At 43.1% G+C, this 143,125-nt stretch overlaps 4 protein-coding genes, 1 long non-coding RNA gene and 1 pseudogene across 12 annotated transcripts; 2 read left to right on the top strand and 4 right to left on the bottom strand.

Annotated features, from left to right (window-relative positions):
• Positions 1-14,436: 14,436 nt before the first annotated feature.
• Positions 14,437-22,916, bottom strand: LOC137224277 (mitochondrial assembly of ribosomal large subunit protein 1 pseudogene; annotated as a pseudogene).
• Positions 22,917-36,565: 13,649 nt separating this feature from the next.
• Positions 36,566-57,939, bottom strand: CRYGS (crystallin gamma S). 2 transcript variants are annotated; one of them, XM_067738356.1, is made up of 5 exons: positions 47,212-47,286; positions 44,545-44,604; positions 42,342-42,408; positions 37,485-37,727; positions 36,566-37,088 (listed from the first exon to the last, which is right to left on the bottom strand). In XM_067738356.1, the coding sequence occupies exons 2-5, from the start codon at positions 44,580-44,582 to the stop codon at positions 36,816-36,818; spliced, it is 621 nt and encodes a 206-aa protein (XP_067594457.1). In that variant the 5' UTR covers positions 44,583-44,604; positions 47,212-47,286; the 3' UTR covers positions 36,566-36,815. The 2 variants fall into 2 exon arrangements, with proteins under 2 accessions (XP_067594457.1, XP_067594458.1); XM_067738357.1 differs by lacking the exons at positions 44,545-44,604; positions 47,212-47,286 and adding an exon at positions 57,806-57,939.
• Positions 41,526-65,137, bottom strand: TBCCD1 (TBCC domain containing 1). 5 transcript variants are annotated; one of them, XR_010943636.1, is made up of 9 exons: positions 65,046-65,122; positions 62,161-62,539; positions 57,806-57,961; positions 54,483-54,849; positions 52,501-52,687; positions 51,869-52,366; positions 47,212-47,362; positions 44,545-44,604; positions 41,526-42,408 (listed from the first exon to the last, which is right to left on the bottom strand). XR_010943636.1 is itself a non-coding variant. In XM_067738353.1 (8 exons), the coding sequence occupies exons 1-7, from the start codon at positions 65,072-65,074 to the stop codon at positions 47,233-47,235; spliced, it is 1,461 nt and encodes a 486-aa protein (XP_067594454.1). In that variant the 5' UTR covers positions 65,075-65,137; the 3' UTR covers positions 43,752-44,604; positions 47,212-47,232. The 5 variants fall into 5 exon arrangements, 4 of the variants coding, with proteins under 4 accessions (XP_067594454.1, XP_067594450.1, XP_067594452.1 ...); XM_067738353.1 differs by lacking the exon at positions 41,526-42,408 and having other exon boundaries at positions 43,752-44,604; positions 62,161-62,254; positions 65,046-65,137; XM_067738349.1 differs by lacking the exon at positions 41,526-42,408 and having other exon boundaries at positions 43,752-44,604.
• Positions 65,138-65,208: 71 nt separating this feature from the next.
• DNAJB11 (DnaJ heat shock protein family (Hsp40) member B11) lies at positions 65,209-85,001 on the top strand. Of its 2 annotated transcripts, none has more exons than XM_067738355.1 (11): positions 65,209-65,356; positions 69,623-70,086; positions 72,726-72,882; positions 76,630-76,727; positions 78,499-78,631; positions 80,452-80,594; positions 81,419-81,501; positions 82,180-82,237; positions 83,372-83,483; positions 83,934-84,093; positions 84,552-85,001. In XM_067738355.1, the coding sequence occupies exons 2-11, from the start codon at positions 70,019-70,021 to the stop codon at positions 84,614-84,616; spliced, it is 1,077 nt and encodes a 358-aa protein (XP_067594456.1). In that variant the 5' UTR covers positions 65,209-65,356; positions 69,623-70,018; the 3' UTR covers positions 84,617-85,001. The 2 variants fall into 2 exon arrangements, with proteins under 2 accessions (XP_067594456.1, XP_067594455.1); XM_067738354.1 differs by having other exon boundaries at positions 65,212-65,361.
• Positions 85,002-111,023: 26,022 nt separating this feature from the next.
• LOC137224462 (uncharacterized) lies at positions 111,024-137,225 on the bottom strand. Of its 2 annotated transcripts, none has more exons than XR_010943346.1 (3): positions 137,146-137,225; positions 111,835-112,062; positions 111,024-111,356 (listed from the first exon to the last, which is right to left on the bottom strand). It is a non-coding gene; the product is annotated as an uncharacterized lncRNA (long non-coding RNA). The 2 variants fall into 2 exon arrangements; XR_010943347.1 differs by having other exon boundaries at positions 111,721-112,062.
• Positions 111,688-124,983, top strand: AHSG (alpha 2-HS glycoprotein). The gene is made up of 8 exons (XM_067737245.1): positions 111,688-112,081; positions 117,918-118,254; positions 120,365-120,475; positions 120,743-120,827; positions 121,200-121,363; positions 122,546-122,647; positions 123,548-123,634; positions 124,288-124,983. Exons 2-8 carry the CDS (start codon positions 118,042-118,044, stop codon positions 124,627-124,629), a joined length of 1,104 nt encoding a protein of 367 aa, XP_067593346.1. The 5' UTR covers positions 111,688-112,081; positions 117,918-118,041; the 3' UTR covers positions 124,630-124,983.
• Positions 137,226-143,125: the final 5,900 nt, after the last annotated feature.

Consider the following 143,125-nt stretch of genomic DNA (forward strand, 5'->3'; position numbering starts at 1 on the left):
AAGCCTGTCACGACTCTGGGCTCAGGGGGACCGGCTCCTGACTGGTAGGCGTAGGACAAACAGTGGGAGCAGAGGCTGACAGCACTGCCTTTTCTGCATCTGGACCAGGCCCTGAGGCGCAGCTGCCGGCGTATGGAAGGACCGAGAACAAGGGCAGCAGGTCCCAATCCTGGAAGGCAGGCATGGCTTTGCCACCTGAGCTCAGCCTGGCGGGGTTGCAGGGCTTAGAGGGCTGGCTCTGGGCAGCAGGCACCTCAAGGGCAGGGCTGGTTGAACCACGGCCCTGACGAGCTTGGGACAACTGGAGAGGACACCAAACCCCCAGCTCACTAAGACTGAAGGAGGAGACCCTCAACCACCAAATGCTTCCAGGCAGAGAGGCAGGAGTAACACCACCCCAAAGGCTGCCTTTGCTGGCACAGTGAGAGTTAAGTAAGGCCTCCGGGGCCCAGGCCTGAAAACGTGGCCTGGATCTACTCGGGGATCTGGAAAACTGGCCAATGAGAGATTTAGGGAGCTGAGGATGCTTGGCAGGGAGAAAAGAAGCCTGGGGCACATGGGCTTACATTAGTGGGGGTCCACCTGTGGAAGAGGAATTTGCCATAATTAGGGACACCTCAGGGCAGCACAAAAAGGTAGGAGGGGCAGAGAGAACCGTTAACGATGAGCCGTTAACGATGGAGCACTGAGGCCTTTAGAGGCCTGGTCTGTTTTGAAGTTCGAAGAGAGATGCCCCAAGTGAGAGATGTTGATGGGCATTATACCAGTTATGAAACCAACAATAGGCCCAGAGAGAGCCCTCTGTGATACTTTGAGCAGGCTCGCGGTGCACAAGCATGGCTGAACACGTGCGTGTGATCTTCCCGGTCAGAATATACAAACGAGCATCTCTGGGAGTACAGTCCAGACCCCTCCCCTTGAACATTACCAACTCCGGACTGTCAGAGCTGCTCCTGAATGGGTCCAGCTCTCAGCTCGAAGGTGTCTGTCTGCAGCCAATGCCTGGTAATCTGATGCTCTGCTCTGCCTGGGCCTTCCCCGAGCCTGGGGAACAAGCTACTGGATCACAGGAGTGCGACCACGTTCCCGCCGATGGGGGCGCAGGCAGACTCTGCCACGAGGTAGGGATGGTGTGTCATCCGCCATGGCAAACTTTCCTGATGGGGCCTTCTCTTTGCATCAGGCCCCAGTCCAGTGGGTCCAGCTGCTCATCCAACCCCACCCCCAGCCTGTCTGAATACCTGCTGTTTATAGTGCCCCAGCTAGGAGGCCTAATCAGCTATAAACAGAGGGAATCCCACAAAGGGACGGTCCAAATGGCTACTCCTGTCCATTCCCTGCGTATCATTGCTTTTCCTTGTCTCTTGGCTGGAGACAGCTCTTTCTATAATCCCAAACAAGGATGTCTCGTATCATGATGTTTCAGACCAGACATAGGGAGAAAAGCAGTTTCTACCTTAGAAACACAACTACTAGGGAGAACCAGACATTAATTGCATTCAGAGCTGTGCATTATCTAATTTACCTCTCACAAGAATGCCTTCAGATGGGATACATTCCATGGGCCTTTGGATCAAGTAACTGTAGCGGAGAATGGTTCTCCAATTTGTTTTGATAAGGCAGCTCAATTTGTTTGGACTTCTTTGCTGCATCGGGAAGTTATCATCTAGATTTCCCCAGGATGGGATGCAACATCTTCCAACCCCCGCAGGGAGGGGAGACAAGATGGCTGTGTTCTCTATGCCAACCCTCTGTGCCTTCAAAGAAGGGGGATCCTCGTCTTTCCTTCTTTTATTTTGAATTACTAATGATTTGAGTTTTGGTTTTACGGATGGGGTAGACATTTGTGGGTTTTTTGTATGTTCACTTTGGCTATCCAGTATTCTTTTCTTGAAAACGCCCTGGTTTCCTTTTGGGGAGTCACCTCTTCCCCATCGTGGGCAGATTGGTGTGTGGTGTATTGGTGTGTTTTGCCTCCAAATACAGAAGCCAAGGAGTTCCAGGAGATTCCCTTCATCAGATTCCTCTTCTGTCGCCTCAGTACAGCCAAGGAGGTGGGTCTGTGATCTAAGACCAACCAATCAGACTCTCTCCAGGGGCTTTGGCTATTGAGCAGAGTAACGCAAAGACGAGACACCGCAACCGTCAAGTACATCCTGTCCTGGCTCCTATCCTGCTTCCAGGCTGCCTTCAGAATTCCCATCACTTCCACGAGCTCCCTGACAACTTCCCAATACATTTTCTTTTTGGCTTGGATCATGCTTTAGGACTTGGCCAAAACCAAGGATGACTCCCCTCCCTGGAATTATTTTGTTTCTTTATAGTAAGCAATAGGATGGAAGAATCACGTCATCAAGAGATTAAAAAGTCAAGGTACTTTCTGCTGTCCTCTTCCCTCACCCTCTGAGATGTTGCTTAGTGAACGGGCTGAGAGAAGAACGGCTTCGATGGACACAGTCAAGTAAGTGCTGAGGAGCTAGATCAACAGCTTGCCATCCAGCCTCACCCTTCCGATAAGTGGCACCGTCACGTCTCCTGCAAGAGGCCCAAGGTGGTCTCTGTGCAGCCTTGTGGTAGGGGGAGCTCCCCTTTTGGTGCTGCCCAGCTACCACCTTAGGGTGGCACCTGGTGCCTGCTGTGGACCACTGTTCTGCCCTCATTTGGCCTCATTTATAAGGATGCCCTGTAATGGAAGCTTCCAGTTGGGAAGCCCCAACTGGAAGCTCAAAAAAGGGCAAGGACTCCAAGGGTGTTCTAGAAGTTCTTGCACGCAGGCTCAGGAGCTGAACTGAGCCCTCTGGAGAAGCAGTTGCTGGGCCAGTGGGATGCGGAGCTCCAGACTCATAGCTGAATGCATAAGCACAGGGTGGGGACCACGTGACTCACCGTGTTTAACAGAAAATCACCTTTAAGTGACTCAAGGGGCAACAGAGCCATGGGACCCCAATGAGCTCATCCAATCTGGAGATTCATTCAATGATGCCTGGGATGTTGGGGGCAGCTCCGTGCCCTCCACTGAGGCACATCAACATCAGAAGATGGAAGGAAGTAAGAACCAGAGCAACAGAAGGTGGATGGGAGAGTGACGTGGGTGGCTAGCTAAGCACTGTCATTTTAAGAAGAGCTGGAGTTTTTCTAAACTAAAACCAGTGGGTCAAAGTTCCGGGGCAGCAGACTCGGATCAGAATAAGGAAAATCTTTTAAGCAGAGCAGCACAGCAGCGAAGAGGGCTGCCTGAGGGAGGCTCTCAGGAAAGTTACAAGAGTGCGGGGAGGCGGCCACCTGGTCAGGTCCCAGCTCTATCACAGAACGGTTGTGTGACCATGGCAAATTCTCTAACCTCTCTGTTCTGTAAAGTGAAGGAAATAATGGTAACTACCTCCTGGGGCTATCATGAAGGTTAGGAGGCAAAGTTTGTAATAGACGTTGAACAGTGTCTGACACATAACATGCTAGAAATTCACTAGGAGTATTATTGCGAGGCTGTGAGACCTCACTGCTGGAAGCAGTGGAACCTGGGCTGGAAGATGAGTGTCAGGGATGCTGGACGCCATCCCTGCCCTGGGTGGGAGACTGGACTAGACCACGGTACTGAGAGTAGAGCGTGGGCTTTGGTGACAGATGGCATGCAGTGAATGCTGTGACTTCGGACAAACCACAAAACCTCCAAGTCTCAGTTTTCATGTCTGTCAATGAGACGATCTCTCACTCCACAGTATGGTCACAAAGATTAAATAGTCACATGTATAGATTCTGTCTTATCATGTGTACATTTTGTGTGTCTTTAAAATTAGTGATAATGAAAGGTATTTAGAGAATGATCATCTATAGATGGCCCCTGACAAACAATGGGGGCAGAGTTAGTATGATTATGACTCCCTTCCCTCCCCCACAAATGCCCGGCGGCTCCCGACACCAGAGCTGGTCTTCAGCCACCTTCTGGCTGGTCTTCTTGTCCTTTTACGAAGGGTATTCTCTCCTCTCAGGCTGCTTTGTGTGACTCACTCTTCTTTGCAGTGAATGTTCTGCTGGAGGCTTCCATTACGAAAGATGAGAAGAAAATGACCGCGTTGGTCTAAATAGGGTTTGATGGGCAGGATTGTTTCACATTGAGGTTTATTGCTAAAGAGACAGGAGATGGGCCCCTGGGCATGCTATGGCTGGCCTGCCTCTCTCCCCCTGCCCAGCTTTGTCCCCTGACCTGTGTCCACAGTATATTCAGTCCCAAGGACCAGGCCTACTCACTCATGCATGCTCACCTGCACCTGACTAGCTGGCTGGAGAGAAATGCTATTTCTTCTCTTGGAGTTTGTCTTCCACTTAATGTGGGATGTTTTAATTGAACACCTACTCTGTGCAGGCACATGTTGGAGATCCAACATGGATTTGAAGCAGTCCTCACTCCCTAGAAACTTAGAATTCATCAGGAGACGAAGGCAGATCCATGCACAGCTCTGAGCCTCTATGACGGCACAGAGCAACTGCTGTGAAGTATAGAGAAGAAAGAGACTTTCCAACCAGAGGGGCCCTAGAAAGGTTTACTACAGTTGCCATTTGTTGAGCATCTACTATGTGCGGGTACTTCCTTTATCTCATTTAACCTACACAATCGGTGAGGCATGAGATTATTACCACCCCCATTTTACGGATGAAGAAACTGAGGTTCTAAAAGGTGAGATAATATGCCCCAAATTACGTAGCCAGTAAAAGGTAGAACCAGGACAAGATTCCTAGTCTAAAACATGTGTTCTTCCAGAAGGCCAGGCTGCCTACCTCCTAGAGAAGGCTGAATTTGACCTGGGCCTGAAAGCAGGCTGACATTTTAGGCAGCTCTGGAGGTAGGGGGTAGGACATTCCTTCCGCTCCCCTGCTTCTAGATGGGTACAAACTTCCTGCTCTGAGACACAGCTAATGTTCTCCCTTCTTCTTCTCACAAGGGGCTGATGAACTTCATGGCAGGCTTGGGGAAAGGCTCTCCTCCAGCCTCCACCTGTGACTCAACCCTAAATAAATAACCACACTGCCGATCCAAATAGTACTGCCCGCCCGCTGGAACAAACAACAACCCAGATTGATATAGCACCTGCTGGGAGCTATTACTCAGTTATGCACCATTAATAAGCCATTCAACTCTAACTAGCTGAGCGCAAGCACATCCTTTACGCTATCTCAAGGCAAGTTTGTCCTTGCCTCAGTCATGGAATCGTACACTATCAGAGCTGCAAGATAATGACTGAGTTCAAGTGCCTCTTCTTACAGATCCCATACTGAGGTTCAGAGAGGGGAAGTGTCTGGCCCAAGGGCTCCAAGAAAGGACCGCAGAAGAGACGCTGTTTCTCCACATTCTATACCCATCGAGGGGCAGAACGAAGATGTAAAGATGTACTGAGCACATCTTCTGTAGACATTTGTCCTGGGCGTGTCGCATTTCATCCTCACCACATCCCTGATTAGAGAGCCTGCACCCGATTTTCAGATGAGAAATCTGATAAGCTGAGGAGCCATGGGACGTGCCCAAGGTCATATGAGAAGGAGCACAGCCAAGGTAGGGACATTGGCTGTACAACATCCCACCACAGAGTGGGAGGAGCCAGGTGTTTTTTCCCCACCCCTTTTGGGCTTGCAAAGCAGGCTGAGGTTTGGCAGGGATCCAGGAGGTCTAAGCTTCAGTTTCTCCAGCACTGGACCTTCCTACAAATGGACATCCTCAGATCTGCCTGAAGTAATGACCAGCCCTGGGCAGGCACGAAATGACACACCGAGGGCTGTGCGAAGTGCATTTACATCTCTCGCTTTGTTCCTGGATGACTCATGCAGTGGCCCACACGACAAAATTAATGTCTCCTCCAGCTCTGGCAAACTGCTTCGTTTTCTTTAAACAACTCACGATCAGCTTGTAAATGGCCCTGGCTTATTCTGGGGACATGGAGCCATCCTGTGGTCACTTCCCTGGACAGGCTGGAAGCTGTGGTCAGGACCCCAGGAATGGGAGGCCTCCCTGAGGCCGTCCCCGAGTCCAGCCCTCTGTTTCTGGCCAGACCTTCTGCTCCTGCCAGTAACATTTTGTCACAGCCCTGTCTCCTCCGAACTCTTGTTCTACATACGAGCAAGTGCTCTGGAAGTCCCGTGACCGCTGCCGTCACACGGCCCCTCTCCCCTGGGTGGCCAGGTTACTCACCTCTAACGTTTCACCTCCAGGCCCCGCTCTGCAAGCCCTCTCTGCCCCCGCCCACCCCCAACTCCATGTACACATCTCATAATAATAATAACCAGACACTACTTACAGAGTATTTTTGATGCACCAGACACAGTTCTAGGAAAAATATATATATACACACACATTTTATATGTGTGTGTGTGTGTGTGTGTGTGTGCCTATACAAACACATACACACACATAGGCACATTCATTTAATCGCCACAATCCTATACGATAAGCATTATTATTATCTCCATCATACAGATAGGGAAACCAAGGCATAGTGATTGCGTGCGATCGCTGTGCTAGTTAGTGGCAGAGCCAGAACCTGAGTCTCTTCCGTCAGGCTCGAAACCCCTCATCCTAACCACTGCACCTATGGCCTTCAGCACAAGTCACCCCTTGTTGTACTTGCTGATTTCTCTGGGCGCATGTATTCTGTGGGCTACTTGAGGTGAGGGCTTCTTCTTCCTCTTCCTCTGGGTGTCTCTGTGTTCCGCTCAGTGCCTAGACCACAGCAGGGCTCCACGCGTGCTCGCTGAAGGGGTGCATCGAGTTGACGTTCCTGGGGCAATAGCCACTTCACGTGGCTGCCACTCAGCTTCACGCCTCTTGTTTTTCCAGTTCATCCACGACGTGCCCCTGGCCCTGTTCTCTGTGCTGAGGATGGTCGGTGCTGCTTCTAGCCCTGGCCTTGCCTCTCTGTTTGGGACTGAGGGCTTCATTCCGTGGGGGCCTAGGCGTGCAGGGGACACAGACGAGCATGCACTCCATTCCTAGTTCAATGTTTCTTTGCCTTACCAAGGCACTAGGTGTATACACACACATCCAACGGATACATTTTGGACATCTACCTTAAATCAGGGGCAGTACTAGGTGTGGGAACATAGCGGTGAACAAGAACCCATCCCTACACCCATGGCAATAATGTTCCTAGCAGGGGAAACAGTAAACAAATAGCAACTGAGCCTGTAAATCGGTGCCAAGTGATAGTAAGTCTGTGAGGAGGAAGGAAGCAGCAGAGGGTGGAGAGCCGGGATGGTGAGGCAGGCTTCCCTCAGAATACGTCGGAGCAGGGACCTGATGGACAGAGTGAGGGAGACAGGCTGAGATCTGCGGGAAGAAGGCTCCAGGCAGAGGGAAGAGCGAGTGCCAAGCTCTGCGGTGGGCTCGTGCGTGGAGGGATGGAGACACAGCCGAGCGCCACTGCTGCTGGAGCAGAGCCAGTGAGGCGGGAGCGGCGGCATGTCCTACAGATTCCCGCGGACCTGTGCTGAGGACTGAGGCTTTGTCTCAGTCGATTAGGGCTGCTGTAACAAAACACCACAGACTGCGGGGCTTATGAACAACAAAAATCTATTGCATACAGTTCCGGAGGCTGGAAGTCCGGATCAGGGTGCCAGCGTGGTCGGGTGAGAGCCCTCTCCTGGGTCACAGACTCCTCATTGTCTCCTCACGTGGTGGAAGGGGCCAGGGAGCTCTGTGGGGTCTCTTTTATAAGAAGCGTAATCCCACCATGAGGCCTCCACCTAAGCACCTCTCAAAGGCCCCGCCTCCTAATCCCTCCCATTGGGCGTTCGGATTTCAACCTACGCATTCTGGGGCGGGGACACAAACACTCAGACCATTTCCAAGCGCTTTGGAAAGTTCTGCAGTGGCTGGCACAATCCGACCCATGTTTTACAATGTGGGAGCCTGGGTTTCTGTGTGTGATGTCCCCTCAGTTACCAAGATCAGTAATGACGTTTGGGTGTTTACACGTAGTCCTTTCTGTTACCACCGCCTTCTCTCCACAGCTTCCTCCCTACACAGCCCCCGTGTGTCTCCACGGGCCACAGCCAGAATATACAGTCTATCGAGGGCCACAACTAAACAAACGATGGCAGTGCTGCTGATAGGGGCTGTGGTCGGGGTCTCTGGGGGCCCAGAAAAGGGTCAACTCAGTCAGACCCGGCTTTCTCAGCTGGAAGGTCACATGGCTTCTGCAGGGGGCGGCGTATACGTGAGGCCCGAGGGATGAGCAGGAGGTGGCCAGGAAATGAGGGGTGCAGGCAGGGGAACCACACATATGAGCAGAGAGGCTCCTGTAGTGATGGGCTTGCCTGCACCCCGATTCCCTCACCTGCCCTCACCTCCTTTAGTTCCTACCCTGCCCGCCCAATACCAGACCCGGCCAGACCGGGTCAGGGCTCGTCTGCTGCTGAATGTTGCTGGAGAAATTCTCCAGCATCGGTTCCAACACAAATTCACACTCTAATCCCAGCTGGACCCTCGGCCTCTCAGCACTTCTTTCCTCGATAATTAACTGCTGCCACACTCCCAACTGCACAGACGCCAGACATTCTTTTTCTGCTTCCCTCACTTGCTGAGGCTGATCTGACCTCAGGTTATAATGTGAACTCCCCTTCCTCTCTTCTGATCTTCACCTCCTAGAATGTTTGCATTTTCAACCCTCATCTCCCTCAAGTGGTCTCAGAAAAAGATGTGCTGATTTTTCCTGGTTAAGATGAACCACTTATCTTGCCTTGCCTGGGTGGACTGTATTTCAGGGTTAACCAAATAGTCCAGGTGAATAAGAGAAAGCTCTTTTTTTTTGTTTGTTTTGTTTTTGTGTGGCCTCTCCTGTTGCGGAGCACAGGCTCCGGACGCGCAGGCTCAGAGGCCATGGCTCACGGGCCCAACCGCGCCGTGGCATGTGGGATCCTCCCAGACCGGGGCATGAACCCGTGTCCCCTGCATCGGCAGGCGGACTCTCAACCACTGCACCACCAGGGAAGCCCGAGAAAGTTCTTTTTTATAGAAGAATTCGCACTTGAAAATGTGACCAGAATGCAGAATTAGAAAAAGCATCTTTTCATCAGTGGATGAACCAATCAGATTGGTATGTCAACAGGAACTGCCCCGGAGCAGTATGGATATCACCACCTGAGCCCACTGTTTGGTCTTAGTGAGACCACTAAGGATGGGAAAACCAACAAATGGGCCTCCTGATGAGATGAAACAGTAGCAGATGGCACACACTGGAATCACCTGGGGAGCTTTAACAAGTACTGATGCCCGAGGTCCAGCCCCACCACTCATGATTTAAAAGGTCTGGGGTGCAGCCTAGGAGGAGAGCTTTTTATATAAGTGCTGCAACACATTGTAATGAGTAGCCAAGATTAAGACCCATTAGAATCACTTGGGGAAATTTTTAAAAACAATAATGCCTAGACCCTGTGCCCAGAGATTCTGATTTCGTTGTCCTGGGATGGAATCCAGGCAGAAGTACTTTTTTCGTACAAACGATCTTTTTGTAAAATATGATCTGTCCTGATAGAACAGAAGGGATACCAGACAGACATGAAGTTGTTATCGAGAAGTCATAACTAAATTCGGACCAATCAAGTTTCATGGGTTCAACTCTGTCGTTGAACATTAATTTACTGTTCAACTATGGGGTATTTTTTGGGGTGACAATTCTGAAGACTGTAGCATGAGAAAATATTATGCTATTGAATGAGAAGATGGAATTTTCTCTCCTCTATGATTGCAATTGCATAAAAATATGTTTTAAAGGCCTGAAAATGAATGCACAAAATGATCATAATTAGGGTATTGGATGAGTTTTTTTCTTTCAAAACTTCTTTTGCATTGATCATCACACTTTTAAAATTTAAAAAAAGAAGCAAAATAAAGTCTAAATACTTGGATTTATTTATGAAGAGACTGCCTTTTGCCAACGACCAGGGTGAAGACAGGTTACTGTGCATGCAAGTCAGACAAGTCTCCCCCACCTCGTTCTCTCATCTGCAAATTGCACCAGGAGAGCTGCAAGGCCTCTTGCAGCACCACACTCTGATTCCAGGCTCCCACAATGCTGTTTCTATGAGACCAGTTAAGCAAATGTTAACCAATATGCTTCTCGTGGTGAGGAGTCCGGGCCAAGCGGGCTCTGAGCCGAGCTGTTTCACCTCCTCACCTTCTGAGCACGCACGCCCACAGTTCTGCCCTTGCCTCCGCCTACACGGTGCCTTGCGCTTGCCAGCTTCCCTCTGTGGTCCCCTTCGCCCACTCACAACTGCAGACCTCCTTCCGGGCCGCCTCTACACGATGAGCAGTTTGCCAGTTAATATACATCAAGCTGCCACCTTCAAACAGCTCGGAGAGCCCCATCTGTTCTCAGGAGCATTCTAGCTAGAGAGACCACCCACCACCCACTGCCAGCAACTCACAGGCCAGCCCAAGAGGGTCCTCTTGAGTGCTGGGAAGGGGTTCCCCTCTGAGCCCAGTGGGGCTTGGCTGGGAAGAGCCAGAGGCAGGCGCATCCTGTCACCTGGCTGAACGAGGGGCTTTATGCTGTACCCAATGAGGACCTCCTTCTCACTGTCGGAGGCTTTGTGAGTCAAGGTCCATCCCGAGCCACCCTCCCCTGGAGAGATCTGAGGGCTGAGGACAACACAGCCCTGGATGCCAGCACAGGGTTCAAGGAAACTATCCAGTGTGGCTCTGGGAGGCTTGTCCCTTACAAATCATCACATAATGACTGCTGCCACTCGTTGGTCCCTGTGTGCTGGCTGCTCTAAACTCTTCATCCCACGGAATGTTCTCAATAACACTGAATGTAGGTACTGTTATTATAGTTTTAGGTAAGGAAATTGAAGCTTAGTCAAGTTATTTTCCCCAAACACACAGCTAAGTGGTAAGACCATGTGAAGTATTGGTTCTGAATTCAAACCGCTTGGATTTGAATTCTGGCTTTGTCACTTACAAAGTGTGTGACTTTGGGTGAATTGTAAATTGCTCTGAACATCAGCTTGTTCTTCTATTACATGGGGTAATAACCCCCATTTATCAGGTTCAATGTGCAAAGATTAGGTGACATGATCAATGAAAAGTGCTTAGCTCATAGTCTGGGCTCAGGAAATACAAACTATCATTTTTAGCTGGATCTGAACCCAGATCCCTCTTCCACGTGCTCAGAAATGACCTCCCGTAAGTGTTGAGTTTGTCTGATTTGTCGGATTTGCCCCTGCCCACAGAGTCTGGAGAGCTGGACTCCAGGTGTCAGCGTTGCCCTTCAAAGCCCAGCCTTGAAGAAAGGAATAACTGAACATGTGTACTGAACGTATCTTATTTTAAAGGCCCCCAGTCCCACAGCCTTCTATTTCTAGTTGCACCATCTTTCTTATGTTATCAGAAACTTGGTTGCCCTGGGCCAAAGTGTTGAGGTAGGATGGGGGGAAGTGAGTGGAACATTTAGAAGAAATAAAATAAGACCACCCATCCGGAGACACACCACAAGGGAGAGTGGGATAGTTTCAGAGCCTGTTGAAATGGGCGGTCTTACATCCCACCCCCTTTGCCCCATGCTACCCAATCCATGCTCCAGTCAAATAGAGATGGGAGGAACACTTGCAAAGCAAAAACAAAACCACTTAATATATAAATAAAATATAGTATGAACACCCAGTTGACCTTTAAGGTTGGAATAATCTGGAGGGTGGAGAAGCATTTTTCCTGCCCCAACATTTAAGTAGGAATGGATAGCAGCAGTGGCTGCTGGGAGTATTCTGGACTTCGTGAACCTGTGGGTTTGCTCTGCCCATACAGAAAATCATCTAGTAAGGGCTGAAGTGTGTGTGTGATGTTAGTGATTTCAGAGTCCAGGCCACAAGTAAACAAATTGAGGGATTGGTGACATCCCTGTGGAAGGAGCCTCAGAGGTGTACCCTCCCATCATGTCCTTCTGCAGGCCACTGGCTTATTGCATCCAGAGAAGAGGCAAGTTTCTTTCTTTGTCACTAACCATTGCTGTGCACACGGTTTGCAGCCACCTGGGAGCTGGGACTGTGATGATGGTGAGCTCACTCCCACATGGCAGCACTGAGGGACCACTGAAGAAACTCTTCCCGTTAACCTTTGGCTCCAGTGCCCACGGGACCTGGGGCTTCTGCGAGAGCAAGACTGTGTGGGTGTAAAACTCACATTGAAAGGACTTTCTTCTTTTTTTCTGTTGCACTTCATTCTGGGCAAGACTCACTGGCTTGTGACTAGTACATGCTCTGGAGACGGATGCAGGCCTTCTGCTCTTTTTTATCCTTCTGGTGTAAGGTCGTCCTCCTCCCTTAGCTCTCTGGGACATTTCTTCTGCCAGGTGGCCCCTCTGGCAGGAATCATCCCTCTTGGAAGTCAGGCATTTTCCCTTCTTGCTCCTTTGGGATAACTGGCCCTCCCTTTGCCATGGCTGACCTCCCTCTGCTTCCTGGGAAGGCTCACGTGCCTGGCCTCCATGAGGTTCCGGTCCCGACGTGGAACTCTAGGCTTTTCCATTAGCCTTCATCTACCTCCCCATTCTATTCTCCCACTCAGACAGCCTTCACCCTTTCCCTCCACCTGCCACGCTCCCACATGTGGACTAAGGGGAGGGAAAGCGGGCCTGTGGGGAGGGGTGGTTGGGAGACAGACAGACAAACAGACAGACAAATAAAGACAGAGAGAAGTAAAGACAAGAGATGCAGAGAGAGAACTGCTGCCTGGGTTGCCTTTGGTTCTCCAGGTCTTGATTCCGGGACTTCCAGAATACCGCTATAATCATATGATGCTTTTTTTTTTTTAAACTGGAGTTGAGTTAGCTAAATTTGCTTTCTATTTATTGTCTCCCAAAGTGTCCTAATAAATATCTTAAGTCACCCCCTCACCCTGCAAAGGCTCTGCTTGTGTGCGCCCCTCTTCTCTGAAGTCTCCCCGCGGGTAGAGTAAGCTGCGTCCCCCTTCCCGCAGCATCTGTACACAGCCTGCTGTACACAGCCTGTGTCGGGCAACCGTCTCAGAAGCCCTTTGCCCACTTCCTTTCCTCACGCGTTCAGGGCAGGGACTGAGTCTTTTTCCAGACCAGGGACCAGGTATCTTTCACGCGTCAAGGTATCTTCAGAAGCCCAGAACAGCACCTGGTATATGGTTAAGTGCTTATTAATGTTTGATGAATGAATGAATCAGTAAAAGAATGATTTGTCAGTGCAGCAAAACAAAAGTTGTATAAAGCCCTCTAAAATAGCTCTGGAAATTTCCATTCTAACTTAAGTTTTAGGCATGCCATTTGGCCCAAGAAACATTAGACTGGCAAGGATGCTGCCAGGAAGGGTGACTGCAAAAGCCCATCAAACAGGGCTTAGGAACTGTTGCTATCTGTTTTGAGAATGTTCCCATGCCCCTTCTCCTGGTAACATACACCATCCCCCCAGACAAAAAGGTAAGCATGTGACCCTGTCCTGGCCAATGGGTGTCCTTGCCTGACCTGTAGCACTTTTGTTCCCCCCCCAAGATGCAAAGTGGCTGCTTCCTGAGGACAGATGGAGACCAAAATGAGCATTGAACCAGACAGGCAGCAAAGGGGGACAGATGGAAAGTTGGACATAACCTTGGACTCTTGAGCTGGTTCTTTTGTCCTCTTCCTTCTCTGGGAGCTGCCCCTGAGGCCTTACCACCTTTGAGAGCCAATAGGTCCCCTTTTTTGTTTAAGCCAGTTTGAGTTGGATTTTTGACACTGAGAACATAAAAAGCCCTGATTAATCCAACATTAACTCTCCTGTGGGAATCTGGACATGGTTACCAAGGCTGTCCTCCAGAAGACTGCAATGCCAGCCCTTCCTTCCTACCTGTCTGGCCAGGAATCATTTGCGGGCTTTACCTTTCTTCTGGCCAAGGCTGATCCAAACAAAAAGGCCTCTGGGCTAGATTTAAACGTGGCCTTTATCATTAACCTCCTAGAAGCAGAATTAAGTGAAAAAAGCAAGGTACAGAAAAGTGTGTAAAACAGACAATGATTGATGTACTGAAGCAGGGGTGGACATGGTATAAAAGCATAGAGTCGGGGCTTCCCTGGTGGCGCAGTGGTTGAGAGTCCGCCTGCCGATGCAGGGGACGCGGGTTCGTGCCCCGGTCCGGGAAGATCCCACATGCCGTGGAGCGGCCGGGCCCGTGAGCCATGGCCACTGAGCCTGCGCGTCCGGAGCCTGTGCTCTGCAACGGGAGAAGCCACAACAGTGAGAGGCCCGCGTACCGCATTAAAAAAAAAAAAAAAAGCAGAGAGTGCACGTACAAAGGTAAATGGAAGTACCATCTGAACGTAAGCTCTTTAAGGACAGAATTTTCGACTTCTTTTTTAGTCACTGCTCTATCCGCAATACCTAGAACAGGCACTCAATGAGGATTTCTTTTCTTTTTTTTTTTTTTTGACCAGAGCAGTTCATGTCATTTTATTCCCATTTAAACTCCACAGGAGCCAGAGGTGAAGTGTCATCTTCTATTCCAAGGATGAAGTCTTCAGGTAAGGTCTCAGGTGCTATCTGAGCTAACTGGTCATCATAAGAATGTAGGGTCCATAATTTCTCTAATTCATAGGTTTCTCTGGTTTCCGGAAGCATCGAATGAATCACCATGCTGCCAAAGTCCACACAGAGCCGGCCAGCAGCGTCCTTCCCTTCGGTGTTAACATGAGGCTCACTGTTACATTTCAGGTGTTTGTACATTTTCACAATGTAGTAGGCCATGGCATGTATGTGTCCAGTGGAAGTTCCACTACCAATTACAAAGTTATCTGTATATTTCATTTCTGGAGGCACCTCAAGGACACAAATGTCTCTTGCCTCAGAAGTGAAACCAGCATATTGATGTCAAACTTGGGACCAGTACGATCTCCGGTGCCTGACTCGGGCGCCCCTCGCCGGCGGTCCCCTCCGCCCGCCCCTCCGGGCCGCAGGCCGCGCGCTCGGTCGGGGGCCAGGCAGACCCTGCGGAGCGCTGGTCCCACCGGAAGCCGCCCAGCCGAAGGTGGCGCCCCGCGGCCGCCGTGGGCCACGCTCCCGGGGAAAAGGCCTCAATGGGTATTTCTTAATTGAATAAATAGAACAGAATGAAAAGCATATCCCTGAAGAGAGAGATGAGAATACGGCATTGGTGGCTGCCCGCTGGTGGGGAGGGTGGGGTGTCAGGGTAGAGGAGGGCTGAGAGGAGACGGAACCCCATTCTGTACTGTGTGCAGCTTTTGTACACGTGCACCACCTTAAAAAGGTAAAAAAAAAGGGGGGGGGGTAAGAACAGGAAAGCAGGACACCGAGGGCCTAAAAACAAGTTGGAAAAATGTGAAATCTGGTCGAGCATCTCTTACTGATACCATCCTCCATTATAGCAGAGGAGAAAAGCTAACTAGAGAGTTAGCAGTCCCTTCCCCTTCACAGGGCAGCCCTGAGGGGCTAATCTGCTCTGGCTGTAAATATGGCAGCCTTGAGGGTTTCCTTACATAAGCAAATCAGGCTCCCGTAAATAGCACAGCCTAGTCCTTTGAACACTGAAGCAACAGGCCTTCGTTCTGACAGCCAGCCCTTGACATCTTGTCAACCTCATGAGAAGTCATTTCTGCCTGTTCTCCACTAAGCTGGTTTCACTGACACCTTGGAAATGGTAGGCACTCTTGGGTAAGGAAAGTCTCTATGTGTTTAATTTGGGCCAATTCCTGTTAAAACCAACATTCTTCTATTTCTAGCAATATTCCCAAATGCCTGATTTCAGTGCTCCCTTCAAAAGGTGGGCAGCACATGAAACACAGAGAATTAATATTCTTTATCTTTGACAGAGAATTTACTAGTTAATATTTTGACAGAGAAGTATAAATTTACATGAAATATCTCATTTAAATCTCATAACAGCTTTATGCAGGAGATGGGATCATCCTATTTTATAGGAACTGGGGCTTAAAGAAGCAGGTGGGAAGCAAGGATTCCAACCAGGCTGGTCTCTAAAACGCATGCTTTTCCTCTCCACTGCCTCCCAGCATTTGTGTGTTACCTGCAATTTACAAAGCAACTCACATACACTATCCCATTTAATCCTCACAACCCTGAAATCTAAGAATTATTTTAAATTTCCATTTGCTATGGACTGAACATTTGTGTGCCCCCTGCAAATTCGTATATTGATGCTTAATCCCCAGTGTGGTGGCATTCGGAGGTGGGGCCTTTAGGACATAATTAGGTTATGAAGATTCAATATCAAAAAAACAAACAACCCAATCAAAAAATGGGCAGAAGACCTACGTAGACATTTCTCCAAAGAAGGCATACAGATGGCCAACATGAAAGGATACTCAACATCACTAATTATTAGAGAAATGCAAATCAAAATGACAATGAGGTATCACCTCACACCGGTCAGAATGGCCGTCATCAAAAAACCTACAAATAACAGATGCTAGAGAGGGTGAGGCCGTCATCAAAAAACCTACAAATAACAGATGCTAGAGAGGGTGAGGTATCACCTCACACCGGTCAGAATGGCCGTCATCAAAAAACCTACAAATAACAGATGCTAGAGAGGGTGAGGAGAAAAGGGAACCCTCTTACACTGTTGGTGGGAATGTAAACTGGTGCAGCCACTATGGAAAATAATATGGAGGTTCCTTAAAAAACTAAAAATAGAACTACCATATGATCCAGCAATCCCACTCTTGGGTTTATATCTGGAAAAGACAGAAACTCTAATTTGAAAAGATACATGCACCCCAATGTTCATAGTAGCACTATTTACAATAGCCAAGACACGGAAGCAACTTAGATGTCCATCAACAGAATGGATAAAGAAGATGTGGTACATATATACAATCGAATATTACTCTGGCATAAAAAGGAATGAAATATTGCCATTTGCAGCAACATGGATGAACCTAGAGAATACTATACTTAGTGAAGTAAGTTGATATATTATATGATATCACTTATATGTGGAGTCTAAAAAGTAATACAAATGAATCTATACACAAAACAGGAACAGACTGACAGACATAGAAAACAAACTTATGGTTACCAAAGGGAAAAGAAAGCGGGGAGAGATAAATTAGGAGTATGGGATTAACAGATACAAACTACTATCCATAATGTAGAGAAGCAATAAGGATTTACTGTATAGCACAGGGAACTATATTCAATATCTTGTAATAACCTATAATGGAAAATAAACTGAAAATATATATATAACTGAAAAAAAGAAAAAGTTTCACATCAGTGTGTCTCCAAAGACACCACGCTCTTTTTCCAAGAGTTATACAAAGTCTTGTTAAAACCTAGAAACGTTTAATTACCTATGGCATATACAAATTACTCAGATTTCAATTGGGTCAAGGCTTAAGATATTAATAAAATTATCTGTCAGGGGACTTCCCTAGTGGTCCAGTGGGTAAGACTCTGTGCTCCCAATGCAGAGGGCCCAGGTTCAATCCCTGGTCAGGGAACTAGATCCCGCACGCCGCAACTAAGAGTTTACATGCGGCAGCTAAGAAGCCCGCATGCCGCAATGAAGATCCCGTGTGCCGCAACTAAGACCCAGTGCAGCCAAAATAAATATAAATAAATACATAGATAAATAAATAAATATAAAATAAAATTATCTGTCAGGATAAACTATAAAACAGAAAATTAGGTTGTGAGGGCAGAGCCCTCAGGAACAGGAACAGAGACTTCCTTTCTGCTCTCTGCCTGTGAGGACACAAAAAGATGGCCGTCTGCATCCCAGGAAGCAGGCTCTCACCAGAAACCAAATCTGCCCATGCCTTGACCTTGGACTTCCCAGCCTCCAGAACTGTAAGAAATAAATATTTGCTGTTTAGGCTACCCAGTCTAAGGTAATTTGTTACAGCAGCCCAAACTGACTAAGGCATCATTTTACAGAGGGGAAAACTGCAGCTCAGAGAGGGGCACATAGGGGCAGCATGGTATAAGACAGAGAGTGCTGGTCTGGGGAGAAAGACCTGGATCCTACTCCTGGCTGTGCCCCTGATGAACTTGGTGACCTTGGGCAAGGCATGCCTGCTCTCTGGACCACAGTTTCCTCTTCTGCAAGGCAGTGTAATGGACTAGATGCTCTAGCATCCCCAGCAGCTCAGATAGTCTTTGATCTTAGGAAACCTCTTGGTGCTCCTTGCAATGAGGTTAGAACTTTAGTTGTGAAGGGGGAGCCAATGAAACTGACATACACAACTGGCCCTGGTGGGATATTGGCATTTATTCCTATGCTGCAGTTCACACTTCTAAGTTTCTACAGTTGCAATGTCTTAATCATAATGACACTGTTTCTAGAATGCCATTAATATTCCCATCAGAAATGGAAATGTCAAATTGCTAATCACACCCCGGGGGCTTTTCTTCTCATACTATCATCGCTTTATATGATATTTAAAATCATATTTAAGTTTATTAAAATATCAACCATTTTTCGTTTAGAAACAGGAAAGTCTACGCCAGTGTTTATACAACGGCAGGAAAAAAAAAACTCTGTCCACCAGAAAAAGCCAGCCCACAACTCCACAGAGCTGATGAAAACATTTGAAGAACCCAGCTCTGCCTGACTGGGGCTTCCCTTTGCGAGAGGGCATTGCCAGCAGCAGTGACAGGTTAGTGCTGAGTTAAAGTAGCAGCTGGCATCAGCACAGGTGGAGGTTCATGACCCCTGTCTGTGGCTCAAAACTGGAAGTTATGGTATCTTGCCTGGTAAGAAAGTGGGTGGAGCAGAAAGAGAGTGGGCAGCCCGGGTTTGAATCTGCGCTCTGTCGCTCGTGTCTCTGTGATACTGGGCCAGTTACTTCATCCCTCTGAGCTTTAGCTTCCTGACCTATAACTTCTCATTTAGCATTTCTGGCTCAGGAGTGCTGCAGTGATGGAACAGGCTTAGTAGGTGCACAATAAACGTCCATGTAACCACAAACATCTGCGCTGGACAAGACACAGCCTTTGACCTCAAGGAGTTCACGGTCTAAAGAGCAAGAGAAACGTGGAGAGGCAATGACGACTGAGGATACTGAGGACTGGGGTAGTGGCAAGGATGGAGAGTTGCGGGAGCTCGGAAGAGAGTGTCTAGCCTTATGGGAAGAGGCGATGTGGTCAGAGGAGACCCTCTCCTCCCCCCAACTTCCCCCCAGGGGACATCTGAGCTGATAGCAAAGATGAGGAGGAGACTCACAGGGGGGAAGAAGGTAGGAGGATTACTCCTGGCAGGAAACAGCCTGCTGCCTTTGAAGAATTATCAGCGATTTGCAGGGGATTAGAGTTGAGGGTGAGGGAGTTGGGGAAGCAGAAGGAGCTGAGGCCTGTGAGCCCCTCTGTGAGCCTGGGGCCTCCCCATGCCCCCTTCTCTACCTGCGTGTGGGCACCCCCCTTGGCTGCATGGCTCCATGCACACGCTGCACAACTGCACCCCGAGGCCCGAGGCACAGCGCGCTGCCTCAGCAGGGACGTGTGTCATGGTCTGGGAAATCTGGATTTTGTTCAGAACACTCCGAACCTGAGAAATGAACTAGAAGGGTTTAAATCAAGGAAGTGACACAATCACAGCTGTGGTTTAGAAGGAACACTCTGAACACAGGAAGGCTTCTGGATTGCTGAGGAGAGAGAGAAGGCTGGAGGCCTGGGGGAGGATACCCTGAGGACACAAGCAGAGGCATGGGGGGCGGGGGGTGCTGGCAGAAAGGGAGGCTTCAAGGAATCCACAGAAGGTAAACTGGACAGGATTTTGTGACCGCGTGGAGATGGGAGGAGGTGAGGACACGACGGTGGCTGGGGCCTGTGGATCTGCAGACGTAGATGTGGGAGTCATTTATGTGGAGAGAGAGGGGAAGGTGAATCCGTCGGAGAGTCAAGAGGGAAGAGGATCCAGAACAAAATGTCAGGGGCCCCTGAGGGAGAGACAGGAAGAAACGTGCAGGGAGCGGGGAGGAGGCCGAGCAAACCTGGCCCTGTGGTGTTTCTTTTCCCCACTGAGTAGGAGGTGGAGGTATCTGCAGAGGCTGGGGCGTGTGGTAGGGCTCAGGATGGCAAGGAGGAAACAGCTACTGTGAGGGGGTTGGAGAGGCAGCGGATGGGGGACGCCGGGGAGGACTGCCAAGCACGGGTTGTTTTCTCCTGGCCCGACAGCTGCCGTCAGTCAGGGGACCAGATGGAACAATGAGGTAAGATCCTCCCAGCACACAAGCTACACTCTGGGGGCAGAGCAGGTGCTTTTAGACACAGAATTTACTCGTCTGAACCGCTAGAGGGCCACCGGTGCCATTTGCTTGCGGGAGTGTGGGAAGAGGCTCCCAGCCGGCCTCCCCAGCTACCAGCAGGAGCAGGCCTGGAGCGAGAGTGCAAACGGAGGCCCATATACCCCCTACACCAGCTGGCTAAGCATGTAGAAACTCAGCGAAGCTGTCCCCCCCAACGGGCCTGCTTTCCTAGCTGGGCCTCGCAGCCTATTCCCAAGCACTACCCTTGCATCCCAGAGGCTAAAGGAGGTGAGCTCTTCCCTGGGTCAGCCCGGCCACCTGTGAGCCTGTGAGCCAGGATGGGGTAGAAGCTGGACCTGGGCCCAGGACTCCCAACTGGTGACTAGACCCTCGGGACTGAAACGGATGGACACAATCAAGGTCTCCCAGGAAGCTGAGGCAAGCAGATTCCCCTCCCTGCGTGTCATTTTGCCGACTCAGGATTTCCAGGCAATTCTAAGCACCTCCCCAAACTACATCACCCGTGTAGAGAGAAGGGAAAGCGCATAGTTATCTTGTGGAAACGACTCTGGCTATGTACCTACTCTGGGTGATTTGAAGTGACTGTCAACAAAGCAGGGCTTCTGGAAGCACCCCAATTTCCTTCAACTGGTAAACGGTAAAACAAAATGTGGTACATCCATACAACAGAGCACCACTCAGTAATTAAAAGAAGAAAACTACTATAAGCAACAACTTAGATGTATCTCAAAAGCATTTTATGTTAAGTAGAATAAGCCAGGCACAGAAGGGTGCATACTGCACGGTTCCACCTTTATGACATTCTAGAAAAGAGGAGCTATGGGGAGAGAAGACAGATCAGGGGTTGCCAGAGCAGGGAGGGCAGAGGGGATTAGCTGCAGTGGGACCTAAGGGGATTTGACTGGGTGATGAAAGTATTCTACCTCTTGATTGTGTTGGTGGTTTCACAGCTGCATACATCTGTCAAAACTCATCAAACCAAATACTTTTAAAAAGGGTGAATTTAATGAAGCTAACCCCCAAATAAGTAAATTAATCCGACCCGCTTTCTCTGGTTTCCCAGGACAGAGGCTGTGGTTTTCTCCCTCTTCCTTGGTCTAGGGGGTACATTTCAGCCCAAGTGACCCTCTCCTGTAATTCCTCTTCATTCAATTGGTTATCAAACCAGAGGAAGACAGATGGACAGAGACAGAGACAGCGGGAGACAGATTTAGACAGAAAGACAGAAAACATTCTATATTTTGGAGTTTGTGATATGTAGAGTCCTCCTAAGCACGGGCCCCGAGGCAGGGAAAGGGTCCTCTTTCCAGGGTGTAAGAATAGCACGAGACTGTCATGGCTGAGAGCATCTCCTTTGATAAGTTTGGGTACCTCAACTTCTACCACCCAATAGATTCTCACTTTCACAAATTCTTTGATAGTAAGCGTTCTGTGAGCATTGAATTTTTGCTGAAATTTTAAATGTGAATTTTTTAAAGACTCCCATAGGTAGTCACTTTAAAGTTGATATTCTTCCTGATTTATTTGTTTTGCACATTTGAAACTTTTCGTGAATTGGATTTGCTTAAAAGGGAGTATACCTGAAGGAGAAGCCATCACACCTCCGTTTTGCTCGACAGACCTGCCAGATGTGTCGTTCTTTTGTGGCAGGGCCCAGCTAGAAACCAGAAAGATGGAGGGCAGAAAGGAAGAAGATAACACGAAACAATGGATAAACAGAAAGCGCTTCTATTTGTCTTTCTGATGCACACTCACAGACACTCGCACATTCCCCCCCAGCCCAGCACTCCCATGCTCACTTGGATTTCACTAACATTCCATGAAATCACAGGAGCCACCTACTCTGAAAGTATGCGTTCTACGTGTGATAAAAATGAGAGAAAGGACTTTTTCAAAATTGTCATATCATGGGAGAGGCTTTTGGCATGAACCTGTCATACCAAAGGGCTGCTGTTGACTATGGGAGCCCAAGAAGTCTGTAAATGACCCCCACAGTCCTTCAGGGACTCAGTTTATTCACATGTAAAATGGGAATAACAATAACTGTCTTCTTTTTCTCACATAACCCGTGGTTAGGGGCACGTGTGGAATTGCACGTGAAACAGCCCTGTAAACTCTGGACTAGCACCTGCCTACACAGCGCCTATAGCAGCTGCTGCTGAACCGCTGTGTGACACAGCCAGCGTGGTGTGAAAAGCGACTCCCTCCTCACTGCAAGGACCCCTGGCCTTTAGAGGAGGCCCCCGGAGCTTGTTAGTGGTCGAGATACTTTCGTTTCTAGTTTATAACCGACCTGCGGGAAGCCCCCTTCGCCTCCCCCGCTCACCGGAACACAATCTAAAGATTTCTCTCGCTGTCCTGAGCGCTGGATCCTGCAGGACCCGCCAAGCCAGGGTCATCGGCTTCCCGTGAGCTCGGCATAGCGTGCGGGTGTGCTGAGAAGCGCCGAGGTCAGCACCCCAGCCGGGACCCCCTTGTCCGGCCCCAGTCAGCTAATGCGGCCTATTCTGGAAGGCGGGGCGGGAACAATGGGAACAAATCTGTGCCCACAGCGCTCCCAGGGGACAAAGTGCTGGCAGCCTTTCCCTCGGAGCTCATCAATTCCGGAACCACTCAACCAGGGTGCTGAGCCCCGGCGGCTGCTGACTCACAAAGGGCCACGTGGGCGCCGGGGAAACAGGAACCCATTCCGCGCAAGTGAAAGGAAATGCGATCCTTTAGCGGAGATAAGAGAAGACCGAGGGGGCAGCACAAGGCCTGGCAGAAATGATGGGAGAGAGATCACGTTCCCCTTTCTGTGCAAGTAGCTGCTCCTCTCCCCCTCCGAGGCACGGAGCTCTCTGCTCTCCTGCGGCCCCGTCCCCACCTCGCTCCACCGCGCCCTCCTCCCCTCCACCTGCTCCCCAGACACCATCTCATAGCCACTCACAGACTCGTAAGTCACTGGTCATGAAAGTGGGGAGGGGCTGAAGAGACCACCAGCCCACTGTTCCCAACCTTTTCAGCATCAGTGGCTCCTCTTAAGCCTCCTCCTGCAGGGATTCCATATTTGGAGAGATTTTAGAATAGCTGCCTTTATTGAGTACCTGCTCCTTTGGGTCGTTCCCTGGACAAAGAATTTCCCCCTTACTATCTCATCTAGTGCCAGCAAAACTACTGGGAAGTGGGTGTAATTATCTCTATCTTACATATGAGGAGGCTAAGACTAAGAGAGAGGTGTGTTTGCCTGAAATCCTACAGCTACAAAGTAGCAGAGTTAGAATTGAACCAAGGTCTGTGTGGCTTCAAGTCCCCACAGACTTCCAGCATTTGAGAATAGGTAGCTCATGCTCCCAGCAATTGCACTGCTAGGTATGTACTCAAGAGAAATGAAGCTATGTGTCCACATAATAACTTGCACACCAACGTTTATAGCAATACTGTTCAAATGTTCATCAACTGGTGAATGGATAAACAAAATGTGGAATATTCACACGATGGAATATTATTTGGCCATGAAAAGGAATGAAGCATGGGTACGTGCTACAACATGGCTGAATCTTGAGAACATTTGGTTAAGTGAAAGAAGCCAGTCACAAAAGACCTCATATTATATGATATCTTTTACGTAAAATGTCCAGAATAGGCAAAAACATAGATACAGAAAGTAGACTGGGGATCACTCAGGGCTGAGGGACAATAGCAGTGATCCCTAAAGGATGCAGGGTTTCCTTCTGAGGTGACAAAAATGCTCTGAAGCTGACTGTGGAGGTGGTTGCACATATCTGTGAATATACTAAAAACCATTGAGCTGTACATTTTAAACCGGTGAATTGTATGGTATGTGGATTATATCTCAATAAAGCTATTTAAAAAGAAATAGCTCATGTTATGACTGACAAGGTATCCTGGCTCTGTGTCGTGAAGGTTGAGAAGCAGAAGCTGCATGGTACAGTGGAAAGAACCAGAACTTTGGAACCAGCGACCTTGGACAAGTTGTTCAGCCTCTCTGAGCCCGAGTTCCTTGTCTGTAAACTGGGGTTAGTAAGCCCATCTCAGCCCATTGTTACAGTGTAAGGGAAGGCCCCCAGCCCCTCCAGGTATAGAGTTCCCTGATTTTGAAGTTTGAGGCTTGAGTGAAGAGGCAGAGGTGGGAGGTGCCTGCGGGCAGAGTGGTTTCCCCTGCATAGAAGGGATCCTTCTCTCCAGATGTACCAAAGGCTAATCAGGCAAAGGGCTGAAAAGAAAGCTTGGTGATTCACTGCCCTCTGTTGCCTAAGCGACTCCAAATAAGAGAGACTGAGAGGAAGTGAGAAAACAGGGTGTGTGTGTGCGTGAGGTCTCGGGGCGACCCTGCTGGCCCTGGGACTGGTGGGAGCCAGAACCAGGAGGGAGGCAGATGGGAGAACTAAGGGAAACCAGCCTCCCGTGGAAAGCGGCTCTTTTTCAAGGCAGCAGGATGGGTTGGGTGATCCTGATGTATTTCTGCCCGACTATGAAGCATCTGCCAAAAATGCCGCGATGCTTTTCTGAAAACAACTGGGGCATTAGAAAGAGGTATGAAAAAGCTAAACAAGTAAAATAACAAAAACCAGAAAACAGAGCAACTTGGTAACAGAGGTACTTAAGGTCTAGGAGGTGGTACCAGCATGTTGGCCACGGTGGGAAGTGCAGTCGATCTTCGTCATTCACAGATTCTGTATTTGTGAATTCACCCACTCACTAAAATTTATTTGTAATTCCCACATCACTGCTCATGGCGCTTTTGAGGTCATTCCTGGACATGAGCACAGCAGCAAAAAATTTGTCGCCCAGTGTGCACGTTCCCAGTTGAGTAGAATAAACGCTCTGCCTTCTTGTTTCAGCTCTCATACTGTAAACAAGTGTCCTTTTTGCAGTGTTTAGTGCTATGTTTTCTGCATTATTTTCCTTTGGTTCATGATTTCACTGTATAAAATAACCCACAAAGGCAGTGCTAAAGTGCTGTCCAGTGTTCCCAAGCACAAGAAGGCTGCGATGTGCCTTACAGAGAAAATGTGTGTTATATAGTCTTCCTTCAGGTATGAGTTAGCTATGAGTTCAAGGTTAATGAATCAACAATGTATATTAAATAAGGTGTCTCTAAACAGAAATACACGTCAACAAAATGTTATGTATTGATTAGTTGACAAGAATGTTGTGACCAGAGGCTCACAGGAACCCAGCCCTATATTTCCTTTAGGAAAAAGTACTTCAGTATTGTATCTGCTGTTCAGGGTTCCCATAGGATTCTATAGTCATAGAATATAACTACTACAAATAATATATGCTCTGTATTTTTCATATATTATCTCATTTAATGCCCACAAAGTGTTATATTTTACAAATAAGGAAATTGACATTATATATATTAGATTATGTGACTTCTCTAACATGTGAAAGTGGCAGGATTTGAACCCATTTCTAACTCTTCAGTGGGGAAAGGAACTCTCTAGCCCTTGAGCTGAAATGCCAGTTCTTAGGGAAGTGTGATCAGGCTCATATCAGGGCTGGTAGGAGGGCACAAGGAGAGCTGAGCTTGGTCAAGAACAGTATAGATCTGAGAAAGGAGGGTGAAAGCACTAACACGACCCTCCAGTTGTAGTCTGCACTGATCAGACCGTAGCCAGGACAGCGGGGAAAAGCCAATCTGCGATCAGCACAGAGGAGAGGCACCAGTGTGGTGAGGAGACTGGGAGCCAACCATGTCCAGAGAGAAACAATGGAAGGACTAGGAATTGTTCAGCCTAGAAATGAGAGCATGGAGGCAAACAGGGAGGGATCTTCAAATATCTAAAGGGTTATCTTGGGAATGGAGAACTAGATGGAAGGCAGAACTAGGATTGAGGGCTGACAGTTAGTTACAGGGAGCAGATTTTGACTGGGTGCAAGGAACATTTCCTGATATTCAGAGCTCTTCAACAAGCCAAGATTGGAAATTGGTGGTCCACACGTCAAATCAAGCTGCAGACATGTTTTGTTGCCTCACAAAAAGCACAAAAGTGTTTTTTAAAAATTGTGTGTAAATGGCCTGTGGGACATGTATCCCAGTGCCACAGCCTGCAGCACTCGCTTTTAGTCCCATGTCGCTCATGTGTAACTTGCCTTACCCGTCATGTATGGGGTTGACTGATTTAGCAAATAAAATACAGGAGGTACAGTTTAATTTGAATTTCAGACAAATACTTTCTTAGTATAAGTATGCCCTGCAATACTTAGGATATACTTATACTGTATTTGTATCCCAACACTTGAGACTTACTAATACTGTCCTGTATTTAATCTGGCAACCCTACCCTGGTAACTTAAATGGGAGTCCCTGACATTGCATTTTGAGGAAGTGGGCTCCACCGTTGGGAGATAACCAGACACTTGTCTCAGAGGAATGTTCAGGATGGAAGCAGAGCTAAAATGGTCTAAGAATGCTTTTGCCCAATTTTCTTGAAACCCTCCATTTCAGAGCGACAAAACAATAAAAGGTAGAGGAAGTTAATAATTCGAAGTAACACCCCCCGTGCTCTTCTGGGTGTGCTTCATGGGAGAACGCTGGCTTCTTGCTCTAATGGCAGAATATCGTACCAGAACTGGGACTGATTGCTGGATAAGGACATAATGTGTTCCTGACCTCTAATATCAATTGCTAGTAAAATTCCTTTTAAGTGCAAGTTGACTGATGTCTCTACAGCTGGGGAGAAAGGTTGCAATCTCTTTCTGGATCAGGGCATGAACAAAAAGACATCTAATATCTCAAAATTATAATTCAGTTTTATCTGTCAAAAGCCATCCTCTGCTTCTCTGAGGCTGTGGTTAGTCATCCTGACACTTGTTTTCCTACCCTGCTGCCAGAACTGCTTTTCTGGTTGTTTTGAACAGACGGTGGCTGACTTACCATGAATTGGAACGTGGCAGCAGTTGATACGGGAGGAGAGACTGGCCCTAACTCACTGCCTCAGTTTCCTGGGCAGAAAAGGAGGAGCAGTATCTCTGAGCCACTTCCAGAATTTGTGCCTCTAAAAATGAGTCTCAGTAGTCCTTGGTCATCAGCTAGTCCTTCAGCCTCCAGAGAATCCAAATGTTGATGTTTGACGGGATTTGAGTAAGGATTTGGTTCAACTCACTGTTTTGGAGATCAGAAAAGTTAGCTTCAGGTAGGGTGACAGGGCCCAGAGCCCTTTGAGGCTCAGCGAACGGCCTCCCATTCCTCCGCCCCGGTTCCTCGCGGGTCCTTCCCTTATTTTCACTCAGTTTTCTCAAAGCCCCTCACTCAAAACAGACAAAATGGCAAAAGGCAGGGGAAGTTAACAAAATGCATTAAAATACTTGAGGGAAAGTATCTACCACACATTAGAGTGTAGACTAGAGTACACACAGAGGCCGTGTCCCCAGCCATCCTAACTTGTCCTTGTAGGGACAGCTCCTAGGAGACGGGGCTTTGCTGTCTCTTTTAAAGACAGGTGAATTCAGCATATCCCCAAGTTCACTTGGTTGCTCACAGAATATTCCTAACAATACTGTTTCCTTCATCATTCTTCATTAAGATTCAATAGGTAAGATCCCAGGGGTCACTCAAAGTAAATAAAACTCCATGTCAACTATTGTAGAGTAGGGACAAATTGTTTAATATGTCCTTTTGTTTTAGAGGAACTGAACTTAGCTTGAGAAGTAAGAGACCTAGGAGTCTCTGGATCTTAAACAAGGGAATTCTGGTGACTTGTGGCTCTGTTATTTTCCAGTAGTAGCCCTGTTCTTACTGGCTATTCTTGATAGGTGTTCTGTCTCCTCAAGCAGAACTTCAAGGGGACTTGTCCTTCCTACCTTTTAAATTTCTCAGGGTCTTATTCTTACATTATGCACACAGATCCCCCGCCAATATGTGTTGAATGAACGAGTTGGAACTAAAAAGGACAAGGACTTTGGAAACATAAATATCCTGGACCAAATCCAGGTTTCTCCATTTACCAGCTGGTAAACTTGGGCAAATTTGAACTTCTCTAGACCTCAGTTCCCTCATCTGTAAAAAGCAGATGGACCCCCTCTCTTATAGGGCTGTTGTGAAGAGAACATGGGATAATGAAGACACACGATAAATGGCAGCTGTGATTATTGTACCTGCTGAATTAATACAGACCTTTTTTTTTTTTACATTTTAAAAATCAGTTTTATTGAGATATAACTTACATGCAATAAAATTTACTGATTTTAACTGTACAACTAGATGAGTTTTGACAAACATATACAGTTTTGTAAATACCACCACAATCACGGTATAGATTTCCATCACCACAAAGAGTTGCCTTGTGCCCCTGTGTAGTCAGTCCCCTCTCTCCATCCCTGACCCTTGGCAAACACTGATCTACTTTCTGGCACTATAGTTTTACCATTTCTAGAATTCCATATAGATGAAATCATACAGTATGTGGTCTTATGTGTCTATCTTCTTTCACTTAGCTTAATGCTTTTGAGATTCATTTATATTGCTGTGTGTTATCAGTACTTCATTTCTTTTTACTGGTGAGTAGTAGCCCATTATGCGGCTATACCACAATTTGTTGATCCATTCACCTACTGATGGATATTTGGGACTTGCAGATTTTTGGCTATCATGAATAAAGACTGAAGTACAAGTCTTTGTGTGAATATTCATTTTTATTTCTCTTGGGTAAATACCTAGGAGTGGGATTTCTGGGTCAAATGACATATTAATTTTCTACTGCTGTGTAACTACATATCACAAATGTAATGCCTTAACACAACACCCATTTATTACCTGATAATTCTCTATGTCAGAAGTCTGAGTGGGCTCGACCAGATTCTTTGCTTAGGGTTTCACAAGGCTGAAGTCAAGGTATTGGTCAGGCTGGGTGCTTATTTGGGAGAGCTGGAAAAGATCCACTTCTTCCTCCCGTTGCATGGGGGCGGGGTGGGGCTCTTTCAGATCTTTAAGGTTGCCCACATTCTTTCTCACACACCCCTTGCATCTTCAAACCAGCAATGCATGTTGAGTCCTTTTCACACTTCCAGTCTCTCTGGTTCTTCTTCTGCTACCAGCCAGAGAAAACTCTGCTTTTAAAGGACTGGTGTAATTAGATTGGACCCATCCAAACAATCTCCCTTTTGCCATGTAATGTAACCTAATCACAGGAGTAACATCTGGGAGCAAAGGTCATGGGACCATCTTAAAATTCTGCCTACTACATATGGTAAGTGTATGTTTAACTTTATAAGAAACCATCAGACTGTTTTCCAAAGTGGCTGCGCCATTTTTCCTTCCCTTCAGGAGTGCACGAGAGTTCCAGTTGCTTCACATTCTTGCCAACATTTGGTACTGTCAGTCAGGTTAAGCTGTTGGTGAGTGTGTAGTGGTATGTCAAGGTGGTTTAATTTACATTTTCCTAACCCTAAGTTCTTTGTTATGCTTATTAGAGCATAAAATTTTGTTTGATGAAAGGTTCTGCTGCTTTAAAAATAGATTTACATGCACTGGCTTAGATAAACTGTGTGGCTCTTACAGAATCTGTAATCTGTGAATCTTTTTTTTTCACATCTTTATTGGAGTATAAATGCTTTACACTGTTGTTGTTGTGTTAGTTTCTGCTGTACAACAAAGTGAATCAGCTATATGTATACATATATCCCCATATCCCCACCCTCTTAAGCCTCCCTCCCACCCTCCCTATCCCATCCCTCTAGGTCGTCACAAAGCACCAAGCTGATTTCCTGTGCTATGATGCTGCTTCCCACTAGCCATCTATTTTACATTTGGTAGTGTATATAAGTCAATGCTACTCTCTCACTTCATCCCAGCTTCCCCATCCCCCCTGTGCCCTCAAGTCCATTCTCTACGTCTGCATCTTTATTCCTGCCCAGCCACTGGGTTCATCAGTACCACTTTTTAAAATTCCATATACATGCATTAGCATATGGTATTTGTTTTTCTCTTTATGACTTACTTCACTCTGTATGACAGACTCTAGGTCCATCCACCTCACTACAAATAACTCAATTTCATTCCTTTTTATGGCTGAGTAATATTCCACTGTATATATGTGCTACATCCTCTTTATCCAATCATCTTTCGATGGACACTTAGGTTGCTTCCATGTCCTGGCTATTGTAAATAGTGCTGCAATGAACATTGTGGTACATGTATCTTTATGAATTATTGTTTTTTCAGGGTATATGCCCAGTAGTGGGATTGCTGGGCCATGTGGTAGTTCTATTTTTAGTTTTTTAAGGAATCTCCATACTGTTCTCCATAGTGGCTGTATCAATTTACATTCCCACCAACATTACAGGAGGGTCCCCTTTTCTCCACACCCTCTCCAGCATTTATTGTTTCTATATTTTTTGATGATGGCCATTCTGACCAGTGTGAGGTGATACCTCATTGTGGTTTTGATTTGCATTTCTCTAATGATTAGTGATGTTGAGCATCTTTTCATGCATTTGTTGGCCATCTGTATGTCTTCTTTGGAGAAATGTCTATTTAGGTCTTCTGTCCATTTTTTATTGGGTTGTTTGTTTTTTTATATTGAATTGCATGAGCTGCTTGTAAATTTTGGAGATTAATCCTTTGTCAGTTGCTTCGTTTGCAAATATTTTCTCCCATTCTGAGGGTTGTCTTTTGGTCTTGTTTATGGTTTCCTTTGCTGTGCAAAAGCTTTGAAGTTTCATTAGGTCCCATTTGTTTATTTTTGTTTTTATTTCCCTTACTCTAGGAGGTGGGTCAAAAAGGATATTGCTGTGATATATGTCATAGAGTGTTCTGCCTATGTTTTCCTCTAACAGTTTTATAATGTCTGGCCTTACATTTAGGTCTTTTATCAATTTTGAGTTTATTTTTGTGTGTGGTGTTAGGGAGTTTTCTAATTTCATTCTTTTACATGTAGCTTTCCAGTTTTCCCATCACCACTTATTGAAGAGGCTGTCTTTTCTCCATTGTATATTCTTGCCTCCTTTATCAAAAATAAGGTGACCATATGTGCATGGGTTTATCTCTGGGCTTTCTATCCTGTTCCATTGATCTATATTTCTGTTTTTGTGCCAGTACCATACTGTCTTGATTACTGTAGCTTTGTAGTATAGTCTGAAGTCAGGGAGCCTGATTCCTCCAGCTCCGTTTTTCTTTCTCAAGATTGCTTTGGCTATTCGGGGTCTTTTGTGTTTCCATAAAAATTGTGACTTTTTTTTTTCTAGTTCTGTGAAAAACGCCATTGGTACTTTGATAGGGATTGCATTGAATCTGTAGATTGCTTTGGGTAGTAGAGTCATTTTCACAATGCTGATTCTTCCAATCCAAGAACATAGTATATCTCTCCATCTGTTTGTATCATATTTAATTTCTTTCATCAGTGTCTTATAGTTTTCTGCATACAGGTCTTTTGTCTCCTTAGGTAGGTTTATTCCTAGGTATTTTATTCTTTTTGTTGCAGTGGTAAATGGGAGTGTTTCCTTAATTTCTCTTTCAGATTTTTCATTATCAGTGTATAGGAATGCAAGAGATTTCTGTGCATTAATTTTGTATCCTGCTACTTTACCAAATTCATTGATTAGCTCTAGTAGTTTTCAGGTAGCATCTTTAGGAGTCTCTATGTATAATATCATGTCATCTGCAAACAGTGACAGTTTTACTTCTTTTCTGATTTGGATTCCTTTTATTTCTTTTTCTTCTCTGATTGCTGTGGCTAAAACTTCCAAAACTATGTTGAATAAAAGTGGTGAGCGTGGACAACCTTGTCTTGTTCCTGATCTTAGAGGAAATGGTTTCAGTTTTTCAACATTGAGAAGAGTGTTGGCTGTGGGTTTGTCATATATGGCCTTTATTATGTTGAGGTAAGTTTCCTCTATGCCTACTTTCTGCAGGGTTTTTATCATAAATGGGTGTTGAATTTTGTCGAAAGCTTTCTCTGCATCGATTGAGATGATCATATGTTTTTTCTCCTTCCATTTGTTAATATGGTGTATCACGTTGATTGATTTGCATATATTAAAGAATCCTTGCATTCCTGGGATATACCCCACTTGATCATGGTGTATGATCCTTTTAATGTGCTGTTGGATTCTGGTTGCTAGTAGTTTGTTGGGGATTTTTGCATCTATGTTCATCAGTGATATTGGCCTGTAGTTTTCTTTCTTTGTGACATCTTTGTCCGGTTCTGGTATCAGGGTGATGGTGGTCTCATAGAATGAGTTTGGGAGTGTTCCTCCCTCTGCTATATTTTGGAAGAGTTTGAGAAGGATAGGTGTTAGCTCTTCTCTAAATGTTTGATAGAATTCACCTGTGAAGCCATCTCATCCTGGGCTTTTGTTTGTTGGAAGATTTTTAATCACAGTCTCAATTTTAGTGCTTGTGATTGGTCTGTTTATATTTTCTAATTCTTCCTGGTTCAATCTGGGAAGGTTGTACTTTTCCAAGAATTTGTCCATTTCTTCCAGGTTGTCCATTTTATTGGCATAGAATTGCTAGTAGTAGTCTCTTAGGATCTTTTGTATTTCTGTGGTGTCACTTGTAATCTCTCCTTTTTCAGTTCTAATTATATTGATTTGAGTCCTCTCCCTTTTTTTATTGATGAGTCTGGCTAAAGGTTTATCAATTTTGTTTATCTTCTCGAAGAACCAGGTTTTAGTTTTATTGATCTTTGCTATTGTTTTCTTTGTTTCTATTTCATTTGTTTCTGCTCTGATCTTTATGATTTCTTTCCTTCTACTAATTTTGGGTTTTCTTTGTTCTTCTTTTTCTAGTTCCTTTAGGTATAAGGTTAGATTGTTTACTTGAGATTTTTCTTGTTTCTTGAGATGAGCTTGAATTGCTATGAACTTCCCTCTTAGAACTGCTTTTGCTGTGTCACATAGGTTTTAGATCGCCATGTTTTTGTTGTCATTTGTTTCTAGGTATTTTTGATTTCCTCTTTGACTTCTTCAGTGACCTCTTGGTTATTTAGCAGTACACTGTTTAGCCTCTATGTATTTGTGTTTTTTACTGTTTTTCTTTCCTGTAATTGATTTCTAATCTCATAGCTTTGTGGTTGGAAAAGATGCTTGATAAGATTTCAATTTTCTTAAATTTTCCAAGGTTTGATTTGTGACCCAAGATGTGATCTATTCTGGAGAACATTCTGTATGCACTTGAGAAGAAAGTGTATTCTTCCACTTTTGGGTGGAATGTCCTAAAGATATCAATTAGGTCTATCTGGCCTATTGTGTCTTTTAAAGCTTCTGTTTCCTTATTTATTTTCTGTCTGGATGATCTGTCTATTGGTGTAAATGTCCCCCACTATTATTGTGTTACTGTCAATTTCTCCTATTATGGCTGTTAGCATTTGCCTTATGTATTGAGGTGCTCCTATGTTGGGTGCATAAATATTTATAATTGTTATGTTTTCTTCTTGGATTGATCCCTTGATCATTATGTAGTGTCCTTCCTCATCTCTTGTAACAGCCTTTATTTTAAAGTCTATTTTGTCTGATATGAGAATTGCTACTCCAGCTTTCTTTTGATTTCCATTTGCATGGAATATTTTATTCCATCCCCTCAGTTTCATTCTGTATGTGTCCTTCGGTCTGAAGTGGGTTTCTTGTAGATAGCATATATAAGGGTCTTGTTTTTGTATCCATTCAGCCAGTCTGTGTCTTTTGGTTGGAGCATTTAATCCATTTACATTCAAGATGATTATCGATATGTATGTTCCTATTACCGTTTCCTTAATTGATTTGGGTTTGTTTTTGTGGGTCTTTTTCTTCTCTTCTGTTTCCTGCTTAGAGAAGTTCCTTTAGCATTTGTTGTAAAGCTGGTTTGGTGGTGCTGAATTCTCGTAGCTTTTGCTTGTCTGTAAAACTTTTGATTTCTCCATCGAATCTCAATGAGATCCTTGCTGGGTAGAGTAATCTTGGTTGTAGGTTTTTCCCTTTCATCACTTTAAATATATCCTGCTACACCCTTCTGGCTTGCAGAGTTTCTTCTGAAAGAACAGCTGTTAATCTTATGGGGATTCCCTTGTATGTTATTTGTTGCTTTTCCCTTGCTGCTTTTAATATTTTTTCTTTGTATTTAAGTTTTGATAGTTTGATTAATATGTCTCAGCATGTTTCTCTTTGGGTTTATCCTGTATGGGACTCTCTGCGCTTCCTGAACTTGATTGACTATTTCCTTTTCCATGTTAGGGAAGTTTTCGACTATAATCTCTTCAAATATTTTCTCAAAGCCTTTCTTTTTCTCTTCTTCTTCTGGGATCCCTATAATTCGAATGTTGGTGCGTTTAATGTTGTCCCAGAGGTCTCTGAGACTGTCTTCAAGTCTTTTCATTCTTTTTTCTTTATTCTGCTCCCTGGCAGTTATTTCCACCAGTTTATCTTCCAGCTCACTTATCCGTTCTTCTGCCTCAGTTATTCTGCCACTGATTCCTTCTAGAGTATTTAATTTCGGTTACTGTGTTGTTCATCGCTGTTTGTTTGCCCTTTAGTTCTTCTAGATCCTTGTTAAATGTTTCTTGTATTTTCTCCATTCTGTTTCTGAGATTTTGGATCATCTTTACTATCATTACTCTGAATTCCTATTCAGGTAGTTTGCCTATTTCATCTTCATTTATTTGGTCTTGTAGATTTTTACCTTGCTCCTTCATCTGTAACATAATTTTTTGTCGTTTCATTTTGTGTGTGTGTGTGTGTGTGTGTGTGTGTGTGTGTGTGTGTGAGTGGGGCTGTATTCCTGTCTTACTTGTTGTTTGGCCTGAGGCGTCCAGCACTGGAGTTTGCAGGCAGTTGGATAGAGCCAGGTCTTGGTGCCGAGGCGAGGACCTCTGGGAGACCTCACTCCGATTAATATTCCCTGGAGTCTGAGGTTCTCTGTTAGTCCAGTGGTTTGGACTTGGAGCTCCCACCACAGGAGCTCAGGCCCAACCCTACAAGCTGCATGGCGTGGCAAAATAAAAAAAGAAAGAAAAAGAAAAAAAGGAGCAGTACAATAACAGAGAATAAAAAACAATATAAAATTAGAAAGATAAAAAATATATTAGGAAAAATAAAACTATAATTGAAACAAGGTAGAATAAAACCACAACAGAAAAAAGAAAAAAAAAGGAGGGGGGGGAAACAAGCCAAAAGGAGCAGAACAATAACAAAGTATAAAGAATAAAATAAAATTAGAAAAATAAAAGATTAGAAAAAATCAAAATATAAGTGAATCAACAGCAATGAGTCAACAAGGCAAAACAGAACCCCAATCTAAAAGAGGAAAAAAAGAAAAAAAAACAACCCTTGGCTATGGGGGTGGAGTTTAGACGGGGGGGGGGGGGCGGTGGTGTGGGTGGTGGTGGTGGTGGTGGAACTTAGGCAGGGGTGGGGTTTAGGGTGGGGCAGGACCTAGACAGGTGGGGCAGTGACGTTTGAGCATGGGCGGGGTCTAGGCTCAGGACCTTAGGCTCAGCTGGAAAAGGCCTTCGGGGCACAGCCAAGGTGGGGCGGGGCCTCTGCTCAGGACCTGCGCAGAAAGGGAGAGGCTGCACGTGGAAAGAAGGGCCTCTGGAATGTGGAGTTACAGAGTTTGGAGGTAGGGCGCTGAGTGAGGGTGTGTGGGTGGGGTTTAGGCCCCGTGCGTTGGAGGGGGACCGTGTAGAGGTGGGGCCCTGGGAGGGGGTGAGGCGTGGGGCTTGGGTTCTGCACAGCAGGAGGGAGGCTCTGAGGACAGAGGATTAGGCCCAGGAGCCCAACAGGCTTCCTGGTGCCTAAGTGGACAGGGAAAGCACTGGCCCTGTTCCCTTACGTTCCTCCGTGCCCCTCCCCCACCGTCTCTCCCAGGGTCTCCCCTGTCCCGCTGGCCCCCTAACCGTGGGTGGGTCCCGCTGGGTGTAGGAACTCCTCCCCTACCCCAGCCGCCCCTCAGGGGTGCTGGTCCTGGAGGTCCGGCCTTACCTTTGCTCCCCTTTCCCTCCCTCCCACTCCCTCAGGACCCGCACGGCTGGAGGGGGCCTAGGTGGGCAGAGGATCAGGCCTCGAATCTCAACAGGTTCCTGGGGGCCCAAGTGGACAGGGGAAACCTGGCCACGCTCCCTTTTGATACTCTGCCCTCCCAGTGGTCCCGCAATTTCCCCCATTGGGCGTGGGATCCTTTTCTCTCCCCCAGCTGCCCCTCAGCGGTGCCAGTCCCGTCCTGCCTCCACTACTCCTCCCCCCTCACTCTGCCCCACATCCTACCCGGTTACTGGGGGTTCCTCCCATCCCCTTCAGTGTCCGTGGCCCCCAACCGGTGCCTGATAGGTGCCCTAGTTGTGAGGAGACGCGAATTCCGCATCCTCCTAGTGCACCATTAATACAGACCTTAAGCAACAAGAACCACCACATGGCAGTACGATTTTCTAACCTTTTAATCCAGTCCCATTTCGTCTGGCACAAAGATATAACCTGAAGGATGAGTTGCTTTGTGTAACTGCCTGCTGTGGTGGGCACTACTTTACTGGTGCCTACAAGTGTTTAAGGAGAGGCATTATAGTAAACAGTGGAATGCATGCCAATTGTTTTTATTTATGATGCTTATTTGGACGACAAGGCCAGCCAGCATTTGGCCCCAGGAAGAAGCTTATGGCTGCATCCGTATCATCACTCCACAATGCGGCGGAAAGACTGGACAGCTGGGGAAGCTGCGCCCCAGTCGATGGGCTTCCGGTACTCCTTCTTGTCCAGGAGGTACTGCCTGCCACGGTAGTTGGGCAGCTCGTAGAAGATCCACGCGCCCTCCAGCACCTTACAGGAGTGGACCTCTCGCATGTGAAACTGCTCCATGATGGAAGGGCAGTCTTCAGTGGTTTCATACATCTGACCATTAAAATCCCCTTTCTCAAAGATCTGAATCTTATACTGGCCTCCACTAGACTAAAGAAACAAAGGGGGAAATGAACAGCAAACATTAGCAAAATCAACAGCAGGCCAGGAACTCAGAGAACAGTGAGGTTTGGGACCCACCATCTTGAACGTGAGATGATCTGAACGCCCATCCCCACTGTGCACTGACTGAAACAGCTGACGTTCAATAAGAAAAACAATTCCTTAAAATATACAAGAGGTAGAGAAAGTACTATGGAAATAAGTCACGTAGTCTTGTGATGAACTGACCTAAGATTTTATTGAAGCCTCAGCAGCCAACAAGAGACAACCACCCATTAAGAGGTGGGAAAGTCTTAAGAAAACTCTTTCACGTAAAAGCAAAATGGCGGGGTAGGGGGTAAGAGACAGAAAGAGAGGGAGCACGCGCATCCTCTGCAGACTCACCAGGTGGACAGCCCTGCAGGAGCTGAGACGGTCATTGAGGCCCATCCAGTGCTGGTACTCAGAGTAGTCGCCCCGGGGTAGGATGTACATGTACCCAGCAAAGTTGGGCCTTTCATACACAGCCCAGGTGCCTCCTTCCACTCTAATGGAGTTGCAGCGACTCAAGTACATGTGGAAATCTGCACAGTCGCAATCGCTGTCATAGTGGCGGCCTTGAAAGTTTTTGTCTTCAAAGAAAGTAATCTGGAGCACAGGGCAAACAAAGTGGAAAAACAGGGGTTAAGTGGCTGTGTTGATAGAAAAATGAAAATTAAGAACACTTTCCCCACTTTAGGAATTCCTTTCTCCTCCATTTTGAGGAGAAAATATCTAGTTCTACCATACCTCACAACATTTGCCTTCTGGCAGACAACTTTAGTTAACAACAGGAATGAGCACTTTCTGAGGCCTTAAAACGAAGCAAAACAAAAGAATGCTCTACTGTCAGCCAGCATTTTCAGACTCAAGCTCATGGCTTCTTTCTCACTGTACTTATGTAATAAATTTTCCACTTTTCTATCTGTCTCTCCCACCGACACCTACTAGACTTCTTCCAAGGGCAAGGACCAAGCCTTATTTCAGCTATGGACCCCTATACCCTGCACTTGACAAACCCTCAACAAATGCTAGATGAAGATGAGTGAGTTCCAAATACAGAAATCCATTCTAGGTGATATGGAAGAGATATATAGAGAAAAAGAAAACACAGACCTTAGCATTAGAGCTTATTTTAGATGGATATAGAACATACAGACATGAAAATATATCATATGTTCTGTATTACTATTTTGTTGCCAACAAAGTAGTTGCAAAGTAACAAAATGACAAGGCAAGAATGTCCTTTGCTTCAAACTCTTACCAAGTTGCATCACAATCTTTGGGGTAAACCTCTGAAGCCTGTGATGGCACTGGGAAATATGCAGCCCTGAGGAACGGGAAATACTACGCCTGGGCTCTAGAGCTGCATCTCTACAATCAGCCCTACTATTTTAGTCAAGCCACCTCTCAGGGCTCCAGCTTCCCATCTGTCAAATGAAAGGATTGGACTAGATTTGAAGCCCTGGCTATAAAATAAAACTTTTCTGTTTGAAACAGGCAACAGAGTTCCCCGGAAGTCCCAGGGATTCATGATGCAGTTTCTGAAAACCACTAGAAAACCAAATGGACCACACAGTCTGTCCCTTCTTGTTCTGTAATTCCACATCCAAGATCAATGCCAGTTTATAATTTAAACTGAAATCACAGGTGTCATTGATTTGAGCAGTTAATTCCCTGGTGTTGTGCCGCCACCTTGTGGCTAATTTGCTTTATACGTTTAGAAGGAGAAAAACCCTGTCAGCCATTTCAGATGAAAGAAGCAGACAGAGCCAGTTAGAGTCTGGAGAAGATTTTTGAGGAGAGGATCTTTGAGGCAAGGATTGAAGGATAAGTAGGGGGTTTTCCAGAGGCAGAGCAAAAAGAACAGCTTGTTTACTGGAATAAAGGAGTGGAAGGACATGGCCCACTATAGGGACAAGTAGTTCATTAAGCCTGGTGCAGACTGAGCCTGTGGTGAAGTGTTAGGAAAGAAAGCCAGAAGTGACACAAGAGCCATGCTAGAATCCCTCTGGTGATGATGTGGGAAATGTAATGTAATGGTTGGTACCTAGAAATAGCTGATTGCTATGGGCGGAGGTGAGAGATGCTGAGGACCAACCAAAGGCAATTGCAATGTGAATGACCATGAGGACAGTCACAAGAAATGAGGATTTGGTGACTAATTAGATGCAGGGAATGAAGGAAGACACTAAAAATAGTTCGCAGCTGGGCCTCATTCTTTTTTACGCAGGTGAGCCTTTCTACATAGCAACCTACTAATAGCTTTTCCTTCCACTGTAAACTTTCTCCTTCCTGCCCTTCCCATTTCTCAACTCTTCCCTTTCCTGTTCCCTAAAAGGCTCCTTACCCTTCCTGCCCCTAAATCACCTACTTCACCTCCTTTCTTCCCTTCCCACAGTCATCTCGATCTCTTCCCGCTCCCTTTCCCATTTTAGCACAGCACAGATTTAGGTACGTGGTACAGGTGAGAAAACAAAATCGCAGCGCCACTAGTTAAATCTGGGTAACACTATGCACTGTAGAGGGTTGTTCTGAGGGTCTGATGGCACAGTGCCAATAGAGCAATTTTAATAGCTGCCTCAGGATTTCCAATAAGCTTTCGCTACAACTGTTACAGATAAAGAAGTTAAATGACTTGCCTAAGGTCATTAGCTAGTTACAAGTTGATTGCAGGCAAACCAGTGGACAACAGTGCAGACTCCTGGTTAGTAATCTGTTGTTCATTTTATTTCACTTCATCTCCCTCTGTTGTCTTCCTACCTGCACAGCTAACTCTGTTCAAAATATACCATTTACTCTTAGCAATGGAACAAGACCAATCCTGAATCTCAGAGGCTTTTCCCAAAACCTGTGGCAAGATCTTCAAGAAAATCAAGGTAAACTCTCTTAAGAAGATAGATTCTAAACTTAATTAAATTTACCTTTGGTTTTTGGCCAACTATTCACCAAAGAAGAGGCTCTGCAAGGGATATGCCATGGGAAATTAATATCATCTTTCTTCCTTCATTGTTTCTCACACTTACTACCCTCTGCACACTTACCTGACTGACTTCAGTATATGAAAAGTGGAAATATATATGATTTTTTCCTTGCTGTCCGCCTTTCCAGCAGACCAGCCAACCATCCCAAGGCTGAAACAAAGCACTAGCATTGCCACAGAACCATTACTGAGCTCCAGGGCCAAGCTCTTCCTTCAGCAGCAGACCTTCCAGGTTTCAGGGCCCAGAGAATGTTGCACCTTTACTCAATTTCCATTTGTAGAAGACCATGAAATCCACTTTATGGTCAGCTGAGAGGTTGGGACTCTTGGACAAAAAGTTTTGTAGAGAAGGCTAAGAAACGTGCAGGAGATTTTCCTAGAAGTTATTACAAAATTACTCTAATTGTCAAGTTAATTTTTTGAAAAATAGCCTACTAATCCAATATAGCAGAGGGGAAAATGTCTTGACTATTCCACAGGTAACAAGAACAAACTTATTAAAATGCATTGCTTTTGCCCAGCCCATAACTCCTCTGATTAAACTGCTAGCAAGACAATGAGAAAGGGAGAAGAAATAAAAAAGTAAAAGATAAATTGCTATTACTATCTCCTTTGGCTTAGCAAGCAAAAGTTTTTACTAAGTGAACAGACCAGCTACAAGAAATAAAAGAGTACATTATCCCTACACTGGAAATCATTGAAAGTGGGGCTGTTCTGTAACAACCTTCCCTCCAGGCACGTGGATAGCCCTCTAAGGACTTCAGATGCTTTTTAGTGGGATTTTCATGGCATATTTTTCAAAAACCTCAGAGCACTAAAGACACTGTCTCATTTTTCTCCCAAAACCTTCTGGATGCAAATACGACTATTAGTTCTATTTTCCAAACGGGAAAAAAAATCAGGCGCTCACCAGTTATGCAACAAGTTAACAGGTGCCTCCTGAAAAAATGCAATGCAAAGTGCCTGACATTACCTATGTAGTTTTTGTGCCAAGGTGGTTAGTATGAATCTAAACATGAGAAAACAATTAGACAAGTCCAGATGTCAGGACTTTTTATAAGACACCTGGGTTTGGACTTTGAAAAATGTCAGTGTCTCACAACAACAAAAACTAGGGGGATTGCTCTATATTAAAGGGGCTAAAAAAAAGAGGCTAATGAAACTTGACAACCAAATGAAATTCATGACCCTTGACTGGATCCCACATCAGGGGAAAAGCCAGCCATGAAGCACATTTTTGGGAGCAACTGGAGGAAATGTGAATATAGTCTAAATATTAGGTATTATATTCTGATCAATTTGGAGGACCTGATAATGATATGATGTTTATACAGGGAATGCCCTTGATTTTACGATATACATGCCTAAAAACTTAAGGCAAAAGTATAATGAAGTCTGCTATTTATTTCCAAATGGTTTAGTAAAAAGAGAAAGAGACACAGAGAGAAGCCAGATATGGCAAAATGTAAACAATTGGAGAATATAAGTAAGGGACATACAAGTATTCATTTACCATCTCTTACTTATTCTTTTAAGATTCAATGGGCTTGAACATTTACACAGTAAAACATTAGGTGGAAAAATCAGGCACCAGAGGCTTTGCTTTAGACCTACAGTCAGTGAAGAACTAGAAAGAGAATGAAGGTATATTCCCTCATTCCCAAAGAGAATCAATTTCCAGTCCAATAATCGTGAATCACATATTTTAGAGGCAATTTTCCTAACGTAAGTAAACAATTTTTGGGGGAAAAGGGATAAGAGTAGCTGCTGAATGAAGGGGATATGTAGGATTTAATTCACTTGATTGGTCCATCCGTTTTGGCCATTTAGAATATTAATGGTTGATGCTAAATTTCAAAAGACAGATTTTTAATTGAACACTGAAAGTTCTCTACTCCATATAATCCTCTTATCTGCATGTCTTATTCCTGTGGAAATACAGAGATTAGTTGCTGGAAGGCAGAAATCATGACGATATTTACACATTACATACCTGTACAGTATTCAACATAGTAAGTACCACACATGAAGATAAACCCTTAATAAATTATTTGGTAATTCTGTTAGAATAGAAAATAAAATAAGCATTCCTTAATCTTTTCTTCAATCAATCCCAGCCTTCTATCCACTATCATACTCACCTCCAGGTGAAGAAGCAAAAGCTTTTCTCCATGTTTCTTTCAATGTACCATTAGGTGAAAAAGTGGGTAGGCTAGAAATCAGCATGACCATTTACTTACCTTGGTTCCAGCTTTAGACATTTTTGGTGCATAGATTGGTTTCCCCAGTGCTGAAATCCAGGAATAGCTACAGAGAGTTAGAGGCACAGAGACATTTATACTGGGTTGGTTTCAAATCAAACATTTGCTTAGTCAAGAGAATAGGATCCAAAAATTGAGTCAGTCATTTAGAGGCTATTGATGGTTTCTAGAAAAACAATCAGGATTATGAAATAAAGGAAAGCTTCAGTACCCTCTTTAATGCTTACCAAGCCTTGCTGCATTATAGACTTTGCTGACTCAAGACACCAAAACCCAGCCAAATTTTTCAAAATTGAAAACAGAAAAGTTCCTCTTACTTGGGCAATTTGGTTTTCTAGCAAGTAGCCACCTTGAAATCCCCCATGTCTTTTTTTCTTCAAAAGAACTTGCAGGAGATGAGTCAAAAAAACCACCCTCTAATTCTGAACAGAAGTGAAACATGTTCCAAAGCAATAAAACTGACATGACAACTAAAGGCAATGCATGATCTTGTGTTTGGAAAAAAAGTCAACACAAGTGATATTTGGGGGATAATTAGAAAATTTTAATACAGTCTATATATTAGGTACTACTATTGTGCCATTGTTAAACTTCCTGAATTTAATCATATGTACTATGACTATGTAAGAGAATGTCTGGTTTTAGGAAATACATGCTAATATATTTAGGAGTTAAGGTCCCAGATGTCTTCAACCTACCCTTAAATTGTTGAGCAAAAATAAAATAGTAACACTATACAGAGGGTTGGTAAAGTGAAAGTGGCAAAATGTTAACAGTTGGTGAATCTAGACAAAAGGCATGTGGGAATTTACATTCCTGCCACTGTTCTTTAAGTGTGAAATTTTTTCAAAACACACACATACACCCAAAAGATCCAGTCCACAAGAAAGGGTGCTACAATGTGTAGCCCGAGAGACAGAAAGTTACTGTGGAAATCCTGAATTTGCAAAGGTTTAGCTAAGCCCAGCTTGCCACCTGCTAGGTGGCATTGCTCTGCATGATATCATACTGGAACCTGTGTAGGGAACAGTTTTTGGTGCTTCATATACCTCTGATTTTAGGAATGAGATTACATCTTACTGAAACTCAAAGAAACAACAAATCAACTGTTCTCCATTTTAATTTTCCTGGTCAAATATATTCTTCTCAAAAGCCCAACTTCCTCATCTTTCCCCTTAACAAAGCCTCCAGCAAATATTTTTATAAATGGGATGCCCCTAAAATATATTTTGGTCAGCCAGAAAATGACAAATGTGCCTTGATGTGAAGACTGTTGAGTTACAAAGTATTAAGTTATATGCTTAGTTTTCTGAACTTTATAAACTTTAAAGAAAGTATCTAATTAATACCATTAATTTCATTAAACAATAGCGGTTTCCAAAAAGATACTTCTATTATTCCAGTGTTTCTTTATTTGGTAATGCTCTCCTTGCTTGAATTTCATCAAGCAAGTTTAAAATAAAAACTCCAATTATAATTAAAACACATTCTGAGGGTTAATTTTCATTTTAGAAATAAGAGATCAAGCGCTTTTAGATATAATTACTAATTAAATGGCCAAAAAGCATATGAAACAATGTTTATCAGCAATCAGATTCATTAAACTGGTAACTGTTTTATCTTAAAGAACATAGCTTTCCCATCAAATGTAAACTTTATTTTGATATAACATCACAGAATGACATTGGAAATCTTTTCTAAAATTAAAAGTAAAGCTTTATCTTTTTACTGAAAGGAGAAGATTACTTTTTAGAGTTTGTTTATTGAAAATTTGAAGCAGAAAGTGAAATGAAAAATAAAGATTTTATACAGTTTCATTGTTGCATACTTTAAGGACTAAAATATCTTTGTATAAAATCTTTCCTGCTATATTTATACTCCAAAAATCATACCTTCATTCCAATTCTTTTCTAAAAGGAGTAGTAATTTCCTTTTAAATAGTTACAAAGAACTATAAAACCTATTCTCAATCACTTTAATATTAACATATATACAATGCCTTCACTTTTTCATTTTAGCATCACAAAATGAGCCTTCTGATGTTCTATAAACTATATGTTTATATAATAGAAGTTTATCTAAAATTCAATGTAAACAGTAGCAAATGACATTGGAAGGAAACTTAAGGAAAGGTCTTAAATAGGAAGAAAAATCCCCAAAGTCTCTTAAGCAGCAAGAGCACCTTTCCAGTTTAGTTTCAACACGTGCACCATCTTGCATTCATCCTCCTGTTTCCAGGGCCCTGAATATGAAAAAAACAAAACAAAACAAAAAAACTAACTTTCTATCACCTTCGTGTAAAAATAGGAAAAAATCCTTTTCATAAAATCACATAAATTGGTCAGATGATGATTTAGAGTGATAAAATATGTGAAGTTAAAAGTTAATTACATTCCTTTTCTCTGAGGGTCACATTAGTTCATAATAGAAGAAAAGAAATTCATACATAGACATAAAGTAGCAGGCTGTGGGGTTAGTCTAAAGTAAGATTTTATCCTCTTATAGTTCCCATTTCCTTTGTATAATCTTCATCAAATTTCCAATTCTTAATCTCAGTATTTATTAACTAAATATTGTAAAATTATTTTTTTATAAAAAGTAATACACACTTTGAAAATGTAAACAATATATGAAAAATAAAGAATAAGTTTACGCAGCTTTGGAAAACAGTTCAGCGGTTCCTCAAAAAGTTAAACATATTATCTTGCAATTCTACTCCTCTGCATAGTATACTGAAGAGAAATAGAAACATCTCTACACAAAAATTTGTACATGAAAGTACATATAGCAGCATTATTCACAATAGCTAACAAGTGGAAGCAACTCAAATGTCCATCAACTGATGAACAAATAAAGTGCAGTATATCCGTACAATGGAATAGTATCCAACCATAAAAAGGAATGATGTACTGACACATGCTAGAACATAGATGAACCTTGAAAACATTATGCCAAGTGAAAGAAGGCAGACACAAAGGCCACATATCGTATGATTCCATTTATATGCGATGTCCAGAACTGACAACTCAAGCGACAAATAGTAGAAGTTAGAAGTTGCCAGGGACCAGGAGGCAGAGGAGATATGGGGAGTTGGAGGAATTGGGAGTGACTGTCAATGTATACGGGCTTTATTTTTAGGGTGATGAAAATGTTCTGGATTTGTTAAATAGTGATGATTGTACAAACTTGTGAATATAATCAAAGCTGCTGAATTCTTCACTTTAAAAAAGTGAAGTTTTGGGCTTCCCTGGTGGCGCAGTGGTTGAGAGTCCGCCTGCCAATGCAGGGGACACGGGTTCGTGCCCCGGTCCGGGAAGATCCCACATGCCGCGGAGCGGCTGGTTCCGTGAGCCATGGTCGCTAAGCCTGCGTGTCCGGAGCCTGTGCTCCGCAACGGGAGAGGCCACAACAGTGAGAGGCCCGCGTACCACAAAAAAAAGAAAAAAAAAAAAAAAAAAAAAGTGAAGTTTATGGTATGTGAATATCTCAATAAAAATTAAGAGTAAGTTTTCTCCTACCCTAGACACCCAGTCTTATTCCTCAAAGACAAACACTGCTAACAATTTCTTTATATCCTTTCAGAAATTTTTAAGGCATATAACTAGCATAAAAATATGTGATTATCCCTTTCCTTTTTTCAAACACACGAGGCAACATTTTATGCCCCCTGCCAGCTTTCACCATCACCCCCTAGAGGTCATCCAGGATCAGCACATGCGGGTGTGCTTCATTCCTTTCAAAGACGCATTCCGTGGCATGGATGAATCAGTTCATTAGGCACCTGCCCTCTAATGGGGAGCATTTGGCTGGTTTCCAGCCTACAGCTATTTCAAACAATGCTGCAATGAACATCTCTTGTATATGTATGTATGTATGTACTTATTTTTTATTGGAGTATAGTTGTTTTACAATGTTGTGTTAGTTTCTGAACATCTCTTTTAAACAGATCTTTACATACATGAATGTATCTGTAAGATAAATCTAAGCAGTGAAATTGCAAAGTCAAAGAATGTGTGCATTTTTAATTCTGATTTTGTCAAACTATCCTCCAAAAAGGTTGCACAAATTTACACTTTCCCCAGAGGTAACTGAAATGTCTTATCAGTGTTGTGTACTATGTTTTTGATCCTTGCCAATGTGATACATGAAAAATAGTATCTTACATTTCTTTAATTTTAAGTGAAAGTGAGCATCTTTGTGTTTGTAAGTATCTTTCTGTGAACCACCTATTTATGTCCTTTGTGTTTTTCTATTGTTAGTCTCTAAAGATACTTTAAAATAGCAAAACAAGCTAATTTCTATTAAAAAAAAAGAATACTATGTATTTGGATTAAATAACTTCCAATAAATTTGCCTGTATCCATGTTCTCTTCTACTGAATCTGTAGGTCTCCTAGAATTTAGTATTCAAATCTTCATTTGGACTAATTCTGGTAATTTATTAATGCCCATATGTACAATTAACAAAGATTAGCTAATTTATTAATTGATCTATGTGTGGGATTATGGGAAAGAGGAAAAATGTGTCAGAAAGGGTAAGACTTAAAACCATATATGGGGAAGTACAGAAGAGCTTTGGACGGTCTAACTCGTGCCAGGCAAGAGACAAAAAAGACAAATTTGGCTATTATATTTGCCCGTAACTCTATAGGCTCCACCTGAATATTTTGCTTGGCCTTCTCACTATAAAATGTAGTATATATGGGTATGTAAAAATCTGTATATGGTGGGGGGAGCGGTGGAAAAAATCAGCAATAGTTGGTGACATAATATTCTGTGTGGTATTTTGGTATGCTTGTAATATCTCCCCCAATAACTTGTTTTAAGTGCTCTCCATTATAAATGCCTACCAGTGTTTTGATGAGGAAGTCTTATCCTGCTGCTTGTTTGGAGCCTGCTGCAGGGGGCACAAGACTGTCCAGCTGCTGACGATGTCCTGTATTAATCAACCACTCATAAAATTTGTTTTCCACAAGTACCTGGAACTGCTTCCTTTGATCCCTAAAATTGCAAAAAGAATGTAGCAATACTAATTCATATTAATTTTACTCCAAGTGATTATAAAATACTTTAATGGGATAAATGTTAAATTATTTCTACTTATCCATTTGTTCTCTCCGAATAACTGCTCTGTTCAGTTCTATACACTGAATCACCACCACCACCACCACCAAAAAAAAGATTGGTCAGATACAATTCCCTCTTTGTAAAAACTTATCAGTAATTATATATTTTGTTCTACTGTGGTTATTCACTCAACAGATATTTACTGAGGACCAAGTGATGCTGGGTAGTGTTCTGACTGATGAGGATAAATGTGTAAAGAGAAGAGAAATGGTCTCTGTCCGGGCAGGTTTGCACTGCATGATTCTAGAGGGCGCCATTCACATTGTGACCTATGTAGTCTGTGCTCTGAATATTCTAGTAGGGGAGATAGATAATAAATAAAATAAATATGTATATGAACTTAAGTAGTTGTAAGTGGCTTGGAGAAAAATAGAGCAGAGTAGGGAAATCAAGAGTATTTGGAATGCTAATTTAGAAAAAGGATGGACAGAAGCCTAAGATGACGCGTAAGCAGAGATCTGAATGAAGTGATGGATTAAGCAAAATAAATATCTGGAGAACATTCCAGGCAGAGGAAACAAAAAGTGCAAAGGCTCTAAAGTGAGAGAATATTTATCATGTTCAGGATAAGCAAGAGAAGAGAAGCTCCTGACAGCCAGGAGCTAGCTTAGCACCATCAGCTAGGCCTAGGTGTAGCTGGGATCTGGACTGCTGCTCTTCTGTTGAACATAAATAATCCCATAGCACACCAACAGGGAAGGCCACTATGGGACAATGCTAGATCAAGGCAAAAAAAAAAACCTCATTCCATAATCATATCTCAGGTCCAGACAAAAAACAAAACCATTTTGTGGTCCAAACCACAAAAATGACCGAGCATCACCCTTTCCTGGCTAATGAGTGACTGCTGTTTCTTTACAATTATAGTTTTAGCCCCTCTATTCCCTCCTCTTTAATATAAAAATTATTACAATACCAAACCATAGAATTACCCTCACTTCCAGATTGCATCCAACCCACAACAAAACCTTGCTTCCTACACCCCTCCCCCAAATCACCTAACAGCCAAAATCCAATTATCAGTTCTTTTAAACACGCTTTTATAGAGATGACACTAGTTCTCTCCCTCCTTGTAATGAGTAACAAAATCCAACTTTATTCTACAGATACGTTCCTGGTGGTGTCTGGCTGGACAGCAATGACTAAGTAACACTATAGTATGGTGGGAGGGAAGTGAATGAGGAAAAGAATGACAGAAAATGAGGCAGAGAGGGCCTGGTAGGTACTGTGAAGGTTTTATATTTTATTCCAAGTATGATGGGGACCCATTAGAAGGGACAGAGCAGGGAAATGACATCATCTTATCACTTTAAAAGGATCGTGTTGGCAGTTTCTTTTCAAATTATTCAATAATTCTTCTGTCTTCCCATGTTCCCAAAGTTAAATTGCATGCTCCTGCTGGTTTCTAGTGTTATCATGGATCTCATGACTTCAACATGCTATGATTCAGAGTCAATATTTATTAAATGCTTACCACATTCCAGATTCCACACATGTGTATAAGCTTTTCATATGTGTAAGAAAATCTAGCCATCTAAATACTAGCAGCATCCAAACAACAGAATTGCTTTAAAAGAACGTTCTTCCAATGATCCATTTTTATATCACATCGGTATAATGATTATATTATATACAACAGTTCACAGAAAACAGTAAAGACACTAAGAACCCAGGTTCTGGAACCAGGCTGACTAGGTGTGAATCCTGGCTCCTGTGTGACTTTGGATAAATTACTTAAATCTCTCGGTTCCTCAGTTTCCTCATCTGTGATAGGGAACTATTAGGAAGAATAAATGAATTAATACATAGAAGGTGCTTAGAACAGTACTTGGCACATAGTAAGTGCTCAATACATATTACCTATTATTATGGTCATCAGCACTATTCTGCTAAATTGAGAATGACTGATCTGTAGTATTAGTATCCTGGTGGCTCAATCCATGAGATACAAACCAGGTGGAATGTTTGTAACAGATAACAGCAGTATTACTACAGTGGATTCCCAGGTAAAGCATGAGTTGTGACTGTTATTGATGTTTGTATTTTTGGCAGGTAGCAACTGTTTTAAAGAATCTAAATGCAACTATGTAATTATATATTATATACTTCCTTCCTTAATCCATATGCCACAAGAATGCATCCAGAAAATACCATGGCTGGATCAAGCCTTCTTCAACAATTTCTCTTAGAATGAAGCTAATTCTAACAGGGCAGGTCTCAGATATTGTGGGTAAACAATCTCACCCAGAAGATGTGTCTCACAAACTCATCACTAAGCAGGGTGCCTTACACTCACATTACTACACACAGTACAGCACACACCACTACAGTGTCTTACACACACATCGTTACTATAAGTTATCTTATTAAACTTTTATATCAATTTCATCAGGTAGAAAATATACTTTATATATGATATAGCTAAGAGCTAGACAGGTCAGATGACACATTCAATGTCACACAATAAGTGGCATGATCTGTACTAATTCCTGAGTCAGAGTACTTTCCACTACAATATAGACACAGCTATCCAAAGAACAATACTAATTTTAACATCTAATAAAACCAAGAGATCTAATTAAAATAGGCATTTTTACTTACACATCAAATCACAGTTCTGGATCATCAGAAATAGAAACATTTTTAGAATGGCTAATTTTCCAAGATAATGACAACCAGAAGAAACAACAACAAACAAAAAGACTGATACCAAGCAAATGGAATCCAGTTATTAAAGTAATAGTTTTTCTAAGTCTCAAGGACCAAGACATTATCAGAATATAGGACATTTCATGTAAACATCCCCCAAAAGAACTTGATACCCTTTTCTCAAACTGGCTCCAGCTCCCAAATGGACAATGCTGTAGAAGAAGCACCCCTCCATCTTTCAGTACTATGTTTCCTCTCCTAATATCTCTAACAAATAAAATGTAATTAAATACCAAAATACTTGTATAGACAATAATTACTTATTCTGAACATCCACTACTTTTAAGTTGTACATGCTATTCTGTCCAGAAGAAAACTGATCAAATGTTTCTAAACTGGGCTCCAATTTTTGGAGTCATCGTTAATTTTCTTCTCTTTTTAACAAAATCTTGCACCAAGTCCAGCCTCCTGTCAAAGTATTTCTGGTCTCCACCCCCTTCATCTCCACTCTAGTCCAGTTTCTTAGTCTAGAATATTGTAATATCACCCTGACTTCCCTCTTTCAGATCTAAGTAGAGGATTTCCATATGTGCCAATCACATTTTTTAATCTGCCATAGCATCTAATAAAGTGGTTTGCATATTGTAGGCATTCTATAAATGTTCCTGAATAAATGAAATGGCTTTCACTCCATTGTTCAAAACCCTTTTATGGCTCCTATTACTTAACTCCACTTAAATCTAACCTTTATTGCCTGATATTCAAGATTCTATATAATCTAGCTCAATCTACCCATCCAAGTTTAAATATCATTATCCATAATCAGAATCTTGTTTCAGCAACTGATTTCCAGGATACCTGAAGTCTGCTTCTGCTTCCACATCTGCTCCTCTAGTGCTGTTAAAAGTATGCTGCCCAACCCTCACTTCTTCTCCAAACTCTGCTCATTTTTCAAGGTCCAACACAAATTCTATTTTCTCCATGAATCTCTGACCACCCACACTGATGTTTTCTGAACCTTTATATATGGTTTATATATAGCGTGTCCCTGGCTTCTAGAGTTCAAAGATCAAAACGCTTGAAATAAAATTTTGTGGTGGACATAATAAACTATAACCATCTACTATCACAAGCATGTTATTAAAAATAAAATATTTTAGTACCCCCAAAGTAAAAAGTAATTTCAGAATAAAAGACAGTATTCTAAATTGACTAAATTTAGCATTATTTTAAAACACTGTACTTATTTTTCACATTTTACCGTGGATTAGGAAAATTCTGACAAAAACTGGCATTAGTCCATGGACCGGCATTAGGAGTCCACCCTTGCACGTCTGCCTGTGGAGTGGTGGAGCCAGGAAACCTGTATTTTCAACGAGCTCTTTGGATGATCCTGACGCACAATGCAGTTTGAGAACCACTAGTGTAGTGCAGAGAAGTACATTAAAAACTAAAACCAATCCATTTATGATTGACCTTATATATGATCTTTCATTCATTTAAGTCTTATATCTGCCAGTTAAACTTAAGCTACTTAAAAGAAAGGAATCTAATACTTGAGTATCCACTTGCTCCCATCCCCCAACCAAACTGTGCCTGGGATACTGACCTTAGTGAAAGACACACTATGTCTTTTTGATTTCTTTAGCACAATTATAAACATGTGCAGGTTCATTTGCTTTCCCATGGAGTTTCACATAAGACAAATTACTACTTTTAGAAAATACTCACTTTGTCAAACGAGCCTCCTTCACAGTTTTCTGCCAGGTCTGTATCTTTTTTTCTCTTTGGCCCAGTGCTTTCTGATATGCAGATGGAAGACCCCCAGGTATCTCTGTTGTGTCCCCTTCCATTTCAAAGGGAATAATAAACACATAGAATTCACATGGTGCTAAGAGACGGAAGACATTTGTGCTGCTGTTCTCTCTGCACACAATCATGGGATTATCCCAATAGTTAGGCACTGTAGCAAGGCCAGTCCTGGCCATGTGGTCCTCCAGCATTGGGTAATGGGTATGAAAGGGGGCAAAAGTTACTCTCTGGTTCCCAGAGAGAATAAGTGGGCGTGTAGGCGTCAGAATGTGAAAGATGCAACCTGTTGTAGAAGAGATGGACAGACGATGGCAAACAGCAATGACTTTAACATTGTCACAGCTGTGGAGATGAAGAGCAGTCTGTACAGGGCCCAGGATGAAGGTGCTATTCCTGCACTTCTCAATTGTTACAGATCTGAAAAATGAGGTAAATTTCTCTGAATAAGAATACGATGAAAAATATCTGACTACAATATTATTCTGATGGCAGATAAAAGGACAAATCCTGATCCAAAGAAAACGTCACAACATCAAAACACCCTTGCTTACCGTAAGGGAGACAGCAGATATACAAAAGTCTCGTTGCAACGATGAATCTTTACATGTGCCCCCACCAGAGTATCTGAGCTCTTGGCCAATGTCTGCTTGTAAACCTGGCTCATCACCACCAGGCGGTGCATCCTAGGGGCCACATGAGTATTACAAGCAATCTTAGCTCTTTTGGTCGTCCCTTCAACTATTTAAGAAAAATATAAATAAATGAGATTGTTTCAAAGAAAAACAATCAACCATACGAGGTTACACATGTCTACATGTCTCAAATTAGACCCGTGTGAGGTTTAAAAAAATGTTAATTTGGGTGTTGGGTATGCCATATTATTCTCTGTGCTTTTCTGTATATTTGCAATATTTCAAATTTTTTTGTTTTTTAAAAAAAGGTTAAACCTATAATTCATTCAACATGGCCTATAGATCTAAGATTTTTTCATGCCTACCCTTTAACTTAAGTAATGTGCCTAAGGCCATATGGCTAGTAAGTGGCAGAGCTGGCCCAACTCAAACAGTATCTTCTCCAACCAGCCTTAATTTATCATCCCAACTCTTAAATAATCTCTTTAAATTGCCATAATACTAATTCTGAACCCCTCCTAAGTTACTCACCACATCATTCCATGAATTGTATTTGGGTTCACGTCTTTACTCCTAGGATCATTACTAAGTGAGAGCACATCTTCCTCTCGAACGTGGTGCCTTAAACATAAACTCACCCCTCAAGAAATCTGTGCAGGCTGCCCTCCTAACACAGTCCCACCATTACATCATTGCCTTCTCAGACTGTACTTCCCAGAAAACCATCAGGATACCCTTGTAAAGAAAATTGGCCAAATGTGGAGAGGTCACATAGTATGCTGTTCTTCTTTTAAAACAATTCTTATTGTTTCCTTTTATTAGAAAAGTAATATATGGCTACTGTAGAAAAATTTTAAATACTAGTAGTAAAACAAGATAAAAATTATTTGTAATCCTACTATCTAATATGTTTTGGTGTAATCCTAAAAGGTCAGATGTCCTTTTTCCTCCAGTGCCTACCTTAACAACGTTTAAAAACTTACTTATATTCTTTTACCAACATTAAGAATTATGTAGTATCTCCTGTATATTTGTAGGAGCCTTACATATCTGAGAATCGGAGCTCACGCTAGAGCAATAGCTTGGTTGCATGTATAATACTTGGGTCACTGTAGATGTTGCTCAACCATTTTCTGGTTTTCAGAATTATAAACATTTGATATGAAACTGATTTTTTTTTTTTACATTTGCACGGAAACTATTTTTTCTTTACCTTTGAAACTCAGAGATTGTGGAAGTATATTCTAGTTTTTTCCCATTAATTTTGCTTGGCCTTAGTACAGATACCTACTTCTCTTTAAACTTCTATCTGGGCCCCTCTTCTCTTAAAACTTATATCTGGGCCTGAAGAAGTCATACAGTACCTGAACCTATCCCTCTAGCCATCCCTGGACTATCAGGAATAGATACATTTGCAACCAAAGCGTAATTCTCTCTACTATGAGTTTAAATTTCCAATTTAGAAATAGCTAGTCTGCTTGTGTCTGTGTAGCTAAAAAAGAATCTCATCTTTACACCAATTCTATGAGGTTGTAACTATGGAATGGCCAATTTCTGGTAGGGTGCCTAGAAAATAGGAAAGCTTCAAGTAAATGAGCATATGAGAGTGACAGGAGGAAAAGAGTCCGAAAAGAGAAGAGCAGAGCAAAGAAAAGGACCAACCGAAGCTGGAGTTTCTACTAACTGCAACCAAAACAACCTGGCCTAATGAATCAACTCTCTCAAACTGTTGCAGCCTTGAGAAAAAGTCATATACAAAAGAGACGTTCCCTTTTTCTGTTTTATAGTAGCAATATTTTTTAGGTCTTCCACAAAAGACATGTGATCATTAATACACCAGAAAACACTAGGTTCCTTAACCTGTCATTCAATTTAATATAGATTAAAATATTAATACATACCTTGGTGAGCCCAAGCCAATTTCTTCCCAGACTTGAGGCAAGCAGATACACCAAATGGATTCCCAGTTAAAGAGGCTCTCAACCAGGCTTCCAGCTTGTAGAAAGAAAAGGCCTTAGAGGTCTTTGAGAAGCCACTTTCTGCATGTAGTGGTTGCCACAGTGCAAGTTCATAAAGTGGATATATCTTCCTGGCTCCACTCACTGTACCTTCAATAAGAAAGCTGAGTGCTACAACAGCTTCTCGAGAGACTAGACTACTATGGGTTGAATGAAATGATGCAGTGAGTTGTTCTGGATCTACAAGCAGTTCAAGGAGATCTGACAGATGATCACAGACAAAAGCTTGGTGACTGTAATCATTCCAGTTCTAAAAAATATCAAAAGAAAGCACTTTTAACAGATCAATGAGATTGAAACTCATTGTTTCAACAGAACAGTAAGACCTGAGACTTATATTTTAATTATTTTGTATTTATACTTTGCCTCATCCTCCCAAAAGCATTTGAAGTGGCTATATAAACCTTATAAAGATTTTCTGTGCACGTAATAGGTAGAAACAGATTCTCTCTCTACCTTAGATAATTCAAAAGTAATACTAGTAGCTAACCCTCAGTGTGTGCCAAGCACTGTTACACAAACTAACATATTTATAACTAGCAACAGTGTTAGGATAGATGCTATTACCGTGCCCGTTCTACAGATGAAGAAATGGAGATACAAAAAGGTTCAGAAACTTGCCCAAGGTCACACAGCTAGTATTAACTATTCTAAAAGTTTCAGATCGAACATAAAAATAACCGCCTCAGACATTCATTTCATGAAGCACTAGTTTTTTTTTAAAATTTACCTTCTCAAATTACAGAAGGAATTTCAAAATCTAATGAAACAAGGCAACTGATCTTACAGTAACCAGATTTAAGAGAAGTTATAACCTTGGGGGCTTCCCTGGTGGCGCAGTGGTTAAGAATCCGCCTGCCAATGCAGGGGACACGGGTTCGAGCCCTGGTCCAGGAAGATCCCACATGCCGCGGAGCAACTACTGAGCCTGCACTCTAGAGCCCGTGAGCCACAATTACTGAGCCTGCATGCTGCAACTACTGAAGCCTGTGTGCCTAGAGCCTGTGCTCTGCAACAAGAGAAGCCACCACAATGAGAAGCCTGCGCACAGCAGTGAAAAGTAGCCCCGCTCGCTGCAACTAGAGAAAGCCCACGTGCAGCAACGAGACCCAACGCAGCCAAAAATAAATATAAATAAAATAAATAAATTAAAAAAAGAAAAGAGAAGTTATAACCTTGGGAATAAGCTTTGAGTTGGCAGACGTACCAATAACTTGGCTTATTCATTTGACAGATATGTGATATGAGCAGTGTTAAGTGATGAATTATGCAAACTAAATAAGACATAGTTCCTGTCCTCAAGGAATTCAGCAACTATGTAGTGAAATGACAATATAAACAAATAACTATAACACAGTGGGATGAGACCTATAGCAGAGATCTGTAAGATGTTCTATGAGCATGAGAAGAACAAAGAACTTCATTTGGGGAAAACAACTCTTAGTGGAGTGCTGTTTGAATAGATTCTTGTTTGACGCTGGTAGTTATGCAAACAGAGCAGGGAAAAAAGCATTCTAGGCCTAGGGAACAGCAACCAAAGGCCCATAGGAGTAAAATCACCTGCTGTGTTCAGAGAAACGGAAGTTCTGGGTGGGGTGTAGGGAGCATGCTGGGAAGTGGCAGGTAAAGGTAAAATGGTAGGCAGGGACCAGTCACAAAAGGCTCTGTATGAAATACTAAGATATCTGGACTTTATTTTGTGTGCCAGAGACATAAACTATTTTGTAAATAGCTATACCATTTTTCTTTTTAATAAACTCTCATTTGGACGCCAAAGAACATTTCAAAGCAGAGCTGTCCACAGCCTCACCTGCTCTTCCTCCCTCTTGCTGCATCTTCCTCCCCCACGGTAAGTAGGCCTAAGAAGGCTCCAAACAGTACAAGATGAAAACAACAATGACAATGAGAATTCACTGATGGAGTTCTGACAGGAGATGGATACAAAGGATCTGTATTTTACAAAGTCCAGTGTAGTAGGTGGGCTATAGATTGAAAGCAGGGTGACCAGGTAGGATCTAATTATAGAAATCAAAGCAAAAAAAAAAAATGACATTAGGGCCTATACAGAGGAAGAAAAAGGATAAATTTTATTTTGGCTGCACCTCGAGGCTTGCAGGATCTTAGTTCCCTGACCAGGGATCGAACCCAGGCCCCCGGCAGTGAGAGCACCGAGTTCTAACCACTGGACTGCCAGGGAATTCCCAAAAAAAGGACAAAATTTTAAAGAGTTATTTTGAATGCAGAATCAGTAAGACTTGACAACTAACTAGGTATGGGTGGTGATAGAGAAAGCAAGGGTGGCTGGTGGTAACTTTCACTGAAATGGGGAATACAAGATAATTCAAGTGAAGGGAGATTCTACTGTAGGGACATACAATCATCTCTCAAACTGAAGTACAGGGAAACCTCATCAGAACTGGAACTGGAAAGCCATCTTGAACCTGGTTCTCTCTCAGGTCTCTCTGCATGTCTGTTCCATTCTCTTCTTTATCTCAGAGTTGCTAATCCCGCATAACTCCAGGTCACTCACGGATGTGGTAGCTATTCTGGTCCCAATGCCACATGAGCTACCAGCAAATACCTATCACCAACTGGGTAATTTCTTCATTCCTGGGGTACTGATTGGGCCAGATCATCATTTCAAATCAGACCAAATTCAAATACATACCTAGGAATGGGTTATTCTAGTCAAGTGTCCATCCCTGGTCCAATCAGTTGCTGGGAGAGATCATGCTATAGCACAAACTAAAGTCACCATATACTGGTGCTTACGATGCAACAAGTCTCATGCTATGTATTCCTGAATTCTCACAGCCATTCAGAAATAGGCATTATCATCTCCATTTAGAGAAAAGAAGCCAAGCTAGAGAAGTTAACTGAGTTGCCTACAATCATGCGAAATCAAATTCATTAACATTTGCAAAAATGGGAATGCTAGTAAGAGTAGAGTGAACGATTTGCCTGAAAATTTATCTAAGTGATTTTTGTGTCGTTGCAGGAACTGAAATCACTTCTCTATCTTGATTAAGATTGCACATATTGATTTCGTTTTATAATTAGGAAAAGAAAGAAAAAACAAAACAAAACAAATCAAGCCAACAAATCTCTGGCTTATATAAGCAATTCAAAGTAATTTTTAATGAAGGCAAACTGTCTCCCTCACAAATTTTCCCTTTCAGAGAAAGAGATCATAATTTAAACAGTACCTTATTATGACAACTGGATTTTTCAGTCAGGTCAGGAGACTGAGATCTGTGTCTGGGACTAGGCCACTCTTCTCCAATCAAAGATGTCCTCAGGGAGACCTTGTTTAACTGTTGTATATATAAGAAGAGCAGAAACTGTAGGGTGTCCACTGAAAGCTGTCCAAGAAGAAAATAAATGATGAACATATGTCTTAAAACAACATCAACCACTATTAGATATAGTAACTAAGTAGATATAGTAAAAGAAATTCACAACAGTGTGCTGATCCTAAGAAGACAAATGTGGAAACATTGCTAGCGTTGGATATGTATGTCTCTGATACCCAGATATAGGAGTTTCTAAAACTAATTAAACTGGAGTCACTTACTTTCTCAGAAAGCTATGTAGCATCTATGGCCATAGTCATTCTCTCCCAAAACTGCTGAAGTGGAAAGGATGAAGTACATACTTTTTAAAAGTATATTATTTCAGAAGTTTACAATTACAATTAAAAAAAACCTTAGTAATCTGAATAAACAAATAGATGAAAGAAAGGAAGAAGGAAATTTAATCAAGACACAGATGTTAGTTTAACCTGATCACAGACTTATCAAGAAAGTTCAGGATATCAGTGCAACACCTGAAACTGTACGCAATTTTTTGGTGTATATGCATTTTGTGGGGAGTAGGCCTCAGGTTCTCATTAAATTCTTAAAAAGGGTGTTTGACTTAAAAAAAAAATACTACTGGTCTGACAGATGTTACGTCATTTCTTATTTGAAGAAGGGTGTGGTTTGAAGCTCAGGATTTGAAGCTCATGATTATCCTCATATACCCATTCCCATACACATACAAGAGAGGCAAAAAAGTGAAGTAATACATCTGGGTCTACAGCTATATTCACCTGATTCCCAACATGGCTAAAAATCAGTATGCCTAGAGAACTTAAAAATATGATTCTCAGGATCACCTAAACCTACCAATTCAATCAGCTGTCAATGTGGAACCTCATGAATCTATATATTTTTAAAAATTTTACTTGCTTAATTAAACTTTTTGAGGTAACTGCAGTTTCACATGCAGCTGCAAGAACAGAGAGATTCCATGTACTTTTTATCCAGTTTCCCATCTTGCAAAACTATCATACAACAGCACAGCCAGGGTATTGACACGGATGCAGTCAGGGTACAGAACACTTCCATCCACGCAAGGTTCCTTCATGTTGCCCTTTTATGTATAGCCTTTTATTCACGTGGCAATCCAACACAGGGCATCTGGTTGGATGAGTCTCTAGGCTGCTGTCATCTAAGCAATGACTCAGGGATCTAGGCATTTTCTGTCTTTTGAAGCCACTATTATACTAGTGGCTCCACTTCCCACCCTACCTCACCCCTTCTTTAGCCCCTAACCACTTATCTGTTCTCTATCTCCATAATTTTGTCATTTCAAGAATGTTACATAAATGGAATCATATAGTATGTCACCTCTTGGGATTGACTTTTTTCACTCAACGTAATTCCCTGATTTTATACACACTTCCATTTAACAATTATTTGTTATATTATCATTATTCCTTCATATACCTGCCTCTCCATGAGACTATAAGATCTTTCTCTTTTTCATTTTTATATTCCTAGTAACCAGCATAGAAACTAGTACATAGTAAGCACTCAAAAAAATTGGAGCTTCTTGAAGGTTTTATTCATATCTGTACCCACAGCACCCACTACTGTACCTAGCACATAGTAGGCACTCAATAAATGTTTAATTAATGAAAACTATAATGCCCTTCTCCTCCTGGTTGCTTGCAAAACTTTTTTTTCAATCTCCAAACCCTTGTTTAGATATTATACCATGTGGTAGAGACTGGCTAGATGCTAACTAAATGCCTTTCCTTCCTGATCACACAATTAGATGGCATTTCCCAGCCTCCTTTGAAGTTGCATATGGCATAACTGGGTTAGTCAATGGAATGTGGGTGGGTTTACATATACTGCTTTTAAGCCTCCCAAAAACTTTCCCAAAGAAATGGAAGTGAAGGACTCAGGCCCTAGTGGGAATGGCTGTGGCAAACTGTATTTTATTTGCAATTGTTCACTTCCTCATCCTCCAAGAGGCTTACACGGCCCTTCCCATGGCCATGGGATTTCCGTGCCTCCTGTGAGGTAGTTTACCTCCCATCTTATTAATTTTAGGCATGGACATGTGACAAAGCTTTTGGCCAATGGAACAAAAGTAGTTGTAGTTTATGTCACATCTGAGCAAAAGTTTTAAGAGGCATCAAGACTTTTCTCCTGCTCTGTTGCTCTTCCCTTCTATCCCAAGAATAGACATGACCTACATAGAAGCTGTTTCTTCAGCCTGAGTCTCCAAATGGGCAGACACATAGAGCCACAGCCTGGAAAAGAGCCATAGCTAAGGTGCAGCCTAAATGTAAAATAAGCAAGAAATAAACCTTAGTTACTGTAAGCCACTGAAATTTCATTTTTGTTTGTTTTTAACCTAGTATAATAGTGGCTCCAAAAGACAGAAGATGCCTAGATCCCTCAGTCACTGCTTAGATGACAGCAGCCTAGAGACTCATCCAACCAGATGCCCTATATTGGACTGCCACATGAATAAGAAATAAACTGTTATTGCACCAAGCCACTAAAATGCTGGGATTACCTGTTACTGTAATAGCCTACCCTGAATAATATACTTTCTCTGTGACGTCTTTCCTCATCACCAGAATTAATCATTGTCTTCTCTATTCTATTTCTGTACTTTATGCATACTTTTATTGCACATTCCATACTATTAAATAGCACTTTTTAAACTAAAGTATAGTTGATTTACAATATTGTGTTAGCTTCAGGTGTACAGCAAAGTGATTTGGTTATACATATATATATGTTATATATTTATATTCTTTTTTTGATTCTTTTCCATTATAGTGTATTACAAGATATTGAATATAGTTCCCTGTGCTATACAGCAGATCCTTGTTGCTTATCTATTTTATATATGGTAGTTTGCATCTGTTAACCCCATACTCCTAAATTATCACTCCCCCTCTTCCCCTTTGGTAACCACAAGTTTGTTTTCTATGTCTGTGAGTCTGTTTCGGTTTTGTAAATAAGTTCACTTGTACTATTTTTTAGATCCACATATAAGTGATATCATATAATATTTGTCTTTCTCTGTCTTACTTCACTTAGTATGATAACCTCTAGGTCCATCCGTGTTGCTGCAAATGGCATTACTTCATTCTTTTTTTATGGCTGAGTAATATTCCATTATACACACACACACACACACACACACACACACACACATATATATATATATATATCAAAATATATCACATCTTCTTTATCCATTCATCTATTAATGGACACTCAGGTTGCTTCCATGCCTTGGTTATTGTAAACATGCTGCTGTGAACATTGGGGTGCATGCATCTTTTCAAATTAGAATTTTCTTTGGATATATGCCCAGGAGTAGGATTGCAGGATCATATGGTAGCTTTACTTTTAGTTTTTTAAGGAACCTCCATACTTTTTTCCATAGTGGCTGCATCAATTTACATTCCCACCAGCACTGTAGGAGGGTAACCTCTTCTCTACACCCTCTCCAGCATTTATTATTTGTAGACTTTTTGATGATAGCCATTCTGAACAGTGTGAGGTAATACCTCAATGTGGGTTTCTTTTTTATTGGAGCATAGTTGATTTACACTGTTGTGTTAGTTTCTGCTGTACAACAGAGTGAATCAGTTATACATATACATATACCCACTCTTTTTTAGATTCTTTTCCCATATAGGTCATTACAGAGTACTGAGTAGAGTTCAGTGTGGTTTTGATTTGCACTTCTCTAATAATTAGTGATGTTGAGCATCTTTTCATGTGCCTGTTAGCCATCTGTATGTCTCCTTTGGAGAAATGTCTATTAAATAGCACTTTTTTACACACCAGCTTCACCTACTAGTCTATGAGCTCCATGAGGCCAGAGCTGCTGTTCTAATCATCTTTGAATCTCAGCATATAGCAGACGCTCACTTAAAAAGAGTCAGGTGCTCGGACCGTAACATGTCAGCAGTTCATAAGCACTCATGTATCTCAGTAGTTTTAATGTCAATGAAAATATTTCTCTCTTCCAATTACAGGGTTTCTATAACATTACTGCTTTAAAAATAAGTGAATAAGGATTGCTAAGTAAGGACTAACTCACTAAGTATTGTCAAACTGGAACTGCTAAAACTTAAATGGTGCTTTGGCATCACATGGTCATTAAAACCTTAAACTGCACACTGTACAGCTAGTACAAAAATTTTAAATAGTTTATTTCCCAAAGTAATTAAACACACATACATGTACACATAAATCCATACCTGATTTCTTTGCTTTTCGACTTCATCCTCAGACATGCAGTTGGACAGAATCTCAGACCATTCCAGGCGCTCCTTCGGTGTCTTCACTGCAAGACTATCAAATATTTCAAAGTAAAGCCAGGCCAGATCCTTAGCCAACTGCAGCTTTCCACATGCAATGTGCCTCCATGTAGACCAGGACAGGCGTGGGTAACCTCCCTCTGTGGCCCGGGTTCGCACATAGGTGGATATCTTCCTGAGATAGTGAAGACTGAACTTGGATGGAGGGGGGACCTGCAAGGCGCCCACTATAAAGGGTTCTGCTTTCACCCAGAGGAGAACTCCGGACTCATCCATATTATCTCTAAGGACATCTGTGTGAAAAGGCTTCTTTGCATACCTAGGAAACAAAGTTTCTTCACAAGCTAATTTGAAATAAAACGCATTTACACAGTTTCTTGTAAGGTGACCCCTCCCTTAACTGTTTTTAAATGTACTATGTCAATTTAAAAAGTGGATCTAGTTCATCAAACAAAAGCAGAATAGATTTTTGGTCAGATCTCATTATAATCTATTTGAGCAAGAAAAATATTGTAATAAAACTATCTCACTTGAGTTGTTCAAAGTGGTTGTTCAAGGAAGTGTGTAAATGCATGAGGTATGAGATAGATGCCTGCTCAGGACGAAGAAAAGAAGAAATGGGAAAGAGCCATCCTATCACCAGAAATCTTGCTCTATCCTGAGGGGAAACACTAGTCAAAATAAGGGGAATAAAATTTCAAAGTCCAATCACTTACACATAGAGGATGCCTGATTAAAGATCTGGACGTGTTAGCTGACCATATGAACTCAATATGAAGCACTAGCACAGGGTGGCAGACAAAAATGCTCAGGTAGGGCTTCCCTGGTGGCGCAGTGGTTGAGAGTCCGCCTGCCAATGCAGGGGACACGGGTCCGTGCCCCGGTCCGGGAAGATCCCACATGCCGCGGAGCGGCTGGGCCCATGAGCCATGGCCGCTGAGCCTGCGCGTCCGGAGCCTGTGCTCCGCAACGGGAGAGGCCACAACAGTGAGAGGCCCGCGTACCGCAAAAAAAAAAAGAAAAAAAAGAAAAAGAATGCTCAGGTAAACGTAGGCTGCAAAAATAGATCAAGGAAAGTCAAAGCATCTTTAGTCTCTATAACAGTGAACCTGCTCTGGCATATTCTACTGTCCTTAGTTCAGATGCAATATTTTTAGATTTTGTTTGTTCATTGTTATAACAACAATACATGATTTTTAGGAAATATTTGTTAAATATCTAAAAATAGAAGGGGAGGAAATCATCCACAGTCCCACCACCAAAGGGAAACTAGTTAATATTTTACTGTACTTCCTTGTTTTTTTTTCTACACAAGTTAGATATTAGTTTTTGAATTGTCATAGTTGTGATAATACTATATAGTCTGTATTATTTTATAATACAATTCTGTCTTATTTTAAAAGCTTAATAGCACTCTAAATAAATGTACCCCAGTTTATTCAACTGTTCTATTTTCAGACATTTCGTAGGTTTAAACTTTTTCACAAAAACAAGATAGGCAAACTATTTATCATTGTTGAAGCTAGATGATGAATACATGGGGGTTCACTTACTTATTCTACTTTTGTGTATGTTAAAATTTTCCACTAGAAAATGTTTAAATGTTTTCACTTTTATAAATAATGCTATAATTACCATCTTTCTGCATATTTTCTGCATTATGATTAATTCCCAGAGAAAATTTTCAGATGTGCATTTGTGAAATGAAGTAACTGAGATTTCTGAAGCTCCTGACATATATTACCATTGCTTTCCAAAATGATTATATCAAATTGTTCCATCAATTTGATTATATCAAAATGTTTTATTGCTATTATTATGTTTTGCATTTGACTTTAAGAAAATTGTGCTTTTGGGAATTCTCTGTTCAAAAAGTAATTGACATCAATTGAGTGCTTACTATGTGCCAGGTAGCATTCTAAGTATTTCATGTTCTTCACCTTTCATCCGCACAACCACCTGGAGATACATATGATTATCCCCATTTTCAGATGAGAAAACTGAGGCTTAGAAAAGTTAAGGGACTTACCCAAAGTTACATACTTGAGTTGGCAGAGCCCTGGATTAGAATTCAAGTCTGTCTGACTTGAGAACCGTGTTACTTACAAATGTATTTTAGGAACCCAGTTTTGGGAGACTCTGGAAAATAGGAGTGAATCCAGAAGAGAATGACCAGAATGACTGGCCTTAAATGGAAGGCCACCTAAGGACCAGGTGTAAGGTCATGGAAGCATAAACCCAAAAGAAGGGTGTGAGAGGGTAGATGGCAGCTGTCTTCCAAATTGGGAATGGCTTAACGTCCCTCTGAGTAACACCAGACGATGAAAGTTCTGTGAGGAAGATCTTAGTCCGCTCCAAAATGAAAATAGGCTGCTCTGTGAGGTACTCACCCCTGTCCCTGAAGTTAGCAATCAAAAGCCAGAACCTGGGGATGAACCCTCTATTCTAACCACGAAACTAGAGAGGGCTAGAGAGGGCTAAATTCGTAAACATAAACTGGGGCTCCTTCCCTCTTCAAGAGCTCCCCTGGGATGCGCTGGGATCCGGCTTATTCAAGCAGGGAGATCGGCGTGAGGCCCAAGGCGGTCCTACCGAGGCTTCGCCGCCACCTCGTCCGCTCTCTGGGGTAGGACGCGGTCCAGGATGCGGCTCTGAGTGGGCCGTCCGAGCGCGCCCCAATCTCACTTCAGGAACCGAGAAGCCCCAGCTGACAGGGTCCGTAAAGGACCCAAGCCCTGGCGAGCGCGAAGGCGGCCTCCCCAGCCCGAGCCCGAGGCGTGATGGGTTCCTCCCTCCTTCCCTGGCACCGGCCCGCGCGCGGTTACCTGCGAAGGTAGGGGCCAACTGGCCGCATCTCCCAGCGCGCAGCCGCGCCTCGCCCGCCAGACCGGCCAGAGCCCGCCGCCCACCCACTGCGCAAGCGCGAGGCCTCGCACCACCGAGAGCTGGACGAAAACGTTGCTAGAGCGGCCCGGTACTTCTTCCGCGATTTGGGAAACAGTTGGCTGAAGCTGAGAGTCCTTGATGCTGGAACGTGGAGCCAGATCCGGCCGCTTTGTGGTGTCGCGCCTTTCTACTCAGGGTATTAGGAAGTTTTCCATTGCTCCACAGAGCTGTGGTCAGCCACTAGCTGCTGGTAAGGTCAGCACGCTTTGATCAGTAACAATAATGATAATGACAGTTTACATTTATAGAATGCTTACTGTGGGCTGGGCACCGATTAAAGCACCTTTACGTATCTTATCTCAGTCTTCCTAAGAGCCCTCTAAGTTAAGTACGTTTGTTTTACTGATGAGGGCTTAGAGAGGTGAAAGTAACACAGAGACCGAGCTAAAACACAAACCCCAGGATGTCTGAAGCGAGAGCCACCAGGGTTAGCTCCTTAACTGTTAGCTTTTCCTACATATTACCGCCTTCAGGAAGCTTTTTTGGATTTCACCCATCATAGGAACGTAACTCCTTCCTCTAAAACTCCATATTATGATTTTTGGTCATTTCCTGCTTTTTTTAAAATTTAATTTATTTTTTTATACAGCAGGTTCTTATTAGTCATCAGTTTTATACACATCAGTGTATACATGTCAATCCCAATCTTCCAATTCATCACACCACCACCACCACCACCCCCGCGGCTTTACCCCCTTGATGTCCATACGTTTGTTCTCTACATCTGTGTCTCAATTTCTGCCCTGCAAACTGGTTCACCTGTACCATTTTTCTAGATTCTACATATATGCGTTAATATACGATATTTGTTTTTCTCTTTCTGACTTCACTCTGTATGACAGTCTCTAGATCTATCCACGTCTCAACAAATGACCCAATTTCGTTCCTTTTTATGGCTGAGTGATATTCCATTGTATATATGTATCACATCTTCTTTATCCATTTGTCTGTTGATGGGCATTTAGGTTACTTCCATGACCTGGCTATTGTAAATAGTGCTGCAATGAACATTGGGGTGCATGTGTCTTTTTGAATTATGGTTTTCTCTGGGTATATGCCCAGTAATGGGATTGCTGGATCGTATGGTAGTTCTATTTTTAGTTTTTTAAGGAACCTCCATACTGTTCTCCATAGTGGCTGTATCAATTTACATTCCCACCAACACGGCAAGAGGGTTCCCTTTTCTCCACACCCTCTCCAGCATTTGTTGTTTGTACATTTTCTGATGATGCCCATTCTAACTGGTGTGAGGTGATACCTCGTGGTAGTTTTGATTTGCATTTCTCTAATAATTAGTGATGTTGAGCAGCTTTTCATGTGCTTCTTAGCCATCTGTATGTCTTCTCTGGAGAGATGTCTATTTAGGTCTTCTGCCTATTTTTGGATTGGGTTGTTTGTTTTTTTAATATTGAGCTGCATGAGCTGTTTATATATTTTGGAGATTAATCCTTTGTCCGTTGATTCGTTGCAAATGTTTTCTCCCATTCTGAGGGTTGTCTTTTCGTCTTGTTTATGGTTTCCTTTGCTGTGCAAAAGCTTTTAAGTTTCATTAGGTTCCATTTGTTTATTTTTGTTTTTATTTCCATTACTCTAGGAGGTGGATCAAAAAAGATCTTGCTGTGATTTATGTCAAAGAGTGTTCTTCCTATGTTTTCCTCTAAGAGTTTTATAGTGTCTGGTCTTACATTTAGATCTCTAAACCATTTTGAGTTTATTTTTGTGTATGGTGTTAGGGAGTGTTCTAATTTCATTCTTTTCCATGTAGCTGTCCAGTTTTCCCAGCACCACTTATTGAAGAGACTGTCTTTTCTCCATTGTATGTCCTTGCCTCCTTTGTCATAGATTAGTTGGCCATAGGTGCGTGGGTTTATCTCTGGTCTTTCTATCTTGTTCCATTGATCTATGTTTCTGTTTTTGTGCCAATACCATATTGTCTTGATTACTTTAGCTTTGTAGTATAGTCTGAAGTCAAGGAGTCTGATTCCTCCAGCTCCGTTTTTTTCCCTCAAGACTGCTTTGGCTATTCAGGATCTTTTGTGTCTCCATACAAATTTTAAGATTTTTTGTTCTAGTTACATAAAAAATGCCATTGGTAGTTTGATAGGGATTGCATTGAATCTATAGATTGCTTTAGGTTGTATAGTCATTTTCACAATATTGATTCTTCCAATCCAAGAACATGGTATATCTCTCCATCTGTTGGTATCATCTTTAATTTCTTTCATCAGTGTCTTATAGTTTTCTGCATACAGGTCTTTTGTCTCCCTAGGTAGGTTTATTCCTAGGTATTTTATTCTTCTTGTTGCAATGGTAAATGGGAGTGTTTCCTTAATTTCTCTTTCAGATTTTTCATTATTAGTGTATAGGAATGCAAGAGATTTCTGTGCATTAATGTTGTATCCTGCAACTTTTCCAAATTCATTGATTAGCTCTAGTAGTTTTCTGGTGGCATCTTTAGGATTCTGTATGTATAGTATCATGTCATCTGCAAACAGTGACAGTTTTACTTCTTCTTTTCCAATTTGTATTCCTTTTATTTCTTTTTTTTCTCTGATTGCCGTGGCTAGGACTTCCAAAACAATGTTGAATAATAGTGGTGAGAGTGGACATCCTTGTCTTGTTCCTGATGTTAAAGGAAAGGTCATTTCCTGCTTTCTTAGTTCGTTTATGGCCTCTCTAGGTATGGGAGATACAAAGGTAAATAAGACCATAAAATGCAATTTAGTTCCTCTTTTATGTGGCCTCTCTCCCCTAGTAGGCATCTTCCTGAAAGCAGTAACCTGGTCTACCTCTTACCTCTGCACTCTGTCTGGCACAGTGCTACGCACTAGGATTACAGCAGTGAACAAAACAGATAAGGTTCTTGCTTTCTTGGAGTGTATATTTTAATAGGGAGAATAGATAATACATTAGGAAAATAAAATAGAATAATTTCAGTTGTTAGTAAGTGTTATGAAATTTGGGGAAAGGGGTGAGTGCCGAATCTGAGCTGAGGCCTGAAGAATAAGAAGCCAGCACACGAAGATCACAGTCAAAGCGACTTTGTCTCTGTCACAAGCTCTGTTCTAGGTTGCTGTTCTAGACAGCTGTGAACAAAACAGTACAGATTCATGCTTTCATGAAAGTGGCATTCCAATGTGTTTGAGTGTGGGGGGCAGGGACGGAAATAATAAAATAGCACACTGTAAGAATAGAGACTCAGTAGGGGCTAATTTAGATTGGTTGGTCAGGGAAGTCCGCTATGAGGTGGTGAATTTAAGCTGTTATCTGAGTTTAAAAAGGAGTCACCCATGTTAGGATCTGAGGAAAGAGCGTTTCAGGCAGAGAACAGCTAGAACAAATGCCCTAGGCAGGAATGAGCTTGGCGTATTCAGAAAAGAGAAAAGAAACCACTTTTGTTGGAACGTGGTAAGGAGTATACTAGGTGAGGGTACAGATCATATAAGATTTTTGTTCTTTATCCCCAGCTTTATTGAGAAATAATGTTTCTATAAGCTAGTATAAATATAAAGACTTGGGATCTTATTGCAAGTGCATTGAAAAGCCATTCGAGGCTTTTAAGCAGACAAATTATATGATCTGACATGTTTGTAAAAAATCATGGCAGGGGGAAGGGACGGGGTGAAAAAAAGATACTAAGATATTACGAGTGGAGGCAGGGAGACCAATTAGGAAGCCCTTGCCAGGTGGGAGATGTTGTGACTTAGCCCAGAGAGGTAGTGGAGATGTAGAATAGTGGACAGATTCAATATATGGTTTAAAGGTAAAGATTTGGATAGGGGATACAGGAGAGAATCAAGGAAGACACCTAAAGTTTTGTAGTGAACAACTAGGTGGTGCAATTACTGAAATGAGCAAAAATGGGGGGGGGATCCGCTCTCTTCTTAACTGTAATATTTATTGTTCTTTGCGTGCTTACTATGTGCCAGACGGTTTACAGATTTTCTCCTACTAAAAGTTCACAACACTACCAGTAAATGCTTTGCCTCAGGTTTGTAGATAAAGCAGCTTAGTGTCAGGCTGGGAGCGGGGAGGGAGCATGTTCTCACCGCTAGGAAGTGGTGGAAGCTGAATCCGAACCTAAGTCTGCTTCCAGGGCCACTCCTCATCAGCCTCTTCTTTGCGAAACCGAGACAATTTTCTCCTAGGTTTGCTAGAAGATAAAATATGATCTAAGCTGTGCATCAGCCGTACTGTTGGCGTGGAGTCATTGTCCCCGCCCATTTCGCCCGCGTCCTTCCTCTCCGGCGTACAGCGCCTAGCTCTAGGTGAATGAAATTCCGAGACTCGTAACCAAGATAAAACCGCCCTCCCGCAATTGGTCAGTGCTGGAGGAGGAGCCCCGTGATTGGTGGAGAGTCCAAGGAGGCGGGCGGAGGGAAACTGTGTACCGCGATGCCGGCTTTTGGAACCCTTCCCCACCACCAATCTTTACGTAATTTTCTGCGACTCGCAGGTGCCGGGGCTGAGCGGATTCCTGCGGCGGCACGATTCTCTGACGTTTCCCCTTCTAATTGGCCGGGAGCTGCGGCTGTAGTTCCGAAGCCTAACTGGCCGGCCTCACCGCCTCGGAGGTGAAGTGTACTGCGCTGATTGGCTGTGAGGCGCCGGCCGCGTGTGATGTCCCGAGCAGCGATTGGCTCTGGCCCGCTGGGTGCTTCTCTCGCCGGGACTCGGGACTCCCGGGAAGTGGACTGGTAGAGGAGGGGGGCAAGCTAGCTGTCGCTCCCGACTAAGTCGGAGACTCCGGCGTGAGGCGGCCTCTCAGGGCCGGGTGGGCTGGCGAGCCGACGCGGCGGCGGCGGCCGAGGCTGTGAAGAGTGCGGGGGTCAGGGGCCCGCACAGAGGGACCATGGCCCCGCAGAACCTGGGCACCTTCTGCCTGTTGCTGCTGTACCTCATCGGGGCCGTGATCGCCGGGTGAGGAACTGGCATCCGCGGGCACGGGGCCCTTAAGTCAGTCTTGGCTGGGGAGGGGGCTTGAGGGAGGAGGGGGCATTGTCAGACTTGGGGAGTGGAGAGGGGCGTTGCTATGGTGAGGCGGTGGAGCGGAGGAATGGGTAGCGTGGGCCAGGCTTGTGGGGTGGAGAGGAGAGCAGAGGGTGATATGGGTGAGAGGGGCTTAGACCCAGAAGACCTAGAGCTAGATTTGCCTAGAGAAGTGAGGGTTGGATGCAGTGCCAAAAGCAACGTGGTGTGAGGGGGCTGCTGAACTGGAGAAGAGGACGATGCAGTGTTGAGCCTGCAACAAGCCATTGGGCGGACATTAAGTGGGTGGGTTATGATGCCAGGCCAAGTGAGGAAGTGGGGAGGACAGGTTAGGGAGGCCATGCTGGGATTGAAGGAAGTTGGATTGAGGGAGCAAGGCAGACCCTTGGGAGAGCCCTTGTACTTCTCAGCTTCTTGAGATGATGAGCTTGAGTTGTCATCATGCCTCACTGTCTCTCCATGGAGCATTCTTAGGAAGCTGAATGGTATTACGAGCGGGGAAAAAACATTTCCACTACTACACCAATAGGTAGTAAACTGGGATTCTAGACCACCCCCCCACCCCCACCCCACTTACAAATTATGTGACCTTGAAGGAACATTTCAATTCTCATCTGTGACATGAGGATGATAATGTGCCACCTGTTTGAAGGAAGTAGGACCACCTGAACTCTTGAGATTCTCCGGCCTTTAATAAGATCCACTATCGTATAGGCCTGCTGACCACAGGGTATGATATGCCAGGTTCATATTTTAGAATGTGGGGAATAGTAAAGTCTTAGCTTTTGACAAATTTATAGGTTGCTCTGAATGTAGAAAGCACTACCTAGCAGAGCTTTAAACTTTAAGTACTTGTTATTCTCTTAAAAGTTTTTTCCCTGTGCATATATGCTTCAACTTTGTTGGGTTTTTTTCTTCTGAAACATATTAAATTTCTGAAAAAATTAACTTCTCCTAGGTAATGCTTTATTGGGTTTTTTAACATGTTTTTTGTTAGTACTTTTTGCACTTAAAGGAATGGGTACCTTAAGTTGTTTAAACAAGATGTCAGGATAAATACTGTTAGTACTGTAGCTATAAACTTCAGTTTTTCCTAAAGGATTCTCTTGGGAACCGTCATGTTGATGCTGAGTTATGCCAGCCATCTTTTCCCTGTATTTTTCTCAGCTGTTACTTAACCATTTTTATATTAAGTATATCCTAAGCCTCATTTTTTATATAGCTAGCTCTTTTGTCATTAACATTAGTGAAACTTTTGATTTATTTAGTTCTTGTCTCAAGAGATGTCAAGTTTTTGCAGATTTTTGGGGTGTGGCGATAAAGCACCTAAATAATCCTCATGGAACCCCTTGTCAGTGATAGTTTTTAAAATTTATACATAAAATGATTAAATGATTTTCCTGAAGTGTGACTAAGAGCTTATGAAATACATTTTTTTAAAAAGTTCTGTCATATATTACGTGGATCTTGATACCCCAATGCATTTTTCCCCACTGCATTTTAAAATTACCATCATTACTACATCATCTCCCTGTGAACAACTTTCCCATCCCTTTGGTTGAGAGAATGCATTTTCAGAGTAATTTCTGCTGACTCTGGCAAAATGAATAGACTTTTGTGAGCATGCTTATTTATTCATTTCATTCAACGAATATTTATTGGTGTCTTCTATGGGCTGGCTATGGTCCCTGCCCTAAAAGTTTGTTAGTCTTATTCTGTCTTCCCATTGGCCCTTCCTGCAAAGATTCCCTTTACAATTAATTTGGTTCCAACATAGTTCCTGGCAAGGAGGTCAGTGGATCTCCACTTCATCTCCTAGCTCATGCCATGTACATATTTGCAGCTGCTGGGACTTACAGGCACCTGCATATGGGTTCCAGCAGCTGTCTCTAATTAAGACTTGACCTAGACAAACTAGTATAACCACTAGTAATGACTGCAAAATTGAAATTTTCTCTCTCAGCAAAAAACTCCACAACTCATCCATTCAAATGGGTGTTACTCTCTCTTCAAGCTTTTTATTTGGGCTTTGACTTAACCTCTGTGTTAACCTCTGAAGTTAACTTCAGTCACTTCATCTTTAACATTCCAAGAGTGCTACTGTTAGAACATTTCTGTGACATAATCTTTTTGAACAAAGAAATTCATCCTTTGAGATTGACCTTTGGAAGCAGTCAAAAGTCATTTGAAGTCAATAATAGGGGAGAAAAAAGAGAGTCAATTTGAGTATACAGTTCTTGGTTGAAAATGATGTGTGACCATGAAATAAGAAAATGACTTTCTTGACTAAAGGTAGTTCTAAGAGAAGAATGCCAGAGATATTTTGAATAATTCTAGTATTGTTCAAAAAGTACATAGCCTCTCATTGTGATTACTTCAATATGAGACTCATTACAAATTCTGGTGTGTTCTCTTTTTAGTCATTCTTTTTCGTGTGTCACGTGGGTACCTTCATTTTCCTACCTCTTTGCTCAGACACAAACCTAAATGTAAAGGAAAAAATTTCACTTTTAAAAATGTAATGTATTAACTCTTCAATGAAATATCTTCTCCCTTTCCCCCACCCTCAGGCGAGATTTCTATAAGATCTTAGGGGTGCCTCGCAGTGCCTCTATAAAGGATATTAAAAAGGCCTACAGGAAACTAGCCCTGCAGCTTCATCCTGACCGGAATCCTGATGATCCTCGAGCGCAGGAGAAATTCCAGGATCTGGGTGCTGCTTATGAGGTGAGTCAGGAAAAGGATAAAGTGTGAATAAAACCTACAGATACAGAAAAAGCCATGTAATGCTGAGTAACACTCCCATTTTTCAAGTCACTTTTTAAAAAAAAATTGACAATAGATAAAAGTAGCAGTTGATGCTATATTGTACATTAATGTTAGTAGGTGCTACTTCCTGCCCTTTTCATTTCAGTATTTGTCTTATTAAGGAGAGTAATGTTGAAAAAGACGAATGAAAGAAAATAGGATCGGTAGGTTAATACGTAGACTGATGATCAATCAATCCGTTTGAGAGTTGGAGCCAGAAACAGAAATAAAATCTAAATGAGGATTGCAAATCCACATGTGCCCATGTGGATCAGGCAGATAACATTCAGGGCAGGTATAAGATAAAACAGGAGAGTGGATATTCTACCTCCATGTTAGGAATCAGTAGCGATTGAAGAGGACTGTGACAAACTGAAGACTTCTTGCCCCATTTCAAGGGAACAGCTGTTATTCAACACCAGCCAGTTTTTGCCATATACAGATGCAAACACTGTGTTTGCACACCGTGGCCAGATCATTTAATTTTTCAAGAGGAGTGGAAATCCTGATTTTTTGGTAAATTCTCCTGGTTGTAAAATGTTGGTAACTGATTCAATTTTAAATTCTCTTTTTCGTGCAAATCAAAGAAAACACAGCTGTAGTTTGAATTTGCAACCTGTAATCTAGAGGTCAAAATACTTTCATGTGTATCATCTCATTTAATCTTCATTAGGACACCTTGAGATATAGTAGAGCTGGGCATATTCTTATTACTATTTTAAAAAAATTTTTTAACAACACAGAGGAATATTTACTGAATGCTTAATAATCTTTTTACTATTTGAAAAACCATTATACACAGAACCTTTCAACACGGTGGTGAAAAAATTTTACAAATAAGTCACTGATAATCTTTCATATGTATTAATTTAGGAGTAGAATAGAATACTAGAAATAGAATACTATTATTCTGTGGTTATACTTTTTCTTTTCAGCTTTATTGAGATATAATTGACAAATAAAATTGTAAGATATTTAGAGTATATATTGTGATTACTTGGTACACATATACATTGTGAAAGGATTTCACCCATCTAGTTAATCCATCACCTCATATATTTATTGTTTTGGTGAGAACATTTAAGCTCTGCTTTCTTAGCAAATTTCAGTTATACAGTACAGTGTTATCAATTCTAGTCACCATTTATTCACATTTTCTAAAAGGGCACAGAAAAAAATAATTTGACTCCAAAAGTCAGAGAGCTACAACTTCTGAATTCAAATTAAATCCCTGTATAGTGAGAAGACTGAAAACAAATCTGAAAAATATTTTAGTGGAAAAAACCCAGAAGGAAGGGATCCCAAGGCCTCCTAGGTTAAAGAAGTGAATGAACCAAAACAGTGACTTATATACCCAGGTGAAACCTAGAACTAATGGGGTTTCCCTTTCTTCTCTCAACACCTGTAGGACCAAAGTTCCTAACCTCGGGCCCACAAATAAACTTGAGAGGGTTGGTGGACCCTCCTAAATTACTGTATGTAACATTTTCTTTCTCGTTGATAATATGGATTCCATATTTCACACTGTGTTTCCCATGAGTATTCCCGTTGCTTGCTAGGAACCCAATAATCAAAAATATTTTCTGGGGAAGCTGTTGCTAAGAATTTACCGTGCTCTTTAAAAACTCTACCATGTTCTTTAGCCATGACCTAGGCAAGGCTATACATAGATCATTCATGATATTGCAGTTTAACTCTTAAGGACCTTCCTGGTCACTAGTTCAAATTTTCTTTTTTCTTTGTATCATTCACTTGATTGCCTGCCTTTGGTCCTTAGATAAATTAGTGTTCACAAATCAGAATCCCAGTAAAGTTGAAGAGTCTTTTGTGAATACAAATCTGTCTTCTCTACTGAGCTGGGATTACTACTGGCATTTTAATTAGTTGAGACTCTGGTTGGTTGGCCAATCAACTAAGAAACTCCTTTTTTTCTTTTAATAATAAAAGTTTCCAAGACTATGGAATAAAGTTGCATTCCTTAGACAGAAGAAAAGTGAGGAGTAAGTGAACGGTAATAGATAACTTTAAGAGTAATTTGGGGGTAGTTATTACAGAAGCCTCCTATGTCCAAAAAGAAGCTGACTTAAAAAAATAGTCTTTGTTTTGGGGTTTTGAAATGGTGTTTCTTATGGACCCAAATGAGGGGTTCATTTCTTTGCCAAGACAGGAACAGAGAAGTAGACTTGAAAGTGAAAATATTGGAAATCCAGATCACATAATAATGAGTTTTGTTTTGTTTTGTTTGTTTTTAAAGTTAACTCTGCCCGTTTCTACTTCCCCAAAGTGGCTATTTTTTTAGGATATTTACCAAACCATTTTTTTCTCACCTGGTCTATCACAGTGGCTTTAGTTGAGTACTCTGGTCCCTTCTAGACTAACCCATTTGTCTTTGCTTTTAAGAATGCTCACTCTCTTGTACACTGAATTTCTTTTTATCCTTCTAAATGTATCTTAAATGTTAGTAGATTTTTGCTGTGGCACCTTACACATCATTCAGGCCCTGAGTCAAAAGTGTGTCCTATTTACATACGCCAGTTAGATCTTCCCTTTCTTTTGCTGAGTCAACAAGCCCCATCTACTTCCAACCTCACGTTTCCTGAGCCAACACAAGTATGGGTTTGAAATAACTTTCTCCTTCAGTCTGCTATCTAAATAGACATTTAAGAATATCAAATAACATAAAGTTATTCAATTTTCAAAGTTATATGTGTGCATATATTTCAGAATGCTCTAAGTAAATGGGAAGCTTTTTTTTTGGGAGGGCAAATTTTGAAGAACATTGAAGCTTATTTTGTTTTACATTCTTTAGTTCTATATATGGAATGGTCCCAATGAGAAAGCATATACCTGTGACTGAGTATGTAGTTTGCTAAAACCATTAAAACTTCAGAAAGTCTTTTCAAGTTGTGAAATTGAGCTTGAGCGTCCTTCATAGAGCAGTGTCCCTTTTCACTCTTTGCAGTTCAAACTCAGGAGGTTATGAGCTGTGTGTGGCAGACAGCATTCTTCCACAAATGGATTTCTACATGAATCAAAAGAATGAAAAGGGAATATGAAAATATTGCAGTGTAGAGCTTTCTGGAGACCTGTCATTGGAGTCCCTTGACTTACCAGTCTTTTAATGTGTGTGTGGTAGTGGGGTGCAGGGATTATGGTATAGATGTGTAGGGCTGAGCAAACTTGACGGCTGTCCTAGTTTACTGCTTCTGTGACTAATGACAGTCTGTCATAGTCATGTCCTAGTTTATAGTTTAGAGAGAGAATATAACATAGTGGTTAACAGCCTAAACACTGGAGTCAAACTACGGGGGAAGTAAACCTGAGGAATTCATCTCACCTCTTCCTGTTACTGCCCTCACATTCATAGCCATGTCGCTAATCTCCAGCATGATATTTATGTGGCTAGGTGAGTTTTGATAAATTTAAATTAAAAACATGAATGGAGCATTGTGGAAAGTTACAAAATGAGCACTGATCAAAGAATTTAGTCTGATAAAGAAAATAACTTTATAAACATGCCTTAATACCATACATAATGAAAACTGAATTCCACTAAAATTTTACACACAGTATCAGAGTTTAAAAAAACAAAAACATAAATGTGAATTCACCTTACCTGAATATTACCGACTCATAATCTTTTCTTCCACTGGCTTTTGCCCCCAGGTTCTGTCAGATAGTGAGAAACGGAAACAATATGATACTTATGGTGAAGAAGGATTAAAAGATGGGCATCAGAGCTCCCATGGAGACATTTTTTCACAGTAAGTAATTTATCTATCTGCAGGGTATTAGTGTCTGAGAATGGATCACTTAGTGATTATTAAAGAATTATCCTTGCTCCCTTGTTCAGAAGCTTTCGATGAAGAGTACAACTCAACTGATCCTTGACCAAGAGGTCATTCATCATCCTTTCTGTGGGAATATACTCCTCTATTTTCACAAAGCTCCAGAAAAGACAGGTGGCACTAAAAGGGATGTCCATCTAGCCAACCATATCAATTAAATCAACTCTGACTGTGTTGGGGGGGATATATGTTGGAAACCAGTTCATTGTATCTCCCTGCTGTCTTAGAATCTGCAAACCACTTAATGAGCAAAGGTGATTCTTACAAGCGGAGAGAGAAATTCCTACTCTCATACCCCAAACTGACTCTTCATCCCATCCACCAGAGAGGGATGGTTATGATAATCAGCATTGTTGGAAGGAGTTGGGTTAGAGGCTCTTCATCCCTTGCTGGGCCCAGCTTTCTGGGAGTGCTGAGAGGCTGGAATAATAAACATCTTTCCTTCTCGCTCTTTGAGCCCCTCTTTGTTGAGCATTTGAATTTTCATATGTCCTGATGATGCATAAATAGGAGATCTTGATCTGGGGTTTCAAGTCAAGTTATAAATAAAAAGATGTTTGAATATGCATTTCTATGGGGATAGGATGCATTGCTTTCTTCAGATTCTCTTCAGATTCTCAAAGAGAATTTTCTTTAGATTCTCAGATTTCTTCAGATTTGTGAACGCTTCCCCAAAAGAAGTAAGAATCACTGTTGCTACAACAGCTTCCCTCATTTAGTGTTTGGGGGTGACAGTAGATTTTCAGGACTTAGGACGATGTGTGAGTAATATTATTAGGAAATCTTTCTCTTCCCCAGGATTGATTTGGCTGCTTTGGCCTACCAGGGAAGTGTCCTGTTTGAACCCCTTAGCAGTTAGAAGTGATACCCAGGGATGCCAGAAAGAAAAAAGGCTCTGCCCTTGCTCCTTCCCCACCAAAATCCTCCCTCTCTGCTTTTATTTAAGATGCAGGGAATCCATTCACCAAGATTGGGTTTTGGTTTTGTTTTTTGGAGGGGTTGGGGTTGTTGTATATTTGTCATCACTATGCTAACATCTGAGGCTCTTAATAACCAAAACTTAACATCAAGAGTAGAACTCCTATGCAATTGAAGGTCACTGTTTATAGTAATCTCAAAGTGACGCTTCTGTTACTTAACAAATTAATTTTCGTCTTATGAGACCAGAACTTCCTTTTCTGTAAGATCCAGAGTTTTACTAAGGCTGATGCTTTTTTAGTTTAATTATGTTTCCAAGATTCTTGTACAAAGCAGTGGCTTGTTTCAGCAAAGTTAGTTTCTAAAAAAGCATGTAAAGGTGAACACTACAAATGTCCAAAATTACCATTAGGTTTGGCAATACATGAATTTATATAGACTATACCCTTTCTCTCTGTCTCCATTATATCCTGATATTTGTCAGTATTGAGAGAGATTATTTTTTCATTGATTAAGAATTCATTGGCATACTGTATACACTGTACTGTGTGTCTGGACAATATTAAAAAGTAAATTTTTTTGTAGTAGGGGCAATATAGTTGACATTATATAAATTAAAAATTGTGTATGATGTATGACTCCAATGTATTAAAATGTCTTTCAGTTTTGCTCACTGGTGGGACACAATATTTTATCAATGTGAAGAAAACTAAAATTGTAAGAGGTGAACTCTGATATCTTTTCACGATGATTTTACACTTACCAACAGCTTCTTTGGAGATTTTGGTTTCATGTTTGGAGGAACCCCTCGTCAGCAAGACAGAAATATTCCAAGAGGAAGTGATATTATTGTAGATCTAGAAGTCACTTTGGAAGAAGTATATGCAGGAAATTTTGTAGAAGTAAGTCCAAACTATACAGCTATTCATATTGACTCCCAGAATGTGTTCTTATGACTAAAAACAAGAGGTTTCTACGTACCTTCTCTGTCTTTTAGGGGGTGGGGAGGTGTATAGAATTGAATTAATCATAATTCTTGGTTCATGATATGCTGTTATTATTTCATGAACTCATCACTCAGCCCAAGAACTAAATAAAACAATACCAGGAGATATATCTACCTACATGCTACTTCCCTATTCCATTCACTTGCCTCCTTTCCCAGGTAACTGTCTAATATCCTGAGTTTTGTCTTTATTGTTCTCTTGCCACTCGTGTTTGTTTGTTTTATTACATATATAGGAATACCTGAATAATATATTGTTTACTTTCACTGTTTTTGACTTTGTAAAAATGATATCATACTATACATTATCTTCTGAGACTGGCCTTTTTTACTCACTCTTAATATTGTCAGAATTCATCCATGTTCTTGCTTATAGCTATAATTCTGCTGAAGAGAATTTCATTGTGACCACGTTTCATCAATAGGCATGTAGGTTACCTCCACGTTTTTTCAATTCCAAGCTGTGCTTTTAGGAAGTCTTGTACATATATCCAGGTAAAAATATTAATTTCCCATGTTCCCTTGCAGACCTGTTGTCTGTCATCATTGCTAATACATAATGTGCATCACTCTTTGCAGTTAGCATGCTCCTAAACAAATTCCTTTTTAATCTAATTATTGTAAAGGATGTATATGACCTTGCTATTTAAATGCCCCCATGGTAAGTTCTTTTTAAGAAAAAATTACCTTGAGAGAGCATAGTGATTAAAAGCACAGAGTTTGGAGCTAGACTGCCTGGTTTAGAATCCTGGCTCTACCATACATTGGTTATGTGACCTTGGTCGTATTACCGAGCCTTTCTGTGCTTTCATTCTTTCCTCTGTAAAATGGAGATAATAGCAGCATCTACCTCATAAAGCTGCTGTGAGGATTAAATGAGTTCATAAATATATGTGATTAGGGCCTTGCTTGGCACATACTAAGTGCTATAAAGTGTTGGCTCTAATTATTGTTATTGTTATTTATTCCGTTGACCTGGGCTTTCATATGTTCGTAGGCTTTGAGGGATTTTTCTCCAGGCATTCATGTCGTCTCACTGCATGAGCATGTGCCCTGTGATTAGTAGGTGTTTGACTAAACAGGCAAAATCAAGAGTACATTTCTTCATATATTTTAGCTTCTAGTGATTTAGAGGGATCAGAATGTTTACTTGCAGTCAGCTACAAGGAGATGATCGTTGTGTCTTTTCTTACGGGTTAGAGTATCTGAATCGAGACAGCACTGGAAAACACTGCCAGATTGAGTTGCCTGAAACAAGGAAGTGTTTTCATGAGGTTAATCATGACTAATCGTGGGGTGGGAGCCACAAACCAGCTTTTGAAGGCTGTGGTTGTTCTTCAGGGCTTACGCTTTACACAGCTCAGATTTCTCAAGAGATAGTAATTCTGTGCACTACTTTAACTCAGTAGTATTGTGTCATGGCTTAGAAAAGGTGATTCCACACATACTATCTTTCAGTTCTCTTCTTTCTTACCCTCCTCTCTCTTCTCCAACTTTAGAATTTGAGTCAGTTAAAGATCCATTTGCTCAACTCCTATGTGGGAGCTGACCTGTAACTCCTCCAAGACTTCTCTCAGCTGTGGGTCTCCCTGAGGGATGGCTTGGGAGAGAAGGGGAAGTGCCAACCCCGGCAGGTGCGCAGAGTCCCGATCTGGTGAGGAAACCAAAGGCTGTGGGACACAAGAGAGAAGCTGATCCTGTGTGTGTACTTGCTAGGTGGTTAGAAACAAACCCGTGGCAAGGCAGGCCCCTGGCAAACGGAAGTGCAACTGCAGGCAGGAGATGCGGACCACCCAGCTAGGCCCCGGCCGCTTCCAGATGACCCAGGAGGTGGTCTGCGACGAGTGCCCAAATGTCAAGTGAGTGCAAGCACCTTCTTTGCTCTGCCAAGGGACACTTTAATCATCTCATTTGTCTAATAAAATGCCAATGGTCCATACCTAGATTTTTTTTCCCTCCCTGTCCCCCATCCTTCTCTCTCTCCCTCATGTTCTGCCAGAGGATAGAGCAAAGAAATGTACAGTTTAATTTTTTCTGAAAGTACCTATTAAGAATATCTCCTTTTATGTTTATGAACTAATAAGCAGTGCCCTTTATTTCTGAATATACTTAAAAAATATTGATATTTTTCCGTTTTCCTACTTGGAATGTTTCCTTTTTCCTACTTGGAATACTTAGAGCAATCTTATGTGTACAGCTAACATTTCAGATTAGAGAAGTACTATTTGCTGATTTATGTTATAAATACAACTGTTTAATTGAACCTTCAATTGTATATATTAAAACTAGCTCAGTTATTTGTGGGATCAGTGAAAAAAATCAAATAGGATAAACTCTTCTGTTAGATTTTCTGATAAACATGATGCTGTCCTTTCAGGTGCACGTTTATGTAAGTGCGAGTAGTTTTCTCTGTTACTGATCACCCACTTCAAGACAATCAGTCTACTGCAGGCTTTTTTGGAGTCAGCAGTCGCATGGTTATGTGATATATAGTAGCTTTGCCCTGGCTTTTGGCAGGTGGAAGGTGTAAATGGATATCAGGTGGTTTTGTCATTTAGGGATACAGGATAGTCTTCCAAGAGAAAAGGTCTGATTGAGTAGATAAAACTTTATTATCTGTATCTGGGGTTTGGTTTATATTTTCTTCTTTTTTTTTTTTTCTTTTAAATGCTCTTTGTCTCAGACTAGTGAATGAAGAACGAACACTGGAGGTGGAAATTGAACCTGGGGTGAGAGATGGCATGGAGTACCCCTTTATTGGAGAAGGTGAAATATTGATATTGATGTTTTATTATTGTAACTTTATGCTCTCGCCTGCTTATGAACACCTCCCACCCCCACCTCACCCCATACCTCGTGGCCACCTAGTAAATGCATATATCATTTCCAACACACTTCAGTCAGTTTTAGGACACAGAAAGCCTTTTTATGACCATCCTTAAGCATCCTGGCTGGTCCACTTAAGCAGTAGCATTACTGTTTATCCTTTGACTATCATGGCCAAAAGTTACTGTCAAGTAGCCTAAGTTAGGTCAAAGTTTAAATGTTCAGAACTTAATGGATTAATTTTAACTGAGCAATGAAAGAAGTTATGTAACTCTAGTTGGCATTAATAAGATGCTCTCAGACCTCACTTAGGGGTTAAATTTAAATCTCTAGAAGAAAAATAGCTTTAAAACATCAGATTCAGGAGACCAGTGAATCATTCCTTGTTTAGGAAGTAGGTCAAGTTATTTATTGCTGTGTCTGAGTCCCAGGTGATCCTCACTAATAATCTGAGACTTGACATAACCAGGTAGACACAGACACGCTGCTCTCACAGATAGGCTTGACAGTCAAAGCCTAAGGTAGTGGCTTTAGAAAATTCTCTCAACTGCTAAATAGATTTGCAGCGTTCAACTTGCGTGGCTTACAGTGTGCTGTAATCTCTTCTCTTCTGACAAGGTGAGCCTCATGTGGATGGAGAGCCAGGAGACTTACGGTTCCGAATCAAAGTTGTCAAGTAAGTAATCTCAGTTTAGAGGCCTTCTCTTTAGCCCTTGCTTTTCAGAGGAGTCAGGTTAAAGAAATATGGGTAGCCACCAGGGCACTTCCAGACTTTTTCCTCTGTTTCATGCCCTTAATACCCTAAATATGTAACTCTACAGCCATACTGAAAATTTGGGGTTGGAGCCTAGGATTGAGTCCATTTATTTATTTACTCAGGACTAGCAAGTCCAAAAGATGTTGGGAGGAAAGCATCGATATTATGAGTAAGGAGCTGTGAAAGAGAGGCAGACAAGGAGACCAGAGATTTTAACTGAGGAAATACGGCCCCATACAAGAATGGGAGACTTTTCCATAGAAAGGAGCTTCTGTGACATGATCTGCAGCTGCTGGGCAGCTTCTCTGGTTGGCTTCTCTTCAACGTGCAGTTCTACTTACATAAGAATTTTACCTGGGACTCAGGCTTTCTTGTTTATCACTTGTCTCTTGTTACCACTTTGGAAACCAGTGATACCTCTGTTTCTAAGGATTCATTGAAACAAGGTTCCCACCCAAATATGGAGAAATGGGCCCCCAGTGCCAAGGACTTTTTTCCCTCATAGCACTCTTTAATCTCGGTGATCTTTCCCCAACCTTTCTCACCTACCTTGTCTTTCCCATCACTTCCCAGAGAAACTGGCACATGTACTATTCCCTGAATAAACCTGGTACCTTCTCAAGTCCTTATCTTTGCCAGAATTCCCTCTTGCCCTATCCCCACCCTCCCCTGCGCCCACCTTATTTGCAGCTTCAGAGCTGATCGGGCCTTACAAGCCCAGCTCTAGAAGCCCCCCAGGACCCGTCCCTGATGCCCTTCTCCCCCAGTCCCACAGCCAGAAGTTGTCCTTCTCTCTTTTCCATAATCTAGTTACTTGTATTTTAATTACGTGCTTTGACTTCTGCTGATTGTAAGCTCCCTAAGATTAGGGTTTAATAAATCTTAGGCTACTTTACAGTCTTGATTAATACTATACACGAAGGAGTGTCTAATAAATGCCTATTTCTTGAAAGAGTGGCATTCATCCTTTTCCATGATTTTTCTAAAAACTTTTTGAACTCTTCCCAAAGAGAGACTTTGGAAGTTAATGATCTTTACCTTGTTCTGTTCTAGGCACCCAATATTTGAAAGGCGAGGAGATGACTTGTACACAAACGTGACAGTCTCCCTCGTGGAGTCTCTGGTGGGCTTCGATATGGATATTGCTCACTTGGATGGTCACAAGGTAAGCAAACCAGTTCTCCCACTTCCTGTCCTTTTAAAGCCTTCACATGGCTGCTGTTGAGGTTACTTCAGCCACTTCAGTCATTTGGAGCCACGGGAACTAAGTGCTCAGGCTTTGTCCTGTCATCTTTCCTCACTCTGCTGCTGAACGTGTAGCAGTAACAACGCCACAGACCCCTCAGCTACTCAGGTGATTGCACAGCCTTTGGCAGTCTCGTCTTTACAGTCTCCGTTGGTAAAAGCCTTACTTTTTTACGTGTTTCGTTTTTCTTTTTCTTTTTGAAAACCTTCTCTTTCTTTGGCTCACACTGTCCTAATGATGTTTCCCCTGCCCCTTCATCCTGCTGCTCTGAGCCATGACATGGGCTCTGGGCGCCAGTACTCACTGGAAGCTGTGTGTTGTGCTTCGAGAGTACCAGTCCTGCTCCAGTCCATCCCCTTTGCTTTCCAGGTACATATTTCCCGGGATAAGATCACCAGACCAGGAGCCAAGCTATGGAAGAAAGGGGAAGGGCTCCCCAACTTTGACAACAACAACATCAAGGGCTCTTTGATAATCACTTTTGATGTGGATTTTCCAAAAGAACAGTTATCAGAGGAAGCAAGAGAAGGTGAGGGTATAATGTTTACTGTTCAAGGAAAGATGAGGTCTACATTAGAAGGATTAGAGGCTTAGGGGTGAAGTCTGCAATGACTGATTGAGAAGAGGGCCCAGTCAGTGGGTCCTAAGTAAAAAGGAAAAGGTGAGAGAGGTCAAAACTGGAAAGAGGACAAAGAAGAAGGAATGGAAGACAGCCAAAGAGCTTTCTGTCCATTTCAATTGCCTCTTATCGGACTTTGTGGGATGTATGTGTGGTATGTGTGCCTGAGACACAAAGACAGGGGCTCACCTTGGACGTGCATGTATGGGTATCCACATGCGATAAAGTTAGACATTGGTAGTTACTTGTTTAATTCAGATCCCTGGTTGTCATAAGGCCTTTTGTGAGCCTCCCCATGACACATGCTCTTCAAACTCTGGGGAAGTCACTTTTTTGTTAACGGAGTCATTTGTTTGTTCTTTCCTCAGGTATCAAACAGCTGCTGAATCAAGGGTCAGTGCAGAAGGTATACAATGGACTGCAAGGATATTAAGAGCGAATAAAATTGGACTTTGTTTTAAAATAAGTGAATCAGCGATATTTATTATCTGCAGAGTTTTTTGTTTTTGTTTTCATTTTCAATATGCAAGTTTGGTTTAATTTTTTTTTCTTCTAATGATCGTCATGAAATGAATAAGAGGGCTTAAGAATTTGTCCATTCGTGTTGAGAAAAGAATGACCAGCAAAAGGTTTAATAATACCTCTCCCTTTGGGGATTTATGTCTGGTGCTGCCGCCTGAGTTTCAAGAATTAAAGCTGCAAGAGGACTCCAGGAGCAAAAGACACAGTATAAAGGGTTGGAGTTAATTGTTAGCTATTTCATTCGAAATGCCAACTGGAGAAGTCTGTTTTTAAATACAATTTTGTTGTTAATTTTTTCTTGACTCCTGTTTCTTGTTGGTGTAGTTACCCTGTTGTCTCTTCCATCTCCATTTTGGTCATTTTTCCTTGATCAGCCTCGCTTCCCTCCTTGGGGCCTGTGAGCTAGCTGGGTTTTCCTCCCATCAAGCAAGATGAATGCACAAACCTGTGGAAGAGTGATGAAGATCCAGTCCCTGTACCCAGTTAAACACACATGGCACTTTCTAGAAAGAAGCCTGAAGAAAATTAGAGATTGGAGTAGGTGAAACAAGGTCACACAACCACCTAATTGTCCTTGAGAAAGTATATTCCCTCTCATTTAATTTGGGAATAATCAAATCTGACATGGAAACTTTACTGTTTAGAAAGCACTTTTCATGTATCCAATCTCAGTTGACCTCATGTTTGAAAAGTCTTCGGCTTGTGTTAGGAACTAGGATTATTGTCGGCCCTAGAAAATGAATTTGAAGCAGTAGAGTTGCATGTTGTATTTGCTTCTCCCAGTGGAACCTAATTCAGGTGGTATGTGACGTCAATATATTTGACTTTGTAACCTCCTTCCCTTTTCTACATTATACAGTCAAATTACATTCTTTATGTTACTTTAGCTAGTGAATGTTTCAATGTTGTTGAACAACTGCTGTTGCAGAGTGTTTGTGGAGCTGCCTTCTAGCCATCAGTTTGGTTCCAGCAACATTCCCACCTTTGGCTATACAGCAGCCAATGCTGCTATTGCCTTTTCATTTATTTTGCCCTGTTTTATAAAAATTAGGGGAAAGGCGGTGGGGAGGAAATTTCATCCATTTAGAACAGTTAAGAACAAGCACACCAGGACTTCCCTGGTGACACTGGTTAAGAATCCTCCTGCCAATGCAGGTTACGTGGGTTCGAGCCCTGGTCTGGAAGATCCCAAATGCCATGGAGCAACTAAGCCCTTGGGCCACAACTACTGAGCCTGTGCTCTAGAGCACACGAGCCACAACTGCTGAGCCCGCGTGCCACAACTACTGAAGCCCACACGCCTAGAGCCCGTGCTTTGCAGCAAGAGAAGCCACTGCAACGAGAAGCCCGCGCATCGCGACGAAGAGTAGCCCCCGCTCGCCGCAACTAGAGAAAAGCCCGTGCGCAGCAACAAAGACCCAACGCAGCCAAAAATAAATTAAAAAAAGAAAAAGCGCACCTTTTAACCTCAATCAGACACTATTTTTTAAAAATTTACCTATTTGTTTTTATTTTTGGCTGCGTTGGGTCTTCGTTGCTGTGCGCGGGCTCTTTCTCTAGTTTTGGCGAGCGGGGGCTGCTCTTTGCTGTGGTGTGCGGGCTTCTCATTGTGGTGGCTTCTCTTGTGGAGTGCGGGCTTTAGGCACGTGGGCTTCAGTAGTTGTGGTGCACAGGCTCAGTAGTTGTGGCTTGTGGGCTCTAGAGAGCAGGCTCAGTAGTTGTGGCGCATGGGCTTAGTTGCTCTGCGGCATGTGGGATCTTCCTGGACTAGGGCCTGAACCTGTGTCCCCTGCATTGGCAGGCGGATTCTTAACCACTGCACCACCAGGGAAGCTCCCAGACACTATTTGGACTTGAGTGATCCAACTGTGTGTTCACTTGTGAAGAAAAAGAACAAAATTCAGAGGCTTATTTGAAATACTGAAAATCTAGCTTAGAAATCAGATGCCCCATATGAATACATGTGTGTTTCATGAACTTTTGTACATTTAATATTCATTATGTACTGAGTTGCTGTAGTTAAAAATTTCTTAGGAGTAATTATCAACATTTCTCTTCTATATCTTAGCCCAGGAGAGCTCTTGATCATTTTTTGCACTTGCTGATTTTTTCCAAGATTTTTGCAAAGAGTCACATACCAAACTAGAGTTATTATTCTTAGCTAGAAAGACCCCAGATATAACGCTTTTCTATAAATAAGAATGTTCACGGGGCTTTGTCACTACTGTTTATCCATGGTCCAGATGGCCATGAATGAATGAGTTAAAAAAGAATATTCTTTTACCATTGACTCTTTGTGAGCTTCAGTTTACTTTAAGTGCTTTCTCTGAAGCACATTATAAAGTGGAAAGACTTGTATCAAAGTTCCATAGATTTTCTTGTAATAAAGCATAGTAACAGGGTGGTACGGTGGAGATGACAGGAAGATCGGAAAACCAGGCTTTAAAGCCCAAGCTTTTTGCACTAAGGTACAACTGCCTTCCCAGAAGTTAATGCCCCCAAATGGAGCGGTGGTCCCCGAGGCAGCAAGCTCCCTACCAGAAATGGGCTTGGGAGGTTGTAATGGTCAGTATATGTTCCCTTCAAGCTGAAGATTTCTATGTGTTACAGAGTTTTCAAGTGAAGAACTGAAAACTTGCTCTCTTACTCATTTAGTAACAAGTATTTATTGAGTCCTTACTATGTGCCAGTTTCTGTTCAAGTGCCTTATATAGATGAGGTTGTTTGTATGGAAGAGGGAGTATTATCCTCAATCTGCAGATGAGGAAATGAGTTACATCTCACAGCTTACTAGTGTGGGTCTGGCATTTGAAGCCAAGCAGTCTGCTTCAGAGAATGTGCTCTTAACTACCATGAATTCATGATTTCTACTTAGAGAAAATAAATGGTGTGGAAGAAGTATTCTAGGTAGTTATGGTGAGAGAACAAATAATAATGTCTTCACCCCTGCAAGGAAAAATGTCACTCCAATGAGATATGTAATGAAGCAGAAAGGGTGGTTGGCCTGGGATGGGATTCAATTCTGTGACACTGGGCAAGCCAGTTAACCTCCCCGAACCTCAGTTTTCTCACCTGCAAAATGGAAATAATGAAAGGTAATATATTTTAATTTGAGCTTTTGTGATTTCTAACGTATTTTAGCTACACATTTATTTATGTTTAATTCCTCGTCCTCAGCTGCATTCACTATTGTTTATGTTGCCAGATTCCTGAATCCTAGATGGGTGTTAGTGCTCAGAAATCACTGTTTTTGGAAAAGGGAACAGGATATGGAAACAAAACCACTGGAAAAGTTGCATTGGTTGTTCTTAGAAATGGAAGGAAGATTTTACTCTATTCCTTGACAAAAGATAAGCTGCAATTAGCTCCAGTAAAAACGTCTACCTTGAACAAAGATACACATCCAAGGACTCCAGGAGATAAGCAGAGAGGAAAAAATGGTTTGATGAGTATTCACTTTTTTAAAATTCTAGACTTTTAGTCACTGACATGGTACCAGTACTCATGATCAAGGGTTGACTACAGGTCACAGGCAGTGGGTACCGGTACAGCTTCCACAGTGATTTATATGTCAAAGAGCCCAGACCCTTTCTCTTTCCACTAAATGGAATCAGTACTTATGAGTGGGACAACTTTAGGTATGGTACCTCTATTGATGCAGCGAGCCTGAGAATGCCATGAGTAGAGGGCAGTGCAGTCACAGAGCTGAGTGTCAGTGAGAACCTTTAAAGCTGCTCTGACCAATATGGGAGCCATATGTGGCTTAGCACTTGAAATGCGGCTGGTACAAATTGAGAGGTGCTATAAGTATAAAGTACACACTAGATTTTGAATACAGTACAAAATAAAGAATGTAAAGTAACTGAATTTTATATAATGATTACATGTTGAAATGATAGTATTCTGGGTATATTTGGTGAAATATATTATTAGAATGATAAATAAAATACATTATAAAATTCACCTGAGGTGGTTTTGGTTTTTCACTTTTTCAAATGTGGATACTAGAAAATTTTAAATTACATGTGTAGCTCATATTATCATTTTATTGGTAGCGCTGCTGCCAGGTTACTTCTCAACACGAGAGAAGTTGACTAGCACTTTGGGATGAAGGACCTCCTTTTCCTCCCTATTCAATTACCTCTCATTCAATTCAGTCCAGTGGTCCAGACTGTCAAGATGTTTTGGGATCCCCACTCAGTCATCCAATATTCTGTCTGTGCGTCTCTGCTTGATGTTATCTGTCTGCTGTATTGGCTGAGACATCAAGATTTTTATCCAAACAGTGAAGAAAAGTGCTGACCAAAGAACTGAAGGACAACTCTTGGGTTTTGCCACTGAAAGCCTCTCTCCGGGTTGTCATTCATCAAAACGTTGGCATATAGTCATATCAACCTCCATGAAAATAACTAATTTTGCATGTAGCCATATTTCTTATCATGTCCACAAGGATTTGCTAAGAGGCCTTGTTGAAATCCATTTATACAAGAGCCTATTAGGAAATGAGGTATATCTGACATGACTTCTTCTTAGCAAGCCCATATTGGGTCATAGAGATCAGCACGTTCTCATCTACATGCTTACAAATGATGCCTAAGTTGACTGTCACCTTCTTAGCTTTTGGAAGAATCACCCATCTCCAGTCTTTCAGCCTCTTACCCCTCCACAGTGTCTCAAAGTCACAGCCGTGTTTAACAACCTCCTCTATATTCCTCTCAGTACTCTGGGATTTTGTCTAGTCCAGAAGACATAATTTCCTTTGAAGTGTTAATAAGTGTTTCTTGTAATCAGCTCTTCCCTCTTGGTCTTCCATTTCCTCTTACTGCTGTTCATTCTACCCTTATGTTTCAAACGTCATTCTTTCTGACAGAATATAGATGCAAAATTGGAGGTTTCATATACCATAATTATTTTTTAAAGGCTTTAGTATTTATTGAGTCTTTCCAATGTATTAAACTTAGCTTTTGTAACAGATAATTCTTTTTTTAATCTTTTTTTAGCGTCTTTATTGGAGTATAATTGCTTTACAATGTTGTGTTAGTTTCTGCTCTATAACAAAGTGAATCAGCTATACGTATACATATATCCCCATATCCCCTCCCTCTTGCGTCTCCCTCCCACCCTCCCTATCCCACCCTTCTAGGTGGTCACAAAGCACGGAGCTGATCTCCCTGTGCTATGCGGCTGCTTCCCACTAGCTATCTGTTTTACATTTGGTAGTGTATATATGTCAATGCTACTCTCTCACTTCGTCCCAGCTTGCTCTTCCCTCTCCTCATGTCCTCAAGTCCATTCTCTACATCTGCATCTTTATTCCTGTCCTGCCCCTAGGTTCTTCAGAACAATTTTTTTTTTTTTAGATTCCACATATATGTGTTAGCATATGGTATTTGTTTTTTTCTTTCTGACTTACTTCACTCTGTATACCATAGTTATTTAAATGTATATACTCTAGAATCAAACCCCTTAGAATCAAATTCCAGTTCTACCACTTACAAGTTGTGCCTCAACTTCTCCATCTGCAAAATGGTAATTATAATAGTACCTCTTTCACAGGGTCATTGAATAATTGGACAGTCACAACTGGAATTGCTGGCTTGGGGACATATAGGCAAAAAGGAGCAAGTTAGTATCTCTATTTTGCTTAACTAAGGTTTGTAAAGTTTTTTGTTTTTTTTTTTTTTGTTTTTTTTTTTTGCAGTACGCGGGCCTCTCACTGCTGTGGCCTCTTCCGTTGTGGAGCACAGGCTCTGGACATGCAGGCTCAGCGGCCATGGCTCACGGGCCCAGCCGCTCCGCGGCATGTGGGATCTTCCCGGACCGGGAACCCATGTCCCCTGCATTGGCAGGCAGACTCTCAACCACTGCACCACCAGGGAAGCCCTGTTTTCTTTTAAGTCATTTTCTAGTTATTACCACTAAAAATCAAGTTATTCATTAAAACAACAAGAATGATAATTTTCAATGCAAACTCAAATAAGTAATGCACCTGGACTGTGTCTGCCCTCTTCACTTAGCCTCACTTAATCCTAATGTAGAGAAGGTAGCTTCCATATGGGCTGGGTTTTGATTTAGAGATAATTCTTCCAAAAAATAAAAATAAATAAAAGATGGCTCCTGAGATCTAATATCAGTTGTGGAAACCGAACAAGTCAGGTAATTAAAGCCTCTGCCTCTTCTAACAGGTCACTAACCTAGGACAGCAGAAAATTGATAGACAAGGTTTTCAGCAAGGCATTTGATGATTCAGATCTTTATATCTTTGGGGGCAAAATAGAGGCATATAGTTGGATTCATAACTCAATAATTATGTTTGAACATGCTGTTAATTAATGAACCAATGTCAACCTGGAAGGGAGGTGGTCTCTGCTGGCACAAAACAGAGCTATGTTCTCAGTCCTGATCTATTCAATACTTTTATTAGTGGTGAGCATTCAGGAAGAGAGTTTAAAATGCCAAGCACCTAGTGTATGTGTAAGTAACAGTTTTCACAGCTCTTATATGCTTGTGGGTCCAAAAAGTCCAAGGAGAGAAGCAGGACACCTTAAAGCTGACCAGACAAGCTTTGACTCCTGCACAATGCTTACGGTGGGGGAAGCAAATTAACCTGGAAGGAGAGGGTTGGATGTACCAGCTTCATCCACAGCGCTGATGGCAAAGCATGACTTGGCAGCAATACTATCAAGGTGTCACTTGAATTGATGTCTCCCAACACAATTACAAGAGGACTTGCACTGAATTTTGAGGGGAAGTAACCGTAACAAACTAAAAAGTCAGTTGAATAAAAGTTTTATACTATCGGGGCCATTATAAGAAGCTATAAGTCTTTAGCTTCTTATAAATTGTAAGAGTTAAATGTCTCCGTGTTTTGAGGTTTGGTAAAGGAATTTTGACACTGGTGGGAGCAGGGAATTTCCCCTAATTCTGCTCAGCAGCTGCTACAAAAGGGAAACCAGGTGAGCAGCCTTATGAGAGTGATGTCCCAGTTACTATTGCCATGTATCAAATTACCCCAAAACTTAGTGGCTTAAACCAGCAACATTTATTTTTTTTTGCAAATCTGCAGTATGGTCTGGGCTTGATGAAGACAACTCCTTTGTGCCATGTGGTGTCCACCGGGACAGCTCAAAAGCTGGGGACTGGAATTTTTTTTTTTTTTTTTTTTTTGCGGTACGCGGGCCTCTCACTGTTGTGGCCTCTCCCGTTGCGGAGCACAGGCTCCGGACGCGCAGGCTCAGCGGCCATGGCTCATGGGCCCAGCCGCTCCGCGGCATGTGGGATCTTCCCAGACCGGGGCACGAACCCGTGTCCACTGCATCGTCAGGCGGACTCTCAACTGCGCCACCAGGGAAGCCCGGGACTGGAATCTTTTGAAGACTCTCTACTCACATGTCTGGCAGTTGATCCTGGGAGGACTCAAGCAGCTGGAGACTGGAACCATGAGGCTCCTCGAGAATCTCTATCCCCATGTGGTCATTGTAGCATGGCAGGTTTAGCATAGCTGGACTCCCTACATGTTGGCTCAGGGCTCCCAAAATATGTGTTCCAAAAGACTGAAGAAAGGAAAAGCTTCATTTCTTTTTATGACCTAGCCTCATAAGTCGTGCAGCATCCTTTCCATCACATTCTACTCATGGAGGCAGCCATAAACACTCACCCATATTCCAGGGGAGAAGAAGTAGACTCAACGTTTTGATGAAAGAATCTTCAAGGTTTTGAAAGAGTATGTAGACCTGCAAATATTGCTGTGGCCCTTTTTGGAAAATACAATTTGCCCCAGCTGATCACATGAGGTGAACATAAGAGCAGCAGCTGTGACCAAGAGACAATGTCAGAACAGCATGAAAGAGGTCAGGGAAACTCAAGAAGAACGAAGGGACTATCTGCAAATCCGTTCGCACCACCCTGTCCCCCTGCCATCCAGGAAGGGAAGGATTCTGGGAGCAGAAGTTTTGGAGATGGCACCTGAGCCAAAGGTCACACCATTCTGGTCAAGGGGTTTATTCCCCTCCCTGCTGGGGGAGCCTGGAAAATGTGGATTACACATCAGTGACCTTCCATGAGAACATGAGGGATGCTGATCAAAGCCATGGACACTCAAAACCGAGAGGGTTGTCAAGAGTTGTCAAGATCTGGTTCCTGACTACAGTTGCCGAAACCTCTCAGAATCCAGTTCCGGGAAAAGAGGACTACTAATTGTTTTTTAAACCAAATAGCACAAGAAAAGTCTCTTAAAGTCAGTTGCATCTTCTAGTATTCCTCAGGACTCAACATAATATGATCCCTGAATTCATTTCCACCAGCTGCCAGGCACTGTGCAAGGTGCTGAGGATATGTAAGGTGCTCAGCTATGATTCTTAGCATTGGGGGCCTCACATCCTAGTGCAGGGGGCTCCAACACTTACCCCTCTCCAAATAATTCATGCTCAAGGCAGAAAACTTGGGAAACCACACCCACAAAGATGTGCCATTTGAATATACTGAACCTGAAAATCTAGGGAAGAACTCAAAACACAGCTAATCCGAGAATGTATGTGCATGAAGAGAATTTGAACAAGGAAGGAGATGCAAACTAAAAACTGTCACAAAATACCACGCTATGAGTTGTTTTGTTTTGTTTTTTAATTTCTTTGATGGACTTTGAAGCACAAACCTTAGGGTGTATCTGAAGTTTCCGGCCCAGACTTTATCAGTGTGGCTCACTTTCAAGGGGAACTGGTTGAGCTGAGAAGTATCCATGGCTACTAGCTGTGGGCATGTTGTCCCTGGAATTTTGGTGATAGCGTATGAATCCCAGAATGATCCTGGTATTTCAGATTATCTGGTCAAACTCTGGGCAATTCTTGGGTCCACTTAGTGCACAGATATTTTATCTTTTACTTAACTCTTGCTGTAGAAACTGAGAGCCCCATCAGTGATATAGATGTAGGTTAAAGAAGGATATCCTGACTGATATCCTCCACACTTTCCTAGAAAGCAGTCTGTGAAATTGCAGTGTTATCAGTTTGCTCAGCTGTGATCATGATTAGCCCCAGGTCTACAGTTCTGAATCCAAGTGCAGATCTGCTGATTATCAGCAATGTGACCTCGGAGAAATATCTTAACCTCTCTGAGCCTCAGTCCCCTTATCTACCTCATATTCTGAAGACTATACAACATGACGTATTTAAAAGTACTTAGCAAAGTACTGGTGTGTAGCAAACACTCTTTAAATATTAGTTATTGCTATGGACTGAAGGTTTGTGGCCCTTAATTCCCCACCCACCTACCCCCCCACCAAATTCATAGGTTGAAGCCCTAGTGTGATGGTATTCAGAAGTAAAGTCTTTAGGAGGTAATGAGGGTGGAAGCCTCATAAATGGGATTAGTGCCTTATAAAGATAGATGTGAGAGAGATGATCTCTCCACCACGTGAGGATACAACAAGAAGACAGCCATCTGCAAACCAGGAAGCTTGCCCTCACAGGACACTGAATCTGCCAGCAGCTTAATTGTGGACTTCTCAACCTCTAGAACTGTGAAAATAAATGTCTGTTGTTTAAGACAGGCAATTTATAGTAATTTGTTATAGCAGCCTGAACTAAGACAATTATTATTACTGTTATGCAATAAATGTGATTAAACTGTTTTTGAAGAAATTTGCATTTCTGGTAAAACATCACATTTTTGAAATCTTAGGTTATCTTTCCCCAATGTCAAACAGCGTAAAACATTCATTGACCCGCTCATGTGTGGATTTCTGACCCTGTGGTACTTCCCACTCTGAAAAAAACCAGAAATGTTCCTGCTGAAGAATTTCTGCAGAGGGCTGATGGAAAATGATGCTACATTCTCAGTCGGCTCCAGGTCCAGAAATACAGGAACTGCTAGGAGGAGGGATGCGTACTATAAAAAATTAATAAAAGAAACCTCAAATAGAGTTGGGAGACTAGAAGTGGGGAGCTCTCAGGCTTTGGGAGGATAACAGAGCACAACAGAAAAAAGATTCCTCTTTCCTAGCAAGGACTCAGCCAATGGAAAACTATGGGCTTTTTGTTTACTACACCCCTCCCAGCTTCCTTTTCCTCTCTATAAAAGAGTTCTCCTTCCCTTGCTGTTTGGGGACTAGCCTGTAGCTCACCGTGGTTGTGGCACTGAAATGCAATTCTTTGTTGGTCGTGAATAAACCCATTTTTGCTGGAGAAATATTTAGCAGTCTATTTGTTTCATGTCAACATTTTGGTGGCCCGAACAGGGACCAGAGAAGACTCCCGATGGTTCCAGGGCTGCTGAGCAAATAGGTGTGGTATCCACAGTTGAGCCCAGAGTGGCTTACTGCTTTTCTCATGGACCCTAGAGTTTGAAGGTACATATTTCTCCTGGATCCAAGCTCACACCCCCTTGTGTTTGAAACTCCCCTTTATTCAGGATCTATTTAAAGGTTTCATCTTTCTGGTTAAAGCCTTATTCTCTATGTGAGTACTTGTTTGGCACTTTGGTCTGATCTTAAAATCAGACTGTTTCAACCGAAGCTGGCTGAAAATGCCTTTGGCCCAGTTCCTTTGCGAAGGGGCTGCCTTTGGTCTGTTTCCTCCAAGACCAAGCTGTCTCCTTAAGACTGGCTGGGATTGGCTTGCAAGCTGTTTAAATTGTGCCGTTAGTGCTGTAAGGTGTTTGAAAATTGTTCCTTACTCTAGAGGGAAAAGCCTCTGAGAAATGAGACCCCAGTTATCTAAGTATTTTGAGGGTGCCCCCTATAGGAACTCTGGTCAGTTTTATGTTCGAAAACCAAGATTCTTCCTCAAGTGCATTTCTAACTAAATGGACCCACCTGACCAAAGGCAATTTAGAATATCAGTGGCCATTATAGGCAAATTTTGAAATCTACAAACTTAATTTCCTTGCAACCAAATTGGACCGCAATAGCTCACTTTCCAGAACTGAGCGGAATGCTTATTTCAATTGGCATTTGCAGGCTTCCCAACATTATTAGGCCTCTCAAATTGCCTCTCTGCAAAATAAGATTTTAAGATTAACTGAGGCAAGCAAACAATTAAAGAAAGCAAACAGCTCACAAATCCTCAGACTCTTCTTTGGCTTCCTTGTCTCAGGCTCTGCCTCTGGCACTGTCTTCTTCCTTCACTTCTACAATGCCTATGCCTATACCCTCAAATCGCTCACACTAATTCTCCCACCAAACTTTCCCTTTTCTCTGAAACTCTCCCCACTCCCTTTTCCTCTGCACTTGTCAGAACCTGTCTCTTTAAAGTTAAGCCTTCTGAGGATCCAGCGGCTAAACTCTTAATTTCTTATACTCCCTGGGCTAAAGTTGAACTGTGAGCCATAGTCAAAGATTTTCCCCAAATAACTGAAGATCCTCACAGATTTGCTGAGGAATTTAATTCAAACTTATGAAACTAGTTTCTCTGACTGTATCAGCTAGTTCATATGCTCGGTGGTGAAGGCTAGGCCCAGCACTGGATGAAAACTACTAATTGGGAAAGTCCAGAAAGGTCTCTAGAATTACAGCTGGGAGACCAGCCCATTAACTTATCATATGATCAGACTCAGGCAATTTCTAAGCAATTTCATCAAGCACGCTATGGCTTTTCCAAGGCCTGCTGATGGGAGCAAAATTCAGGCTTGCACACAAAACTCTGATGACCCTGTTCATGAATATTACAGTAGGCTTCAGATTCTGGTCTTCCTTCAGATGTAGATTCCACCCAGGTAGCCTTTAAATCTATGTTTCTTAATAGGCTGAACCAGGACCTTTCCCTTCTAGTAAAAAGGACCAGGATAGAAGGGAAACTATGTTCACTCCAGATTTAGTGAATGTTGCAAATCAGCTCTCTCGTACTCTAGATGAGTCACCTCTAAGGAGGCCAGCCAAAATCTTAATCTTCCCACCTGTAAGGGTATATCCATTCGGGGCACATAGAATCCCAGACAGGTTACAAAGGTTCAAAGACTGGTTAATAGGTAAGAAAGCAAGAATAGATGAGAACCAAGGGTTGGTGTTAGGAAGGGTCTATGGATCAGCAGTAGAGTTTATTTGGCAAATTGGCAGGGCTGTTGGCTTGCCTTGTTTATACATATTTCATGTAGTGCCTCTCTTTTGACATAAAGGGGTTGATTTGAAAGTAACATTTTTACAGACAACATCTAAGTAAGTAGTGGGGGCTGGGAAGGTGAATACAGTTGTGGCATTGTCTGTAGAATTAGTCGGTCAATAGTTACAAATATGGACCATTATAGAAAGAGTCAAGGAAAAGCAAGGGATGGGGTGATACCTGCATGGGAGAAGATTTGGACTCAGTAAGCTATTCCAAAAGCATGTCTATCACAGTATATGGTATAATTTGGTGCATTGAAAAAATTAGTCATAGGGATGATGATTGGATCAATATTCCTGGAAAAGACCACCCCAGGAGGGGAAGGGCATATCCAGCAATTGGATAAATTTCCTGTGGATGCAAGAGACCAAGAGAGTCTTATGACAGCATTATTCTGCCAGGGCAGTGGACTGGTTACAGAGAGAACATAGCTAGGGAGAGTGAAAATCAGGGCAAAATCCCAAGGCCATGCCCAGATGATTTCAGTTCAGTCTTCCATCCAGACTTTGTTTTGATAGATCCATTCAGAAACATGAGGATGGCATAAAAACATCTCAGAAACAATCCAGACAAGGAGGAGCATAGGGAGGTGGGAACCATCAAGGGTATGGTCTTCTTAAAGTGTTATCATTCCAACAGTATTCAGAAGAGATATTATTACCCAAATACCTATAAGCAAGAAAGCAATGGCTAGAATTTCAACTTTACCAAGAAAGCCCATTGTCTACTAAAAACTAGCCTGGTCCCAGATCTTGGGATAGCCGTCTACTACATATGTTGTCTGCTCCTCATCCATGTTGGCCATCAGTCATGAGGTTTTTTTGGATAACTTCAATTTGAGGACTTTGTATGCTGGGAGGTCCAGACAAGTGCAGGGGTCTTCTTTAAAGGAGAAACATGAATCCATGGATCAATGCCTTTGAGTTTAGCTGCATAAGGATTAGTTAATAATACCTGATAGTGTCCCTTCCAATGAGGTCAAAGGGCATCCTTAAGGAGCATACACAGTCATTAGGCTGAAGGTTATGTTGATGTAGATCTTCATCTTCCGAGAATGTAATGTGAAAAGATTGTTCCACAAGTTAGCTTTTAAGGCCTTGGTTAGTTCTTTACAGTGAGTCAAGAGGTCTCCTTTAATAAGGGCAGCATCGCACATGCTTTCCTCAAGCCTCATGGGTCTACCAGTGATGATCTTGAAGGGAGATAACCTGCTCTTTCCATGAGTTAGGTTGAGTAAGACTATAGGCAATGCCTTGGGCCAGGGCAGCTGGAGCCACTCAACAAATTTGGCTAGTTGGATTTTTTTATCCCATCAATGTGTTCCACCAGCCGTGATGATTGGGGGTGATAAGTGCAATCGAAGTGTTATAAAATGGGCCAAATTTCACAGATTGGATTATTTAACCAGTAAAATGGGAACCTCTGTTGCTATGAAGCTCAAAGGGTATGCCCCAAGTAGGAATAATTTTTTTCCAATAAAACTTTACTTTCTGCCATGGCTGTGGCTCTGAGACAAGGGAAGGTTTCCACCCAATGAGAGAACATACAAATCTTTACTAACATATATGTATAGGCTTAAGGTGGTGGCAGCTGGATAAAGTCCATCTGCTATACCTCAAAATGTCCTGAGGGTGAAGGAAAATGGCCCATGGAAGTGTGAGCAGGCAGTCCTGACAGCTTCAATACACTTGGTGAGCCACCTTAGGAGATGGTTTCCAGTAGTATTGTTTTCCCCACTGAATAGTTTTGTCCATGTTTCACTGTGTCAGGTTATGCATATATACCAGGATAAATTTCTGTAGATGGTCGGGGAGGACAGTGCTGCCATTTGCCCTACCCAGAGGTTTATTTTTGAATTATGTGTACAGCCTTGCCTAATCCAATTCTCTCAGTCCTTCTGGATGGAGAGCTGTTGGGCTTCTAATATTTTAGTCATCCATTCATACTCTGATTCTGTAGGCAGGTAAGGTTCTGCTAACACCAATTTGTGTCTTTTGAGGGCAGCCAGTTTTGCAGTGGTATCAGCTGTATCCCTTGCTTTCCCCTGTGTCTGTTGTTGAATGGCATTTTGATTACCACCAAGGATTTGGGCAGCTGCATAGCATCCCAAAGTCCTAGAACATAGGAGCTGTTCTTAACCTTTTGCCTTGAGGAAGATAAGAATCCTGTTTCTAAAGCATGCCAAAATCATGGGCAACGCCCAAAGTGTATCTACCATCAGTATATATATATATATATATATATATATATATTAGCAGTTTTGTCTTTAGCTAAAAGACAACCTCTAGTTTACCTTATAATAAGCTTAACCTGGCTACTCTTTCCCCCTCTGTCACTGAGAAAGTTCCTCACAACTGCTTAATGCTGTTGAACCACATCCTGACTCCCCCTGATGATCTATAGGAAATTCCACTGGGTAACATTGATTTCTCATGGTTCATTGGTGGTTCTCATTTAAAAGGTGAGAATGGCAAATAGTGTGCTGGGTGTGCTATTACAGGTCCTTTGGATAATGCTGAGGTAGAATCTTTACTACAGCTACTTCAACCCGATAGGCTGAATTATACGCTCTTACACAGGCTTGTACTTTTAGCCAAGGGCAAAACTGCCAATATTTATACTGATAAGTAGATATGTATGCTTTTGGATTAGCTCATGATTTTGGAATGTTGTAGAAGCAACATGGTTTCCTTACTTCCAGGGGAAATAAAATTTAAAATGACCCCTATGTTTAGGAATTATCAAGTGCAATAATGTTATCTACCACTTTAGCTATAATTAATATTCCACGTCATTCAAAACTTGACTCTCTGGAAGCTAAGGGAAATCACTTTGCTGAGATTTCTGTCCTTAAAGGGACCAACAGCAGCCAAACCTCTGACATGGTCCAAAGGGAGATTTCCCCAAATGATAGTTTAGAAAAACTGGCTAGAGAGGCCCAAAAATTGGTCTCAGAAAAGGAAAACAGGTTGGCAATTCAATAATTGTTGATTTGATAAAAAGAGAAGGCTCTGGTTTGGACCAAATCATTACCCAGTCCTACCAGAGATTCTAAAATTCCCTCTCCTGGGCTTCCCTGGTGGCGCAGTGGTTGAGAGTCCGCCTGCCAATGCAGGGGACATGGGTTCGTGCCCTGGTCCGGGAGGGTACCACGCGCTGCGGAGCGGCTGGGCCCGTGAGCCATGGCCGCTGAGCCTGCGCGTCCGGAGCCTGTGCTCCGCAACGGGAGAGGCCACAACAGCGAGAGCCCAGCATACCGCAAAAAAAAAAAAAAAAAAAAAAAAGAAGAGATATTCCAATATTGCAAAAGCCTAATTGCTTCTATTAAAAATAACCATGTGTTGGTAAAGCAATCTTTTCGCAGTGTGCCCCTGGGGGGCAAAGACCTCAAGCATCACACCTTGCAACATGGAGATTTTGTCTATTGGAAAAGACGTCTCCAGGAGAACTCTCTTCAATCTCATGGAAAGGCCCCTATCAAGTACTGCTAACCAGCTCTTGTGCCACCATCTCCAAGGAATAAACTCTTGGATTCACGTGACACAACTAAAGAAAGAGCCAAACCCTGACTGAACCTGCCCATCATCTGGTGACCCGAAAGTAAAGATTTCCCAGAACTGAAGCAGATGACAGCGGATGAGACAGCTCTTCCAAGATATCCAGACAAGGCCTGTTGGAAGTTTGTCACCAAATCTTTGATGATAACATAACACTTCAGATGATCTCCAATGTCTAGGATCTTGATAAAATATGGACTTTAGATAAAAAGGGCCTGAGAGCCTCCCTCCTCCCTCTCCTTGTTACTCAGATGTGACCTTAATAGGTTTCTAGTCTGTGCACTTTCCTTCCACAAGACACTACACCCAGGAAATGTTCTTCCTGACATTGAGGGACAAAAAAGCCATTGAAACTAGAAAATCTGATTCTTGCTCAGCAATGCTTTCAGAGAAAGATCTTGATCAAAAGGGGAAAATGTAAAAAAATAATAAACAGAAACCTCAATTAAAGAGTTGGGAGATGAGAATGGGGAGCTCGCACATCCTGAGATGATAGCAGAGTCCAACAGAAAGAGGAAAGACTCCTCTTCTTTCCTGGCAAGGACTCAGCCAATGAAAAGCCATGGACTGTGTTTACTCCAGCCCTCCCAGCTTCCTTTTACTCTCTATAAAAGTATCCTCCTTCCTTTGCTAGGCGAGGACTTGTATGTGGCTCACCTTAATTGCAGACTTCAAATTGCAATTCTCTGCTGACCCCAAATAAACCCATCTTTGCTGGAGAAATATCCGGCAGTCATTGGTTTCAGGTGAACAGTACTAAACATTAAAAGGGGGAAAGGCAAACCAAACTCAGAGCCGTCTATGAAATAAACACAGGTGTCTCCAGAGCTGGCCTGCGATGTACCATCTGGCAGGGTGTAAATACAGCAGAAAGCCTCAGATTTCTTGGTCCTGTGCTGCTGGAGCTCTGAAAGTCAAGGCTCACGGTACTTGGTGTGACCCGCACCAGCACTAGGGTGACCAACTCATCCCTGTTAGTTTCTGGTTTTAGCACTGGAAGTTTCATATTCCAGAAACCACTTAGTCTCAGTCAGGCCAGGATGCTTGGTCACCCTAAGGTCCAGCATTGAAGGGGCAGTTTGCATGGAAGTTGCATGTCATTCGTAACTGCCAGGGGCAAATGCAGAGCTATGGCTCAAGGGACTGGAGGGGCAGAGCCAAGCTGAGTCCTGAAATGTTCCATGAAGGAAGAATCTATGAGAAATGTGCACGGAAACCTAGAGGAGCAGGGCCAAGTTACTGGCTGAGTGTGTGCAGTGACAGACCAGACCCTGGTGGGTCCTTCCCGGACTGGTTCACGGACTGGCATACATTGAAAACAATGTTCCACTTTGGACATTTATATAGGGGGACAGGGAGGAAATGATTTTCTTTGGTGAAAGTTGTATATGCACCTCGTCCTGTATATTGAAGCTGTAGAAATTATTACATGTACTGACAATATGGTTAAAATGTAAACAATTAAAATTGTCTTTCCTTTCACAGTTTTCCATTTATTTTAATGAATAACTTTATCCACTCATGCTTCCTAAGAATATATTCTACTTATATTGTTCTGGACTTAAAGTCCCCTAAAAATATCTTTTAAATTATTTTTCTGACTGTATATTGGCAAAATTCTTTCACTTTGTTTGTTTTATTGTCTTTTTATTTCTGTTTGCCTTTTTTTGTGTTTTGTGTGGTTATTTGTTTTGTGAGTCTTGAGCCAAGCATTTTCGTAAGACACATATTAAGGGTTTTCATTTTATACAGTAAAATGCATTAGTTGTTTCTGTGACTGGTGGTATTATTCCATTTCAGAATTACAGCCTGCCCTGGCTACTGATAGCAGGCGATGGCCAGCTGGCTTATCTCAGAGTCGCTGTCACAGCCTGAGCTTGCAGGCACGGACGGCAAAAACCCTCCGGAGGGAAAGCCCAGACCCCCAAGGAACATTTTTAGAAGGTTTCTTTATTTCCACGAGAGGGCGCTGTCTACCGTAGAGGGGACGGGCCGATGTACATCCTGCAGACTAAGGAGTCAGGTGTGGAAACTTTAACTGACAGTTGCCAGGTTTCCAGTTTGTTCTAGAGTCATTTTAGCTCCCCCTACTGATTGGCCATGAATGCCGGCCCCTTCCCCTCTAACTCAGGCAGGGACTCCGTGTCCTCTCTTAAGCCAGGGAAAAACCCAGGGTCTCTGGTGCAGAGAGGGAGTGGGCAGAGTTACATCAAGCGGCGAGAGAGAGCTCAACCGTGGAAGACTTTACAGGCTTAATCTGGTATAAAAACAATTAGGAATAATTGCAAACTTTTTCAAAGGGAAACGTAAGAGGAAAACAATACACTCTATTGATTTATTACACATTTATTAAGTAGCCTCAATGTACGTGAACTTTGGAGGCCCTGGGGAACCAATGATGCCCAGAGGCCAGCTCCTGCACAGGGGAGCCAGCCAGCGCAGGTCGGGGTGCAGGCTTGTTCCTCCCCACCCCACCCCGCCCCGCAACTGGCCCTGCGCTCAGACTCCTTATCAGCGCAGAACTCTGGGGGTGCTTTCTGATCTACTGAAATGGGTAGGGAGGTGCACACCAGGAGACAGCTTGGGCCATCCCTGGTCCAGCGTTTGCTGAAGATGGTTCTGGTTCATGGAAAGACCATTCCTAATGACATGCTGGGTCCAGTTGTTGAGCCCTCTCCTCCCCTCGTGGAGCATGGCCCCCATCATCTTCTCCCTCCTCGTTCACACACGTTCCTCTTTGAAAATCTTATCACGTTCCTCTCCTGTGTACGCCACAGAACAACAGCGCTAGACCCTGCCACTGCCTTTCGCGCACAAAAAGCAGGGGGAGCAGAAGAGCTGCAGCAAAGCAGCCCCCGTGTTGTCAGGGACACCCGGTGAAGTCGCAGCTGCTGCAAAGTCACCACACGTGCTCTAAAAAAATGACTTTTCCCTTGTGTGTAAATTTATCTCAATGGAAAGTGTTAGCACAGTTTGAAATTTAAATCAGACTTATTTAAATAGGTATCAAATTTCTAAATTCCTTTACTGAGGAAACCATTAAGCAATTGAGATAGCTGCAAAGAATCAAGGTTGTACGAGAGACAGAGAGAGAGAGAGAGAGAGAGAGAGAGAGCGAGCGAGAGAGCGCGCAATGATCTCCCTGAGGGTTATGGTTGTTCTCCCGACCGTGGTGGGAAAACTGGGCTCAGCGTGTTCGTGACACCATCAGAGTGGCAGAGCGGAGGCAGAACTGAGGCTTGTAGGCATTGGTGGGTTAGATTTCTACTTAGCGGCGGGGCTAAGGGTATCCTGTCTGGGGTTGGGTCAGAGCAGCTGACATGTCATAAATTGGCACTCCTACAGCATTTTATGTTAACTTGAGGAAACATCAATCATTCATAAAAAAGGAAAGGCAGTGCTGATGGAAATTAGGGCATAAGCCCCACGTCCATCCACTCCATTGTATGCCCTCCTGTCCCCCTGCCTCAGGTTCTTTGGTCAATAACTTTTTCTTGGACTTATCTTTGCGCTCATGGACAGAGGACATATGAATAACAAACTGAATTTGGACTTATACTACATCAGAAAGTAAATCAACCTTGAACTGTTAGTTTTGGATTTTTCACAAAGAGATAATGCTGCCAGCCCCTCTCCCTCTATAATATGGTCTCTGTTGGTTTAAACTTTCCTGGGTAACCATTACCTATTCCTTCTTAAACACAATGCTTCCAAGTTTCTTTTGGAAGAATTTAAATGTTCACTTCTCAAGATATACTGTATATTAGCTACGTACAGTGAGTGGACATTGTTTTCTAACAGCAATCAAATGTCGTGAGAGCACCCTTCTCTGCTGCAGGGCACACTGCCTGCCCCCGGCACCGCTCATCCTTGTCCTGGCACCACTCCAAGTGCTAGACACTGCCCTCTCCTGCCCCAGCTGAGGCCATGGAGCGCCCAGGGCCATGCCGATGTCTGTGCAGACTGTGGGAGAAGGTCCCTTTGTTCTTCTGTGTTATAGGCGGTCAACAGGCATCAAAACATAAATGCTGGAACTTCCTGAGGTCCTCTGGGGACAGCCCCTCTTCAGTTCTTTCTCAGAATTCAGATAATGAGTTCAAAGCAGGGCCAGGCCAGGAGACAAATCTGAGTGACAGACACTATTTTGTTATTTGCTTTGACCATGGAGGAGGCCTCAGTACCAGGCAGGCCTGTCAGTGCTGGCTCTGTTCCATGGAGGTGGGTTCTGCCCCAGAAGGTTCCCCAGCCCTCCTGCAAATGGTGCCCTGGTGATCTGTCCTACCAGTCCCCAGACACACAGCAACACAGCCCAGGAGGAGGCTGAGGCTCTGGGACTACATAAAACCTACTAGCTATCTACGTAACTCTGTCTCACTTACTTTAGGAATGGGAGCTCCAACTTTTAGGAGCCATGGCACATTTACCTCGGAAAGGAAAACTCAAGCCATGTTGATTGAGTGGCAAAGTTTAACATTTATGCAAATCAAATGGAAAGACCACAAAATGTATATTGGTGTGCCATTCATGATGCATGCTGTTCACAGAAATAAAACTTTAACTGCAAATTTTAGGGTAGTGAGGTTGGGGACAGAGATTGTGAGATGTTTAAAAGAAAAACGCCTTTTTCCTTTTATGTTATCTCTCCTCTGTATGGCCAGGGTATGACTATAGCTGAAGGTTGGCACTTATAAAAGTGCCAACACTGGCACTGTTTTCTGGACCACTCCAGGCTTCTGTTTGGGGAAACCCACCATGATGGGGTGAAATGAGGGCCATGGCAGTGTGGGGTAGTGGGCAGAGGACAGGATGTGGGCCCTGGTCAGAATTCCACCTTTACCATGTGCGTGCTGTGCAAATCCCCACACAGAACTTGTGTTCTAAAGACCGAGAGAGAGCGAATTAGACGATGGGGATTCCGGATTGAATCTTTTCTTGGTCTGCATTTGATCTATTATTTGACCTATTGAAGTATTTTTCATTTTTATTTCAATAACCATACTTCTCAATGAAAACTTTCTATTTGAGTCTTTGTTACATCTGCCTCTCCTGCCCCCTGCCTTGCTTTGTGTTTTCTATGAATAACATGGCTAAATTTAATGTATCAGTTGAACAGGCATCTAGCAGAATGGCACCTGGAGGAAAGGTCTAAGAAAGGCCTTGGGAAAAAGGCTGCCCCAAAAGCCAGCTGAGCACAGCACTGTCCTGAGAGAGTCTGTGTGAGCAGCTCAGGAGCAGGGACTCCACATTCACAAGGGTTTCTACCATTCCCTAAACACAGCCCACCCTTCTCCACCTCTTGACTTCTCAAACATATTTCTTCCAACCAGACAGCCATACTCTGATTTCTACCTGTCCAAATCCTGCCCATCCTTCAGGGTCAAATTCAAAATGCATCCTCGGGCTTCCCTGGTGGCGCAGTGGTTGAGAGTCCGCCTGCCGATGCCAGGGACATGGGTTCGTGCCCCGGTCTGGGAAGATCCCACATGCCGCGGAGCGGCTGGGCCCGTGAGCCATGGCCGCTGAGCCTGCGCGTCCGGAGCCTGTGCTCCGCAACGGGAGAGGCCACAACAGGGAGAGGCCCACGTACCGCAAAAAAAAAAAAAAAAAGCATCCTCATCCATGACACCTTCTTTCCTCTCTCCTGCCCACCCTCAGCGGGGAACGATTCTCCCCTTCTCGCATGAATGCCCGTAGGCTTGGTTCCTCTCGATTAACAAGACCAGCTACATGATTTCGTGGCTCAAGACAAAATGAAAACACAGGGCCCCTTGTTCAAAATTAAAATTTCGAGATGGCAACAGCAGAGTGTTACACCAAGTGCAGGGCACTTCTAAGTGCAGGGCCTGTACCACTGCCCGGAACACACGCCCAGTCAGCAGCCAGGTGATCACACTGGGACACTCCAGGGGACACTGAGAGGCCCACTGGGCAGATGCAATTGTTTAAATGCCCATTCAAATCCCCTTCCAGGGAAACTTCTGAGTTGCCCACCTTCCTGAGCCGTTTTAGCACTCCAGCAATTCCCTGCCTGACTCCCCACCTCGCCAGCACTTAGCTGAGGGCTCTGCTCCCCCAGCCCTGCCAGCCACTCTGACCTATGCCTACTGCCCCTTAACCCTGAGTCCTGCCTTGTTGATTTCCTCAGGTTGGCCCCTAGCACAAGGATCTGGGAAGAATCTGTAGGTGGTTTTCCACAATACCACTATCTCCCTTTCTCCTTCTGTTCCTTCCTGTTGCTAGAAGTTGCCAACACATGACCCTCTCTTTGCCAGCATGTTGATGCCAAAAATGCAGTCACAATCTTGCACACGTTCTTCTCTCTAAGTGGTAATAGAGATACTTACTTGATGCTCGGAATATTACGTGAACTATCTCATGTAATGCTCTCCACAATCCTCTGACGTATGCACTGCTATTGTTAGGCCTTTCACAGATGAGTAAACCAGCTCCGAGGGCTTAGGGAACTTGCCAAAGGTGATAAAGCTAAGGAGCGCTTACTCTTAGCCACTGGACTACATTGCGTCTGCGTAGGCTAACTGAAGCCAAAGACCATATCTCAGTCACATTGTATTCCCCATGATACCTTATTTTTGCTTTCGATACCTGTGTGCTATTGGGGTTATTAAGAGGGCCCCTTTATCGATAGCTCGCCATGTGCTATGCTGAGCATTTGCGAATGTTATCTCATTAAATCCTCAGCGCCTCTTTACTAGCCAGGTAAAGGCTAGTAAAGTTAAAGTTTATTGCCCTATTTAACAGATGAAGAAACTAAGGCTTAGCATGATTAAATCTCTAGTTAGGTCACACAACTAGCAAAAGAGCGGCACCAGGGTCTGTCCTGACTCTGAATGCAGGGCTCCTAATCAAGCTAATCTGCTCCCACGCCCTTGCCCCACCCCCCTGTCCCTCTTGGGACATCTTGTCCCTCTCCATCTTACTCACCCTGCCTTCCTGCTAGTATTCATCCTCCCACTGACTCAGTCTCCATTAGAATCTGAGTCCTGGAGGCTCAACTGTTACTTAACCCACCAAATGATTTGGCCGCTTATTGCACAATCCCATCACAGAAAGGGAAAATTGCCCACGTTCCCTGCCCTGGGCCGTAATCAGCTCCTTCAATTTCAAGTTGTCACCTTCTAAAGTTCTAACAAGAACTCCAGAGGACTTCCCTGGTGGCGCAGTGGTTAAGAATCCTCCTGCTGGGCTTCCCTGGTGGCACAGTGGTTGAGAGTCCACCTGCCAATGCAGGGGACACGGGTTCGTGCCCCGGTCTGGGAAGATCCCACGTGCCGCGGAGCGGTTGGGCCCATGAGCCATGGTCGCTGAGCCTGCGCGTCCAGAGCCTGTGCTCTGCAACTGGAGAGGCCACAACAGTTAGAGGCCCGAATACCGCAAAAAAAAAAAAAAAAAAAAAAAAAAAAGAATTCTCCTGCCAATGCAGGGGACACGGGTTCGAGCCCTGGTCTGGGAAGATCCCACATGCTACGGAGCAACTAAGCCCGCATGCCACAACTACTGAGCCTGCGCTCTAGGGCCCGCGAGCCACAACTACTGAAGCCCAAGCGCCTAGAGCCCGTGCTCCGCAGCAAGAGAAGCCACGGCAGTGAGAAGCCCGCGCACCGCAACGAAGAGTAGTCCCTGCTCGCTGCAACTAGAGAAAGCCCACACACAGCAACGAAGACCCAACACAGCCAAAAATAAATAAATAAAATAAATAAATTTATTAAAAAAAAAAAAAGAACTCCAGAAGCAAAGACTTTTCATATCCCTGAGTGTTTTCTAGAGACCAGACAACAAGCAGTGAAGAGACGCTACCAACTGAGAACCTTGCCGGATTCAAGACAACTGGAGGCTTGGTCCTGTTTTACAGGTCTTCCACTAGCCTCATGCATTTTCCCTCTCAACAGTCAAGAAGTCTAATCAAGGCAATGCATGGAGAAGAATGGCCTCCCTGTTTGTTAGCTTTATTGTTAATCCTTCTGAGAATCCAGGTAAGTCTCTGGAAACTAGGAGAAACTCTCCTGTCTGGCGAGTGGCAAGCGGTCTGCCGCCTCCTCTCCTAGTAATTGCTGACCCGTCCTTCACTCATGCCCACGTGTGCAGGCACAAGTCCTCACCCCTCGGCTATACTGTTTGACTCCCAGTCACAAGATGATTCATCTTATTTTTTAACCATTGGTGCCAGTTTTGTCTAGTCAGTTAATGATGAGGTGACCTCAAAACTAAGTCACCTGAGAAGAAATGATGGAGGCCAGAGAAGGGTAGCAGGATAGAACATGGATGTCTCTAAATGCCTAAAGCCCAACATATAGATCAAGGAATTGATTTAGTTTATGTAGTTCCTGAAGGGAGAAATCTGCATCCGTTAGTGAGGTTACAAGGTAGGCAGGTGTTGGCACAATATGAAGGAAACTAGTAACTTCCTAGTTACTAGAATGATTCAATAATAAATGGGCTGCCGTAGTGGTGGAGAGACGCCTGTATCTGAATGTCCTCAGGCAGACTCTAGACACCGGAAGGAGGCTCTGAGTTGAGTAGGAGGCTGGCCAAGAGCCCCTTAGCAATCATGTACAGGGCTTACTCTGAGCTGGGCAGGAGGCAGGTGCTGGGCATATAAGATTGGAAATGACATAGATACTTCTATCCTTCAAGAACCCTCCCAACTCAGGATTGTGTTTCCCCAGACCTGATGCAGGCTGAGGGCAGGAACCACAGCCTACACTTCTCTAGTAGGTCCACGATAGCTAGCAGCGTGCTGTGGAGCCAGACTCAACAGTGAGCATCTGAAGACAGGAATGCCACCTTCAATCTGCATCGTTAGCACCTAGCACAATGTAAGTGTCCGAGAAACAAGTTTTGAGTTCATGAATGTGTGTCCAGAGAATACTGAACACAAGTCAATAAATAGATCCACAGAACCTCCAATATTGACTCACTGTCAAAAGGACCCATTCCAACCCCAGTAATTTACATAATGGATAAAGAAGTGCCCAAATTTATTAAGGTGCAATGAATTGCTTGATTCCAGTGGCCTCAGTATAACCATATGACCCGTGGATGCAAGGTCACGGCTCTTCTGAACATCTCCATGTCCAAGGGCCTCAGATGGCACACCAAGGGGCTCATTAGAAGATGATGGTTTCACCTCTCATCTTCCTTCTGGTCTGAAGAGAGCCATTCACTCATTTTGAAGACAGCAAAAGTTGATGACAGGGATTCCCTGGTGGTGCAGTGATTAAGAATCCGCCTGCCAATGCAGGGGACATGAGTTCCAGCCCTGGCCCGGGAAGATCCCACATGCTGCAGAGCAACTAAGCCTGTGCGCCACAACTACTGAGCCTGCACTCTAGAGCCCTTGAGCCACAGCTACTGAGCCCACATGCCACAACTACTGAAGCCCACTCGCCTAGAGCCTGTGCCCCACAACAAGAGAAGCCACCGCAATGAGAAGTCTGCTCACAGCAACTAGAGAAATCCCGCGCACAGCAACAAAGACCCAACTCAGCCAAAAATAAATTAATTAATTTAAAAAAAAAGTTGATGACAAACCAGCAGGAGAGACGAATGTGATTCTCTGCATTGACTAGCATTCCCCTGGAAAATATTTAACCAGAAATAATGTAATCATTTACCTTTTATTTACCTCCAAAACCTGAGGTAGAGATAGTTTCAACACCAACTGAAGTCAACAGGTGAAAGTCTCTTCTGCAAAATTGATTTTTAGGTATTTTCCACTGACTGAAATAGGTGGGTAAATGAATTTTTTTATTCTTTTAATTGGTAACCAAACAATACATTTTTCTATTTCTTTTGCTTTTCTTCAAATACAGCATACAGCCATGTTTCCTATTGTTAAGAATAATGATTTGCTCACTTTTAGGCAGTGCCTGGGAGCCAAACTCCTCAGCTTTTTGGGGGGCCCTATATTCTTTTGGTTTGAGGTTAATAGAGATAAAGTGATGGGGCTAAAGCCAGGCTCCACTACTGTGTGATAAGGGCAAGTTCCAGAACCTCTCTGAGCCTCTGTTACTCTATAAAGGAGAGAAGATGAGAATAGTACAACTTTCATGGAGTTATGAGGATTACGCACAATGTCTTTTACAGAATAAGGAATCAATATCATTTGCTCTGATGATGATGTTTTTCAGAGAGTCCAAATTTCCCCATCTTTTCTTTAACCCTAATATTCTCTCTTTTGTGAGACAGAATCTTTGACTGGGTGTCAAGGCCACACTAGGCAGTATATAATAGGAAGTCTTCTTCCAAACAAGAAAATGGAAGGTTCCCCATAGTTTCTTATATGATAATGAAAGCCTAGGGCAAGTGTCACTGTGTTCTTGAGGCTGATTTGACACAGAGGATTAACAGCTAAATGATTAAAACAAATTCTTTTTTCCTTTAAAGAGCGGAAAGATTTGATGAAATACAAACTTTTTTTTCTATTCTGGGTTTCGATTATGCCTCTTTCCCAGGGCCAGGGCTAGGATCCAGCACGGGATGGGTCTAAGGCACATAATTTAATGAGGTGCGACCCTGCAAACAAGCATTTCTTTTCAGGGTTTGGATCTTCTGAGCCAGGACATGGTTATTAGGGCAGGATTGGGGGAAAGTTTGCCGAGCCCTTTCTCCACCCGAAGAAGGAAGTAATCCCTTGTGCTCACTGTGGTTTAATCATTTTTGCCAGGCTACACTCAGGCTAATGTCTCCCAACTTCGGTGCATCTGCACTGAGTAAAACAGGCTCTTCCAAATGACCTCCACGCAACTGGGGCTCCATAACCTTCACCTGATGGGTCCTTCACCCGAGAAGGGTAATTTGCATTCCATTGACCGAGGTTCTCACATTGGAGGTATAGATCCCAGCCTGTCCCCACAGGACACACGCCATGATCATCTCGTATAACTTATAGTTCTTGGCTGATCAGATGTCGCTGGACCAGGTGCGTCAAGTTACTCCATTAGCGCAGATTGTGTTTTCTCATCTCTCCGCATCCAGGCACCTAACATCACAGATGGTAGGTGTTCAATAAATACCCACAGGAATGAAGAAACACCAGGCTTACCAGAAGTCATTACTCAGCTTCTTAGGGTCTAGGCCCTTTAAGTACCAGAAAGGGCAGAGCCAGGAATCTGGTGCAACGATTTAAACACCAACCACTGCCACTTCCTCCCTGCGAAAACCAATGGTTCCTCTGGCTTTTGCTGATGTGCACTGGTTCGTGTCCTGTTTTTCGAGAGGCTGGGTTTCTAGCTCCCACCCGAGCTCTCGCTGCCCGACTTGTTATTTCTCCCTCTTCTAGCTCTATCCTTCCCCTCCTGTCCGCTGGCAGGGCCCCGACAGAACCAACCCCCAGCAACTCTGACCCTGCACTTGCCACGATCCTTCTTGTCCTGGCTCCTGACTCGCAGCTCTCAACGCCGAGTTCTGCTTTCGAGTAATTTGAATGCATCACCGCCCTAGTGGAGAGCCCTACTCACAACCGCAGGGGAGCTGGTGCCCTCCTCAGCTGCCATCTTGGAACTCCGCCATCAGCCGCTTGGGGCTCCACACAGCAAGCACTGCCCGGCGCCCTGCTGCCATCTTCTGGAGGTTGTTGGTCCTCTTCTGCTCCTTAGATCTTTGGGACTGCTCTTCCCGACAGCTCTAACAAGCCCCTGATATCCTCAATACGCTCTCAGACATTGTTTTAATGCAGTGACCTGGGCCTCAAAGAAAAACGCACAGGTAAGTCATTAAAGTAATGAGACAAATGACCAGAAAACGGAGTAAATGCTTATCTCCTGTTGGTATGCTGGAGCCAGGTGGATGAAAGTGACCCAAGATCACTCATGGGAATATACATGCGGTGTATGAAAATCTTTCAAAGTTTGAAAATGGTGTCGTCAGGCATGATGAAATACCTATGGCCTCCCCTGGGCATCCTTTGCCACAGTTTTCTTGGAAAACATACCAAAAGATCACCTAGTTTCTTCTTCATTGTCAGTAAGTAAATGGCAACCTTTCTTTTTCCAACTGAAAAAACTTTAAATCAGAGACCATTTTATTCAGCTTGACACCAAAGCTATTTTAGTTTATAAGAATTAGACATGTGGAATAGTTGAGCTAAAACCAAAGATATTCATAAAATACATTAAAAAAGAGTTCTGATAATTTTTCCGTATCTAAGTTCCCACAAAAGTCAACGTGGAAGCGGTGGCAGAGGAAAAGAGAAAACAATTGACCTGGCATGACACACCAGTTAAATGGTAGGGGTAGAAATGGGCATAGCCTTTCTGAAAGGCAATTTGGCCAGAGAAATTAAGAGTTTTTAAAGTGTCCATATCATATGAATCAATGATTTCACTGAGACTCTATCCTGAAAAAAATAACGAGAAAGCCAAAGATTCCTGAATTTAAAAGTTTATTACAACTTTGTATATGAGAGTGCTCAACTGAGAACAAACTAACTGCCCAACAATAAGAGAAGAGTAAAATAAATGATACTATGCACCACGGAATCCTAGGGAGTCATTATAAGCATGTTTTTAAGTCTATTTAATAACATGGGAAAATGTTCAAGTTATAATGTTAAGTGAAAAAGGAATACAAAGTTGTACATGAGTATGATTATATTATACTGAATTATATTAAAGTAAGTCTTTGTGTAGAAAAAAAGATGGAACTGCACCAAAACACGAACACTGTTTAACTCTGGGGGATGAGATTGTGGATGAGTTTTGTTTCCCTGTTTATACGTGGTAGGATGACAGGTGAGATCTTAACTGCTCTTTACTACATGCTTTGTTTCTCTAGCATCAGCAAAACAGGACAATATCTAGTGCTTTAAAAATTGTGGACCACGAAAGATCCAAAAACAATGATACCAAAAGAAATGCTCCGAGTATAAGACAGAAATGATCAGAAAGGATGATCAGACAGAACTTTTTTATCCTCCCCCCACCCTCACGTTGGGATGGCAATACAATCAGCCCCATAACATGTGGGACTCCTACAGCAGAGGAGACCGGAACCTCACTGCAAGGGTAGAAGGAGAGGAGGGGGCACGTGGGTAGCACAGAGAGAGGTCACGTGGCAGGGAGAAGCCCCCTGAGTAGCAGGGTGGCCCTAGAGCAGTGGAGGGGCTATGAGAGCAGTATCTAAACAGATGAGCTTGAAGGCAGCCTCAGAAAGCCTCCACAGCCTGGGAGGGCACAGCAGCGAAATTTTCCCAAGCTTAAAGACGGGGGGGGGGGGGGGGGGGGGGGGGGGGGGGGGGGGTAGCTCGGGCTTCCCTGGTGGCGCAGTGGTTGAGAGTCCGCCTGCCGATGCAGGGGACGCGGGTTCGTGCCCCGGTCCAGGAGGATCCCACGTGCCGCGGAGCGGCTGGGCCCGTGGGCCATGGTCGCTGAGCCTGCGCGCCCGGAGCCTGTGCTCCGCAACGGGAGAGGCCACAACAGTGAGAGGCCCGCGTACCGCAAAAAAAAAAAAAAAAAGAGATGGGGGTAGCTCTTAGCTGAGAAAGGGCCTGTGGTCTAGAAAGTGTCCCACAGCTTCGATAAGGTGACCCCTGATCACAGGATGCAGGGGGACTGTCTTGCTATGGATCAGATGGAGGAAAGCAGGACATTAGCTAGAGGGTAGATTTGCCTGAGGACCATATGAGACAGGTTACCTGGCAGAAGATGCCAAGGCAAAGGTGGACACCCCTCTCTGACCTTGACCAAAGCAGTACTTGCAGAAGTCTCCCCCTCCACACTTTCTCCTAACCCCAGCGGGGAGAAGAAGCGCAAGCGCAAACCTAAATTGGACCAGGTTTCAACCCAAGCACGTGGGGGAAGTCAGGTTACCCGGAAGTGACTAGATTACATTTTCACAAAAGAGAGCTCAGAGTCAGAAATCCAATTGTGTTATGGAAAATAAAGTTATAGTGTAGACACCTGAGCTTATGACATATGAAATATGTACTCACTGCATATATTTTTTGTGATTTTCAAATTTTCAGTAATGACCATATTTTGTATTTTAAAAGGTTATTTAAAAGAAGAGCAGAGGGCTTCCCTGGTGGCGCGGTGGTTGAGAGTCCGCCTGCCGATGCAGGGGACACGGGTTCATGCACCGGTCTGGGAAGATCCCACATGCCGCGGAGCGGCTGGGCCTGTGAGCCATGGTCGCTGAGCCTGCTTGTCCAGACCCTGTGCTCCGCAACAGGAGAAGCCACAACAGTGAGAGGCCCGCGCACAGCAAAAAAAAAAAAAAGAAGAGCAGAGCATCCACAAAAATTCGCTCATGAGCTCATAAGTCAAGGTCCTGAAGGAAGTGGGGCACAAGGCCGATGGAAAGGCCCCAATTCTGAGGCTCATCCTGCTGGATAACCAGAGAGCCGGAGGTCCTGACCACACCTCCTGAGCCTCCGGCATTGTGTGTGAGCAGCTGGGAGCAAACGGGAAAACAGTGCTTATACTATCTCCTCTGCCCATCACAGGCCTCCGCGCTTACCTCCCTCCCCACAGGAAGTCAATATTATTAAGCTTCCCTGTAGAAAGCTCCCCCCTGCCCGCCGCCACTTTTAAACCAAGTTTTGTTCTCTGAAGCAATAGCAAACTACAGAACAAATCCACCCCCGCACAATGATGACCTCTAAATATTTGGAGAGCATGTTGGTCTCCATGTTAAGGGATTCTCTGCTCCAGGCTGAACCAAGCTAGGTCCTCGGATGATATTTTCCAAGCCTCTCGCCATCCTGGCCACCCCTCCTTGGAGGTCACACCTGGGGTTGTCAAGGCCACAACTGAAAGGCAGTGCCTGAGCCAATACTGTGACCTTGTGCTCTGGCTACCAAGACTCACTCTAATTCTGCTAAGGCTCTGAAGGGCCTTAAGGAGGCATTTATGTTCTGAGTGCCCCCCGCCAGAGTCTCAGCCTGCAGTGCAGGACTCAAACCCAGAGCTTTGCCAAGTGACTGTCTGTCAGACCCGGGCTCTCCTCTGCTGCACCCGTCTACTGGCTGGGGGCACAGGCCACAGGCACACGGGGTCACTGGGGACACACGGCCACTGGTGCCAGCCACACTCAGCCACCCAAGAGACCCAGGTCAGGGTGAATCTGTGCAAGGTGTTGGCAGTGAGGTCTGGAGAGAAGGGGACAGGGAGGGGAGAAGCTCTGCTAGCCATATAGCTCTCCCGGCCCTGCCACATGAAGGCAGGAAGGTCTCTCTCCCTATTCCCCACTCCAGGCAAAAGTCTCTCCCTTCCTTTCTTCTTTTCTCCAAGGACCTTACCCAAGACTTGGCATCTCCCATAGCTCTCCCTCCTCACTGGTAAATCATTGGTACCTTTGCTACGTCTGTGGGCCTTGTTCTCCCTCCAGGAGGAGATAATTGTCCCTGGCATTCAAAGATTTTATTAAACTTAAAAGCTTTTGCACAGCAAAAGAAACCATAAACAAGAAGAAAAGACAACCTTCAGAATGGGAGAAAATATTTGCAAATGCAGCAACTGACAAAGGATTAATCTCCAAAATATACAAACAGCTCATGGAGGTCAATATCAAAAAAGCAAACAACCCAATCAAAAAATGGGCAGAAGACCTAAATAGACATTTCTCCAAAGAAGACATAGAGATGGCCAACAAACACATGAAAGGATGCTCCACATCACTATTAGAAAAATACAAATCAAAACTACAATGAGGTATCACCTCACATGGGTCAGAATGGCCATCATCAAAAAATCTACAAACAACAAATGCTGGAGAGGGTATGGAGAAAAGGGAACCCTCTTGCACTGTTGGTGGGAATGTAAATTGATACAGCCACTATGGAGAACACTATGAAGGTTCCTTAAAAAACTAAAAATAGAATTACATATGACCCAGCAATCCCACTACTGGGCATATACCCAGAGAAAACCATAAATCAAAAAGACACACGCACCCCAATGTTCATTGCAGCACTATTTACAATAGCCAGGTCATGGAAGCAACCTAAATGCCCATCGACAGACGAATGGATAAAGAAGATGTGGTACATATACACAATGGAATATTACTCAGCCATAAAAAGGAATGAAATTGGGTCATTTGTTGAGACATGGATGGATCTAGAGACTGTCATACAGAGTGAAGTAAGTCAGAAAGAGAAAAACAAATATCGTATATTAACACATATATGTGGAACCTAGAAAAATGGTACAGATGAAACGGTTTGCAGGGCAGAAATTGAGACACAGATGTAGAGAGCAAACGTATGGACACCACGGTGGGAAAGCGGCAGGGGTGGTGGTGGTGGTTGTGTGACGAACTGGGCTATTGGGATCGACATGTATACACTGATGTGTATAAAATTGATGACTAATAAGAAGCTGCTGTATAAAAAATATATAAAATAAAATTCAAAAATTAAAAAAAAAATCTACAAACAACAAATGTTGGAGAGGGTGTGGAGAAAAGGGAACCCTCTGCACTGTTGGTGGGAATGTAAGTTGATACAGCCACTATGGAGAACAGTATGGAGATTCCTTAAAAAACTAAAAATAGAACTACCATGTGACCCAGCAATCCCACTACTAGGCATATACTCTGAGAAAACCATAATTCAAAAAGACACATGCACCCCAATGTTCATTGCAGCTCTATTTACAGTAGCCAGGACATGGAAGCAACCTAAATGCCCATCAACAGATGAATGGATAAAGACGACGTGGCACATATATATAATGGAATATTACTCAGCCATGAAAAGGAAAAAAATTGGGTCCTTTGTAGAGACGTGGATGGACCTAGAGACTGTCATACAGAGTGAAGTAAGTCAGGAAGAGAAAAACAAATATCATATATTAACGCATATATGTGGAATCTGAAAAATTTGGTATAGACGATCTTATTTACAAAGCAGAAATAGAGACACAGACGTAGAGAACAAACATATGGATACCAAGGGGGAAAGGGGGTGGTGGTGGGATGAATTGGGAGATTGGGATTGACATATATACACTATTGATACTATGTATAAAATAGATAACTAATGAGAACCTACTGTATAGCATAGGGAACTCTACTCAGTGCTCTGTGGTGACCTAAATGGGAAGGAAATCCTAAAAAGAGGAGATGTATGTATATGTATAGCTGATTCACTTTGCTGTACAGTATAAACTGACACAACATTGTAAAGCAACTATGCTCAAATAAAAAAAAAAAATTGCTGAACATCCTTACTTCTCCCCACATGGACCCCGCGGCGTGCTCAGCTTACAGTAGAGGGCACTCCCTCTGCTGCCAAATCCACAGCACTCCAGGGCCAGCTGTGCCAGCCCCTCCTCTCCTTGGTGCTCACCTCATCCTCTCAGCTGCCTCGTTTCTTTGCTGCTGTTACCATGTTCCAAGCTGACTCTGGAGCATCTCCCCAGCCCACCCCCCAATCTGCCCCCACCCACCCCCAAGCAAGCATTGACTCTGGCAGATTTCTGCTAAAGGGGGACCAGTGATGTCCTAACCTGTTTGCTTTTCCAGGACTGATGTTTGCAGGGGGCTTTTTTTTGGAACCAGAACAGAAATCATCCCACATCCTTACGCAATTCTTCCACAGGCTCCAGCAAATAAAGGGCCTTTGGACCCTCCACCAGTCTGCCTTTTCCAGCAGAGCACCTGGGTTGGGCCTGAAGCCTCCAGCTACCTGCCTGTCGACCTGCCAAGACCTCTCCGGAGCAACCATGAAGTGCCTCGTCCTGCTCCTTTGCCTTGCTCAGCTCTGTGCCTGCCGCTCTGTCCCGCATGGCCCGATTCCGGGTTATAGGGAACCAGCCTGTGATGACCCAGAAACAGAGCAGGCAGCCCTGGCGGCCGTGGACTACATCAATAAGCATCTTCCTCATGGCTACAAGCACATCTTAAACCAGATTGAGAGTGTGAAGGTGTGGCCGCGGGTAAGTGAACCTGCTGTGTAGGAGGGGGTGGGGCTCAGCTGGGTGTCTCTAAGAGCCCACCTCCCAGCACAAATGAAGTCGCAGAATGGAAATACCCTGATTCCTCCCAGGAGGGAGGGAGAGACGGAGGGAAGAGAGGAGACATTCTGTACTGTGGTCAGTGGTCTCCAGGAGGGTGCTGGTTGGGGGCAGGAGGAGAGGGAAAGGCTTTGAATGGTATTTTGAGGATCACAGGTAGAAGGTGTGGTTTTCTAGAAAAACTAGGACCAGAGACTGGATTCTAGTTTCCCAACTACCACTGACTGGAAATCACTTCTTTTCCTTTGGTTCTGTTTCTCTAGATAAAGACTGAGAGTGAATGAAATGTGCATTTGATAAGTGCCTACTATGTGCCAGGCCCTTTCACATATATCATCTCCTTAACCCCTCTCTCACCCCACCCCCAGTCCTGTGGGGTATTGTCCTTGTCTTACATGAGGAAACCAAGGCTCTGACATATTAGGGCATTATTTTACCCAAGGTCATAAAATAGTAAGCAACAGGCTAGGATTCAATTCCAGAACTGTGTTCCTTCCTCTACACAAGCTGCCTCCCCAAGAAAGGTATCCACATCCCAATGAGAAATCTTGGCATGAAAGGATTCACCCGCTCACATGCTACATAAGAAACCAATGCAGCCTGAAGCTGGTGACAATGATGGTCAAGCTGGGAAACGTGTGCCTTGGGGGTCAGCCGAGTGATTTGGAGAGGTGGGGAGAAGACATCCATCTATTGCCTATTTTGAAATTAGATTTTATAGCTGAGGAAGGATAATTCTTTCAGTCAATACTGATTACAAGCCTTCCATGGGCAAGAACCAGTGTCAGGCGCTATGGGAGATGCTAAGTTGACTCATATGAAATAGCCAGTTTTGTATAATAAAAGGGGTCAAATATTGGCATTTTAATGATGCAACCTAATACAAAGGTGAGAAAGACATAGTGTCCACAAGAGATTCACCGTCTAGGAAGGAAAATAAGGCAAACCTCAGGATGTCTGGACTGACTCATGGACATCTGATCTCACAATGGGACAAAATATTTGAAATCAGGTTTGTACCAGATGGATTTTAGGAGTTCTGCAACCATAGTGAAGTACAGTGGTGATTCAGAGGAAGCACTGATCAATTCAGGGGAAATGACACACAATGTGTACATTTGAGGGAAAGAAGGAACAACACTGCAGTTTTCACTAACAGCAGGGTTGGAGAAAACCAGGAGCCCCACGTTCCTATTCACTAGCTCTGAGTGTTTTCAGGAAGTTAATTGGGGCATATCTGCACATCATAAAACACAGCTTCCTCCAGGAAAGGAAACTTTGAGGCTTCAGGTACTAGTGAATCACGCAGAACAGACATGAGAGACAAGCAGAGCTGGGCTGAAAGAAAAAACAGCCATACTCGTAACTTCTGGATTTTTCCGGGCTTTGAAGAAAGGATACACAAACAGGTGAACTGGCAGGAACAACTCCAAGGAGTCATACAAGCTCCCCTATCACCTCCTTACCCGCTGCTCCTTCCCTCTGTGCTAGTGACTGACTGACGCACTGCTTCCTCCATCAGAGGGAGGCTCACGCTTCCCTCTCATTACCAGCAGGGGGCAGTAGGGAACAGCAACTTTTCATCCAGGCATCTACAAGCCAAAAGACAAAAAAGCCACAGACAACAACTTTTCCTTTAGGAAGGAAAAGAAAATGGGGAAGGAAGGAAAGTAGATGTTGAGAAGGAAGGAAGGAAGAAGTAGAGGGAGGGATGAAGAAGATAAAAGAGAGACAGTAAGTTATTATCCTACACCAACTTACTTCGCTGCTTGACTGAGAAAAATCCAAAGCTGACTTTTTCAAAGTACTGCTTGAAGGGTGAAAATTTTAAAATTAAATACGTATCAACATTCACTTTTAGCTTCCAGATACAGCTCAGCGTGATGGCTGTGCTTCCATCAACCAGTCCAAGGCCACGCCCCCTTCTTTCTTACCTCTCCAACAGGGAGTGGGTTCAAACCCAGTAGGGGCTCACCCTTGGACCCGCTCAGCAGGATTAGGCTGCTCACCTCTTCATTCTCTGTCTCCACAGCGGCCCACGGGAGAGGTGTTTGACCTTGAAATAGACACACTGGAAACCACCTGCCATGTACTGGACCCCACTCCCCTGGCAAACTGCAGCGTGAGGCAGCTGAAAGAGCACGTGAGTGCCCCTCTTAGGGCGACTGCCGCGGGGGCAGCTAAAATTGCCAATTGATGGCGCCTTCCCTGGGGCTGATTTTTACAATTCACCTTTTTATCGTACTCCCACCCCCTGCGAAACCAGTGTCATGTTTCAACATCACCCAGTGAAGGAGATTTTGTGAGGCTCACCTTTGACATCCACGTCCCCCCTGCCACCATCCCCCCACCGTGAGAAGTGAGAGGTCAGCCCTCCTCCTGGGCCCTCACTGTGGGTTTATTTCTCCAGGCGGTGGAAGGAGACTGCGATTTCAATGTGCTGAAACAAGACGGAGAGTTTTCCGTGTTGTCTGCAAAATGTGATTCCAGTCCAGGTAGAGATGATTATTATTCTTATTATAGTTACCTGGTAGAGAGAGTGAGGAGGGAACCTGAACTGTTTTCAACAGAAGTAGTTCTAGCCACTTTGTTGGTGATGAAAAGAAGCCAAGTTTCCTGGGTTTGGGGACTTTAAAACTGTGTTTTAAGGAGCTGTTCTCATTGGAGGTGAAAATCGCCCCTTGGTGAGAGGGGCTTCTGCAACAATGCCAGCATGGCAGGAGCCACCCGAAGGTTTAGTAAGAAGCAGAGGATCCTCCTGCAGCCATTTGGAGCATGTTTTAGCCCTTTCAAATAAGCAGAGCGGGGGCAAATGCCGCAGAGAATTACAGCCCCGAGCCAAGTTGATTTCTTCGCTCTGTGCGCAGACTCGGCCGAGGACGTGCACAAGGTGTGTCCAGACTGCCCCCTGCTGGCCCCGCTCAACGACAGCCGGGTGGTGCACGCAGTAGAGGCCGCGCTGGCTGCCTTCAACGCCCAGAAAAACGGCTCCTACTTTCAGCTTGTGGAAATTTCTCGGGCTCAATTTGTGGTAAGACTGAGACCCTGCTGACGGTTTGGGCAGTTTGGTGGCACTTTGGGAGTGGACGTGGTGAAGCAGGGGTGAGGGACAGAGCAGGTGCAGGGGCAGCCACGGGAAGTCAACGAGGGTGGTGGGAGAAAGAGGGAAAGAAAGGGTCCTGAGTGTCCTAAGGACCCCGAGGACCCTCAGCGCATCCCCCACCTAAGCCACTTCAACACAAAACAGCCAGATGCTGTGTGTCCCCAGTTCCTCCGTTCCAGTTAACACCAGGGTGGAAGTTCCCACTTTATCCAGAAGCACCCACTGTAAATTCATGGGTCTCCACATCGCCATCACCCATCACCACGGAACATCTACAGCACTCTTGTAATTGCTACTTACAAAGGCATGGGCATACTTACATATAAGGGCAAGGATCCTAAAATGCTTTTGAATCACTGAGAAAAAAAAAAAACTAATTGTACCGTGGCTGGGTTAGCACATTTGAATGCAATGGAATTCTAATATTTTTAAAAACTAGTATTCTGGATGCCAGCCATGGCATACTTGGAAATACACTATAGATAGTAATTCTATTAACCAGAATATGTGATTCACAGAACACCCCCGCCCCAGACTATAACAAATAACAGATATTTTATTATTGTAAGTGTCCATGTGCTCTAAGAACTATAAGATAGAAAAGCATAAGTATCTTCTGTACTTTCGTTTATATTTTTCATTTGATCCTGCTGTATAAAATATGTGGGAGAGGCATTAACTTCTTTACTTTCCCACCCCATCTTGGAGTAGCCTGAGCCTTGGGTCTCAAAGTGCAACCCCAATAGGGAAGTTGGCAGGAGGCAGGGTTCCCACTCAGGTCAGTGTAAGGTCAGCCCTCTGGGTTCCTGCTTTCTACCTGAAAACTCACCTCTGCTCTGAATGATGGGCAGTGGATACCTGCACCTCCTTCAGGGAAGACCCAACCCCAGCTTCTGTATGTAAACCCTTCAAAAACCCAGTGTCTCACTGTAAGCCGTATGTAAGCCACCGGGGGCATGTTTCCTGGCCACACAGTGTGGTCTCCGTGAAACGTGCTCCCTGGACTGTGCAATTCCATGGCCCTCGCTACTTCCCTCTGGCCTCTCCTTACCAGTCTTTTTCATGCTAAGTCATGTTGCTTCATGAAAATTTTCCTTTTATCCTCATCAGCCTCTTTCAGCTTCTGTCACTGTGGAGTTTGCAGTGGCTGCCACTGACTGTGTTGCTAAAGAGGTCGTAGACCCAGCCAAGTGCAACCTGCTGGCAGAAAAGGTGAGCGGGCTAGGCATTGGGTTGGTAAAGCCAAGTCATGGAATAGAGCATCCTTAGAGCAAATTCGTATCTTGTGGCTGCAGAAAGGAGAAATGCAAAATACCCACTGCCTGTGAGGCTGGGTCGTGCCAGGTCATCCTCTGGGGTGTCATCTCCCCTGCTTAAGAGCTATCACCAGATCTTCTCACCCAATGGAGGCCCCTGGAGTTAGAGAGGCTGTTTCCTAACTAAGATGAGTCATGTCAGGCCATTGGGAGTATAAAGTGTAGATTTTCTAGATAGACCTCTGATATGAAATCTTTCAAGTCCTTAAGCCAGCAATGTCCACGTCTAGGAATTTAGCCTAAAGAGATCATCGTGTTTCACAGAATATATCTATAAAGATGATTTACGACAGGTACAAAATGACCCCAGAAGATCTGAATGTCCAAAAGGAGGGAATCATTGAATAAAATACGGCGCATTAGTAAATAGAAAATTATACAGACACGAAAATTAACACTTTCAAAGAATAAGGAATGATATAAGAGAATGCTATCATTATAGCACGTGAAAAACATAGTATACAAAATGGTGTAGTTAGTGATGCCAATTTCTAAATGATATTTAATTGTAGTTAAAAATAAGAAAGAAATACATAGATGTGAACAGAAGTTCTCCTGGGTCACCACCATTTCTGAGATTCTGGGTGATCTCTCTCATTCCCAAAGCTTTTCTGTATTTTCTACATTCTATAATAAAATATAAGCAGAAATCATACACTTTAGGAAAAAGATTTTTTTAAAAAAAGGAATTAGGAATTTAAGGTTTTTTCCCTTGATGTGTTGGAGTATAAGTGAAACTGGGAGAGAAGTCCACTTTCTGAACTGGTTCAAATAACTCCTCTCTTTCTGTGGGCAGCAATATGGCTTCTGTAAGGGGAAAGTCACTGAGAAGGTTGCTGGCGGGGAAGATGTTGCAGTGACCTGCACGGTGTTCCAAACACAGGTAAGGGCGTCATGGATGCACTTGCCCTTATCTTCAGAATACAATGACCCCTTCACCTTTCTGCGGTGCCTTAGTAATTTCAGGGCATTTGCTGCCTGTCCTTTTGAGCCCCGCCATATAGATAGCGCCAGGGAATGTGAAATCATCAAAAAACAAAAGGTTGTTTCAGCCATGCCCTCCCCTCCCACGAACTGGTGGTTACAGGGCAGAACCTCCCTAGTGTGCAATTGGCGAGGCCACGTGTTTTATTTGCTAGCTTGGGAGCGGGGGCGGGGAGAGGCGGGGGGGGGGGGAGTGGGCGTGGTTTTCTGAGTTGCAGAGTCCAGGTGGGCAGATCTGTCTCACAGCTCCCTGTGGCTGCAGGTGTAGATGAAAAAGAGGGTGACGCTACTGGTGAAGGTTAGCCATAAGGTGGGGTTCTTTTGCTCATGGAACAGTGTAAGTCTACCATCCCCAACACAACTGGTGAGAAAGGGGCTACCGCAGGCCAGTTACCCCTCCCCTGGAGCCCTGATGGCCATCCCTTGTACCTAGGTAGTTCTTTTTTGCCAGATTCCTTGCAAATAAAAATTAGTACTGTGAGAGAATTGGGTGGGGTTCCACCTGGAAGGAAGAGAAAGGCAGCTAACCTAAGGAAACAATCCTCTCTCCAGCCTGTGCTCCCGCAGCCCCAACCAGACGGTGCCGAAGCAGGGCCCCTCACCGCTGCACCGGGCTCGGCTGGGCCAGCACTTTCTCCAGCTGGCCAGCCCGCGGCCTCCCTGGTGGTGGGACCCAGGGCCGTGGCAGCTCCCCCGATGCCCCCACCGGTGTACCCGGCGCACTACGACCTGCGCCACGCCTTCTCGGGTGTGGCCTCAGTGGAGTCAGCCTCAGGAGAAGCGTTTCACGTGGGGAAGACACCCAAGGTGGCGCAGCCTAGCGTTCCTGCTCCTGAAGGTCCAGTTCCAGTGGTCCACCCTTGCCCGGGGAGAATCAGACACTTCAAGGTCTAGAAGACGGTCAGAGATGAGAAGGTTTGGCACAGAGAACGTGGCCGCCATTTTGTCCAAGTATGGGTTTGGGTGGGAGCTGTGTCTGCTATCAAAGCAAGTGCTACGTGTGGTCTAGATTAACGTCAAGTCTTGAATGCCAGCTTCTCGTCATCCTTTGGAGGTCGGGGAACAGAGCAGGTGATAGTTATGTTTGATGGAAGGCATAAGGTCAGCAACTTGACTGTTATTGTTTTGATGCTAAGCCACCACCATTGTGTTCTCTACTTTCTCTTGACCTCACAAAAATAATTGGAACTGTGATTTTTGAAAGGTGCTCTTGCCAAGTTTATATCTGCTTGTTAATAAAAATGCCTGAAGGACCTTCCTTAAAAAAGAAGGTTCTAAGCTGAAATGTGGTCATGATTATTTCCAACTTCATCCAAGCTCACGTGTGTGTGGTCTGTCTTTCCAGCAACCACACCACAAGTGTTCCTAATCAAAATCAAAGTGAAAATAGGAACAAAATAGAACAAAAATCTGCTATATTACTACACACAGGAAAAAGTGAGACTAGGATCTGCTCATAACTCATAAGATCTGATCATTTCCTTATAAGAAAATAATTCTTTTCATTTCATAACGTTCAGAAAATATTGCTAAATTGGGGTCAAGTGCCTGAACTTTGTACAGACAGACCAACCATTGGTTTCCCCCAATACCCAGGTAAGGAAGGATCAGCAATTAACACAGGAGCCTCACTTTAATTATATCTGTTCATTATTTATGCTTAAAATAACTGTTAGTTGTACTATATATACTGCATTTTATGATGCAGGATTGGTCTTTCTACCCAATCCATTTTAAGACCTCAAGTTAAAGTTCTGGTGTATAGTATGAATAGAGGAGGGATACCTGGACAGGTAAATCCAGTGGACATTTGTAGATACTATCCAAGTGTTCAGAGAGCATAAAGAATGGTGAATGGTGCCTAGACCATTTCAATTTTTATCTACTAGCATTAGGTTGTTCTGAGCAACCTAAGTGATGGGCCCTTTCAGGTGAAATTTTAAAGGAGTAGGACTCATAACCAGTGGAGTGGCTTCACTTGAACCAAGAAGATTGAATCAAGCATTGGCACTCACCTTATCACTCTTGCCTAGAGGTTTTGCCCCAGTAACCAGAAAGAATGGCCAGGAAGTTAGGAAAACCTTTAGGTATCTCAGAAGCCAGGGGACATGAGGAAGGCATGGTCAGCTAGGCTAAATGCTGCAGAAAGAGCAATAAGAGTGAGGACCAAGAAAAGGCCATGGGTTAGTTGACCAACTAGGAGGGGATGGTGACCATTGGCAGATGCAGTTTCACTAGAAGGGTGAGTATAAAAGCCTGGCGGCAGGGTTAACTGGTGGAGATGATGAGAAAATGGAGGGGAGTGTGTAATCTCTTTTAAGCAGTTTGATGGTGAAGGGTGGGAGAGAGAGGATGTAATCTAAAAAGATTGATTTTTGGACAGACACAGCAGAGAGGGGCAGCTTGCAGTGAGGCTTTCGTTCCCTGACCAGGGATGGAAAGCTGGTTGCGGCGGTGAGAGCATCAAGTCCTAACCACTAGACCACGAGAAGCTGTGGCTATAGTCTGGGCCCCAGTTCTTGTCTGCCTTGAAAAAAAAAATTTGACAAGGAGACAGAAGGTAGAAAGGAGAGTAAGGCGTTCATTAGAAAAGCAGAATACATGCAGAGAGACTCACAGGCAAGCTCAGAGAGAGTGACGCCTTCGGGAAGTTTAAATCATTCGTAAGGGGGCAGTCTTCCTGGTCTTTGTTTTCCTCTGGCCAGTCATCTTGTTTTGACCCCATAGCTGATTAGTCTCAGGGTCCTTCCCTATGTGCGTGTGCATCCTTTAGCCAAGATGGATTTCAGTGCGAGGGTCCCTGGGAAGTTAGCAAAACGTATAGTCTGGCGTCCCCCGCCACTCTTTTTGACCCTTGAGGAGCCTTTCTGTGCATGTGCAGTTGAGGTCTCCCTGACTCCAAGGATGAGAAATACGTGATCTCTTGATTTTTCACCTGAGCAGGGCTTAGCCCCTCTCTGCCCCCGCCATTACTGTTATTTTAAGTGTCCACAGGAGACAAAGTCCAGCTGTTTACCCAGTTCCTCTTGTCATTTCTATCTTGCGGTATAAACAGGCCAGTTGCAAAAATATCTAGCCTGTAGCCCATCTATCTCCTGCCTCAATAAATATGAACAGGAAGGTAGCTGTAAATGTCTAGCCTGGAGCCCATCTATTCTCCTGCCTCAGGATAACTGGGTAGAGGGAAGATTTCTTTTCCAGGAAAGAGGAGTTTTGAGCGTCCTTAGGGCAAAAGATGGGAAGAGATGGAAGAAGAAGAAAGAGAAAAAGGATATGATGGGGTGGGGGGCATGGGAGATATTTAGTGGAGAGCTGGAAATGGTTTGGGCAACTCTGCCAAAGAGTCTAGCCCTTCTTTAAGGGAGCTTGCAACGGAATCCTGAAAACACACCTTTCACCCAGTACTAGAAGAGACTCGTCCGCTTTCCACCCTTGCTACACACAGGTGTAGTCCGTGTTTTCCATGGCAGGTGGTACATACCCAACCCAAAGCAGCTTAAGTAGAAAGGGAAATGTCACTGCCTGTGTACTGGGAATTCAAATGGATGAGTCTTACCTAGGGCACAGCGGAATCCAGGGGGTCAAAAGATATCATTTCCATTCTCTCTCTCTCTGTCTCTGTCTCCCTCTCTCCCTCCCTCCCTCCCTTCTTCCTTCCTTCCCTTTTTCTGTCTGTCATCAGTGCTTGCCTTCAGTCTTAGCCAGGATGGCCACTGGCAGCCTCACACCTACGTTATCATTGGTGCCTAGTCCTGAAGAAAAAGAGAAGGACTAGTCAAGAAGAGCCAAGGGAGAAGCTATTCCAGGGGAATAGCAGGCACAAAGGCCTAGAGGCAGGAAACAGGTTGATGTGGCTAAGGATGAGAAAGGAAGCTGGATTGAAGCAGCTACGAGGAGAAAGAGGACGGCTATAGAAAATGAGGTTGAAGAAGCAAATGGGGGCAGGTCATGAACAGCCTTGAGAGCCTCAGCAGTTAGGGCGTTTTTCTCAATGCAGTGGGAAGCCACTAAAGGTTTAAGCAGAGCAGTGGCATAATCTGATTTACCTTAAGAGATCACTCAGGCTCGGTGGTTCTCGACCTGGGGATGGCGGGAGGTGGGGTGGAACAGTATTATCCCCTTCCCGACCCCGCACCCAGGGACATTTGGAAGTAAGGGGAGGCATTTACTTGGGATGCTACTGGACAGAGGCCAGGGATGCTAAATATTCTGAAATGGACAGGGCATCCCCAACAATGAAGTCCCAACAATGAACAATGATTAATTAATACCCCAAATGCCAATAGCATTCATGTTACGTTGTTAGTTGCTGTAGGGAAAATGGGTTGCATCTCGGAAAGAGTAGCCACAGGATAGGAAGTGACTGGAGCTTTCTAGGGGAGAGATAAGTGTACCTTAGTCTAAGGTTGTGGACAGCAGATGTGGTTTAAAGATAAGGATATAACTTCAGGTAGAAGTCCTAGGACCTGCTGATGGATTTGATGAGAGGGTAAGAAAAGGACAGGACAGGTGAAAGGTAACTCCTGGATTTGTGGCTTTGCAAACTGGGTAGATGCTGGTGTCATTTACTGAGACAGAGGGCACTGGTTCATTTCATCTGAGTTACCTCAGTTTCTCTCCTCTCTGTTTTGAAGTTGTGCAGTTGATTTTTCTATGTAAGGCTAACCCATGCCTTAATCTGACAGACCTGCACTGTCTGGGCTAAGGTGATTCACCTTTCATTTCTTATGGCCCTCATTATACAACCAGGTGTATACAACAGTCTGGCAGGGGTGCAGGGAGGATTAAATGCGATGCTAGAAGTATATGCTTGGAACCTTCTTGACACATTCTAGGCTCTCGGTAAGGGTCCTCCCTATCTGCTTCCTCTTTCTGTCCTCTGAATTTGGTGGCTTCAGAAGATTATGTCCTTGACCTTCTCTGAAATGTGTACTCTCTGCTTGGCAAGTCCATCCTTTCTCATGATTGAAACTCTTGATCTTACACGGATAACTTCCAACTTTACAGCTCCAGCTTGGGCCTTTTTCGTGTTTCACCATTGCATTTCCAAAGGTCTCCAGGATTTCCTCACTTGAATTTACCTAGAACAGTTTCCTACATGATTTATTTGATCTAAGAGATGCATACCTGAAGACAGCAGTCTTCAAAATGTGCATATTCTAGAAACATTTCTTCCTAAGAGTAAACATAAATTAGAAAGGATGAGTTATGGAGCTGTTCAATCTACTGCGCTTATGCTCATTTTTGCATTAATGCTGCCCTATATTTTCTCAGCATCATCTTTAATATTTGGCAGAATGCTTTCTCCTAAATTAATAGCATCGCATGTGTCTCATTTACTTGCCTTCTTAGTGGCTTTTTAATTAAATCTGCCTCATCTTCCAAAGTTACTGAATTTCAGGTGTATTTTTCAGTACAGTACCACCACCACCAATTAACAATATTTGGTGGGTGTTAAGATAATAGAAATATTTACAACTAAAATAACAGTGAACGTTAGAGTAATAGAATAGTGGTCATCAAAATCACTCATGGAAATTTTGCTGCACATGAAAAAAAAGTGGTTCCAATGATATTGACAAAGGGTGATGGGTATTTCTCTTACATGGGACAGTCATACGGCAATGTTGTAAACAAGGTTTACAATGTACTTGCTTAAAGGTTCTCTGTACATCCCCTGCTTGACCAGTCCCCACTTCACCTACACCCTACTCACTCGACTGACCTTCCCCCCATAATTGTAGACCCTAATCAGAAAATACCTACATACTTCCCACCCTCCCCGACCAGAGATGGTGATTATTCTAATATTTAGCTCGGAATGGCTACCCCTTGATAGTTTAGCAAAGGGAAAACCTCTGCCCCAGGAAAGTACTTAGCCCGGGGGCCTAACAGGAGTTTAGAGGGCCAAGCTGACATCAATTTCCATAACTGAGAGCCTCCCTAGTCCTCCCCAGAGTGAAGCCTGCAGCTAATTCCTGCCCTGCCGTCCACCCCATACAGTGGGGTGTTGCTCCAAGACCTTGCTTCCCGCATGTAAGCTCCCCCATCCATCAGACCATTGATGTCTCTGTTGCTGACTCTGGGCTCTTTCTTCAGTCTTGAAGCTGGGCAAGCACAGGGCTTGCAGGCCTCTGGGGTGCAGCCGACAACCATCAAAGAAATAAAAGATCTGTGACAGGCTAGTTAATCTTCACTGCAGTATGCAAATAGGATTTCTAAATTTGGCATGCAGATACCTTTGAGAGACGTATGAAGTCCCTTGCAGAGCTGCCAGTGGCATAACTATGAAAGAGAAAAGAGTCCCTTAGTGTTCCTAAAAACATGGACTGTTCATTTTGGGATAGAGTAGCCAAGCTGAACCCAGAGCCTGCCCAGCCCATTCCAACCCCAGTTTTGAGACAGTTGATGGAAGAAGCTCTCTGGCTTGTCCCTGAGGAACCGATGTGGCAGAAGTGTCCAGGCTTACAGGCATACCTTGTTTTGTTGTGCTTTGCTTTATCGCTCTTCACAGATAATTGTGTGTTTTACAAGTTGAAGGTTTGTGGAAACCCTGCCTAGAGCAAGTCTATCAGCGCCATTTCCCCAGCAGCATTATGTTTTTCTTAAGGCTCCTGGATTTTGAAGAACTAACCTTAGAAGAATTCCTTTGCTCTTCTGGTACTTTTTAACTGCCTATTCATCCTCCTATAATATGTATTTCAGAGTGGATGAGACAAAATTTTGGTTACAGGATAAATGTGCAAAAAGGCCAGAAAAAACATAGGCCTTTACATGAATGATATTTGCGTCCTAAATTCATATTTGTTTGGATGTCTTTTATATTTGTCTTCAGAGATCATAGAATTATTTTAAAAGTTAATAATTTTAGTGTACATTGAGTTGTTCAGAAGTTCAAGTACTTGGTGTTATGAAAGCTGCTTATAAGACAGCTTTTACTGTGCGTTAATCTCCAAATGACAATTACAGTAGATGTTTCTATAAAGGTCAACTGCTTTCTGGTTTAGATCCACTCCAATGGATCCACTATAGCACCAATAATAGCTTCTAATTGACATTTTACTTTTCTGCTTCAAGCTAAAGACAGATGGGTGTGTGTATGTGTGATATGAAAAGTAAGCATTTGCCAGTGTTCTTTTTTAAATCAAATCATTGTCAGATTTCACTGGACTTTTTGAAAAGGTGTGTATCTATTCTTTATTTGTAATGGGTTTTTTCTGTCTCTAATTGCAACCTGACTCAAGGGTTTTGCATCCTAGAGTCACTAGTTACGGCAGCAGGCAACTGGAAATTAGAATTTCAGTATAACAGTTGTCTCTTTTGGAGGCCTATTGGGATTGGTTGTATAAACAATAATAAAGTGACTAGATTAGACAACACTGCAAACTGACATCTGTCTTGGGAATTCTAAATGTGAATATTAAAGCTAGGGTGGGCTTCTCTGGTGGCACAGTAGTTAAGACTCCACCTGCCAATGCAGGAGACGCCAGTTTGAGCCCTGGTCTGGGAAGATCCCACATGCTGCGGAGCAACTGAGCCCAAGTGCCACAACTACTGAAGTCTGCACGCCTAGAGCCTGTGCATTGCAAGGAAGAGTAGCCTCCGCTCACGGCAGCTAGAGAAAGCCCACGCGCAGCAACGAAGACCCAACGCAGCCAAAATTAAATCAAATTAAATTTAAAAAAGGATGGAGCTTGTATGTTAAAAAATACAAAAAGCTAGGGTCAAATATAAGATTGTATTTTATTTTTAAAATGCATTTTATTGAAGTATAGTTGATTTACAATGTTGTGTTAATTTCTGCTGTACAGCAGAGTGATTCAGTTATATATATATATATATATATATATATATATATATACACATTATTTTTCGTATTCTTTTCCATTATGGTTTGTGACAGGATATTGAATAGAGTTCCCTGTGCTATACAGTAGAACCTCATTGTTTATCAATTCCATATATAATAGTTTGCATCTTCTAATCCCAAACTCTCAATCCACTCCCCCTTGGCAACCACAAGTCTGTTTTCTATGTTTGTGAGTCTGCTTCTGTTTCGTAGATAAGTTCATTTGTGTCATATATTAGATTCCACTTATAAGTGATAAAAGACTGTATTTTAATTTACTATACTACTTGAAATCATGAAACCATAATCAACTATGAGTCTGATGCCTGTTGAAATTAAGATAAAAAGATGCTTATAAAAATGTCATTTAATATTCATTTCTCTCACTAATCATTGCCTAACATATTTTTAAAGATGGAGGAAGGTATTTGATCTCATGAACTAACTAAAAATTAAGTCTTTTCTTAAATAAGACACCATGGCAATATATTTGGATAAGGGTGATTCTATAAATAAGATCATTAAAATACTTTTTGTTAATAGTAATCTTCTTTAGCATTTGCAAAATATGCTTCCTTCAAGAGGCTTGAAGTGCTTTTTAAATATCTTTGTACTGATTCACAGTAACTGTGAAAACTGCAACAGATCTCCTCTCTAAAAATGTCATTGCAAAAAGAATTTTCTCAATGGAAATAGCCCCCCAAAATCTATTGCTTCCCTTATCTCAAAGTGTACAGTTAGATCAATGTCCCATTGAACTTTGCACTGGTGTGAAATCATCTGATGCATTTGGTCAATTTGGGGTGTAACATTTTAAAAATAAGTAGTCAGTCATGTCTAATTTATCAGTTCATGTATCCCCAGCACTTCTTATACGTTCACGATATATAATAATTGTTCAATAAATATTTAATACCTGAATTTTTAAAAATGTACTTGCTTAAAAAATACTCAGTCTTTGGCTAATTTTTAAAAGTTTGGGAAATTGTTTCAAATTTTGTTTTCAAAAATTTTTATAAATTGTTTCAAATTTTGTGTATAAAGTGAGACTTTATTGCAATTTTAATATCTTGCTATCTAACATTTGCATGATTCAAAATCATATTGTTGAATTGGGCCCCGCTGCTTGCCGCTTACAAAATCAAATTCACAAATGTTGATAGAAAGGAAAGTTGTCTTTAATCACAGTGCCAGCAATCTGGGGAGATGATAGACTCAGTGTCCCCCAAAAAACTACCTCCAAAGATTCTGCTTGGCCATGAAAGCTTTAAAGGTAAGGAGGGAAGTAATCTCAGTTAATCATTGAGATAGGGGGTCGGAGTCATCGCCATCACCCCAGTGCATGCAGACTTGTTGACTTCTTGTGATCTTCCTCTAAACGTTATCTTGTTCACACAATTTGGTCACACAGTTTGAGAGATTACTGAAGGGGAAGCTAGGGAAGAGATCTGGTCACCTGTTAATTACTTATTCTTCATTTCTGTTTATTTCATCTACAGAAAGAACCGGCAAGTTAGGCAAGGTATTGCCTGATTAAAAGACTTGAAAGGTGTGCTTGGGCTGGACATGAGTAGAGCATGGGGGTGCCTGGTTTAAAAGTTAGTTACAATATAGCTTGGCTAAAGTGACAAGGAAAGGGGCTTCCTGCTGAGGGCGGTTTCCTGCAAAGAGCTGCTTACAATCATGCAATGTAACTATCATAAAATATAACTATCTTGGGACTTCCCTGGTGGTCCAATGGTTAAGACTCTGCACTCCCAATGCAGGGGGCCCGGGTTCGATCCCTGGTCGGGGAAGTAGATCCCGCATGCCACAACAAAGGTCCTGCGGGCTACAACTAAGACCCGGCACAGCCCAATAAATAAATAAATGTCAAAAAATAAATAAATAAAATGTAACTATCTTGTATGTTCAACTGTTGCATTTCTCTTCCAAATTGACTCTCATCCCTGCATCTTTCCAATTTTGGTTCATAACACCCAGCCAGTCACCCAGCAATTAGAATTTCATTCATCACGAGGTAAATCCTATTTTTTCAAGTCTTTAAGATTTAAAGCAAGAATATGTAACCCACACGATAAGTACCCTTAACATTAGTTTCCCAAATAATCATTTTCATAAAATATTACTGGTGCTCCCATATATTACTCATTCCACCTCTAGCCCTTCCCCACCTCTCCACCCAAACCCCAAAACAACCAAGGACCATTAGGAACATATGAAGTACAATGCTGACTTACTAGCATTTATATATGTGTGTGTATATATACAGATGTATATAACAATATAAGTATATGTACTATCCATTCAGTAGGTGGTGACTCCAACCCTCTTCTCATTATAGCCAGTAAAGAGTTAAAAATGTTCATGATTCATTATTTGAAAGAGCAAAAGTTATAAACAATGTAAATTTTCTATAATGATGCCTGGCTAACTAAATTATGTTATATTCATTCCATAGGCTACTATACAGAAAGTAAATATTCTAAATTAAGTCTCACTTCTAAGCCACATGGCTTCTGTCTTGGCGACTTTACCTTTAGAAGCTGGCTCGAGACAGGAGCCCTGAGACTTTAGGCAAAAGGAAGATGGGGGGAATGTAATATATGGGTCCCGTCACCTCTAACCATCCGTGTAGGGTTTTTTCTTTCCTTGATGGCAGTAGAAAGACCTCACTTCCATAACATACTACTCTTGATACTTTCTTTAAAGCTACTTTTCATTAAAGATTCTCTCATGAGGTATTTATCTGGGAGTTGGGAGGCTAAGGCGCTCAGGTCCTGACTCTTCAGTGAATTTAACTGTGTGACCTTGGGCAAGTCACTTAACTTCTCTGTGCTTCAGTCTCCCTATCTTGTAAAATGGGAGTAATACCTACCTCACAGGGTTGTTGTGGGGATTAATTAGATATAATGTCTGTAAAGCATCTAAGATTCTTGAAGAAGTTGCTATATAAATACAAAATTATATCTATTAAAGTTGGTTTATTTGTGAAAAATAAAATCAAATCATATTACAAGAAAGTAGCAATTCATATAGGAAAATATTCAACATATATTTGGAAATCAAAAGGCAGATTTTAAAATGATATGGTCCTAATTTTGTATAAATAATTTATATATATATAGGTATATTCATTTATATATACATTCACACAGACATGAAAGCTGCAAAATAATAGGAAGGAAAACACCAAAAGATTATTGATAATAGTGATTTTATCTGAGTTACAGAATATTGGGAACTGTTTTTCTTTTTCTTTCTTTTCTTGACTAGCAATCGAGCCTGTGTCCCCTGCATTGGGAGTGCGGAGTCTTAACCACTGGACTGCCAGGGAAGTCCCTGGGAGTTGTTTTTCTTTATTGTATCAGTACTTTATATTTCCTGCATGTTCTTATAATGCTCATGTATTACTTTTGTAGAAAAAGACTTTTTCTTTTATTTTGTTTGCTTAGAGCAGACGTCAGCAAACTTCTATAAAGAGGCAGAGAACAAATACTTTTGGCTTTGTGGGCCTTATGGCCTCTGTCTCAACTACTCAACTCTGCTGTTGTAACAAGAATCGGCCATAGACAGTACATAAATGCATGGGCATGGCTGTGTCCCAATTAAATTTTATTTACAGAATTAACAGTGAGCTGCCTCTGGCCCTCAGGATGTAGTTTGCCAAAGTGTCCTAGAACAGTAGAAGTAAGGAGAAATAGAATTGGGAGAAAACATGGTGGTCAAAGAGTGGGGCAGTTCTGCGTGGAGTTAGGTGCTGGTCTCTGGAGTCAGAGTGGTCAAACAAGAAGGAAGCTAGAGTGTTGTCCCTGGGGAAGATGAATTTGTCTGGATAATAGCAGGGTGAGGGTGGAGGGCAGGAATGTAAACCGGGAGCTAAGACTTTCCAGCTCAGAGGGAGTGACAGGTCAGAAGATGGCAGGGACAGGAGAGGGAGGCTGATGCAGCCATGCATGTGACATGACCCTCAAAAAAGCAAGTTTTTATGCAAGCACAGAGGACTAAGGTCCTGGAAATAGCACTGGGAAATGGGGAGGATGCCAATGTTACTAAACGTTAAGTATCCACTTCAAAGTTCTTATGGAGAAGTTGTGTCTTGGAGAAAAGCCAGTCTTGAGTTGAGTCTAGGAAATGCCTAGGTTATTAAGATAAGTGGGTAAGCTTATTTCCTAAGGAATGGGAATTTCAGAAGACACAATGGAAAGAAAGATTTGGACATAGGAGGGATCCTTGATGGTTTGAGGGAGAAGAGGCAGAGAGTGCAAAGAGTACGATACTGCCAGGAGAGGACAGACATGTTTGGGGCCTGTTGGGTTTACAGGGATCAGTGTCTGGAATGAGCAGGCAGTAGCTTACATTAATTATAGTTTGGTGAGTCAAGAGTAGGCAATGGGATTAATTAATTCCCAGGCCCTCAGTACGGTAAAAAATAGCAATCTCTGGAGGATGGGAGGTCTTTTCCTAACCAGGTAGCTGCTACCCCCTCTTTCCCCCATCCCATCTCACCCAAGGCCCATACTTGGCTAAGTTTCCTTAGGTCCCCATTGAGACAAGCCATGGATATGACTTGATTGGGCAATAATATTTTTATCATCTTTATTGCATTCTCCACCGCATTCCTTTTTATTCACTTCACCTCTTGGTGCATTGCCTGAAGGAAAAACTCAACAAGTAAGGAAGGAAAGCATGACCTGCTAACCAAATCTTGCCAGCTCCAGCCCTTCCTTCTTCCAACTGTCCCATACTGGGCTGCCAGATGTACGTACACAAAGTCCAGATTGTGGCACTCTCCTAATCAAGAAGGATTCATGTGATCACAGATCTCCAAAGTAGGGGGTGCAAACCCCAGGGAATGCACAAGATAAATCACTGGCTTATGGGGGAAAAGTACTGGAAATCTATTTTTCTAGTTTTTAATATTTTACTAAATGTATTAGTTGCATACATTTTGATCACATGATAATGATTTTTCCTTTTAAATGACTATTTTTTGAAGTTGCAACAAAATTAAACAGAAAAGACAGAGATTTCTCATATACCCCTGTGCCCACACACACACAGCCTCCCCCATTCTCAGCATCCCCCACCAGAGTGGTACGTTTATCGGTGAACCTACATTGACACGTTATTATCACCCGAAGTCCATAGTTCATATTAGAGTTCATTCGTGGTGTTTTACATTCTAGGGCTTGGACAGATGTATAATAACATGTATCTACCATTATAGTATCATATAGAATAGTTTCATTCAAACTATTCATACAGGATAGTTTCACTGCCTTAAAAATCCTCTGTTCTCCATCTATTCATCCCTCTCTCCCCACCCCATTCCTTGGCAACCATTCATCTTTTTACTGTCTCCACAGTTTTGCTTTTTCCGGAATGTCATATAGTTGGAATCATACCATATGCTGCCTTTTCAGATTGACTTCTTTCACTTAGTAATATGTTTTTAAGTTTACTCCATGTCTTTTTATGGCTTGATGGCTCATTTGTTTTTAGAGCTGCATAATATTGCATAGCCTGGATGTACCACGGTTTATTATCCATTTACTTACCAAAGGACATCTTGGTTGCTTCCAAGTTTGGACAGCTGTGAATAAAGCTGCTATAAACATCTAAGTGCAGGATTTTTTCATGTGCAGGTTTTTGTGTGGACATAAATTTTCAGTTCATTTGGGTAAATACCAAGGAACGTGACTGCTGGATCATGTGGTAAGACTATGTTTAGTTTTGTAAGAAATGCGTCAGTATTTTGGATTTTGGCCATTCCAAAAGGTGTGTAGTGGTATCCCACTGTTGTTTTAATTTGCATTTCCCTGATGACATATTATGTGAAACATCTTTTTATATGCTTATTTGCTATCTGTATATCTTCTTTGGTGAGATTCAGGTCTTTTGCCAATTTTTTAATTGGGTTGTTCATTTCCTTCTTGTTGAGTTTTAAGAGTTCATTAACTATTTTGGATTAAAGTCCTTCTTCAGATATGTCTTTTGCAAATAATTTTTCCCAGTCTGTGCCTTGCCTTCTCATTCTCTGAAAGGGCTCTATCTTTATTTTTACCTGCAAAGAAAGAAGTTAAGCTTTGCTAATATTTAGCATATCAATTATTGATATAAACATATATAATAACTAGTCATACATATATTGGGGATGCATATTCAAATATTTTGTTACTAGTAGGGTGCATGATCAAAAAATTTAGAAACCCCTAATGCAGGGAATAAAGTCTAGATTCCTTATCTCGGCGTTTAAGTCCTTACAAAACCTACACCCCTTCTCTATCTATCTTCATACGTCAGATGGTCTGATCCATTTTAATCTATCCCTTTGGTTTCCAGCCTACGCAGGACATCACCTTGTGCTTAGAAAGCCTCAAATAAAGTCTCTGTTGAGATGAGACATGGTACAATGACACTACGTCCTTCTGTGCACTCTCCAGTGGAAGTGTGGAATGCAGTTGGGGGCTCCCTGTCTCTAAGGGCCAGCAGTCGGTGTTGACATATTCCTGTCTCTGCGTTGGCTTGTAGGGTATTGTACCACTCTCCCTGAAACGTTCATTCTCCTCTGCCATTGGGCTGCCCATTCCCATCCTTGTCACTATGACTCTGCCACCCTCCGGGACTCCCCCACATTCACGAGTGGCTTTAGTGTCTCTCCTTTCCTGCCCTATCTGACTTCAACACCCCTGCTGAAGGGCCACCCACCCGACATCCGAATCTTTCCCCATCTTGCCTCCTCTGCCACTCCTCTGTTTCTGCCACCCTCTTGTTCCTACAGTCACACCCTCGTGGAGCAGTTGTCTTCATCCCACCCAGCAAACCTTGCTGTGCCCTTGCTCTGCCCTTAGCTGCCTTTTCTTCCACCTCTCACACACCCTTGGTTAGGTTGAACTGGCTTTTCAGCTTCACTGAGAGCTTCAGTCCCTCTGTCTCTATGAGTCCAATCTACCGGACTCCTCCTGGTTTCACTTCCTTGTCTGTGAGCCCCAATCCCGAAGTCAGTCATTTCAGTGATACCCACACAGCACCCTCTGCAAGTCTTGACCTTCTTCCTCTGGACCACATGTCTTTCCAGGACCCAACTCCAGCTGGACTTGCCCATTCCTGTTCACAACCTGCAGAGTCCAGCTGAAGGGCCTCCCATCGCTTGGCCCTTGGTGCCCTGACAAGTGTTCCTCTCCATCCCCGGGTGGGACCACAAGGTTCCCCAGGCTCACGCTCCTCATTTTTCCTTTATTTCCCACTCCCCCAATGGTGACTCCACATATCTGCCTCCTCAAGTCCCTGATCACACTCCCATATCTCAACCCTCAACAGATTGAAACTCCCAGTTTCCAAATAAAAGAAATGATCCCAGGTCAAAATTCCCTCCACTTCCCTCCAGTTCATTTCCAAAGTCGCCCATTCTTACCTCCTCCTCTCTTGCTCAGAGTAGGTGTCCTTCTCCTCTCAACTATCCTCCCACCTCATCTCACTCCCTCACTTTCCCTAATTACATTGCCCTCCCCCAGTAGCCGTTCTACCCTAAATCAGCCTCACTCTCTCCACTGACCGTAAACACTAATCCCCATCCTAAAAATTCACTCTTCCCTTGATCCTGCATCCCTCTCAAGCCACTTTCTATCCCTCCCTTTCCCCTTCCCATCAAACCTCCTTTTTAAAAATGTTTACTTAGGGCTTTCCTGGTGGTGCAGTGGTTGAGAATCTGCCTGCCAATGCAGGGGACACGGGTTCGAGCCCTGGTCTGGGAAGATCCCAAATGCCACGGAGCAACTAGGCCCGTGAGCCACAACTACTGAGCCTGCGTGTCTGGAGCCTGTGCTCCGCAACAAGAGAGGCCGCGACAGTAAGAGGCCCGCGCACCGCGATGAAGAGTAGCCCCCGCTCGCCGCAACTAGAGAAAGCCCTCGCACAGAAACGAAGACCCAACACACCCCAAAATAAATAAATAAATAAATTTATTAAAAAAAAAAGTTTACTTAAATTTTTTTTAAATGTTAACATTCTCACTAAAGAAAATTTGGAAGATACTGAGAAACTGAAAGAATTAAAAACAAGTGCCTCCTTTAGTCCTACATCTCAGATACAAACACTATTGACATTTTTTCTGTATTGTATTCATCTTCCTCTGCTCCATAGAGGTGCTTTGTAAAACAGAGTCAAATTACCCTGTAGTTTCAGTGGTCTATCCGGCTCTTAAGCTTGTAACTTAACATTGTAACATAAACAGTTTCTGTTACTACACAGGCCTCACAAACATAATTTGTAATGACTGGTCAGGATTCCAGCAAATGGTCACACCATAGTTTACTTCACCTCTTCTATTGTTGGATATTTGGTGGCTCCTGCCTTCTCACAGTTGCAAGTGGCATGACAATTATTAAAAACAAGACAACAGGCCCCAAATGGAGCTGCTAAACCCCGCATCACCAAACCAAGACTTGACTTAAATACAGTTCTGGCTCTCCCAGAAACGGAATCTTAAACCAGTCAACCAGGAACTGTCTGGTCAGCACTAGTTAGGTAACCTGCCACCATCCCCTCAAGGAAAGTAGCTTTGCAATAACCAACCCACTTTTTTGCCTCGTATAACTTCCTTGTTCCTCCCCCTTTCTACCTGTAAGTCTTTCACTTTGTACAGCTCCTTGGAGCTTCTTGCTCTCTGCTCGATTGGATGCTGCAATTTGAATCGGTTTTTGCTCAAACATACTAAAAGTTTTTAGTATATGCCTCAGTTTATCTTTTAACACAATATTATTATGCATAACATTTTCCAATATTTATGAATACTTTCTAAGGGTAGAGTCTCAGAAATAGAACTAATATTCCAAAGTAATAGGAATATGTAAAGATTTTTGGCATTTATTGTCAAATTGCTCTCCAAACAAATTTTACTGATCTACACTGCCAAAATACGAGACTACCCATTTTACTGAACTTTTGCCATCGCTCCACATTATCATTAATTCCCCCCCAAAGTGTTAACTTATAATTGCTTTAGTAATTAAGAGATAATTTAGTATACCCCTATCACATCTCAATCCAATATACTTTGACTCATATTCACAACAATATAATGAAATCACTCTGGAGAAAGGTCACCATTGACTTCCTTATCTACCTAAGCCATTGATCCACTTATTAGTTTTTTCTTCTGTTAACTATTTAATCCCTCTGCAGTGTTGTTGTTTACCCCCCCCTTTTTTTTTTTTTTTTGCGGGTCTCTCATTGTCGTGGCCTTTCCCGTTGCGGAGAACAGGCTCCGGGCGCGCAGGCTCAGCGGCCATGGCTCACGGGCCCAGCCGCTCCGCGGCATGTGGGATCTTTCCGGACCGGGGCACGAACCTGTGTCCCCTGCATCGACAGGCAGACTCTCAACCACTGCGCCACCAGCGAAGCCCTGTTTACCCCCTTTTTAAGCTCTTTGTCTCCATCTCCTCCAGCCACCTCTAAAATGGTAGAGTCCCTGGGATTTTCATCTGGACTCTTCTCAGTTTATATGCTCTGCATTGCACAACTTCAATTGATTGAGTGGTCTTATTCCATAAAATTTCCTCCTTCTGGTGTGTTTTAACCCCTCCCCCCTGCATAATGGCCGTACACCCTCAGCATAGAAATGTACTCAGATCTCTCCCACTTGTTTTAAAGGCCCTTCCTTGATGCTGTATTCCTCTCTATCATGTGTTGCTTTCTTCTGTTTACAGCCAAGCTTTTAAGAACAGTGGTCTCAACTTCCTGAACTCCAGTTTCTTTTTTTAATGTTTTTGCTGTTTTTTTTTTTCTTATATTGTTCACAGCTAGGATTACAGAGGTTGGGATGAGTTTAGCAACAAACTACATCAATGGGCTTAAAACAAATTTTTTTGTAATGGAATGGGCTCATTGGCAGCCCTAATCATGTTCATAAATGAGGATCGAAAATGCTAGTAGGCTTATTTCATACTAGGATTTCATACCAGGATTCAGTACGTCATGTCATCTCGTGAAGTATTATGTCCGTTTCCCTCTCGTTTCATAGTTATACATTTTGCACTCTTTCAACCTGGGCTTAACAGAAACTCCTATTTTTACTGCACTTTGGCTCCCCCGCACAACCCCACCATTCCACTGAAACTGATGTCAAGAAAGGTCACCGGAAACCTCCTGGTGCTGGTCCAGTGGATATCGGTTTAGCTCTTTTTTTGTTCAAACTCTCAGTGGCATCTGGCCCTCTGACAACCTATTTCCTTTTTGAATTCAATCCCTTGTCTGTGGAGCCTGGCTTTCTCCTTTGCAGACTTTTTTTTTTTTTTTTTTAGCTCATCTTCCTCCGCTTGTCCCTTAAATATTAGTTTTCCCAGAGTTCCACGCCGATTCTCATCTTATGACCTTACCTCCTCCTCCCTCCATCCTTACCTGGATGAGAGGGAGCTCATCCACTCCCACAGTTTTACCTCCTGTGGAACTGATGATGATCCTACTCAACCCCTTTCAGCTTTGGGTCACTATATCAAACATCTATTATAAATCTCCACTTAGAGGTCCATCAGGGTCTTCAGATTGAATAGTCCCAACTCAGTTCTCCATCTCCTTCTCTCCCAAACCTGCTCCACTCCCCTGATGGCTGTGCAACTCCTCAGCCCAGTCACCTGGCCTGAAACCTCTGGGGTCATTCTTGACCCCTCCCCACTCCTCACTGCCATATTTGATGGGTGTTGATTTTCTACATCCTTAATATATCTCAGATTCATCCCTTTCTCTCTGTTTGCACTGTCACTTCTGTCTCTGTAGCAGCATCACCTCTGACAGGTCTCCCTGGTTCATGACTGTATCAGTCAGGGTTCAACCAGAGGATTGGAACCCTTGGGAGTTATTCCAAGGAGCTGGCTTATGCAATTGTGCACCCCTCCCTGTTGTGGAGGCTGAATAAACAGTCCCTCTAAGGCTGTCTCTGTATCTGACGCTAGAGCCTGAAGTCCACAGGGCAGGTGTTCTGGAAGAAAAGATTGATGTGAAGTGGGGGGATGGAGAGCAGGCTGGAACCCACAAGCATGAGTTGGAACCCCATGTCCATTCTTTTGCCTCTGACCTCATTGAGGAGGGTGTCCTGCAGAAGCTGGGTCTTTTATCGTTGTTACCTGGAATGATCTTTATGAGAACCAAGTCTTTAAAACCCTACTGTGACTCCAATGCTTTGAGAAGGCTGTGCAAATCATACAGCACAGGGGGCCCTGAGGTCCCTGCCTGCCTACCTCTCTGGCTTGGTAACTTGTCCTCCCCCTTCTCCCCTCCTCCCCTTCCCCTTTTAATTCACACACAGACACACGCACACGCACATGCACATGAACGCACACATGCGCATGTGCACATACTCAAGTCATATAAAACTACAGCAGAAAAGAAATTACCCATAATCTTTGGGGCCCAGTTTGTTCAAAATTAGTGGTATTTTTGAAGTTTAGCTATCTTAACTCCAAAAAAATTAGGTGAACGCTTGAAAAACTATGTTGTTACCTGTTAAAACACAGAAGAGGCTGGGAACTGTCACAAATTATG

The sequence above is a fragment of the Pseudorca crassidens genome, chromosome 5, assembly GCF_039906515.1.
Source record: "Pseudorca crassidens isolate mPseCra1 chromosome 5, mPseCra1.hap1, whole genome shotgun sequence".
Lineage (NCBI taxonomy): Eukaryota > Metazoa > Chordata > Mammalia > Artiodactyla > Delphinidae > Pseudorca > Pseudorca crassidens.

What these genes read in the sequence shown, in the direction of transcription:
- TBCCD1 (XM_067738349.1), bottom strand. Translation starts at nt 65,074, where the DNA reads ATGCGGCCAGTTGGCCCCTACCTTCGCAG. An exon ending in GTTGGCCCCTACCTTCGCAG is followed by an intron (nt 62,540 to 65,045) that starts GTAACCGCGCGC and finishes TTTGTTTCCTAG; the next exon opens with GTATGCAAAGAAGCCTTTTC. An exon ending in AAGGAGGCTCGTTTGACAAA is followed by an intron (nt 47,363 to 51,868) that starts GTGAGTATTTTC and finishes TTGCAATTTTAG; the next exon opens with GGATCAAAGGAAGCAGTTCC.
- CRYGS (XM_067738356.1), bottom strand. Translation starts at nt 44,582, where the DNA reads ATGCAAGATGGTGCACGTGTTGAAACTAAACTGGAAAG. An exon ending in GTTGAAACTAAACTGGAAAG is followed by an intron (nt 42,409 to 44,544) that starts GTGCTCTTGCTG and finishes AACTCTCTGTAG; the next exon opens with CTATTCCTGGATTTCAGCAC. An exon ending in CCTGCAGGGCTGTCCACCTG is followed by an intron (nt 37,089 to 37,484) that starts GTGAGTCTGCAG and finishes TTGTTTCTTTAG; the next exon opens with TCTAGTGGAGGCCAGTATAA.
- AHSG (XM_067737245.1), top strand. Translation starts at nt 118,042, where the DNA reads ATGAAGTGCCTCGTCCTGCTCCTTTGCCTTGCTCAGCTCTGTGCCTGC. An exon ending in TGAGGCAGCTGAAAGAGCAC is followed by an intron (nt 120,476 to 120,742) that starts GTGAGTGCCCCT and finishes TTATTTCTCCAG; the next exon opens with GCGGTGGAAGGAGACTGCGA. An exon ending in GCAACCTGCTGGCAGAAAAG is followed by an intron (nt 122,648 to 123,547) that starts GTGAGCGGGCTA and finishes TTCTGTGGGCAG; the next exon opens with CAATATGGCTTCTGTAAGGG.
- DNAJB11 (XM_067738355.1), top strand. Translation starts at nt 70,019, where the DNA reads ATGGCCCCGCAGAACCTGGGCACCTTCTGCCTGTTGCTGCTGTACCTC. An exon ending in GACGAGTGCCCAAATGTCAA is followed by an intron (nt 80,595 to 81,418) that starts GTGAGTGCAAGC and finishes TCTTTGTCTCAG; the next exon opens with ACTAGTGAATGAAGAACGAA. An exon ending in CTCACTTGGATGGTCACAAG is followed by an intron (nt 83,484 to 83,933) that starts GTAAGCAAACCA and finishes TTTGCTTTCCAG; the next exon opens with GTACATATTTCCCGGGATAA.